This window comes from Gordionus sp. m RMFG-2023, chromosome 4 (genome assembly GCF_954871325.1).
Source record: "Gordionus sp. m RMFG-2023 chromosome 4, tfGorSpeb1-WG-v2, whole genome shotgun sequence".
Lineage (NCBI taxonomy): Eukaryota > Metazoa > Nematomorpha > Gordioida > Chordodea > Parachordodidae > Gordionus > Gordionus sp. m RMFG-2023.
Window position 1 is genome coordinate 16,195,099 of NC_088778.1, and position 123,048 is coordinate 16,318,146.

Below are 123,048 nucleotides of genomic sequence, written 5' to 3' on the forward strand. Positions count from 1 at the left end.
CGTTCCGTGCCCGGCGTTCTCAGCTTGTCCACAGCCATAACACAAGTTCAGATCTTCAGTTTTTCTCCAGCCCTATTTCGTTTGACTTCCCAGACTTCGCTTCGTTTGGCCAATGCTCTCCACTCGCTAGCTAGTGGCTCCATATCCTTGCTAATTATCGTCGTCCTCGCCAGATGCGTTCCCAAATCGACATACCTATTCATATATTCGAAATTAACTACCCTCATATCTTCCCGATTTTCTTTTTTTACAAAAATTCTTTTCGCCCTCTCGCCCCTACTCTACCTAAATACAGCTAATAATACACTTATGTCGTTACAATGGTAATAATGTACGAATTTTTCTGCAAGAATAACTGCTTCTTTATCAAAATATAAATTTCTTTCAAACGATAATGCTTTTCTACACCAATATAATTTGTTCTGCTGTTTCTCTTTTCTATTTTTAAGATTTATTAAAATTTTAATCATCTACTTCCAATATTCTCTTATGTTAAACTATCAATCTCATACTCCCTTGGAAAGACAACATTTCTCTACCCCAATCACTATTTCTCTTTGTTTTTCTCTCTTAATTTAATCCAATTTAATTCGGTTGTCACTACATTAATCATCTCGCTCCCCATCGCTTCCAATTCCTTCAAACAAATTTTTTTTTTCTTTGCTTATTCCTTTTTTTTTTATAATTATAAAATAATATCCCCTAACCTTGTTTATTCAATTTTATTTTTCTCTTTTGAACAAAATTTTTTTTTTTAAATTTCTCTACCCCATTATTGCTTCTTTTTCTTTTCTCATACTAATATAATTTCAATTAACCATGTTTATTCAATTTTATTTTCTTCTTTTGAACAAACAAAAATTTTTTCTTTTATTTATTTTACTTTTCATAACTCAATTACACTTTTAACAACATTATCAATACACAAATAACAAAACTTTCATCCTTATATTTAAAAAAAAAATATTAAAAAAATTCTCTTCTTTTTAATAAATTAAAACTTCTATCAATGCAACGATTACATGTCTCATTAACCAGATTATTCCCTTCTATAATCATAAAATCCCGACCCAGTTTTTCCTTTTCCTTTTATCCTACCATACCGACAACAGTAACCACATCCTTTATTTGTCTCCCTTTCAACCACCCACATTGTTTGATCCTCGTTATCAATATCCCTTCAACAGTTATATTATTCATCTTCATTCGATTTCGATCCTCGCCCCAAATTTTCTTCCACTACCCTTATTGTTCAATCCTCGTTATCGACATCCCGCAATTTTATACGATTCCGCCAATTCTCTATCATTAATTCCACTTGACAGCCTCTTCCTCTTCCACCACCGTATTCTTCTTCCGCCAGTATTCCTTACTTATTTAATTTTATTTTTTATTATTTTACCAACACTTTTACTTATGCTTTAGAAAAACAATGAACAATGTTACTATTACTTTTTTTTTACACGGTTCACCATACTTATGGAGTATTTTTATTATTATATATATATATATATTTAGACATTATCTATCTCTATACCCGGAAATCCGCACACAATCTCAACTTCCCATTGGCCTTCTTTACGAGTAACAAAGGCGTCGCCCATTCGCTGTACTCCACCGGACTCACAATGCCCTCCTTTAACCAACGATCCAACTCTTTCTCTACCTCCTGCCTCCATTCAAAAGGTACTCTACGCACAGCACAATATTTTAGTACACATCCCTCCTTCATTCGTATGTCCACTTCATAGTCCCTCAAACAACCCAAGTCTTCACCAAAAATTTCATCATATTCTTGGGTTAATCGCTCTACTCCTTTTTTCACAAATTCCAACTCCCCCACAGACTCCTCTGGTCTATTTACTTCTCTTCCTTGTTCTTGCAACTTCTTCCCTTGTAATTCTCCATTTTCAACACCTCGCACCTGTGGTACAACTTTTTCCTTTGTTACTGTTGAACATCCCATTTCCATATTCCTTAACATTTGACCTTCTCTCACCTCCTCTACATGATCCTCCATTGTTATCCCTTCCCTTTCTCTCCAAAATATGGATGCTCCCTCATCCACTTGTATATTGTCTCGGTCCTCCATCCATTCACCATTTCTCTTGTAAATTTCTTCATCCTCCTTGACCATCTTTATAATGTCCTCTCTGATGTCTTCTTTGACGGCCATAAATACTTTCCACTGCGCAAATACTCCCCAAATTATATTCCGGCCCAACACTCGTAATCCAGTCCCATCCCATCACTGGCTCTACTCTTCTATTAATTATCCACAAATCCAACAGTTGGCATCCGTCACTCCCTACATCGCCTATTCTCACTTTACTCATCATCTCCATGTCGGATCATCATCTCCATTTCGGATCCATAAAATTGCCTGACTTGAATCCTCTCCCTAATTATTGTACTATTCGGCCAAAGTCTTCTAAAATCTTCATATCCCATTACCGAAATAGCCGCTCCTGTATCAAACAACATAGATATCATTTTCCCATCTATATTAAACAATACTTTCGGATTCGGAAGATAAACTTGTTCCTCTTTACCCTCCTCCCGCAACATCTTCATAACCATTTCTCGCCCCTCCATTCTCTCTTCCTCGGCCTGAATTCTCTTTTCCCCACAGCCATATAGTCATCCCCTATCACAATCCCTCGCCCAATGTCCTTCTTCACGGCACTTGAAACATATAATTTTGCATCGGCCCACATTTCTCCTTTTATTGATACCTCGACCATACTTCTCACATTAATAGCATTCGAATTCTCTCCTCTCTGTGAAAATCCTCCTAAGGTTTCTACCCTTACAACTCTGCAATTACTCTCCGCATGCCCAAATCTTCCACATCCGGCGCATCGTAATCTCTCTCTTTTACCCAGACAATACGTTAAAATATGACCCTTTTCTCCACATGCAAAACATTTGACATCTCTACAATTCACCGCCATATGCCCTCTACCCCCGCATTTAAAACAAACAATATTTTTATTCCTTTATTCCGCTCTAAACATCCCTGATGATTCTCCTCGACCTCGATATATGTCTCTTCTTCTCCCTTCCCCTCTACGCTCATCTTCAAATCTTCGTTACTTGCCCATCCTTGCAACATCTCCTGCACCGGCAACCATGTTACTCTACCATACCTTACTCTTCTCCATTATGACCTTCAATTAATAGTGTCTGCCCACGTATTTTCATACTCCTGCTACAGCGCTCCTTACTTCCGAAGTATAAACTTCCTAACCAAATCAGTAACACCACCACGCCCAGTATATTATATTGTATTTCCACATATTTCGCTATTTTAAAACTTTTCATTTATAATTTTCCAAATTTTAATTAAAAAAAAAATTTTCTTTAAAAATTTTATATCCAAATTATTTAATTTACTACTAAATATATTTTAAATATTTTGTAATATATTTATAAAATGATTATAATTAACTTGACCAAGAATATTTTCACCACTTTCAACGTTAAACATTAAGAAATAATTAACAGAATCAGCACGGATGCAACAATACATAACAATATCAACAATTCTTTATTATTACGTCCCTGGTCACTTTTCTTCACTATTCCTAACCACTATTTCTCTTGACGGTCTCTTTTTCTACTACAACGAATTTTATTTTCAGAATAAGGACCGTAGGATCATTATATAAAAATTATAATACATCTATATCGACATTTTATCCAGAATAAAATTTCATTGCTATATTTAAAAACTTGTAATTTCTCTATTTTTTGTGGTATATACATTTTCTTTTTCCTCATTTATATAAGAGATACGAGATGCCCTAGCGAGAGTAAAAAACCCTATTATTTAATCTAACAGATAAATTAATCAATTGTCATGCATAAGCAATTACGAATTTAAATTATCTAATTTTCAAATTAATTTAATAACATCCAACATTTGAAGTATAGGCTGTAGTTTGTTCTTAATAATAATGTGATTGCATTCTGCTCTTAGATTTTATTTCCAAATATAGTGATCAAAGGTTAATTTATAATTTATGTACATTTTAAAAGTGTTTAGAATGCTTTTTTCATCATCTCAAACTTTATGGGGGAAATGTCAGGCTTTGTGTTTAGTTAGAAGCTACCTCAATATTCTCATGTTCATATAGTTGTTAGGCGGATGACAACTTTACCATTTTGCAAGGAGGAGCATATGGCTGAGGTTCGTTTATCTTGCTACTAAATGGCAACTCACAATCTATCCCTACTTCGTTTTATGGACTACATACATGTGACTTGGTGAAACTGCGTTATTCCCTAATACTATATGGACGAGGTATAAAAACTTGAAATAATTATATTCATTAATATTTTTCAATATTTAATTTAGGTATCATGTAGATGGACCCAGCACTAACAACTAACTCGAGGGATTCAATCATGCACTTAAATGTAAAACAAGCTGTGCACATCCTAATATATCTCTATCGAAATTCGAACGATATATAGCTCATACAAATAATATATAATCTTTATAGATACCCTGGGTGATATTTAGTAATAACGTAACTTAAACGCTGAAATTTACATCAATTATAATTAGAACGACATCATGTCTGCGCAAATAAATATATATGCAATTATAATAAATTATTCTTTATTTTTGTGATTCTGTGTTTCATAGATTTACTATATTCTACATTGTTCGCATTATCTAAACATATATGATATCTTACATATGAAATTTGGCATGAATTAAATAATAAAGCGACTGGTACAAATGTCATAAAGGCCAATGTACCCAGCTGAATTTTATATTACCGATATCAAAGAAAAATAATAAAAGATGTGTCGCTGACTAGATTTTCAAATTATGAAATTTAAATTAATTATTCACAAAATAATGGCAAAATATGTTTGTAGTTATTCTAGATTTTGTTTTAGTTTGACGCCATTTTTTATATTTAAATAATAATGTTTTTATTTTAATTTTGGCTTAATTAAAGTACTTCCACCAACGGAGGATAGATGAATGATATAAATCTTAACTAATAACTCACTTCAGTTTTATTTTTTAACTTTCCGTTTGAAGAATACGGAGAATTTAAGGCACTAAATATTAGCCTTAACTAAAAATGGTTGCTTAATTTTCAGTTTTGGCAAAGTGCTAACACTTTCATATTTTGCTAATAACTCCGAGCGGTTAATTCTGCTTATATACGGTTAAAAGATTCTTGAGGTTCAATTAAAGGGCTACACATTGGCATAGCTATTAGTAATTGCACCTCACTTTACAAAGAATCCGCTTCTCAAATAAATGGATATAACTCAGTTATGGTAGGTGATACGGATATGAGTTTTGAGAATATTAAAGCGCAAATTGAATACTACTTTATTGCCTAGTTTAGGAACAGGATCTCTTTTATTTTCGATTTTGGCACTTTCTTATTTTGTAAATAACTCACAAGCGATTAATTCTGCTAATATACGGTTAAAAGATTCTTGAGGTTCAATTAAAGGGCTATACATTGGCAAAGCTATTGGCAGGCTTGTTAATCGATCCTTTTAAAAAGATCGAATCCCGATCACGATCTTTTGAAAAAAAAGAGGATCGAAATCCAGGATAGACCTTTTTTTAAAAAAAGGATCGCGTCACGATCACGATCCTTTTATTATTTAAATTTCTGATCGATGCAAAATTATTTATTGCAATTGAATAATATAATATAAGTATGACAATTAGAATATATTTATTTATAATTAAGTTAGCCTTTAATAATAAAATTTTTTCTAAATTATCATCATTTAAACAACCACATTTTTCATTAAGTACATGTTTAGCTTTACTATAAGCGCTCCACAGGAGCGCTTGATGGTAAAGGTGTGTTATATTCAATAAATGTTTTTTTTAATTAACATAATTATTAAAAATATTCACTGAATCATCATTAGAATAAAAAAAATTATTAATGGAAAAAGCATTTTGTGACGAGTTTTTCCCGAAAACGGTATCGAATCCATGCATTCATTTGAAGGATGTGCATATGGTTGACCTTGTATATCTTCTAAATGGGTAATTAACCTTTCTTTTAGCAACAAATTTTGTGGCAGATTAATATAAGGCCAATTGAGCTTAAATTTTGGGTGTATTATTGATGCCAATATATTACTGTCATTATATAGTGAAGGAAATCTATAATTTTTATTATATGCTTATTGTTATGATCTTCAGAAATAATAAAAATTGTATTTTTAAAAGAATTAATTACTACTAAATGCCTCTTTAGGTTTAAACTGCTAATCTTTGAAGAAAATATTTTGTTTTTGCATAAAGAGCATTTTGCATAGATCATTGTATGGTTACTTCCATCTGTTTCACATAAAGTAAATTCTTATTTGGTAAAAGATTCTCATTCTCACTTATATCTGTTGTCACATCAATAGAAGTAGATGTAAAATCTTCTAAATCTATAATGGAGGACATTATTAAAACCTAGAATTTATATTATAATATAATTAATAAATAAATATAACTTGTTCTTACAAAAAATTTGGGAAATTGTTTAAAATCTGGTGGAATGGTGATTTATAAAATATGATGTAGATAGATATTTTTTTAAAAATAATATTTAAATTTAATTTTCAAAATTTTTATTTTATTTATTGCTTTTTAAGTAAAAAAATAATTTTTAAAAGGATCGGGATCGAATATTTAAAAAAATGATCTCGATCACGATCCACAATTTAAGGTCAGGATCTTAAATCCGAGAAAATTGACAAATTTAGGATCGGCGATCTTTTGATTTGACCCTTTAACAACTATGCCTATTGGTAATTGCACCTCTACAAAAATTCCGCCTACTTCACGCTTCTCAAATAAATGGATATAACTCGATTACGGTAAGTGATACGGATATGCGGTTTTTAAAGCGTAAATTGAATACTACTTTATTGCCTAGTTTCAGAACATGATCTTTCTTATTTTTGGATTTGGCCACAACACTTTCTTATTTTGTTCACAACTCACAAGCGGATCATTCTGCTGATGTCCTAATAGAGTGCTATTAAGACTCTAAATAATGGCATAACTCAACCTTGTTTTAATGCGTCATTCGTGGGTATAAGTTTATTGTGGCATATCACTGATATAGACTCTGGCTATATAAACAATTCATATTTTTTTATCCAAGCATAATTTTGTTCTTTCTTTTTTTTCCGTTCAATTGTTTATCTATTTGAGTAAATATTATATAATCATACAAAATTATAATTAATAGAAATCAATATGTTTGAAATTGGGGTTTGCCAAGCCTCACAAGAAAATTTACGCTTTTCTATCAGAATATTAAATGGTCATGATTTTTTCGCTGAAATATATTTAAAAAAAAAAATATATATCTTGATAAGTTAGAAATAAAATTTATATTGCTTGATATAATAATTTTATAATAACTTTACTAATTAATCTTAATTTTTTTTGGGTAATAATAAAATTTTCGATATTTTTGGGAACTTTCAATTAAATCAATTTATTCAAAGATTCCTTCAGGATCCTGGTTAAAGGAAATGGTTAAGAATCAACAAAATATATAAGATTATGTTTAAAGCAATTCCACCAAATATTTTATTGGTATTTGCTCGTTAGATATAAAAATAAATAATAAAATTTTCCCAATATAAAATTGCAAGATTTAAATATATATTTTTTTTTTTACAAAATACGAGATAAATAATATTACAAAAGGATATTATGTATAAATTAAATAAAAGTATCATAAAAATAAATAAATAATACAAATATGACACTAAATAATAACATTTCTTTAAAATTTGGTTAAATTTGTGTTGGAAGAGGGGGGGGGCTTATCAATTTTAGTAACATCTATTAGGTAAAAAATAGATTTAATTAGAATATTTTAAGTCGATAAGATAATATATTATGCAGATGAGTACAAATTATAATAATTCATCAAAATGAATTATAATTAACAGTAATATAATCGGAAATGATATTCTCATATGAAGATAAAATTACGATGATTTATTAAATCATTAAAAATAATATATAGATTGAGTATATTTGTGACTCGATGTGGCTAAAAGCGAATTGCTATAACCATCTGAAGGTAAATCTGGATCATTTTCTCCTTTTTCGTTATTATTAACGGAGAAACTTATAGGAGAACTAATGTTAGATTTTGATTTAAAATGGTTATTTACCAATGGTTCGTTTTTATCGTTTAAAAAAATATTAGGCTGCTTTAAAGAACTCACGCTTGCATGGAGTGCTTGCACATTATTTTGAAATAATGATGTAATTGGATGTTTAATGTATTGCTTGTTCATCAACAAGGGTTTGCTATATAATGGCGTCTCGTTATGAACTTGGATGATATCACTTGAAATGTTGGAAGACGAGTTGTCGAGGGTGCACGCTAGTTTCATAGGCAAAATTTGTGAACTATTGCTACCGCTTTTGGAAATGTTACTATTGTTAACCGGGAGTAGGTTAGACGACGACCTATGAGTAGATGAAGATATTATCTGGGTTTTGCTTTTTTGAAAAAAGGACCCTCCGGCAGTTACGTTAGATGCACCATAAATATTGTTATTCATTTTGTTACTCGCTGCAATCGCATTATGAGAAAAGGAAGCCGATATGGGAGGTATTTTGTTGTTAGAATTATTTTGAGTGAATTGGCTGAAAGGAATATTGTGGCTATTGGGAAATAAGCCAGAAGTAGAAATGGACGAGGCTTGATGCTTCTTGTCCCGGAATTTAACGCTTTGATGAGCCAGGGAAGATATAGCCAAACTCCTTGCACCACGACTTGGTTGTTTGATACTGCTTAGATTGGATAAGAAGGAGGTTGGGGGGTGAGATATAGATATGTTAGTTGCGTTGTTATTGTTATTATGATGATCTTTCCAATCCTGAAATCTTTTGAAGGAAAACGAATAAGAAGAACCTAAATGTGACGAAATTGAAGTGGAAGGACAATTCTGATAGTCTATATTTTCAAGAGAAGATGGATAATGTGGTGTGTTGAAAAAAATTTTCCTTTCGTTTGTGGCTGATATAAGATGGCTAGGAAATGGATGGCTATGAGATAATTTGTCGTCTAATATATTGATACAATTGCCATGAAGAGATGAGGGTAAATCTTTTTGAATATATATTTTTTTTAATAATTTGCCCAATCATTAATTACACTACTTTCCCCAATTATCTTAAAATGAAGTAGTTGGGTAGGGCTGGGAGTTTTTCGTTTTATTTAAAAAGTATTACTGTTATTCGTAGCTCAAATTTTTTTATGATGTACAACCACCCCCCCCCCCCCCCCCCATCACCTTTTCGATGATTAAAATATAAAATGGAAACTGAGGATATGTTAGATAAGAAAATACCGCCATGCCCCCGAAATTTTAATGAAGAAATTTTCACCTCCCTCCCGTGTTAGAGAATTAAATAGTGTTAAAACAATTATCAAATATAATCTCTTTAGAATCTTATATAACCTGCTAATTTATAGTAAGCACAATGTGAGATGATTTAATAACTGATCGAGTTTATTAAATTTTTGATGTAATCAATTCTTCTATATCAAATAATCCTCAAATTATCAAGAATGGAATTAAAGATGTCAATATAATATTAATAAAGAAAAATTAAGCATAATCGATATAATTTGCTAAGTCGCATTTCCTTTACTATAAATTCAACCTAAGATATAAAAATGTAAAAATTTGGCTCACTTCCAAAAATTAATATTTTTTGTTTCCCAGCATTATCATTGGATATTCCAATAATTCACAAAAAATATATATCAGTACACTTTAGTCTGACTAACCTATAAGATGCGGATTATCTTCGTAAGATTTGGACCTTGAATGATAATATTGTAAATTATGGGTAGTTGATAAAGATTTTAGCTTATTATGTTGTTCAACACTGCAAGGATCTGATAAAAGATTATTATTGCCGGAGCCAGACCTTCTATGGTTTACTATATCAGCCCAGTATTGGTGTATAGTCATTTTTTGAGCTTCGATTAGATCTTGATCAGCTTTTAATCGTTCCTTTAAACAACACATTATAATGATGGGCAGTTAAATATTGTATAAATGATATATTGGTAATTAGTCCTAAATTTAATATTATTATAATATATAAAAATTATACTTAATCCCTATAATTTTTATAATTTGTTAAGCATAATTAGGAGTTTACAAATGAATACCCTCATGAGTTTTAATTCTTCCATTTGGGTTGTCAAAGTTTTCCTTTCAGCAGATAGGGCCGCTCTTTCACTTTCGCTCTCTTTTTTGATATTTTCTCGTTCTTTACTCACAGATTCTTGGATATTTCTCAATTCCTCTAATGGTTGGCTGTGCCAACTGTATGATTTTCGGTCATTTTTTTCCATCTCGTACTTATTTAATTTGCACTTAAGGTCTTGGTTTTCCGTTATCAGCCTATAATATCAAAATAATTATTGCAAAGTGAATTAAAGATTTATAAATGGGCTCCTATTAAATCGCTCAAAATTAAAATCAGAAAAATATCCCTTAAATGCTAAGAATAAATACTTAACGTACAGAAAAAATATTGAATTCTCAGAATGATTTCTTAATGCTCAGATAAAAAACTTAATTGTCCAGAAAAAATACTAAATGCGAAGGTATAAAACTGAAACGCCTTAAAAAATATAAGGCTAAAAAAAATAAATATGCACAGAAAATCGCTTAGATTTTAAGAAAAATATCTGTGAAATTCAGTAAAAATATTTTAGCTTAAAGTATTTTCTAATTCTTAGCAATTAAGGAAAAAAATTCTGAGCGTATAGTTTTTATTTTGAGCGAAATAATATAATTTTTATAAAAATAACTATCATTGCTGGAACCTAAACCCTCGAAACTGGGACAAATCTAGAAACCTAAACTAGAATATTCTTTTAAAATTTCCGGGAACCGGTTCCGGAATTGATTCTAACAATAGTGTAAGTGTACAAGTAAATTGTTTAACATATTATGAGATCATTTAATTATATTTTTGATTACTTTAACAGTTTAGAACCAGAACTTTCGGAACCGTGTCAAATTTAAGAACAAAACCCACATCACTTTTTAAAATTTTAGAAACTAAAGAATCGTCATATAAATTGAAACCTTTTTTAATAACCGATATCGGAAAGAGACTTGTCATGGTTCCTAGATTTGCCAAGGTTCCAAACTCCGGGTTAGAACCTTGTAATTATGTGATGCCATATAAAAAACCCACACTTAAAAATTGTGATAATAAAATAGTAAAACAATTTCAATATTATAATAATAAAATATTTATCATAGGATATAAAATATATCAGGCGATTTACTTTGTCTGGTTGGTGATTTCGTGATTGATAGTATTCTAAAAAAACATATATTTAATATACAAAAAAGTAATTTCCATAACAATATAATATTCTAAAGACTAATTATAAGGTTGAGACAAATAAAATATAGTGACATAGATAGCTCTTTAGGCTTGCTAAAAGTCCCCTTTTATTTATTTATTTATTTCGGCTTACTAAAAGGCTTTTGCCCCTTTCCAGTTACACCACTGTGAACAATAACAATAATATATTTTCAAGTGAATAGTGTATATAGAAATAAAATGGAAAGGCTAATCAAGATTGTAATAACTATAAGTTGTGCCATAATGGTATAACATAAAACGGTGATGGTATTGTTATAAGTTAGAAATTTCTTAAGAAAATCTGATTTTTAGGGCTATTGGGTTATAATAATTAAGGCATAATGGTTATTCGATTAAGATATGGTTCTAAACATTTTGATACATGTAAATAAATAGAATTTAGGAAAAACAAACTTATGCGTCTTAATCTGTGAATGAAGGGGGGGAACACATAGTGAAATTAAAATATCTAAGAGGAGAATTACTGTTAGTGTTTAATTGGTTGGTTGTGTAAAACCCAGACCCGGGGTTTGGGTCTAAAATCGACTAAACCAGCTCTGAACACGAACCTCGATCACAGACGTGGGGTTCAGACCCGTGGTTTAGACTCGGAGTTAAGATAAATAATGTTATTCCAAATAGTTCAAATAAAAAATATTTACCAAAAATATAGAAACAGCAAAATACAATGGCGTTGACGATTAAATTAAAAATAAAACCCAAATATTTAGTTTACAAAAATAATTAAAATAACATATTTACTAAAACATGAAAGAAAATGTTGAGAAAAACATTATTTTTTTAAAAAAATTTATTTTAATTAAAACTTATAATTCTTTTTTAATTTAACAAGAATTGTAATTTTAAACTTCTTCAACCCAAATATATTTTAGGCCGGCTAAAAAATCGGCTAGATCAAGTGTTTTAACCTAAAACAATCACTCTGGATTTTCGGGGTTATTCTTAAAAAGATAGAGGCTCAAATTTGGAAGAAATTAACATAAATTAAAACGCCTCAATAACGGATTTTTTTTCGGGCAAACGCCAGAAGATTGAGCCGAGTTAGCTTGTATTTAGCCATTAGACAAACTTTATAAAAAGTCTAAACTGAAGATTTTATATATATTGACTTCAGAATAGGCAGGCAAAAAGATGCTTATTTATAACCACCCTCCCCCCTAAATAAAAACGATCCAAAAGTATTCTAAATATCTTATTCAAGCTCAATTTTGCAGCTCAATCTTGCCGAATTTAGAAACTAATGTTATCAAATGTACTTGTCTAAGATACATTTCTAAAATTAGAAAAAAAATCAATTCATGTTTAAAAAATAGCGATGAAATTAAACAAACTAAGCCAGAAAGTTACTATCTAATTCTGAACTAGGATGGTATAGCTGGAAATAATAGCTCAGCGAACCAACATAATAACTCATTTTAATCCTATTTTTTTTGGTATTTCTAAGCCCTAGGTGGTCCCGATTGAAATATTTTTAACCCTAAGTTGAGTTGCTTGAAGGGCTTTACTATTTAACCTCAGAAAATGCCAATGCATTTTGCTGTTTCTATATTTTTGGTAAATATTTTTTATTTGAACAATTTGGATATATCTGAACCCCGAGTCTAAACCACGGGTATGAACCCAGGGTTTGTGCTCAGAGCAGGCCTGAGCACAAAATTGGGTCGTAAATTTTACGACTAAACAAATTAACAACACTAACTTGAGTTAAACTTTGGAAACAGTATGGCAATAAAATAATATATATTATAATAATGGTTTCAAAAGGAACCTAGATTCAATTAATCGTACTAGAAATTATCAGGAAAAAGGGACACTGTTATTAGGCTGGATTCTCCAGAGACAGGGCATGCTAAGACTTTTGGAAGCCCGGTATAAAAATGAATCAGGTGGCCCTTTAAAAAACCCCAATATATAGGCTTTTTAAAAAAATAGAAATTAATTAACTAGGTATAAAATGGAACACGTAAGAAGCTTAAAATATGAATTAGGTAATATATATGCTATATATTATTCTAAGATAAAATAATTTTTTAAAATTTCAATTCACTTTTAAAGTCAAGATATAAAATTTGGTGGCTCCTAAAATAGTAATTTAGGCGATCTGGCGCGGTTATCCCGCCCATTCTTCCGTTTGCAAGGGTTTGGCTAGAGGTCGCATAAACCAATAAGTTAAGATAATCAAATTTATAACCATAGCAAATTAGTTATTCATATTATATCAAGATTTATTTACTGGATTAAATGCATAAATATGAGTAGTGAGTAGGAAAAATCCAGAATATTTAAAGACGAAACTTAGTAATAAATTAAAATACTAAAATACTAATCATATAGTAGTTTGTTTACAAAATACAAGGTGGGTGAAAAGACGAGGTTAAAACGGAGTAATAATAATGAGCATAAACTCAAATTGGTAAATGATATAAATCTGTGATTCAGCCCTAGGAAAGATGAGCATATCGCTGGACGATAGAGGAGAATAATCAATGAAAAGCTAATTATGAAAAAAGTAAGATATCTAAACATACGAAATAAAACATCGATTAATGAAATGGCAGAAATAAAAGAGAAGTTATAAGCTAAAGGTTAGAATGGAAACAGGATAATTAGAAATATTTTGAATGAGTGAATTAAGATTTCAAAAGATCAAACTACTAGGATACTCAGCAAAAAAATTCCTATAAAGTTTCCTGAATTTAAAGTATTCAATTTTTTTTATATTACCCATAGTATAAATCAGAGTTGTTAAAAGAGACTTTTCAAACGTATCTATAAAATTTCCCTAAGACATATTTAAGATACAATTATACATATTTTATTATAATCATGTTCCCCATCATTAACACCAATATATCATCTTATATATAAGATTATTAATACCATATCTACCATTTTTCGTCATCCATTGTGCAAAATAAAAAATTTTCTCGGGCAGAAATTTAATAAAATTGATACAAAAAAATAAGAATAATTAAAAATTTTAAATATAATAAACGTAAATTAAAGTGTATCAAAATATGTGTATAAATAGATAAAATTTTTTATCTAAAAACAGATACTTTTGTAAAAATGTAACAGATTGCATTTAGATACTTTAACAGCTCTGGTAGATGTACTATATTATTTCTATCTCACATGATAGAAATCAGAAATTTATAGTGTTATAAAAGGGGATTTCCAGAGCTTAATATCAAAATGTTTAAAGTAGCAGGAAATAGTTACAAAAGTAGGTTATACTTGTAATGTGATATTTAAAAAAAAAATGTATGAGAAAAAACCTGCATAAAAGTTAGAGTTTGAATGAGTTTTAATCTGTGAATTTCATTTTCGCAATTCATATTTCTAGCTGATAACGATGGATGAAATAATAAGATGTCCAACATATAGTTATCGGGAAACTTGTTCATTTTATTGATATTGCAGCTGGAAGAAGATGAAACCGGTGATGATATTAAAGACGTCTTGAGTAACAATAATTCAAAATTGTAAATATGATTAATTTACACATTCTAATTATATAGTTTTTAATCACTTAGTGACCTTTTTAAAAACCAATCTAGTTTATCCTTATAAAAAAAAATTGTAATATTATTTACAGTATTAAAATCTCAATTAATCTTTTAAAAATTACTTTTGAGGATGTAGCGGAATCGATGGGACTTCTTAGGGAGATAGAGGAAGACGATGAAATTGATGAGGAAATTAATGATTCCCCATTTGCCAATTTTAAGCTTTTCACCCTAGGTAACAAATTATTGCAATCAAAATCTTTGTTTTTCTTGTTATCCACGTCCGGTATAGTAATATTTGATGTTTTTAAAATGTTATTGCCACCAGAATTTAATACAATTTTGCTGTCAAACCCAGCAAAGGTTTCAGCCCTTTTGGGTTGTGTAAGAGAAGAATTATTACAAATGTTATTATTATCGATAGGGCTACTATCATCGAGATCACTTAGATTGTGATTGATGGTGTTTAGGAGATTGTGAGAATTTTCCAAACAATTGTTAATGTATTTATATGATTCAGTGAGACCTTAGAGTAAATGTTTTAGTTTTTTTATAAACATTACAATATGTTTGTTATATTTAAATTTAAATGGGGAATACTTGAAAACCCACATCTAGATGGGTGAAAGGAGTGATACATTCTAAAGGAAAAAAATAATGCTATGTTAGAAGAGGAGAGATAGTATGACAAGCAGTGGCCCTACAACGTGGGAGGAGGGTCCGAAGCAACTGCTTCTAAAAAATTTGAGTAGGAATTTTTTTTTTGTAACATCCATCCATAACCAATTGATTTCTGGTTTATGTATGTAATAAAAGAACCCCCCCCCCCCCCCAATAATTATATAATTTAATATGTGTTGACGGAAAATTTGGTCGATGTTTAGTAAATTAGGTTGTTATCCGAGATTTCTTGTCATAAATTATTTTTCAATTTAAAAATATTAACCAAAAAAAATATAAATGCTTAATTAAAAATTGCACATCGCATAATATAAGAGATGATCAATGGACAGACCACATTAGAAAAAGACATGATGGGCTTAATTTTAATGATATAAAGAATTTGAAATAATAGCTTTTAAGAATATTACTCAAAATTGGACAAATATCAAAGTAAATTTTTTATTAAATATTTAATTGTTTATACTTATCTTATAAAGGGTATTAAATGGCAATTTAATAAAAAATAAGTAAAAAGTGGGAATTCAATGCTGTTGATATAATAAATATTTTTATTAGTATAATTATTTTTTAAAAGTGTACTAATAATAACGAAAATGTGTTAGAAGAAAATATAGTATCTGACTCTGATAATGATCATGAAATTTAATCGTGATATTATTGTGCATGAATCTTCACAGGCACATATGATGGCCGATTATGGAAGGCTTTCACACAACAAAAATTCCATATTACAATTTAATACCCCAGAAAGAATGTGTGAATAATAACCGTTCTATCATAATAATAATAATATGTCTAGGTTATTTAATATCTTGTAACCAAGCCTTCTGGGGGAACAGGCAACAAGAAGACAATATGATGGACCTTATTAAACTCATTGCAGATTCTGAACCTGTACTCAAAATGTATATATACAACAAATGAAGTAGGGAGAAAAAAATAAGGGATTAAAAACAAAATTTAATTCAAATCTATTATAATATAATAACATAAATATTCTCATTGAAACCATGAAAAATATGGTAATAAAAAATTTCAAAATGAGATTGAATTTAACAAGTATTCTTCAATCATAGTTTATGGCACATATGATGTTTCAAAATCAGAAGCAATAGCTTTGATAGTAAGATATGTTGAAAATAGTGAGACGCCTAAGCCCATTGAAAGACTGATAGACATATATTGTACGGGATATACAACTGGTCTCGATATTAAAAAGAATATATCTAAACTTTCCATGTATCTACCTCTTGAATTCCTAGTTAGGCAAAGCTATGATGGCGTCTCAAACATGATTGGTAGAATCAATGTAGTGCAGGCTTTGATTAGAGCGGAGTCGCCAAAGGCAGCTTTTATTTGATGCTATTGTCATCGATTAAATTTAATCATTGTTCAATTATGTCAATCAATAAAAGAACTGCGAAATGTTTTAGGAATATTAGACAAGATTTATATATAATGGTGTAATGAGATTCTCATCAGAGTAATGCACTGTCAACATTTCTAGGCATCAAGAATATCACTCGGTTATCTTATTTGTTTAGATAGAAGCTGGCTAACGTCATATAAAGCTATTGTAATTTTTTTCTACTTTATGATGCCTTGAGGGCAGCTTTAACAAATTTAAAGGATTCTGAAGATCATGCCACTTCCACTATGGCTAGTTCATAGTCTTTAGAATAGAAAAATTTTATTTTATTTTATCACTTTGTGTTTTGGATAAAATATTATTGATAACAAGTTTGGCTTGTACAAAATTTCAAACTATTTCGAAGGATATAGGGTTTGCAATAAATCAAATTCAATTGGCAAAAGATTGCCTGATTAATTTTAGAAGTATAAATTTAAATTATTGTCTTTAATTATTTTTTTAATCCTAATAGATAATAACACTGAATTTTTGGATGTTTTTTCAAAGGTACAAGATTTTAGGAGAGAAATCTAATTTCATCAATGGAAAAATAAATATATTGATGAAATTATAACAATTAATCTAAATTATTAATTTAAAAATAATATTTTTTACATTTTATTTACAATATATATTAAAGATTGATGCAATAAAAATTATTTTTAAAATTTATGGGTGTCAAAAAATAATTAACCATTTTTTCGAGGGGGGGGGGTTACTTTTCAGAAGGTATTCTACTTCCATCCCACAGAAAGTGTAGGGTTAACTGATGACAAGAGAAACAGTCAGGGACTTCTAAATCTCCCTAAGCCAATGAAAAAACTCCCTACCCCTCCTAATAAATCAAAATTAGCTAAAATATGAAATCCAAACTAAAACTAGCTTCTAACCCTATCTAATATTTTTTTTACAAATGAACCACCTAACCCCCCTCAAATTTCAATGACAATTTTACAGCATACCCCATATCCCGAGTGGAAGTTTTGGGGAAAAATTAAGTAGATGTGGTTATTCTTTTCATTAAGATTAAACTTTAAATTTTAAAACAAATTCAATTAAAAACTAATAATCTTTAAAATATTATTATTTATATCACATTTCTAGGAATTCATATAGATTTAAAATGATATTTTTTAAAAACCGCGTAGATTTATTTATTTTATATTAACCGTAAGATGGCTTATTATGTTCCAATACATCGCTAACACTTCGGTTAAGATTGACAGAGGATGAAGGAATTAAATACGACTGATTGACGTTACATACTAAATAAATTAAATTTATATGATAATTAAGTATAAACTCAAATATTAATTCATAATAAAAACTCAAAATTGTCTAAACATTGAAATAAAATAGATGTTTTATTTTTGTAAATAAATTAAAAAAATAAAATTACTTACATTGATTTATAGAGGCCTGGACAAAGTCATGAAGTCTAACAAGTCCGCTATTTTTGATGCCATAATTAACCTCACAGTCAATATCGTCTTCTCCCGGAAGATTTCTATCGCTGATGCTAGCAGTAGTGGTGACTGTGTTAACAGTCGAAACGTTATCGTTCAAACTTACATAATTGGTCATAGATTTAAACAAGCTAACTTCGCTTTCTCTTTTAAACTTATCCAGGAAGGATCCTATCAAAGTGAAATCAGGTGGTAATGACTTTCTTTGAAATAAAGAGCTGGACGAGTTTTTGGATTCGAAGTTAGATGCGTTAGAGGAGTTATTCGGTAATCCATTATTATTAAGTTCTTGAGTAATGACATATTTTTGTAAATGATCGATTATTTTCGAAATGGCCGAATTTTTTTGAGAGACTAATACGTCGATTTCTTTGTCTTTGATCTTGGCGTCGGCTTTAAAATTTTAAAAAAAGTTTTAAATATGTGTGAAAATATTGATTCATTCTTAAGATGATTCTTCAGAAGAATATTTATCTACTAATAATCATCACTAGCTCTAATAAATGTGTAAAAACATTATTATCTTTTTTAGGGGCGTTTAAAAAAAGGTTTTGCTCTAATAGGAAATATGGCGATCTGAAAATAAAACTCTTTTTGCCCACCGAGATGTACAAGAGAATATAATTACTGAGAAGAAAAAGAAATTCGGTTAAAATGGATAAAAAATAACATTAAATACTCTAATTTAACTCATTAGTAAAGCAAATAAAAAAAAAACTATCGAATTCCAAAATAATAAAAAGAAATAAACCATTTTAAAAATTTGTTACTTTTGCAATTCACATTTTTATATGGCTTAACTCGATTTTTTTATTTTCATATATTTACATTTCTTTTTAACTTATATTTTCATGGTACTTTTCTTTACTTTTTCAAGTATTTTTCTTATTCTTATTTTTTGCGAGGCAGTTTTCTTATTTTATTTTATTTTAACTTAAATTTATATATATATATTAATTTTTCTCATAAAACAAAAAGTAAAAGTCCAACACATAATTTTTTGCGATGGTTTATAAAAAAAATAAACATATTTGTTTTTTTTTCTATACAAAAATATATCCAAGCTATAAAATACTACTTTTTTTACAACAAATAAGTGAGAAAAATAATCGTACATGAAAGAAAAAAAATAAGGGTAAAAATATATTAAAAAAATATGAAAATTAAAAATATAAATCAATTCCTGTTTTTTATCTTATGGGAAGAGTGAAGAATTCAATGGTAAATTAAATTTTTTATAGAGATGTGTAATGAATTGTATATATAGGAACAGTATAAAACTCACTTATAATTTTTTCGAGGGACCAGAAATTTAATTAGAAAAAATGGCAAATTATAAAATTTCTGGGATCCATAACGTGTTTTAATTGATAAAATTATATTTATGTTAACAAAACCATTTAACTAAATAATTTTATAGTCTGTAGAGTAAATCGCAATAAAAATAATTTAAAAAAGATAAGCAACCTAATAACGTTTGAATTTTTTCGTATTCGATTTGCATTTTTCTAAGATCTTCTTGGATTTGAGATGAGTGTCTTTTATCTTTATAATAAAATTACATTAACAGAATGATATAATAACATTTTGTTGAAATGTACAAAATATATATATATGGAAATAGATTTTTATCAGACATTTTGATATTTTAAAAACATCGGTTGATAGCCGGTATTTAAAAAAATGATATTTAAAAAATCGGTATACATCTTTAAAAATAATTTTTTTTATTTTTAAAAAAACCTTCATTTTGATTCTGAATGGTTTGAGCGATAGAGGCCTGAGCTAGCGCCTTTCTTAAATGAAACATCCATTGATTCTTGTTTTTCACATTGTCACATACGATCTCGTACATCTCTGGAGAATTCGTGTTGATAATGTAGAATACCGATGGTTCACTAGCCTTTTCCCGGAAAAGCAACTTTTTTAAGGATAGAACGGACGGCTGCATCATTTTTTGTTAATAATTATATCCTAAATTAATTCCTAAAAAAATTCAATAAAGAATGGACATAAATTTAAGTCTGAAGTCTGATTCAATTAATCTTAGTGGAATATTTTTACTTCCTCCTGGCAGAAATTGTACTAGACTGTAATGATCCTAATAATTTAGTATATCGTAGTATTTAGTAGTTTAATTTATCTTATTTTTCTTTCTTTCATTACATAAAAAAAACAATGATGATTTATTTACTATATACATACCATATTATGATTATTGTTATCCGAGGTAGCGAAAGTATATTTACCGCCATTTTCTTGCAAAAACACTAGTATGTCGTTCATAAGCATGAGATGTATTTGGCAGGATTGTTTATTACCCTTTGTTATGCCGTTCAAACCAGCATAGATTATTTCAAATGGGCCGCCTTCGTGTAAAAGTCTCCGAGAGTTGATATCCGATCTTTTCATAATGGTTGATCCACCCTGGTCATTGTTGTTTTCTCCTTTGAGAGGAGATAAATCGTGTTTCTTTATCGAAATTTTGTTTAAATGATAAAGGTTATATATTTCATAGCCGATTCGCTTAATCAGTTAATATGCATATTGAGTATATAAATTAAAAATAATTCAAAAGTGATTAAATTATCTGGAATTTATAAGGTATTCTACACATTTTTCGCAAAATCATATTAAAATATAAAAAAACGATAAAACACACGATTGAGCTATTTATATAAATTATTTAGAGCAATTTTTAAATTTTAATAATCTAATTCTCCGTGAAATATATTTCAGCATGTGTAGAATATTCATCCGAATTCCCGATAATTTTGAAAGATATTAGGGAGACTTGAGTAAGACAAGACACGTGTTAATTGATTATGTGAATTGACTTCAACATAATATAAGTTATATGAGCGAAAACTGAAATTTAAAAATTGATGATGACGAATATTAATAATAAATGGAATAATTCTTCAGATTTAATAAGGAGGCAAGTTGTTTATAAAAAACAATTCCATGCTTCATGGCGAAAAGTATAATATAAGGATTTAAAAAACAACCGTAAATTTTTGTCCCTCTAATATAGTGAATGATTTGAGGTCGAACTTAGATACGATTTCGGCCAGTCTTTGTTCCAGCTCTTTACGGGCGATCTGTTCATCTACGTGAGTAAGCACGCATCTTAACCCGTCGAGGGCTTTTATTACCTTATCATCGTCTTCTATATTACTTACAGCGTGTTGTTTTTTGCCTTTTATCATTATCGCAATATTATTTTAAAAGATGTCGAGATTTTTATATATGAGTAAAATAGAAGAGGCTAAACCAATAATACCAAGATTCATAAAATTACAATTTTATCAGATGACTCAAAACGAAAATTTAGATGTAAAATGCGCCCAGCAAATTAAGTTATGATATCACTAGATCTTATTATATTATATGAGAACACTTTTACCACACCCCCTACCCGTGACATCTATAAAATTAAGTGATATTATCAAATTGTGTAAAACGAATACCTTTGTTAGCTTTGATAATTGATTCTAAAAATATAGGATATTTGGTAATTCTTTGGGTAATAGCTAAAATACATTCAGGGACACTTTTCCTCCGGCATAAATGATGAGATAGGGCTTCCTTCATAAAATTAAAATATTTATTGGATTAAAAAAATCTATAAAAATAATATCCAAAAAAGTTTAACGAAATAATAAGTGCATTCTTTTTGATAATTACTTGCATAAAAGAAGGCATATTTTTATCAGTTTTAACGAGTTGCTTATAAGCGAATATAGCGCTTTTGTGTTCAGAACAAAATATTCCGTATTCCCGTTTCATATTGTTGGCCATTTCTCCCGAAAACTATAAATTCAAACAGAATATTTTATTTACTTTTATAAATATTTTCTTGAATTGTTAATTTGAAAAAAAAAACTATTTAATTCTGGATTAGTATCGTGACAAATTAGGGATTTGGATAATCTTTCATTTTTATTAATATTTTAATCAATGCATACTTGATCCAATAAAACATCTCCGATATTTTCAACGATAGGAGCGGTGTCTTGCCTCTTTTTGAGATGTTTATAAAAGCTTAAATGAATGTCAAAGAGATTGGAAACGTGAGGGAAAAGTGTTTTCAATGTTTCGTCATCGATTTGCAGAATATTTTTCATAGCAAAGGAATAAATCTAAACGATGAAATATTCGATTAAATAATTTATATAAGTTCCACTATTTCTTTCTTTTAAATATACTTGGCTATCTGTTAATATATTTTATCTAGTCTCACTAGGATCCTTATTAAAAAAGTAGTAAAATATTAATATTAGTTTCCTCATACTTAAACTGTTAAATTATTAGAGTAGTATTCTTCATCATAAACATGTATGATAAATTATCCGTAACTAGGCTTGTTAACTGTCTAATTAATATTTTTTTGTATTTTATAATGAGACCTATCTTTTCAGACTGTAAACTTGATTTTCTTATATTTGTAAAATGTTCAAAATTTGCTTTACCTTGTGTTAAACAAAAATTTGAAAGTATTCCTCTTTAATTTGAATAAACATATCGCATAAATAAGATGGTATAAAAATTTTACCCATAAAGCCCTATATTTATAGCTTTGGTCATAAAAAATCCAAATTTTTAAAATAAATCTGATTATACAATTTTTTTGCCTTTATAAAAATTAATGATTTGGTATGAAATAAGTTTATTATTAAATGTCGACCTTTATAATTATAGATAATGTTTGCAAATGTAATCGCTCGGTTATTATTAGTTCGTGTATAATGTCCTGTCTTTTGATATCTTTCGAATTCATGTGCTTAATCATCTATTTTTTTTTTAAAGTAATCATTTATTTTACGATGTACATAAATACTCAACGACCTGGTTCTAATTAGGACCATGGTCCTGATTTTGGTTTTCCGATAATAACATTTTTAAGAGATAACTAAAAATTAATACAAAATTTTGGTATTTTTCTATTTTATAATAAATCCTACCCTTTTGTCACCCCTAATTTTAGTCCAATTATCACTATCGTCCGAATTCAAACTATCGTAGGTCAAGAAGGGGTCATCGAATATATTAGGAAAATTTGATATGGATCTGATGTTGGTAGCGAAGTCGCCTATATCACCTACTCTATCTAGATCGGAATGATTACCGTAAACTTTATTAACTTCGAAGTTATTATTAGTTTCGCTGTTCCTGTTATTGATAAATTTAGGTTCGGGCTGGCCCGCGATGGTTTGGTTCACTGGAATTGCCGTGAAGCTATCATTGCTATCAATGTATTTATCCACTTCTGAAACAATGTCTTGGATGGTGGTCAAATGTGACTGAGAGTCATCAGGGGTGGTTTTATGTTCGGAGGAAGGAACATCATCGGGAAAAGTTTCTAGTCTATCGATCGGTAAATTCATTTCGGTATCAGTGTTTGTTTTTTTTTGCTTTATGACATTATCCACACCCAGACTGTGTTAAAAAATAAAGGATAATTTTTAAATTTGAAATGAAAATCTATTTTGGCATAGCAAAAAAAATCGAATTTATTTTTATTTTTTTCATCACACAATTAATATCTGTTCATAAAAAAGATAATAAAATAAAATCGAGTACAAAAAAAGTAGTTATTTTTAAATTATTTACTTTGAGATCATGCGAACTGGATTACCATACAGTTTTTTTTAATCAATTATTCATTTTTTTAAAATGATACAATTATCTTAAAAATCAATATTTCATAATTTATGTGAAAAATTAAAAAAGGGGAAAAGACCATCTCTCCGCTATATTTAAAAACAAGACAAAAATTTTATTTTGACAATAATATTGTATAATTTTTTTCAGATTTGATAATGAGAATTAGTTTCTTTCAAATACAAAGAAATGTATATAATAATATTATCTTGATAATTATTTGATTTTATTATGATCTCTCAATTTTCTTAAAAGTTTTAATTATATATTTGATTTTTTTTGTAATAAATACCATTTTTCATCTATTTATTTTTTATCTAAAATAATATTCAAGTTAAAGGTCTGCAACCGATATGTAAAGATGGGCTATAAAATTTAAACATTGGGCGGCAAAAAATATTTTTAAAATAATGGACAGGCAGATGAATTAGAAATAGTTTACAGACGGTAGCAGGACGGGCATATATTTATAAAAAATTAATTTTTATTTCATAAGTTTTAAATTAAAATATATTAAAATAAAATAAAGAGCCAAACAAACCAATAATTTTTAAACATTGGGGAAGCAGGTGGGTGGGTTAAACAAAAAATTTAACCAAATGAGTGGGTGGGTGATTTTCATTATGGGTGGGCGGATTCATTTTTTTACAATTGATGGTCTGGCTAAAACTTGCAAATTAAAGGCCTCTTATTCAAGTATAAAAATTATGATAAGTATTAAGGTATTAGGCCTGGGCAGTATGTAGTGATGCAAAATCGCTCCTTTTGAGCCGAAAAACAGCTAACATAATATCTTAGCCAGAAATATATTGCCTATGCCTCAAGATTCCGATGATGGATGTCCAAACCTTTGCGTCATCTCTAAGCAAAATCTTCAGGCTTGTGTAATATTTATCTGGATAAAATACTGAGTTAGCCATGTTTAAAAATAGGCTCAAAATCACTAAGTATGACAACTACTTGTATCTTAACTTTAAAAAAAGTATTCTACTATTATATTATATTGTTAGAATATTCTATAAAATATCCATTTTATCCATTACAATAATGTACACAAATATAATTTGAGTTTATGATAAAAAAATATTAAAGAACAAAATTTTCTTTTTAATATATTCAGAAACTGTTTAAAGGTCAGATATTATTACTGATATTATTATATTACATTAAATAATATAAGAGATAGATAAAAATATATGCATATTTGCTATTAATATTTCATTTCAAAACTTTACTAACCATTAAATTCCATAATAACTTGTATAAGGTTTAATAGTCTAGAAAAAAAAATTATGAGTAAGATTAATAGGTTGTAAAGTAAAATATCATAAATATTTTCTTTTTAAAACTATTTAAAGGTCAGTTAAATATGAGTCCCACATAGATCTGGACAAATTTTAAAAGTAAATTAGAGAAGGAAAGTCATGATTTTTGTTGGAGTAAATCATAATAAAGTAAAAGAAAACGATAAAAGTAAAAAAATTTCAATAGACGGTGAAGTGAGTCAAGTTGAGCGGAGTCTTCTATCTAAGTCCATGATTTAATCAAATTCATTAAAATCATTTTTGAACAAGAAATACGATAATTTTCTTTGTTTGTAATTTAAATAATTATTAATTATAAATAAAAACATTTTATTATATCATATTTTACATAAATGTTATAATTAATTATTAAATTTTATTAAAAATGATTTCATGTAACTTTGTTAATCCTGGAATAAAATTAACCATTTTAATTATGTTAATTTAAGTAAGAATCTATATTTATATTAATTTACTCTTATTTAAAAAAATACATTTATAAAGTTTATATATAAATTAAAGGTGTACCGATATCCCTTTTTGGAGGCCGATCAAATGTTATATTGAATTACCTTCCTGATATACTAATCCGATTTTGTTCGTTATACATATTTACATTTTAATCTTTCAATGTACTCTTTTATAATATACAACCATCTATGACTATACAATAATATAACCAGAAGTGATTTAAAATATACTATTACCAAATTTTAATTAATGCATCATATTAAGCGTAATTGTTCAGTTATATTTATTCAGCAAATCTAAAAATATGTTAATTTTGATAAATCATTTATTTATACTTAAAATTGTTGTATTTTTTTGCTCCTAGTCTGTTTATCATGTAGTATCCCATCTAGTCTATTCATGATCAATGTAAATTATTTATTTAGTTTTAAAAATACTAAATTATGTATTTTATTATTATTTTTTTAGCATAGTTTGAATTGATTAGTTCGTTTTTCTTTAAATTTATCACTTCAAATAATTTAAGAAGCATATTCTTAAATTGAATTTTCTTAAATATTAAATAAATTAAATATCAACGATGTAATATTTTTTAAATTAAGACGCCATTTTATAGGATCGGAAAATATAATAATATCGGCTTATAACCGATTTTTAGAAAAAGATAAATAATAAACCCTACTCAAATGCAAAAAATAATGGTATCATAATAGAAAATAAAATCCACCATGCCAAATATTATCTCCGAAATTGAGTCCTAGTGGTTCCAACTTTGATGGAATGATGTCTAAGCAGAAAATTCCAGCAATAATCGAATCTACTGACTAGTGACGTGGGTGGCGGCCTTTTAAGAAGCGGAAATGATGGCCGATGCTGTCGACAGGACACTGATAGTTTGCAAGATGAGAGAGTCATAAATATTTTCATAGATACCATTAACAACAAATGTAATGTCCTTTTAAACATAAGGCATTAGATAACGCAGAAAATCCTAGGTTTTTATAATCTCACCATTCATCTTTTTTCCAAAAATTTAACACTATGTATTATAAAAATAAAAAATATTGCATGTCTTTCGTCCTGCTCCTCTATTCCAATGTTATTAGTGTTAGAACTTTAAGTTAAAATTTCCCATGAATCAATACTCAACCTCAAATTCTCGCTATGTTCCTTGAGGAAAGCTGCTTTCCCTAGCAAATTTGGAATATAGGCTTTCGATCTCTTTGTCAATAACAAAAGTTAAACAATTATCAACACTTTTACCTACACTAAAGATCCTCTGAGGTTGACACTAGACCTGTGGAAGTCAAACGCCCCAAATGCTCTCTTGCCTTTATCCTCCAATCAACAGTAATGCTTACATCATTTCGCTGAATTTCTTTACTGGAAAGTTGTTTTGAAGGGTGTTTCCTCGATCTTTAGCCCAGATATCACCTCCAGAATAAATCAAAGTAGTGATTTTTCATCAATAATCCAATATGTAATCAATAAATAGCATGAGGCTATTCCTAGCTCCAACCGAACTTCGGATAAGAATATACCTTCGTTTAAGCCACCACCCTCTTTATTGCCGCTTCTCAAAAAGTTGCCATCCATGCCACCAAGCAGTAAATTCGATTATTGCTATAGCTCTCCGCTCAAAAAATATTTTATTAAAGTTAGAACCAGTAGGACTTAATTTCGGAGATATTAGGCCTGATAGAATGACACTCATTCCATGGAACAACGGAATTCTGCTAGCCTGGGATCACACACGCGTTGATGGTGTTGTACCATTCATTAGTTCAAATATTTGGTTAGAGTGGAAATTAGAAAAATCAATAAATATAGTAATATTCCTAATATCACTTTAATCCCCATTGTTTCCGACACGGTGCTTCCGAATTAAGAGCCCGGGATTTCTTCAAAACACTTGGCCAAAAATAAGGAGTCCCCTTGTTGTATTTCTTATCATTCTATGGTTGTTTTATGAAACTTTAAATAGGACGGTTGGCCATAGTATACAGATATGTAAGTGAAATGTTCAGGGAATGTGTCGCAGAAGGAAGGAATAATGTGGCTTCTCTTAAGAAAGTTAAATGCATTATTAGTCCAATTTAAAAAAAAGAAGTCTTATTAGATTGATGTAGATGATGGCGTGTAATGCAGCCTCATACCCTGCTGGAATAAAGCATAATTCATAGGGTAGTAAAATATTTGAGTCTTGATTTTAACCGCCAGTAATAATTTTGAATATGATTTTTTGGATATGATTTTTCGGAGATAGACCCAATATCGATAGGACGAATACCTTATCTTTTTTGGAGAGTACAATGAAGCCGGGCACCAAAATATTAAGGGTAGAAATGCACAGTGAAACAAGGTTATTAAAAATATTGGAAGCATTATTAAGGCTGATATTAGGCTGACTTAGCATGGAATGAATGGCTCTGTTAATGAGGTAAATTACTCGGAAGTATTCTAGACTATCCAATAATTTTTTTTATTATTTTGGGGTATTTTATAATTTTATACATTAATGATAATATATAACTAAAGGAATCGAAATTCAATTTTTTTGTAATCTTTAATTACAAGATAGAATAGCCAAAAATTTAATATTATTATTATCTGCAACAAAAAATAGAGTTTGAAGTTGCGGGACTTCCAGGTACAGATAAAATAGTCTGAGAGTCATTTAATGGTACCGTCGTTTGAGAGTCCTCTAACCCTTGTAATCTAGTGAGAGTCATGACTAACTAAATATTATAATAATCTTTATAACTCAAAAATTATGAAACAAAAATTTTTTATAGACTTTTATTATATGATAAATATAATTTATTTTGGGGGCAATCATAAAATAGAATCATTTTTCAAAAGTAAATTTGTGCTAGATTTATCTTATATAATTGGTGATAAAACCAACCCCCTTATACTCTCGGCATTTTTTACTCTCTAATTTAGGACGATCTCAGCTAACTATAGTTTATAATTAATGAATACCTTAGTAAAGGATCCAAAAAAAAACCCTGCGATTAGAAGAAAGGCCACATGTTTTCTTCCTAAGTATTTTAAAAACTAAACAAAAGAGGGAAGTAAAAAAAAACTAGTCATACAATAAAATATAAGAAAAATAATCCAAGGGCAAAAATAAATATAAAAACAATATTTAACAGATTTAAACATATTTAACAAGTCACATAAGCAGTTTTGTTAAACGGCTCGATTTATCAGATTTTTTAAAACGGCTAAATCCCAAAGTTTGGAAATTTTACTCATTGATGATGAATGAAAATCTGAACATCTATCTTAATGGCGAATTTTCAAGGTTTAGATAATGGTAAAAATAAATATTAAAAAAATATTTAACAGATTTAAACATATTTAAAGTCACATTTAGGCAGTTTTGTTAAACGGCTCGATTTATTAGATTTTTCAAAACGGCTAAATCATAAAGCTTGGAAATTTTACTTTAATGATGAAAGAAAATATGAAATTGGCGAATTTTCGAGGTTTAGATAATAATATTTTGGCTAAGATCATGATATATGTTTTAATAAATCCGCTAAATCGAGCCATTTAACACCACTAAATCCAGCCATAAAAATTATCCATATTTTAAAGGGAATGATTAATTTGTGGAAAAGGAAAAAACAAAATAAAATATGTTTTCTTATGACATTGTTTCAATAATAGAATGATATAAAAATTAATATAAATATCGAATCAGTGAAAAATTTGTCACTCGATACAGACCTATAAATTATATTATAAAAATTAATTTAGAAGATGAATAAATAATAGTATTTTATATATAATAAGATTAAAAGTTATAAAAAAAAAGTCTTAAGATTTTCATACGTTTCACCAATGAATGATTGAATAATTAATATATAAAAACAGATAACGTCATTTTTTTTAAATATATTTTAAATTTATTTTATTAAAAAAAGTTTCAAATATACATATTTATAATTTGAATATAATTCCGATTTAAAAACGTATACAATTTACAATAAAAGGATAAGCTATATAAAAATATAAAAATCTATATTATTTATTTTATTCATAAAAATCAGAGACCTGCATAGGTACCATTTGTACGGCCCGGCCCAGATTAAAAAATTTTCGGCCCGGCCCTGGTTTAAAAATTTTAGGGCCCGGCCCGAAATTTAAAAAAAATTTTTAAGGCCCGGCCTGGCCTGGATTTTTTTTAAATTATATTCGACCTGGTATATACAAAAAATTCATTATTTCGTATTTTATCATATTTTTCGGCGAGTATTATCATTAGCTAATGTTGTTAAACGGCTCGTTTTGAGCCGATTTTTAAAAACGGCTAACTAAATAATTTCGCCAGAAAAATATTGACTAAGCCTCGAATTTCGATACTATATGTCTAGACCTTTGCTCCTTCTATGAGCAAAATTTTCAGGCTTGCATAATATTTTTCTGGATAAAACACTGAGTTAGCCGTTTTTAAAAATCGGCTCAAAACGAGCCGTTTAACAACCACTTATATTTTATTTTTTTTATTCAAAACAGATATTTAGTATATTACAAATTGATACTATAAAAAATTTGTGTAAATAATATTTTGAGAATATACGATGAATTTATAAAAAAAATAAAAATGATATTTTAATTAATAAAAAATATAACATATATTATATAATAATATATATAATCCTTTGCGTATTTATTCCATGGCAGGAAAACTATAATTTTATTACGTAATAGATACTATGAGTGTTAGCTAGTGTTAACTTTTACCAAACATTATATTAATCATAACTATATATAATTATTATAACCATATCTAATTGACGAATATAATAATTCATGTTGTATAAATTTTTAAAAAAAATACGGCCCGGCCCGGGTATTTAAAAAAAAATTTTTAGGCCCGGCATGGGTTTTTTTAAAAAAAAAATTTTCAGACTCAGCCCGGGGGCCTGCAGGTCTCTGATAAAAATAATTTTTTATAAGAATCAATCAGAAGAGAAGAATATTAAAAATAAAGAATAATACCATTTCGAGAATATTTTAAATACAAAACCTTACGATAAAAAGAAAATTTAAAAATTAAAAAAAAAATCATAAATAAATTTAATTATTAAATAGCCATAAAAATGGATATTAAAAGATTTTAATGTTTATGAATAATTATACTCCCTATTTAAATATGTATTCTTATAATTAATATTGCTCTTTCATAGGTGATCTTTTAAAAGGTTATTTCCATTTCTAAAATAGAGATTGGTGCTAAATATCAGGGATGTGAACCTGAACCCTTGTATTTTGGCTCCCGGACCCTTTTTAAAAGTAGAGGGTCCAAGGGTTCTAGGTGTCATAAAAATTTTTAAAAATAAAATTATTTTTATAAAAAAAATATAAATTTTTTTAAATTTTATTAACCTTTTTTGTGGAATCATTTATTTTATCTTCGCGTTTTTCTTTCAATTTTCTTCCTGGGCTTCCATTTTATTTAGAGATTGATATCATTAGTGTAGGTAATAATATTTTATTATGTAAATTTTTTAATATGCTATGTTATTGAAATGTAATAATATTTTAATTTAAATGATAATGCACAACACGTTCGTCTTCAATTTGTATGATGCTAGAACGATTATTAAGTTTGAAAGATTTCTGTAATGATTTTATTATAGGAGCATGTGAAGTCATTTTGTCGGAAGATGATTGTTGTCAAATAAAGGACCTTACTAGTGTATTAGTTCCTTTAATAATAACAATATTAAGATTAAAATCAAAACAATTATGTTTATTTGATTTTTATGGTATATGGATTAGATGCCGATTAGATTTAGAAAAATAGTCCTTTTTATACGAAATAATAGAAAACATAAAAATTCGAGAGCAACAATATTTGCAAAATAGTGTTATACGCTTCTATATATTTAGACCCTCGATATCAAGGTTTATTGAGTATTGAGCAAAAACAAATGGCTAAAGACCATCTTAAGGATTTATGGCATACTCAAAACTCCATTATTTACAATATATTGGAGGCTAAGACAATACCTACTGGTAGTAGTGATAATAATAATGATAGCAACATTGATGATCTTGAAATTTTACTTTTAGAAGAGAAAAAAAAAATCAAATTATCATCAGATAGAAAGGAGGATCAAAAAATGCCGATTGCATCATTAATAGTTAAGTTCTCAGAAGTTAAGATAATAAATAAGGATATAATATTTTAAAATTCTAGGAAAAAACAATATATCCAGAATTATATATCTTATCTAGAATCTTCATGGCTGTACCGGCATCGCAAGTACAATAATTTTATAAAGATAACTATCTATTTTAGGTAAGGGTATATGTGAATTTGCATCTGTCAAATATATTATTGTCTAATTTATGTGGAAATTTCAAGGATGATATTTTAGAAGATATTATGGTGATTGAATAAAACATTTAAAATATAAATTATTTCATTTTTAAATTTTTCATTTGTAAATTATGAATATGTGAAGTATAATAATAAATGAATGAAAAAAAAATCTTATTTTGAGTCATTATTTTTATGTTCCCTGAACCAACCCGGACCCTGGTCCTTTCCTGTACCCGAACCCTTTTTTTGTCGAAGGGTTCACATCCCTGCTAAATATTTTAATGTTAATTGTTATTTATTTAAGCAAGTAATATTAATATGCAATTAAAATTATAGTAACTCTAAAATAATTTTTAATGCTATAATATAATTTATGGATACTCCTCATAGAGTTGGGTAGTACCGCGAATACTTGTATCTAAGATACAAGATCCTATAGTATCTTGTACTCAGTATCTTATTGACATTTTTAATAAGATACTAGTAAGATCCTTTATTTTGAAAAGAATCTTGTATATTTTTCATTTTCTTTAAAAAGATACAGATTCTTTTTAATATTCATGCTTAAAACATTACATATCACACAATGTAACTTTACTTTCTTCGTGAAATCTTGTATTATTTTCTTTATTTTTTCCTGCTATATTTTAAATATATTGATAGCCAAAATTAGTTGGAAATTTTACAGATCACAAAGATATATAGATTAAAAATAACAACACTAAAACTAAATAAGTAAAGGTTATATTTTATATGTAATATTTTTTAATTTATAGAATGTTTAACATTTATAGTAGTGAAGATGAAATTATGGAGATAGGTTCTCCTGAATCAAATCCGAATCTTAAAATTCTAGATGGAAAATTTTATAAAGTAATTCATGTGAAAAAGGACAAGGTACAAGCCGTGTCAAAATTTCTCAAGTAAAAAAGTTATTAAAGGTTGAAAAAACTCCTCTACAAACTTTGTTAAATATTTTAAAGTATATTATATGTTGAACATGGATTATTATTTTATTATAATGGTTATTATATAACGCAAATTTTTATGTTACATTCATTTAACACCATTTATATAAACTTAACTTAATAGTTTCATTTAACTTAACTTGATAGTTTCATTTAACTTAACTTAATAGTTTCATTAAATTATTTAATAGTTTTGCGATAAAATTATTATAGTTCTTTTTAGTCATATATTGTAGTTAAACATTTTAAAATATATTTATTAAATAAAAAATTTGTCTTATCTTCCTTACTCCCTGCCAGCCCTTTAACATGGTGGCAGCGGAATTTACAATTTTAAAATCTTTTAAATTTATTTATTTTACACAAAATAGAATTTAGATCAAATGGATAAATCAACAACGAGGACAATTGTTAAACTAGATATCAAACTAGACGAACTTATTAAAATTGGGCTATGATGACTCACAAAATATTCTAAATCCATATATAATATAATTTTAGCTACTGGTACATAATCAAATTGATAAAAAAGTTCTGATTTCATTCTAAAAAAAACATGTAAGAAATAATTAATTTGAAAAAGTAAAAAAAATTTATTAAAATTTTAATTATAAAATCTCTAAAATATTTATAAAATAAACATATTATAAAAATAATATTATGATATTATCTTTTCAGGAGTATAGCGGCAACATGCAGTCTTATATTGCTGAGACTGAGAATTTTTTTAAAGATAGTAAGCTCAAAAGTAGTTGTGAGGCTATGCTATTAACTGTTAATTTACCAGATAATATCTTTAGCTTAATTAGAGCCATGTCGACAGATGAGGAGTTTGAATCTCCAGATGCTTTGCTGAAAAGGCTCAAATGGATATATAATATTAATGACATAAATCTCATAAATAAAAATATTGATAAACATATAATTAATACTTATAAATTAAAGGAAATTTTTGTTGACATAATATCATTTGAAATAATTTTAGTATCTAAATATAAAAATGATGAAAATATAAATATACCCATAAGATCACATGGTGAAATTTTAAAAGAGTATTAAAAAATTAATAAAAATGAAATAGATGAAATTCCCATATACAAAAATTTAAAAAAATAGAATCCAAATCATTAAAGCTTGACACTTACAAATATAAAAAAATCAAGAGAATAGACAATACAAATAAACATTTACCTTATATAATTAATGATAAAGTGCACGAATTTTACAAATTTTAAATACAATAAAATATAAATTACGTGTAAGTAATAATGACTACTTTAAAACATTATTTTTATTGAAGATAAAAGAAAACAGTAATTTTGAGTTATTATTTGCTTTAAAAAATAAGGGAGTAAAATTTAAAAAATAAAAATAATTGAAATATGATATTAATAAAAAAAAAATTATTATATAAAACGCTAAAATTCAAAATATTCCATGATTCTATATCCCAAATGATGATTCTTATTCCATAAATGATTCCTATAAATTATCTTTATCACGTTATTTCTATTATTCCGAAATTATTTCATTCGAGTTAAATTAATCATGATTATAATATCAAGTGATAAATAAATACAAATGATAATAAACAACGAGATGATGGTCAAGCAAACGATTAGACAATCAGAATAACAAGCTGCATATAAGCCAAAATGATGAAGAAACTAAATAACTACTGAACCAAACAAACAACACATCACTATCGATTATTTTTTGCAACAGCACGGATACTTCATAATTTACTAATGACAATTTAAAGATAAACAAAGAATTAGAAGAAACTGACATCGAAACATATATACATAAGATTGTTATCAAAGAAAATACACACTCTGATCTAAAACGTTTGGAGGGAGCAAGACAAGATAAGATGCCAAATTTTTCAAGACAAAACTATGACAGATTTTATGATCAAAATAGATGGGAAACTCCTTGAACACAAAAGATTTACATTTAAAGAGAACCTAGGCTGGGTTCCTGTAGAGGGTGGAATGTTGAACATGGATTATTATTTTATTATAATGGTTATTATATAGCGCAAATTTTTATATGTTACATTCATTTAACACCATTTATATTAACTTAACTTAATAGTTTCATTTAGCTTAACTTGATAGTTTCATTTAACTTAACAGTTTCATTTAATTATTTAATAGTTTTGCTTATATATATAAAGGATAAAATTATTATAGTTCTTTTTAGTCATATATTGTAGTTAAACATTTTAAAATATATTTATTAAATAAAAAATTTGTCTTATCTTCCTTACTCCCTGCCAACCTTAACATTATACATTTTTATTTTATAATTATTAACATAATAATACCTATACTTAAGTCCCTCTTAGATAATTATTAAAATTTTTTATAGAAGATGGTTGATTATTAAATTAAAATCATTTCGCATATATATTTTTTAGGGGTGTATCGATACCATTTTTTAGAGGTCGATCCGATATCATATCTAATTTTGTATTCTGTAAAGATACTAATGGTTTTTATTTTTAATATACTTTTTATTAGTAAAACATATATAATTTAACTATACCATAACTTATGTCATTTAAATATATTATAATGATCAGTTATAGTTTATATTCAATTCAATTGCAATTCTAAAAGTATATAAAATATTTTTATTGTTAAATCACTTTTATATAATAAGTAATAACATTAATCTATATACATATTAAGTAATAAACAATTATATTATTAAATTTGAAATAAATATTTAAAATAATATTTAACATTAATATTGCGAAGATTTCTTTTTAGAAATACCAATATTTCCAATTTATCAGAGGTCAGCTTGCGGCGAAAGTAACTGTTAATATTACCAGCTTCACTAAAAACAGATTCTGAAGAGATTATCACACACTTTTATAAACAGAATGCGCAAAAAAATAACAATATGGTAGAATGTTTATTAATTAATTATTATTATTAAAAAAATATACATAAAAATGGATTTCGATTTTATTTATAAAAATAAATGATTTTAGATATAACTATTTTTTAAAATTTTATTTTTGTTAAAGAAGCCATTTTTATATCGGATCAAATTTTATAATATTGACCGATAATTGATATTTTAAAATGGGTGAAATATCGGCCCGATCCGATTCGATAAAAAATATCGGCACATCCCTAATATATTTTAATTTAATTATTTTAGCAAGTTCTTATTAGAGAAAATATTTAAGCTACAATTGGTATATAATATTAGATATTTAAAAGGCTCTTAATAAAATAATTATAATAAGGTATAATTTAACTTTATTAGTTACTTTTATTTATTTATGATATAAGTAAAATTACATTACAGTATATATTTACAAAATTTAATCAATTTAAAATGCATTAAAGAAAATTGTTATGTATTTAATAATTAAATAATATAATGTTGTACATTATTTTCATATTTTTTATATATAATAAATGATTTTGCAAGAAATATAATAAAAAAATTTTAAAAGAGATTTAAATTATTTATATAAATATATGGTAATACAAATCCAAGAATTAATAAGTCATATTAGAAAAAACTAATTTAAAAAATACATAAATATCACAAACAAGTAATGATAAATACTTATTAAAGATAATGAATAAAATAAAACTAGTATATTTTTTAGAGATGCCATTTAGCCATATACTCCGAATAAAAGCTATATTTAAAATAACACAGAAAATAACCTACAAATTCTAATAAATCATTTGATTTAATTTTTTTTCTTATTTGCACATTTTCAACTCCCATTAAATATACTACTTTCCCTTCCCTGTTTAAGCTATTAATGGGCAAAAATTAATATTAAAATCCCTGATTATTATAATCAATTCATCAATAAATATTTTATTAATTATTGCAAATATTCATTCTTATATATGTATGCTATGTTCTTCACAATTAAATAATAAAAATTGTATTTTATAAAATATTCTAATTTAATTGGTAATGATAATTTAAATATTGATATTTTGAAAAAGATACTAGTATTTGAAGATTCATTTTTTTATAAAGAATCTGTATCTGTATCTAGATTCTTTTTCCGGAGGACCTGCCCAACTCTGTCCTCACCCTAAGGTGTATCCAGGATTTCTCTATTTTTGCCCATAAATTTATTTGAAGATCTTTAGGTCCACTTATTGTAGGCCTTTGGCTTTATTAGATTTTCATAAAAATAATTTTGAGATTTCACTTTTATTTTTATTAAAATCCTTTTTTTAAAAAAAATTTTGAATAGTCGTTAATTTAAAAAGTGATTAACTTTTACTAATTTTTCTTTCAAATTCTTCTTTATAATGATATATTGTATACAGTTTTAGGAGAGGGGGTGTGGTGGGGGTGCAGAGGGGTAAAATTGTTATTAGCTTAAAATGATATTTACGAGAACAGGCAAATTTGCATTGGTTATGGGCCTGTCCTCACCGCCATTTTTTAAATAATGGCTACAAGGGTTGTGAAAGCTATCGAAAGTTATTTATTAACAAAATTATTACATCATATGATCCATATTTTTATTTTATAATCGGTTTCTAAATATGAATTACGGACATATTTTATAACCTGTCAAAACAATGATTATATGAAAACTACATCGGTAAATGAAATCCCAATATTTTTTCAAGCAATGAAATATGAGCTATAAGCAAAGGCTCAATGAAATTGAAAGAATTAGTGGCTAACCATGATTTATTCCAAGGATAAATATGATAATATAATTATTATATTTTAAGAGCATGCATTTAATTAAAAGTTTGATTGATACAAAAAGGTAACATTTTTAGTAGATAATCCTCATGCAATAAAAAAATTGCTTAATTTAACTCCTAAAATACGTTAATAATCTGTTATTAAAGTTTCTCGAGTTGTGAAAATTAAAAAAATTATTGTTCTGGGACCTAAATCAAATAACGCTAAAAAGGGGAATGTGATGAACAACGGAAAAAAATTATAAGCGAGAAGGTTAAAACTGTCAACTCATTACAAAATTAATAAAAATTATGATGTTAATTAAAACCTGATAAATTGTGCTGGATCAATATCATATTTATTATGGTTAGAAATATTGTTTATCTCAACGTATTTCTTAAGGGTATCATTGATATCGGTCGAAGAGCAATTTGATTGAATGATTTCGTTGCCTGAAATATTTAAATAAAGAAAATCTTTCATTCATTCTCTCCATATCTTTTATTTCTTTCTTTCAGTGTTGTTAAACGGTACGATTTGAGCCGATTTTTAAAAATTGCAACTCAATATTGTATCCAGTATGAAAGCCTGAAGATTTCCCTCATGGATGGCACAAAGGTTTATTTATTAGCGAAATCTCGAAGCTTAGCCAATATTTTTCTGGGTAAAACAGTTTTTGAAAATGGGCTCAAATCGAGCCATTTAAACACTACTTTCTTTCTTTTGTTGTATTTATTATATATGTAATAGACATATCCTACAAACTATCTTAAGATTGGCTTAGTTTAAACGGGATAGACTAATTATTTATGTATATTTATTTTATAGGGTTGACTGATAATTATACCTAGCATTTCGCGATTTAAAGACGAACTTAAATTTTCTATCGATTTTGATGTTTTCAAATTTATGTGCGTTGTTGTATTACATTCACGAGAGACCTTACTATTTTTTAGTTTAGGTGAATTTTCGTATGTGTAACTACTATCCAATGAACAAGATTGAAGAGCTAAAAAGTTATAGAAGATATTTATGAAAATTATGTATTTATTTTGTTTTATTAATTGATAAGAATATTTGTAAATAAAATTTTATAAATTAGAGCCCTGCCAATTGGCTCAAAGTCGTTTTAAAAAAAATAGTCGGGCTTCGAATAAGTTTTAAAAAAGAATTCGACATGAGTTTATCGGGGGGGGGGGGGGTTAAAAAACAAAAATGGTGATTTAGATAGGTAATTCCATGACAAATCACCCAATGATTTGGTCGACCATTTTTAAAATGAATGAAATTCGGAAGGTTAAATAGATTATATATACAAATCAAACTTTTAAATAATTCTATATCAAAATATTTTTGAGAGTTTCAAGAGGAAAAGGCTCTCATCGAACTTTAAAGGTCTATAACTCGGGATACATTTGAGCTAGAGCATTAAATTTTTGATTTATAAAAAATATATAATCTATTTAATCTTCGTGCGAAGTTTCATCTATTTTAAAAATGGTCGTCCGAAAATCACGCTTCAGTCGATTTGTTATGGATTACTTATATTAAGCTTTACAAGAATGCGTTTTATTTTTATTTTTTGGGCCGGGGTTGAGCTTAAAAAATCAATAAATTTAAAATTGAATTTAGAGCTCTACTACAAATGTAAGAAATTTTATTTATCAATAATCATAAAATAATCCTTGTTTGCTCAAATTTTCAGTCAAAAATAATTGGTAATAAATGATGACATGCCTGAAAATTGATTTGTCACAAATGTGCATATAACCCATTAAGAACGAACCCTGCATATACATTATATGCAATGCATTTTATTTTGATTATATCTCAAATAATTTATGATATTATATTTTTAAATTTGATCATAAATATTTCCTATTTAATTACAAGCCTTAATATTAATTAGTACCTGATATATAACTATTTATTTTTAAAAAAATCCTCAGATGATAATAAGTGTTATTAATTTAGGTGTAAAAAAATTTAAAATAATAATTTTCTAATCTTTACTAATATTCTCAAATTTAAAAATATGAAAGTTTATTTATTAATAAATATGATATAGGTGGATATTGACCCTAAAATAATTATAATGACGCCTGCTTATATACCTAGGGATAATTTCGCTTTATTTATTGTTACAAAATTAATATTTTATTGCAAATTTTTATTTTCACAAGTGTTGTTAAAAAGCCTGATTTGAGTCGATTTTTAAAAAATTAAGATGTTAGCCAAAATAAATATTATGTAAGCCCTTAAAATTGGCAAATTGAATTTCAAATCTTTCTGCCATATATAAGCAAAATCTCCAGGCTTGAATAATAATATTTTGGCTAAAATCTTAATCGGCCGTTTTTTAAAATAGGCCCCAAATCGGGCTCTTGAAAAATATTAATTTATATAAAATAAATTTAACAATACAAATATGTATGAATATTCTTTCATTGAAATATAAATTGGTTGTAATGAACGAGATGGTAGAGTGCTCATGACGTTGATTTCAGAAGTAAAATATTATCACTTCTTGCTCGAGAATATATCATTCTACTGCAGTTTGTATTATGAACCTTTGGTCTGCTGCTACTTGAGGAAGAAATGTGTTTTGATAAAATTTACATTCATAAATTCTAATATTTCCATTTTTCTTTTTCGTATACATGATGAGATTGTATCGTGGTATATTAATATAAAGTGTAAAAAAAATAATGCTAAAAAATAAATCCCATTTGTTTATTTAACATTTTCACCTAACTCTTACATAAATACTTTATTTTTGCACGTTCAAAAAGTAAAATTTAATTTTTTATAATAAAAAATAATAGCTAGAGTAAAATTTTCAAAATATTTTTAATTTTTAAATGATATTTAAGAAAGCCGATGTCGGTGGTGTTGTCTTTTTTTATTGTTTTTTTCAAAATATTTTTTTCTTGCGTTTAAAATTATTTTACCCCTAATATACATATATGATGAATTTCATGACAAATCAACAAAAAAAACACGATTATCAACTCGACCCCCTCAGACTTTTCTTTTAATAGAGTTTGCATATATTTTAACTAAGAAAAAGATAAAATTTTAGCCTCCAACTCCAAACAGTGGCTGAGATACGGGCCTCTAAAGGTTGAAAAAATGGGGCATTTTGTGCAAAATTATCTCCCTTTAATTTTAAATATATATGGATATAATTGAGATTAAAGCGTTATTTAAATTACTTTATATAGCATAGTGGTAGGTCTTTAAAGTTATATAATGTTAAATATTATTTAAAAAAATTTAAATGTTAAAAACTGGAAATAGAAATCCGGAAATAGTAATAAAATCAAATCGGTATATTTTTTTCTCTTAAATTTTTTTTATCAATAGCTACAGGATTAATTAATAAATAATTTCGTTTAGAAGATATGGTAAATCATTAGTGAATTGCATATTCTTAATAAATATTTGATATTAATAATAATTATAATATAAGACAAAAGCTATCAAATATTTTATGTTTAATATTTAAAAGAATAGTCATTTATGATCTGGGGAATTTTTTTGGAGGGGGGGGGGGGCTTTGGTTAATTTATTTGATGAATTGAATTCTCCTCATAAAAATAAATAAAAAATATAAATTAATTTTTGAATATAATTTATTGAAAACAAAATTTAATTTATATATTGCAAATTCAATAATTTTAACAATATGAAAATAATTTAACTTTAATTTAATTTTCCCTAAGTGGCATAAAAGCATGAAACTTTTGTATTCCGGGAATAGGTTTGACCTTTTGATTTTCATATTCATCATCTCATTCATATGCGTAATTAATTTCAGTGATATTTGTTTATAAAAATTAAATGAATCTAAATGTGTATAACATTTGATTCTCATATGAACGCTGAAGATAGCTCTTTAACCAATGTTTGCCATATTGCGAAAAATGTCACTCCGCTTTGATTCCAAATTCAAGTTCACGAGGCTTAGATTATGAATTTTATTTATTGATTAACCATCAGAAAAAAAACATTTTTGATAAATTTTTATTTTAAGAAAACTAATCATTTTAGTTTAGAAAAAAAAAGAATTGGTCTTAAATCTGCATATTTATTAAAGCTCACTTTTATAATATATGTTTCTTTAAAATTAGTATTATCTTCAATTGGTTCCCTCTTTTAACCTTTATTGATATAAAAGTGTTTTTACCAGGCATCATATGACTCTTTTAATCGGAATTATGATATTTTCGAATAATATCGTTGAAATAAAATAGTCTCGAAAAACACTTCTAGCCTTCATAATATTGGAATGGATAAAACACCCCTTTTCTTAACCAATTTCCTTGCTATCCTTGCCATGAATTCAGTCGTATAAAATTCTTCTTGTTTTTAAAGTCCATGAATTTTTATAAACCCGTCAATATCTAAAGTATTGTTTAAAATTTATTTTTCAATTGCTTAAATATTTATGTTAAATAATACAAATTTTATTTATTCTGGTTAATCATCCAAGGAAGCACATTTCTTAGGTCTTCACAAAGTATATGCTTGTGCAAGTTGTGAAAATTTTAGGAACGAAATAAATTACATAAAATAGCCCCCCCCCACTCAAGTCTTCTATAATATTTTCTTAAATCAGACACCTACAAGCTCGGCCCTGTACAGTCGTGTCGTACTTTAATTTTTTTGAATATACCCTAGGCAGGCCAATAATTCTTTTTTTTTAAAATACCAGGGTAGGGCCGAATATTTTAAATCGACATTATTATCTATAAAAATTAAAAATAAATATTATATATTTTAAAAAAATTCAGGCTGGGCTTTGCAAATGGTACCTCTGCAGGTCTCTGATAATACATAAAATATTTAAAAGATTTTATCTTATATATATCACAATTAATGATTAATCAAATATTAGGAATTTTCACAATTGACTAATGATTAAAATGCCATATCTCCTAAACCTCTGCTCGGTCTTACTTGAAATTTTGCATAATTCATAAAAAAACTGATTTTGATTTAATGACTATTTACAGTTTGGTTTTTGACATTTATAATTTTTTAATAATATTTTTCATATGATATCTTTAAAGGCCTACCATTAGGCTATATAAAAAAATTTGACGATTTTAGCTCAATTATATCCAAAGATATTTAAAATTAAAGGGAGAGAATTTTGCCCAAAATTCCCCATTTTTTCGACTTAGAGACCCGTATCTCAGTCGCTGTTTGGAGTTTGAGGCTAAAATTTTATTTTCTACTTAGTTATAATATATGCAAACTCTAGTAAAAATTTTAGAAAAATCTGAAGGGGTCGGGTTGAAACTCATGTTACGTCGTCATTAATGGGTTAAAAAATATATTAAATAGATAAAAATTTTATTTTTTAAATCAAATTTGTCTCCCAGTTTACGTCAAGCCACTAAAATATTTTTATATTAAATATTAATAATAAATAAGACACCTCCTTCTGATTTAGTTTTAGCTATATTTGTTTTCGGGGGGTTATTAAACAATATGTAATCCATATTGAACGCGTCATTTTGAGTAGCATGATTTATATTTCTTAAATTTGATCGATTCTAGAAATATTTGTAAAATTAGAAACGATAATTATTCAAAAACTAATGATAAAAATTAAAAGAATCATTGGACAAAAATATCCATTTATTGTAAAATTAGTCTGAAAATTTAAACTCCTTAAGCATTTTAAAATTTTTTGTTTGAGACATTATTGTCCGATATCAATTAATATACTATTTAAAAGAATAATTGCCCTTCCCGTTAAAAATAAATTTAAAATCTGATTTTCTTATTTGAGAAATATATAATTAATGTATAAATTAATTTCTATTAAATATATGTGTATATATATACTTTATGATGATTTTCGGTGTGTAAATTGTTGTTTTCACAATTCGATAAATTTTTGAATGACAAAGACTTCAAGTTCCAAAATTTATTATTATTAATACAATCTTGGGTGTCAAATTCGTTGTAATTAAGCGGACATTTAAACAATTGACCTTTGCAAGCAGGAATGTCGTGAATTGAACTTAAGCAATCTTATTTTTTTTAAAGATAATTATGTTAAATTTAAAATTATTTGATATATAAAAGACGTGACACTAACAGTATAATATAAAACCTAATTATCACATTTTAGATAATTATGCTAAATGATCCCGATATTGTCTCTTCCTCAAACGAAAGTTAGACTTATCCCCAAGAAGATTGACAATCCCAATACCAAAAGTGTATCGCCTAGCATCCTCTTTTGATGCTTTGACCCCATTTGGCTATAACCTTCAAACAAAACATTCTATTGCAGTTACACACATTTACTCATCCTTTGAACAACAACAAGAATTAATTTAAAATGACAGATAGACCATCTTATCTTTTCAGAAAGAATTTTCTCAGGGTGTTAAGGGAATTCCTTCTTCAGGGCATAATTACGCCTGCAACGCAACCAAACATCCTTTACATTCTCACAACCTTTTGTAATAACTTGCTTCGTGGTAGTACTCCAGATATCATGATCTCACTAAACTCAACATAGACATTCGTCTGATTGTAATGGGTGCAGTTTTTAGGAGTTAGAATTATCCTCTTCTTTACTCTACTCTATACAATTATGGTTGGGCATCAAATGTGGTCATGAGAGTGCTGTACAAACTCGCCAAATTTTATTCAAAGTCAATCCCAGATATACATATAGAATTTGCTACTGCATATACATCTTTGCATAGATCACATTTCATATAAATCTTTATTTCTGATGTCTCAGCTAATCAAAATTATTACTGGCTTGTTATCCCGAGCATTCCTTGCCCCAAACAAGGTGAGCACACCATAGAATCATCTCAGGGCATTCATAAGGGACCTTCTTGAATCAATTTTATTTTGTTCGGGAGTGCAACTGATTATCGCAAAAATTATAATTGAGTATGCCTAAGACACTCATTCTTGGTACATAGATTATAATTTCATATGTTCTTCCTTTTGAGATAAAAAAGACGTTACATATTCTACAGAGTGAAGAGACTTCGATTCGTTTTAAACTTGAAATAGGTCATTTAAGTAATTTGATTCCTTTGACATAACTCATTCGATTTCACCGACGTAGCTGTAGATGCTATAACGTATCTTAGTTCTATTGTTAAAAATGACAAAGCTATCGGTTTCTTCTTTGACGATGTTTCTAAGAGTTTGGCTAAGGCAAAAGAATTGCTTCTATTCTCCCAGCTCATAAAACTTAATCATGTTAAACAACTTATTCAAATTAGAATCACAATTATATTAGAGAAAATTTCGTTGATTACCTATGTTTGACAACCATCATGTCCTATTCATGTTTCTTAACCATGACTTTAGATGCAAATCTGTCGAAGCCATTCAAGAAACTTAGGTTACGAGCTAAACAAACAAAAATTTAGATTCGCTGTGGTCATTCGCTTCTGCTGATCTGTCTTACTTCATTATACTTGTTAATTTTTTAATTTTAATATTTTGAAAAAAAAGCTTTACTTAAAAATGTCATAAAAATTTAAACTTTGTTTACGGGTAAGCACAAGAAATCAGGAATTATATCAACCATAAGCCTTTATATTTTATTCATTCTGTTCATTTTAATTGTCATTTTTTTTCATACTTCTTCCTAACATTATTTTTTTAATCTCTTTCAAACTATTAACTTCACTTTTAAAAAAGTATTAATATAAAAGAAATAATAATTTACTCTGGCATTGGAGTGCTAATTTATTGAAAAGAGATTTGCCGCAAGTCTTGCACAAAATCAAGCGAACGCTACAACATATAGGCAAGAATGAATGAAAATTATCGGCCTCGTTTTGAATATTTTTAACATCGTCGATAATTTCTTCATCCTCCTGCTCGTGTAGAACGTTCATCTTTATCATCCAACTCTTTTTATTATTAGAGTTTGGGTGCGGATTTATGGTGTACTCAGAAGAGCGCTCGCTTTCGTTTTGGTGGTCTTGATTTAGGTGGTTAAATTTGGCGGCGGTTGATGAGGCGTCGTTTGATATATTGTTACAATTGGTGAGGGATGGTGTATGATTATGGTGGATGCTGTTATTTTGAATGTTCTATGTTTTATTTTGCAAAAGTGTATAATATAATTGGCTATTTTTATTAGTTGAGTTTTAAACACATTTTTTAAGAGACATCCTAATTTATTTTTTATAATCTAACAAAAATTAAAAATTAAAGGTTTTTTTATATTTAATAAAAATTAATTTTATACCAATTTTTTGCGATAACTGCCAACTCGGAATATTTTATTCGATGTTTTTTTGCATTTCTTCGAGGCGCCTCTAAAAAATGTGCCGTTATTATTTACACCGGTATAATTAACTTTATTATTGTATAATTTTTGATCATTCAATTCCACAATACTATTCGAAGGATTAGAGGAAAAGGTAAAGGATTTTAAAGATGGAATGATTTTGTAACGGTTTAAAAGCTTTCTAAAATTTATTAAATTATAGATAATAAGGCCTATTTAATGCTTAACAAAACAAGACCGAAAAATATTTGTTTTAAAATTATCGGATCGGTAGGCAAATCCAAGCTTTGGGTCTGCTTTCCAATTTTGTTTTGTTGATTAGACATTAAATTATAGATATAGAATATAATCATGTTACCTTTCTTTAATCCTGTCTTTATGAGCATCTGACATATAAAGGCATGGAATAATATTGGTTTGTGTAGTTATATTTGACGATGCTATAAAATATAAAGTATAATTAATATTTCGGCAACTAGCATAAGACATTACCAATGGATGTAATAGGATGATGGATTGAATCTTCATTAGATTCTGGTTTAACCGAAGGATTACAATTTTTATGATATAGTTTTAGGGATCCATTCTTCCCATTGGTGAACCGCGATTTAGTTGATAATTCCTATTTATAATTCATATATTAAAGTAAGAACCCAATTTTTTTGTAGGTTTAAAAAAAATATCTCGTGAGGCGGGTAAATATTTACTTAAACATAAATTTATCTAATTTTAAAAAAATACACAAAAAGATCTTATAAACATAACCAAAGAAATCGACGCGGGTTTCTTTTTCCTTCATAAAAATATATTAAGGACAGGGCCTGATAACTTGTATAAAATTATTTTATGAGAGGGCAGACAGAAAGACCTTTTAAATTTAATGTTATCACCGGTAACCGATATACTTAAAATAAAAATGATCTCCGAAATTTAAAAAATAAGTGCATCCATAATTTAATATATTCATGTAATGCTAGTGTGGATAATTGTCTGGATAGTCCAAGATCCCGTAAGTGAGATATATTACTGATTGTGCAAAAAAATGCAATTAGTTATGAGCAGAATCATAAATTAAAACAAATATACACTGTGTTCCAATTGAACTGATACCTTTTTTTGGTGATAAATCTGTCAATTCTAAGAATAATTCAATATAATTTTATAAATTGAGAGATGGATAAATTATTAATATTTTCTGCAAATTTTCAAATTATAGGGTCCAGGCATTCAAAGTTGAATAAACAAAATTCGAAATTTCTAACATGTAACATTCATTTTTTAAAAAATTAACTTTAAAATTCGACAAAACATAAATAATTAAAATTAATTTGAGTCAAATGTTGTACTAGCGATTGACGGTAACTTGTTTATTCTCATTGAAACTGCAACGTACACCCTATCATTTTGCAGATTTACTAGTAGAGTTATAGTAAATAGATTTTCATCTGCAAACCAAATATAATGAAATAACCTCAGAGGGTATTTCCGAAGAAGTTGTTTGGTAAGTACCAGATGGGCAATCTTATTCGTATCGTAGGTCCTGGGCTTGTTATTTTTTAAACATGTGCAGCAGCTCTTCGTGGATAATAGGATGCACTAAAGTTAACGAAATACTAGTTTCTCGGGGTACTTGACCAATTTCTTTGAATGCCAGGTCGGTCTTCTTGGTTCAAACGAGTATTTCAAAATATTTTCCATATAGTAGGAGCTGTGCGGGGTCTAACACCCCCTTATCGTTTTTCTGCTGGTAGCATCAATTTTTGCAATTAATTGATTCTAGGCTGCGATAGACCAGTGTCTGATAGGAAATTCCTTCAAACCTTTTGGCTCCTTGATGTTTTTCTTATTTTAAAATTTTTTAACCTCAAGTCATCTTTACTGAAAACCTACTTTTTATTATTATCTAAATGTAAAGTTTAATAAAAAAATTAATTTTTACATGTTCGAATTTGATTTGTCCAACTTTGAATGTGCATAACTTTGGACCTTGCTTACAGAATTGGATGAAATTTGCAAAAAATATAGATAATTTGTATCTTTATCAATCTATAAATTTTATTGAATTATATTTAAAATTGACAGATTTATTGCTAAAACCAAAAGGGATCGGTTCAATTGGAACACAGTAAATAATATCTAATAAGATTATAAATTATTATTAATTTTTTTATTTACGTCGGAATAATTAAATCCACTAGGAGGAAGAGGGGATATTAATTGCTTTACAAAATCTTGCGGCATCTCCTTGATGTTTGAAACGAATAAGCTTTCGCAAGTAGCTAAAATTTGATCAATTTTATCTCTGAGTCTGTGGTTATGATGAGATGAAGAAATTTGCTTGTTCGGAACGAAGAGACTAATAAATAAAACAAAAAATAGTGATAAAAATCTTAGTTAAATGAAAACCAAGAAATTATAATCTAATTAAATTGTAACAAATATGACACCTGAGCTTGAGTGCTGATCAGAGTGACATTTTAGAAAAAAATTTGAGAATTATGCACCGATTATATGCATTATATTACTGTTATGGATGATCAAAACCAGTTCACCTTTCTTGTCTAAGATTATAGATAATATACCAACGGTGGCAAATTTTCAATTTACTCATAAAATGAAATTTATTCTTTAAACATCATATAAAGAACGGTTTCCCGATTATTTAATTGCTTTGAAAAAAATTAACATCTAAATTAAACAAATTAACCTTCTCATTATCTCCAAGCAGGCGCGTACGCAGCGGGGGGGGAGGATATATTTTTCAAAAATATTAATGTTTATATTAATTTATATTTGTTAATATTTATTCGTATCTCATATTAAATATATATTTAATTACATTTATTATCACATTCATAAGTTATTTTATCAATTAATTTCGATTTCAAGTTTTCCGGCGTAATATTTACTTATTATTTTCAAATTTTTAGTGGGGTAATATTTATCTACCATTTTCAAATTTCTAGTCAAATAATAATTATTTCTAAAACTTTTTGTCCAACAGGGAGAAAGAAATTGCAATCCAGCGAGATAGAGTCTCTGCCATCAAGCAGTAACCGCTTTTAAGGAGTTAGAAGAGCCAATTATTTGCTATTACTGATATATCACAATAGCCTGAAAGAAATATTTACTCAGAAGCAAGAAAATTATTGGATTCAATGCTTATTCCAAATTTTATTTCTCATTATAATGTATTATTTTATAAAACTATTTTAAGCAGGGTTGGCAAGCCGGTCAATTGACCAGTCAAATTCAGTCAATTGACCGGAGGAGTATTTGACCTGTCAAATACGGTCAAATACTCTAAAAAATTTAAAGAAGAAATAAATTAAAAATATGTTTAAAAAAGGGAAAAACGATGTAAATACATGTGATCACAATGTTTGCTTATTTTTTGGGTCCACATTATCAAGAGGAGAACTCACTAGTAGTGAAATTAATGAAGTATGTGATATAATTCAAGAATTAGCTATTTTACAAGGTAGACCAAAATATTTTAAGTGATATTAATTTCAAAAGCAAAAACAGCATGTTTAATATAGCAAATTATGTGGAAAGTAGTAATTTCCAGAGACAATCAATTCCGACCTCAAGTTAATAGATTAAACTTTGTCTACCCTGTCCATTAAGAGACTAACAATTCCTAGTTCTACTTCTTCTTTAGAAAAAAATAGGTCGATTTGGGTTAATATTCTTATGAAAATAGAAATCGATTTAAGATCTAAGACATCAGGAAAATAGATTAAAAAATATTAAAGAAAATGATAATATTGAATATGAATCAGAACAAGACTCTGATACAGATAGCTACACGTTAGTTATTGAATGACAATGAATTTAAAAAATTAATATTATAGATTCATTTTACTATTATATTCAAAATAAAGTTAATATTAACTTAAAAAAAATATATTTGAATTTGACCACATTTGACCGGTACCGAAACGTAATTGACAGGTCAAATGCACAACCCTGATTTTAAGTATTACTTTTCAAAAACATGAAATTGACTTGATTAAGAAGATGAGAATAGCGGAGAGCATTTTATCAGAACTCAAGGAAATTAGGGCTAATGTTGAATAAGAATTTCATATTTTATTGTTGAGTCAAAAGCAGAGCTATACGTGTTTAATATTAGTCTCCCTCGACTTGTAGCAAGGCAAGCTCATCGTTAAAACATTAATATAGGATCAGTACAAGAGTATATCTTAGATACATTTATAACCCAATTAAATGAATTTTTAATTCATCATGCAGCACTTACTAATCTGCAAATATTACTTCCACAAAAGCCTTCCAAACCTTTTTAGATGGTGATAGAAAAAATAATATTTGTTAGATTTTTATCATAAAGATGTTAAAGTATCTTATGATGCCTTACTAGCTGAATAACTATGTTTATAAGATTAACTATAGTTGATATAGTCCCAAAAAATGCTATGGATGCTCTGCATTATTTCAAACACATTTTAGATTAAATTCCCAATGTATTAAAAGGGTTTATACACTCTTCCCATTAGTAAACTAATGAGAGAACATTCTCTTTTTAAAAAGAATAACAGAGGCCTGCAAAAGTACCATTTGCAAGGCAAGGCACGGCCCGGATTTTTTTTAGACGGCCCGGCCTGGGTTTTTTTAAAAATTTTCAGGCCCTGCTAGGCTTTTTTAAAAAATTTTTTAGGCCCGACCCGGCTTTTTTTAAAATAAAATTTTCAGACCCGGCCCGGATTTTTAAAAAATAAATTATATTTATTTTTGATTTTTATAGCTAATAATAACGATTTCAAATATAGGCTGTTTTAAAAAATACAGCCCGGCCTGGGTGTTTTTTTTAAATAATTCAGGCCCGGCCCGGGTGTTTTTTAAACAAATTTCGGGCCCGGCCCGGGTATATTTAAGAATATTAAAATACTGTCCGGCTTGGGGGCCGGTCCTGCAGGTCTCTGAAAAACATACCAAGAAGTACAACATCTGAAAGATTGAAAGGTTTGGATCTTTTGAATATTCATAGGGATTTGACGACAAGCAAGGATGAGATAATTGAAAAATAGCTCAATCCCAACGAAGATTGAATTTTACATTGTAAATATATAACATACAAAATACAATTATTTAAGAAACTTTTTGTGTAAAGGCTCAAAAAATTCAAATTTCTATTTTGGGTCATTTAAGTGATTCTTTTCATATAATTTTTTTATAATTCACATTAATTTAAAATTGTGTATTAGAAATAGTTATTAGTCCTAATAAATTTATGCTTGATATTTTTAAAAAATCAATAATATTCTTAAAAAATTTTATTAACCACCCCCCCCTACCCAGACCAAATTCCTGCGTACGCGCCTCTCTAAGGTATCAGAATTTACTCGATTCAAAAATAACAAACCCATTTTTCACCTAGTTTTAGTTATTATTTCGACTCGCAATAACATCCTAATTTCATATTTAATATCTATTTCTTTTTCATTTTTGACCTTTTATATTCATTTATCCAATTTTATTATTTATTACATTTATCTCCATAAAGCTCTATGCGTCACAATTTAGTTACCGAGAACTCGGTGTAGACAAAAAAAAAATTGCTTACCATAAGCTAATTTTATTAAATTTAATATGTAAAAATAATTTAACTTATTTATGATTAGACTCATCAACCGGTGTCTATACCATGGATGTGAACTCTTCGATAAAAAAAGGGGTCCAGGTCTGGGTACAGGAATAAAATTTGAAAGGACCCGGGTCCAGGGTTCGGGTTCAGGGAACATAAAAATAATGATTCAAAATAAGATTTTTTTTATATTCATTTATTATTATAGTTCTATACATATTCATAATTTACAAATGAAATAATTTATATTTTAAATGTTTTATTCTCGCACAATCATAATAACTTCTAAAATATAATCCTTGAGATTTCCACGTAAAGTAGACTATATATTTTAAAGATGAAAATTCACGTTCTACCCTTTATAAAATAGATAGTTATATTTATAAAATTATTGTAATCGCCGGTACAGCCATATTGCTTCTAGATAAGATATATAATTCTGGATAAATTGAAGAATTTTCTTCCCAGAATTTTAAAATATTTATATCCTTATTTATTCTCTTAACTTCTGAGAACTTTACTATTAAAGATGCAATAGGCATTTTTTGATCCTCCTTTCTATCTGATTATAATTTGATTTTTCTTCTTCTCTATCTAAAAGTTAAATTAAAGATCATCAATGTTGTTATCATTATTATTATTATCACTACAACCAATAGTATTGTCGTAGCCTTCAATATATTGTAAATAAAGGAGTTTTGCTTATGCCATAAATCCTTAAGATGGTCTTTAGCCATTCGTTTTTGCTAAATACTCAATAATACTTGATATCGAGGGTCTAAATATATAGAAGCGTATATAACACTATTTTGAAAATATTGTTGCTCTCGAATTTTCATGTTTTCTGATATTTCGTATAAAAAGGACAGTAAATTTTTCTAAATCTAATCGGCATCTAATCCATATGCCTTAAAATCAAATAAACATAATTGTTTTGATTGTAATCTTAATATTGTTATTTTTAAAAGAACTAATACTAGTAAGGTTATTTATTTGGCACCAATCATCTTCCGACAAAATGACTTCACATGCTCCTATAATAAAATCATTACAGAAATCTTTCAAACTTAATAATCTTTCTAGCATCATACAAATTGAGGACCAACGTGTTGTGCATTATCATTTAAATTAAAATATTATTACTTGTACTACAAAATAATTCACTTTCAAAATTATCAACGTATTTCTATAACATAGCATATTAATAAATTTACATAAATTATTACACTGGAAAATTATGATATCAATCTCTAAATAAAATGGAAGTCCAGGAAGAAAATTGAAAGAAAAACGCGAAGATAAAATAAATGATTCCACAAAAAAATAAAATTTATATTATATGACACCTAGAATCCTTGGACCCTCTACTTTTAAAAAGGGTCCGGGTTCGAATTCAGCCAAAATACAAGGGTCCAGGAGGGTTAAGGGTCAGGATTCGGGTTCACATCCCTGGTCTATACATAGTCCATACTGGAAATTTATTTTAGGCGATGTCGTAGGAGCAAACAAATTTTTTTTAACTTAAATAATTTATAGTGGGACTTTTTTAATTCTGAAAGGTCTGATTATAACGGAATCGTTTCCAACGTATAGAGTATACCAACCCTGTGAATCAGACAATTTTACCATTAACTTTTGAACTACCCTTAATTTATACTAATTTTTTTTATTCGATTTTTCATATAAATTATAAAATAAACAAATAATTATGACGAAAATGGAAATTAATAGGGTATTTATCTTACACATGCAAGGAATACGATTTCGATAAAATCAATCGCAATATGATGATTCAAGTTTTGAAAATTAGCCAAAACCCGGGTCTACAAAGCATAATCCTGAATTCTCTAAACTCCTAAAACATATAAGGGCGACCGAGAGTTTATTGCCTTTAAAAAAATTGAAGGGCTATAAAAAAAAATAGACAAAGCACCAAAATATTTAAAGGTAGCTTTATTCTTAAACAATTTTATAAAATCATTGAATTTTTTTTTTTGAATCATTGAAAAAAAAATACATATAAAATAGGTAGAAATTTAAATTTAAGAATTTTGAAAAACACCCGAAGTACCTTTTAGCTCTTTGGGATGCACGTTATAGCGTCTTTTGTTTTTAGATTTTATTAATTATTTTATATAAAATGTTTCCCCGGGAAGAAGCTGTTTCATTTATAATTATCATATAACTTACAAAAATCAAGCTAACCATTTTTATATTGTTATTCGTTGCTCTAAATAAACTCGGGGCTTCTCTTATAAATACAGTTGTATTAAAAATAAATGCCTGCTTAAAAATGATTAATACGAACCTCGTCAAAACCTGCCCCAGGTATACACATTTAATCAAAAGTTAATTTCAGAATATAATTAGCATAAATTAGAGTAAATATTGCCAATTATGATAGAATTGATATAATTTTATCATTATAGATACCTAGCCTGAATAACTTATATAAAACTTTAGTAAAAAGGAAAAAAAATTTAAAATTACTTTTGAGCTGGGATTCAAACCGAACCTATACCAAACCCGTATTAACAGCTATTATTTCTCGAACCTAAACGGAAAAAATTGTCACCCGAACCTAAACCGAAAAAATTGTCATCCGAACCTAAACTAAACCTCTAAAAATGCCTGTTGACAGGGTTAAACTATTTGATATTATAAATCTTTAAAGATGATTAATAATCAGTTTTGGTTAAAAGTCTCAGTAATTATCTTTGGTTCCACGTCATTACAGAGAAACCAGTATTTTACAGAGAAAACAAAAATAGAGAACGCACTTATAGAGAATGTCGTTTATAGAGAACAATTTTATAGAGAATAATTTTACAGAGAATAATTTTACAGATAATAATTTTACAGAGAATGATTTTCTAGAGAATGATTTTATAGAGAATGATCTTAAAGGGAATGATTTTACAGAGAATGTATTTTATAGAGAATTATTTTATAATGAAATTATTTATAAAGAATTTTATAAAATATGTTTATTTTATAGAAAATGTTTTATCTATATAATATATAACATCTTTGTGAAATGATTACTTAGGCTTAACATAGTCATAAAGAAAATAAATTACATTATTTGACATAATATTATATTAGAATTACCTTATATAACGAATAATTGGGTAGTTTTTGAATTTTTACAATCAATATATTTATTAAGATATATATAAATTAAGTAACTAGTTACTTTCTAAAAAATGTAGCCAGATACTCGAATTTGTAAGTGCATCTAGTTATAGATATTTTTTGAAAAAGTGTAGCTAGTTAATGGTAACTACTTAATTTTTTCCATTTATAAGCTTTTTTTTTATCTTCAGCAAAATTTATTTTAGTTCTTACATTATTTTCCTAAAAATTTCAAATTATAGATGGGACACACGGATAACCCACTCTTTAGTTAAAAGTTATTTTTCACGAAACGTTGAACCAAATTTTGACATGATTTGTAAGGAATTTTACGAAATTGATTTTTGGTAATTAAATAAAATATATGGTGTTGCTAAAAGTTACTATGTAAATATGATTAATACCATTTGTATATGAAGTTTTTATAAGATAAACATAGATAATCTACTAAATAAGAACTTAGCAATATTCATTTCGAAATATCAAATAAATTTTTATTCATAAAAAATTTAAATAAACTATAAATAATATAACAATATAAAAAATATATAATTATATGATTAAATCAGGGATCCAAACCGAAACGAATATCGGTTCGTATAAAAATAACGGTTCAAGGTTCAGGTTCGGTTCGCAAAAAATAAAAATATCGGTTCGGTTCGAACCTCTAAAAACCGGTTTGAACACTTTTGTATTCAAACCTACATTAGGATTATGTATAAGGAAAAATTTTTTTTTATTTCATAATTAAAATAAAAACCTTCATTTTTATTAATTGCACATTATAAAATAATATTTAATTTATAAATATAACAATGATTAATTTAAATATGAACAATTACTTAAATTTTTTTTATTAAGCTGCACAATTAATATTTCAAAATTCATCTCACTCAAATTACATCTATAAGGAGATAATATAAATTTAATTGTTGAAAAACATCCTTCCACACTAACTTGGGTAGCTGGCATTGCCAGTATGATATCAGATTTGATGTGTCATTTATAATACTATGTGTAAATAATTTATATATTAGATTTAATTTTTTTCTAGGCATTATAATTTATAAGCTTAAAATATTTAAAAAATATTGCAAAATGGCAATATACTAAAGTTTATAAAATCTATGACTGACGTTTATTCAAATGTGATTGATAATAATTTTTAAAACAATTTGAATATAATTAAAATTTTTGCAATATACTATAGTAATAATTTACACAATATTTTATAAGCATAAAATTATGAGACTCGAAACGGTTCAGGTTTGGCTAGAAATTTTTTAGAGGTTTCGGTTCGATAAAAAATACAGGTTTTTAGCGGTTTAACGGTTCGGTTTGGATCCCTGGATTAAATTAAACATTTAAATTGTTGGATAAAGCCCTTAAATAATCCAGCATGGTCTTGAATAAAAATCTTCAACAATTAGAAAAATCCTTTTGGCTTTCGCGATATTCTTTCTTTGATAGTAGAGCCGATAATCCTGAAGAATATTGTTCCAATTGAGGCTATCTTCGTCTTTGAGAGCTAAAAATTGAAATTTATAATATAATATAATTACTAACTCTTTATAAATTTCAAGATTGTTGGATGATGAAAACTTATATGAGACGAAAAACTTCGATGCCAGCCCTCTACTGAATTATTTGTATTCGGTTCATGATATAGTGTCGATTCATAGCAATTCCATAGAGAAATGCTAAATATTGGCAACTTCCTATCCATCTCTATCATTTTCCTAATCCACGTCTTTTCAAAGTATTCTATCAAGGGGACAGAATATCCCTATTTTCTTGATAGAATTCAGAGGCACATAATTTTATGAACCCATGAATTACATCCTCAACTGGTACATATGACAGTGACATTAATATTTTTATATACATAGCAATTTATTTGTGTTTTATATGGTAATAGGAAAAAAAACCTCCGGAAAAAATATAAAAAAAAGAAAATCGTTATTTTTAAAAAAAATTTTCTTGTCAATTTTCTTAATTTTTTTTCTCAATTTATTATTTTCTTCCAATATTTGCTTTAAGTCATTGTTAGTTAATCTTTATTTTTCAAACCTTTTCTCATTTTTTTTAGTATAACCTAACAATAATTAATTTTGATAAATAATTTTATAAGCGAATGCCATAATCATTAACAGCTATTAGACTCCAAAAAAAACAATTACGAAAAAATATTCGAAGTAATAATGTCTAAATGTCAAGATCGGGATTTATTTCCTGATCCATTATATATATACATGGATTTCGAAAAATCTGCTATGAGCGCGGTTAAAACTGTCATTGGTATGATTATTAAAATGTTAAATTATTTATATTTATTTTTTCAATTAGGAGATCACATCATAATCAGAGGATGCTTTTACCATTTGTGTCAAAGTACTCATAGAAAAATTTAAAAGCTAGTTCTGGAAAGCCAATACAGAATCGATGAAGCCCTAAGCTTCTTTTGTGGCATGATGGACAGCTTAGCATTTGTTCCTTTATGTGATATGGGCAATGCAATAACATTCCTTAGATCAGTTACTCTGAGCAATGGTAAAGATATTCTTGAATATTTCGATAAAAATTACATCAATGGAGTATCAAGGGAGGTCACAAGAAGCCATTCTCATACCAGACAGGTCGAATTGGGCCTCGATTTCCTCCAGAAACTTGAATCAGAGCACTCTATTTAACTAATAACTCATAAATAATCAATGAGAAGGTTCGAATCATCGTTTTTCTAATCTGGTTGGGAATAAACACCCATCAATCTGGGTATTGATTAAAAAAAATGAAATGCGAGGTGGCTGCCGATGAAACCAAACTTGAACGATGGCGTGTAGGTAGTTGGACACTGAAAACAAAATAGCAGTGAAACAAGAAAAAATGCTGATATTCAAATTGGTACTGGGAAAAAAAATATCCCAGTAAAATTTACTTATTTTCGTAAAAATTTTTGCTATAATAATAAATACAATATCAATCCTTAATTATATATTATGTAGACTAAATTTGCAATAAGATCTGTTTATTTTATTGATAAATCATTATTATGTATATAATTTATTATTAAATTATATTTTTATAATATTTTTTTCTAAAAATACTAATTTGTCTATACCTTATAGAATCCAAATAAAAATATACCGATATTATTAGATCTTAAGTAAATTCGAAAAAAAATTTCGAGGTTTTTTTCCGGGATTCGTTTTGTATGCATTGCAAATTGGCGGATTTTTTCCGTGCGCCATATGAAACAGAAACCCGCGCATTGCAATCAGTGGAAACGACTATTTAAAGACAGATAACGCTGCTAATTCAAAGTCGATCATGATGGATTTCGGATTTAAAAAAATTTTAATATTTTTTATTTGATTGAAAATATTAATATAATCTTGTTGGCGACGTGATGCCATTAGAACATAAATAGTGGGATAATGGTATTATATTTCATCCCATGGATGGTGTATATTTGCTAGAAGAGAGGAAGACATGTCTTAAATGTGCCATCTGCATACCATTTATCGCATGTTGATAAAAATTGTAAATTTTTGATGGTTGAAAATATGATACATCGCATATAACAAAAATTGCTCATTATTATTGGATAATTGATATTCAATTGGTATGACCAAGTCAATCAGACTCATGGAAACGGCAGGCGTTCTTCCTACTTGATGTCTCTTACTTTGAATTGTTCTTTTAATTAAGGAACAACTTGGCATTATTCCAGTGGCGGCTATGGATATATTTCTAGATATATCGGCCATTATATTATTGGGCAGAAATTGAGAACTAGATGCCTCTTGTTTAATTCTATTTTCTCTTCTTGCTTCAATATCTGCAATGTCTGGTACATGGTTATGCTTTTGATTGTGGAATATAGGCATTCCGTTCTTAGTTCTGGCACGTCCACTGCATTCATCCACATGGAATTGAATACATCTCCAATAGGTTGTTTGGTTAGATGTTTTTTCTTTTTGAAATAGGTAATAATCAAGAAGTAGTAACTGATTATTTCGAATACTTAAAATAAATTCAGCCATAATTGAATAATTACTTAAATAAAATGGTCTTTAGTGACAAACATTGAAAAACAATTATAGAGAAACTTTTATAGAGAAAACAATGATAGAGAATGTTGTTTATATAGAATAACATAGATTGTTTTCAATTGATAAACACTTTTAATGTCATAAAAATATCTTGATATACCACATTCAGGTATTATACAATTAAGGTTCATAGCTTAGTGACAAATAACTTTTAACTAAAGAATGGATTAGCCGTGTGTCCCATCTATAATTTAAAATTTTAGGAAAAATAATAATATAAGTAATAACTAAAATAAATTTTGTCGAAGATAAAAAAAGCTTATAAATGAAAATCATTACATTTGTGTTGTCAAATTAATTAGTTACATTTACAAATTCGTAACTGTAGCTGGCTACATTTTAACTAGTTACATTTACAAATTAGTAACTGTAGCTACATTTTAAAGTTACTTAATTTATATATATATCTTAATAAATATAATTAAATAATATTCATTTGTAATAATTTTTTTACATTCCATTACATTATTATGTGATTTAAATCTTAGTCAATGAATTTATATTAATATAAATATATTATAATATTTTCGATTTAAAGTAATTTAATCGATTCAGCTAGCCCTGAATCTACTATCCACTAAAAATAATTGTAACTAGTGACTAGTTATATTTAAAAAAGAAATTTAACTTGTTATATTTTCCCAAATTTAACTACTAACTTAACTAGTTGCATTACATTGCCAAAGTAACTTTTAACAACACTATTTATTTTATTTTGTATTCTTATCTTTAAAAATAAATTTCTTAAACTTCCTTACAAGTCATGTCAAAATTTTGTTCTACCATTAATTCATCTAATAATCGAAAAGCCTTCTGCAAAGATAAGCAAACATTTTTCTGTACCGATTGTAATAACTCAAAAACTACCCAATTATTCGCTTATATAAGGTAATTCTAATTAGAGATCTGCAAAAGTAGGCCCTAGCCCGGCCTAAACGGGCTTCGGGCCTAATATTTTTAAATAAAATTCGGGTCGGGCCTTGGAAATTTTTATAAATATATTTAAATTTATCAATTTTAATTAAATTTTTTATGTAAAATAAAAATTTTTGATTTTATTTATAGAACTAGACTATATATAACATATGTCCTTTTTGAGTTATTGTAAAAATTAATTTCTATATTTAAATAAGTTCGAGCGGGCCTGTAATTTTCTTTAAAAAAATTTTGGATTCGTGCCGGGCTGGCAAAACTTTTTTAAAAAAAATTCGGGTCTGGCTTGAAAAATTAGGCCGATGCAGATCACTAATTATAATATTTAATATGTCAAATACTGTAATTTTTTTCCCCTATGATTATGTAGAGCCTAATTAATAATTACATAAAAATGTTATATATTATATAGATATAACATTTTTTATAAAATAATCATTCTTTAAATAAAATTCTTTATATAATTCTCTATAAAATACATTCTTTATAAAATAATTATTTATAAAAATACATTCTCTATAAAATACATTCTTTATAAAATAATTATTTATAAAAATACATTCTCTATAAAATCATTCTCTGTAAAATCATTCTCTGTAAAATCTTTCTCTATAAAATCATTCTCTGTAAAATCATTCTCTGTAAAATCTTTCTCTATAAAATCATTATCTGTAAAATCTTTCTCTATAAAATCTTTCTCTATAAAATCATTCTCTATAAAATCATTCTTTTATAAACGACATTCTCTATAATTGTTTTCTCTATAAAAATTTTTCAGTAAAATACATTCTCTATAAAATTATTCTCTATAAAATTATTCTCTATAAAATTATTCTCTATAATCGACATTCTCTATAATTGTTTTCTCTGTAAAAGTTTATCTATAATTGTTTTCTCTGTAATGGTTTCTCTGTAATGACGACCATTTCTTTAAATAATTTTCTATATTGCTATTTAACGGTGCCAATTAACTACCAAAGTTAACATCTAGAAGTGTTCTCAGCCCTACAATTTATTCTTCCTCATTATAAATATAATTTGATAGAATAGAATCTTGAAAATATTTTAATTATATATGGCTAAATATTATTTTCTAAGAATAGTGAATAAATTAAAAATTTTTTTTTATATATTTCTAATGCGCGTACGCGAAAAAGGTCTGAACCGATTTTTAAAGACTCAGATCCAAATCGTTATTATTTTTTATGAACTGAATCTGAATCATATAAGCCATTATTTTTATACGAACCTAAACCTGATATTCGTTAGAAATTGGATCTCTGCTTTTGAGGTGTTAATTTAAATTTACGTTAAAATATTTTATGAGCATATTTTTTTCGTGAAATCAAGCATACATGTTTCTTTCAAAAAAAATTAAAAATTTGGCATTACACTTTTGGAACAAAACCCTAAGAAGAGTAGTGTTGTTAAAGGGCTAATTCCATTTTTTAACCAAATTAATATTATCTAAACCTAAAAATTTTGCTTATAGTTGGCAGAAAAATATGGACATATATTGGCAAAATCTCGAAGCTTAAGTAATATTTATTTTTTTAAATCTTGATTTAGGCGTTTGTAAAAATAGGTTAAATTTAGCTGTTTAACAAGACAAGAATTAACATCAGGCTTGACCAGTCAGATCTTGGCCAAGATATTATTTCCAGTTTACCCAATAAAAAAATCTAAGGACATGATACCCGTAAGAATTAAGAATAAAAAAGCTTACATCTTACTTTTTAATCAATCAAAAAAAAATTTGAGAAATATCGAATATCATTATTAATGCAGGAAAAAATAATCGATAATGATTAACTTTATCTTAAAACATCATCTTAGGATTATCTAGTTCTAGTATTATGATTTGTATAATTCTAAAAGGGGTGATAGGGGTGGAAGGATAACATAAATTTGTAACATACTTTTATTTTACCAAATTTTAAAATTTTTATTATAAATAAATATAAAATATAATAATATTTCTAAATTGAATATTATAAAAAAATGTAACATTTTTACAAGAGGTAAAACTGTTAAAAAATAAATAATAATTGTTATATTTTGCTAAATATTGATTTTTTACGTAGATATAAAAGAACACATGGTTTATTTCATAAGCCGAAATGCAATGCAGAACAGTTAATAGTAATTTTATTATGTATTTTTTGAAAAAACTTAAATTATTTCAAATTTTGAAAGCTTAGAAATAAAAATATGATACCACCATAAGGTAGATGACGCAACAATTAAAATATATAAAAATCAATGGGGTCACTAGTGGAGATGTGCCCAATTATTATTTTTTAAACAAAATCGAGACTAGGCTTAATCCTAAATTTTTAAATAAAATTAATTCCCGACCCCGCCATAAAATAAAATTAATTCCATTTTCCAGCCTCAAACCGACCTGAAAATCAATATTAAATAAAAACCTTAAAATTAATTTATTCAGTATGTTATTTATAAGTTTTAAAATGAACGAAATTGGCAAAATAATATATGATCGAACTATGATTTATTGATATCATTGATTAAATTTAAAATTGTAAACAAATATTTTCCAACCTATCCAATATTTTTTTATTATCCGAAACCCTTTCTTCGCACATAAACTTATTAGAATAAGTATAAAGAAGCATATTTTTTTAAATTTTATCAATAATACCCATACTTTAATCAACTAACGTTTATTTTATTATGATTGCGCATAAAAATGTACATAATTTATCAATTAAAAATAATAAATAAACACATTTATTAACTATAATATAAACAGTTATTCTAAAATGTGAACTGACCGATCAATAAGAATTGATTGATCATAATTTTTTAAACAGAACATTAAAAGGTTCAATCCTGTTGTTAATTTTTTTTAGAGGTTCGCAGGTTCGAATGACAAATTTATAGCAGTTCAGATCGCGTAAAATAATATTCATAGGTGTTTAACAGTTTTGGATCTTTGCTACTAATGATTTTTAAGTAACCTTGTAGATTTTCTGAGATCCGGGGTTGATAAGGAGAGAGAATTGGATAAGGCACCTGGAACATCTATGAAATCGAGAGTCGCTAAATTCCAGCTTTTAATCCTTGTTCCGGACGATGAAGATAAAGACATCTAAGCTGATTTAAAAAATATAAAAATAATATATACCTTACGATAAAAAATAACAAAACATTTATATAGAAGGGTGGGTACTCGCAAAATCTCATTAGCCTGAACAACCCATGCAGGAGACACTAAAACACAACCAAGTCGATTCGATTATTCAAAATAGATGGCGTATAAAAATGGACTTATCAATTTAATTTATTTCAAATAGAAAGGAATAGTATTATAAAAGATAAAATCTAAAATAAATTTTTAATCATATAATAAATAGTCGATCTCGATATTACTAAAAATGTTTGTAATTTTTTTTTTAAATAAAATTATAAAAAATTTTGTTCAAGGTTAAAAGCTCCTTTAAATAAAATAAAAATAGTTGTTTGAATGGTTTTTTTAAAGATGAAATATCTATGATAGTAATATTATAAATAAAATTAGAAATGAATTATTTCGAAATATATTAAAATTTTTAAAATTCCTTTCTCATTTACTTACTATAAATGAAACTTAAGATATAAAGTTCAGATATATTTTTATTATAGATCATTGGCAATATATTACCAGAGAACGTGATAGTTGTATATTTTAAACATAATGAGTAAATAGCAACATGCAGAAAAAAATATTTATGTTTGATTAAAATAAGACGATTCCACATTTAGGCCTGCCTATGGGTTAGCGGGGATAGTGTTAAATTTTAACAAAGGTCTGACCTTTGCTAGGGTTGCGCTCCAAATTCAAAATAATTATATAGGCTACAGAGTTTCTAAAGATACTTTTCAAATGTATAGAACAGATATATCACCTAAGAATTTAAGATAAAATTTCCATGCCGGATTCTATTGTTAAGTTCAAATTTTGAAGTGAGATATAATTTTTTTATTAAGTTGATATCTTATCTACATACAAAATAATAATTGTTCGATTTTAATAATACCTATACAAAATTTGTAATTAAATGATTATAAATAATAATTGTTAGATTTCAGTTATAGAGAATTCTTAAAATCTTTATGAATTAATATCCTCTAAGGGGTGCTGAAATCTGATATTAAATTATTTAATTTTTTTTAAGAGGTTATCTGTTTTAAAATCAATTAAAAACTTTAATAGTTCATTAACTAAAATTTAAAATTTATCATGTTGTCATTTATTGTATGAAATAAATTCTGGTTTGTTTTTGTAATGAAATAATATGTTCAGAGTAGGCTAAAGTTTATTTTGAATCTGCCAGTTATTATTATTTACTCCACGATGAAAATATTAAAAAAATTACTTTGGTTCGGGAATTTAAATATTTTTAAATTCGAAATTATGTGTATTTTAAGAATAATGTTATTATTAATATTACCTAAACCTCGACATTTCTCTGATAGATGTCCTTATTTGTAAATAATATTATTTAATAAAACTATCAATTTAATACCCTAAGTAAGATTAGATTTTTTAATGCTTTTAATATAAAAACAAAGATAAATAATTGTGCACTATTTCGGTTTGTCTGGATAAATAATTGTGCACTATTTCGGTTTGTCTGTTTTGGTTCATTAAACTCCATTTTATATTTATATGATCAATAAAAAAAATTAAACTTATCATACATTAAATAAAAATATCCTTAACCTTTTTATAAATTTCACTTAATTAATTTTAAAATTCTGCTGTTTAAAAAATATATTAAAATTATATGCACCAAATATAATCATAACCAAATTATGTTCTGCATCGATCTAGGAGCGATATAATTATTCAATGAGTTTAGGAATTTACATTAGAAATATGCAAAAACTAATTTTTGACCGAAGCTCGCCAGAAGCTCGGTGGTAACAAAATCCTATGGCCTACGTTCGGCCCGTGGCCTGACTTTATTATTGAATTTTATAAATGTATCTCATGCTCAAAATATTTATTTAATTCTTTAATCTCTCTTCTATTATAATGTTACGCATTAAATTTAAATATTCAGCAATAACTGATAATTATCTATTTTATTCTATATATTACAAAATATGATGGAATATTAAATATTTCATGATTTAATCGTGGCAATTAAGCAAAAAGGAAAGAATATAATTAATTTTTTTTTCGAGCCATGGGCCTAGCCTATATTTTGGTGACGATGGGCTCTAATTCACTTAATATATATTCATTATAAATTACAAAATCTAGAGGCTGCATTCAATTTAATTTATACTATTTTCTCTTAGAATGCAATCTTATTATCAACATGCAGGGTTTCCTACTCATAAAATAATAGCAAAGATATAAAAAAAATATATGTGATTAAAAAAGAAATAGTCAATAAAAAAAATTCCCATTCAAAAAATGAAAATCGTTATTTTTTGTATAATTATAAATTATAAATAACTAGTCAAGAATGATAGGGTTGAGGGGTAATTAGTTAGTTTGTTGGTACTAATACTTTATTAATATATTTTATAAAAATATTAAAATTTAAGAGAAAAAGAGGTAAATTTGTGAATCAGATATTCTTAATTTCTGATTCAACTATCATCGAATAAGGGAGAAAAGTATGATGACCCGTCTTTCTTAATGGGCAAAAAGAAAAATATAATAACTAAGAGTACCAGAGCTCCCGTTAGTCAGCATTGCTGAACTAGTCAAAAATGGCGGGGAATGAGAATTTTCTCCTTACTTTTATGAAGTTGTTACTTTTTTTAAAAATAATATCCTATTTTAATTCTTTATAACCTCTCCCCCCTTCAGGCCAGGTCCAATCCATTAAAACTAGGGCTGCGCCGATATTAAATATCGGTCGGATAGGCACTTATATTTAGCGTTGTCCAAAAATATTGAATAGGGCCGATACACGTAAAAAACCGATCCGATCTTTTTACTTTGCCTTTTTTTTGTCATTTTATTTTATGTTATTTTACATTATTGTAATATTTTTTTCTATCTATTATAATATTATTTTATTTTAATATATTGATTCCTTAATTACATTTGGTTCAAAGGGGGGTGGTGAAAAGTCAGTATAAATATCGGTTGGATATCGGTTTGAACCAATATCTGATCGGATAGGTGAAAAATATGTGGATCGGCACAGCCCTAATTAAAACTAAGTGTAAATTCTATTTTTTGAGTCAAAATATATTTAAAGCTTTTACTTGATACCCATATCAATATTATTTGTTAAAATATTACTGATCACCTAAGCCTATTATTAAATATTAAAAAAATTACCAAGCAAGGTCCAAGGCCAAAATAATTTTGAAAAAATTTCTCCAAGCCCAACCAAAGATCATAATAATTTTGGTAGTTGAGAACTGGAATAAAATATTTAAAAAATCATAATGAATTTGAAAATACAATCAAAATCAGATTTTCATGGGCCTTGGTTTTTTAATCAGGCCGAGCCCCCTGCAAAAAAAAATTTGTTTTAGGTCATGTCTGATCCATAGTTAAAATTCCCAAGCGTCCAAGCTGATAATAATTTTTAAAAATTTTAACCAAATCCAACCCAATATAATTTATAAAAATATTTTCTAAGCCCATCCCGACCCACAATAATTTTAAAAAATTTTTCTCAAGCCGCCAACCCTTAATTATTTTGAAATTTTTTTCCCAAACCTGTGGAGATAGGTAAATCTCTAATACCATATCTATTTTTAATTCTTTTTAATCCTGCTCAATCCTACTTCAGACCACGGCCAATCCATAAGACTAAGAATTAAAATTATTTTTTGAGTAAAAATATATTTAAATTAGCATATCTGAGACCCATATAAATGTTCTGTGTTAAATATTATGCCTAATATCTAATATTAAAAAAATTCCCAAGCCAGGTTCATGCATATAATAATTAGTGAAGGTCAACGGTCCGATCCTATCGGTCTTAGACCGGGACCAGATCGATTGTCGGACGTGGTCCGGACCGGTCTTTTTATTTTTTACTTTTATTATTATTTAAGTTTGTTTACTATTCAATTAATATAATTCTTTGTATATTTTATTTTATGATATTTTTCTATATGAGTTATTTTAGATTTTGTTAATTTTTATTTTACAATATGAAAACCATAAGTTTGTCCAAGAAACATTTTATTTATAGTCCCAATAAAAAAGATGTGTTCACTGCAGTACCAAATTTAATGTATCGTCAGCAACAAGTAACAAAATAATTGTTTATAATTTTTTAAGCAATAAATTAATCAAAATAAGCAGTATGATTATTAAAATATTTTGGTTATTATTTATATATAGTTCTATTTTTTTTTAAGAAAATGTCTGAATAATTTATTGTCAAAATAACAACCTTATTCTTATACTTCTAATGAAGAAAATAAAAATATCTCAAAAACACAATCTACTCTTAATTTTAATATGCCCTCCACAAGCACAAAATCACAATACCATTGGATAAATTTTATTGTTTATATAATACTCTTATATTTAATAAAATGATAAAACAAATTAAATTAGGTTAAAAAAATGTGTTTTTTAAACAAATAAAAAGACCGGTCCTGGTCAGGTCTTTCTATTAGGACCACGGTCTGGATTGATCTTTTTCTTAAGGACCGTGGTCCGGTCCGGTCTGAGGCTATCGGTCCAGTCCGGACCAAAGACCGGACCGTGGCCTTCACTAATAATAATGTTGGGAAAATTTTCTCAAGCCCGCCAAAGACCTTAATAATTTTAGTAGTTGAGAATTGAAATAAAATATATAAAGTCATATTTCATTTAAAAATCACCTATTTCTTCTAGCCCATATTAATTAAAAAATTTTTTAACCATCTCTATTTTAAATTTTACCCAATATGATTTCTATCATAAATTTAAATTTTATTCTAATATAATTAAATTTAAGACATTGTTATTAAATTACAATAGAAATAAATGGCAAAATTTAAAAAATATCAGCTATGCTAACGGCAATTGAGTTGTATTAATATATATAATTAATATTTTAAATGTAATTATAATTCAAGTTGGTGCAAGAGAAAAGCGTGTACTTATGAAACGGGAGGGTGGTTCGATGATAGTTGATGGCCAAAAATTAACATTACTAGTCTCCTTAAATCTTAATAACGTTAAGATGATACGAAAACGATCTTAGTTTATTATGGAGATCATATATATAGGATTGTCATTTAATCATCTTGAAATATAGTGTTTGCAGTGGTCCGGTCGGACCGACAGTCCAGTCCATTTCGGTTTCATCTGAATCTTGGGTCCGACGAGACGGTCCGATCCGACAAAACGGCTCGATGGTCCTGTCCTTTGCGACCGAAGACCGATTATAGATAAAAGTTTACAATCAATTGTTTTTTAATTAATGCACATGTACATGAATGTATAAAACATAATTATTTAATGCCTAACATTTTATAATATCTCATTCATTGTATAATTTTTGTATCTGCCGTTTCATTCAATTCATTCATCAAGTAATTTAATTTAGTAGGGTAATTTGTATGTATAATATATTAAGAATGATTTGATGATATAATTAAAATATTGGTAATTAAACATTTTTAATAATTTTAATGCAGAATAAAAAAACATTTTTTAAATGGGACCGGACCTGGCCTCACTTGGCTTAACAGTCCATCGGTCCCGTCTCATTTTAGAAAAAAGAACCGGACCGTTGCAAACACTACTGAATGATTTTTCTATAATTTTTAATTTTCTTTCTTATTCTTTTTTTAACTTTTTGTCATTACTTTTTAACATGATGTCATTTTTCTATTTTGTCATCTTTCCTCAATTCTTTATTTTTTGTCATCTTTCCTCAATTCTTTATTTTTTGTCATTTTCAACCAATTTTTTTCATTTAAAAAAAATTTGTCTTTTTAATCATTCTTTTTTTCCTGAAAATTTATATGTCTAAAATTTTCCAATTTTTTTTAGGAGTTTTGTAAATTTGGAAATCCATATCAATTTATTTTTTTTACTTCTTTAAATCAGAGTTGTTAACGCTCCTTTTTAAAGGTAGCTAGCTTCCGCTCCTACCTTCCCGCTCCCGCTACTACATTTTTAAAAGGAGCTAGCTCCCGCTCCAAGTAATGGAGTGCCACTCCATAATCGCTCCTTTGATTTTCCTTTTTTTAGAAGGTACACGAAACAAAATCATATTTTTTTTTCAAAAAGTATTATTTATATTAAATGATCTATCAAAATATTTATAATCATTTATTAGCCTTTAAAAGTAATATATTTTCTAAATTAAAATCTAACAAACATCCACGCCTCTCCCGTAAGACGTGTTTTGCAATACTAAATAAGCGCTCCACAGGAGCACTAGAGGGAAGCGGGGTATTGTATTTTATAAAGATATTTTTTAATTCAGGTATAAAAAAGGAGGTTGAACAAGTAATGAGAAAATTAAAATAAATATTAAAATATATTTAAAAAAGCATCATATTTAACAACCCAAGCTCAACTATGATGAATTGTCAAATAATTATAACAATTTATAAAAATTATTCCAAAATAAAATATATAGTTATCATTTCGTATTTAAAAGAAAGATATTTTACTTTTAGAAGCTTTTTTAGATTGGAGCTGCTCACTTTTGAAAATGAAATACTTTTACTTAAACACAAAAGGCATTTTGCCCTTAAATTTGTTTGATCATTTGGATCAACATCTTTTAGAAGTTTAAAATATTTTTTGCATGATGGAAATGGAAATTCGATTTCTTCTTCTATGATCTCTAAATCAATAATATTGAAAACTATTTTTTATTATATATCTATAAAATGATATTAATATGACTTACAAGATTTTCCAAAAAATTTTCATGAAAAAATTGATGATTAATCTGTAAAATGATTAGATGAAAAACCAATATAAAACTCGGCTCAACATTTAATAATGGATAATTTAAATAAAATTTCATTTTTATCGAATTTTAATTAACAAATATTATTAATATTTAAAAAATAATTTAATTTATATCTTAAATTTAAAGGAAGCGGTCTCCAGCCCTAAAAGGACTAGCTCCCTCTCCTCATAGGTATTTTTAAAAAAAATGTAGCCCCATTTTGATTAATATAACTGCCCATTTTTTAAAATTTGAAAAACAAATTTTCATAAAAATTTCACACGTTAAATTTTATAATTTTCTAGAATTTTAACAATTAATAAATTTTCGTAAATTCGAAAAAATGAAGACCACTATTTTATTTTTTATTAAAAATAGGTTTTTCGTTTAAATAAAATAAATTATATTTGTGTCACAGTCTTAAAAAATAACGATTTTTTTTCATTTTGAATGGGAATTTTCCTTTTAAAATCTTTTCCTTCTCTTGTCGAATTTTTTCTTTTTTATAAGGACCCTTTCATTTATTAATTGTCACCTTATCTTATTTAATTAAGATTTCCCCTAGTATATTCTCCTCCAAAAGATTAAAGCGTAATGTTAATGTTAATCAATAATGTTAAGTTGTATTTTTTTAGTAAATTTTATGAATGTTTTCAGCTTTATCATTTCGCCCTTGCTAAAAATTTAGGGGATGGAGCATCTAGAAAACCCTATCTAGACTTGTAAAGGTTGGGTATCATATTTGGCATATTGTCATAATCAATATCGAAATTATTGTTCTTCATTTATTTACTCCTTCGCTAATCAACTGATTGCAATTGTATTTCCATTCAAAGTGTAAAGATAAATAATTGGGCAAGAGTTTAATTAGGAAGCTACTTTTTAAATAAAGTAACTAGGTAGGGCTACATTTCAAAAGTTACTTTATAAATTTACATTTTTCAATGCTCTATTTAGTTACTCTAGCTAGCACTAATAATTAGCTAATTTCGATCAAAATTAATATAAAAAAACAAGATAAGATATTTAGTGGTTAAAAGTTCATAAGCGATAGATATCTATATTCAAATAATTAAAATTATTATTTTAACATTTTTAATATAATATGAAAATTCTTTTGATGATACTTGTACATTTTTTAAATCTACTACAATAGAATTCTCATCAATTACCCTTTATTTGGATGATGTATTTCACGGTAACTTATATATTGTTACATATGTCAAACATTTTAGTTTAAAAAAAATTCATAATACCGAAAATATTGTCATTATATTATTGATATAAAAAATCCCAAAGATTATGAAAATGACTCTATATCTAGTTGAGTCATTCATGCACGTATCTGTTTATATACTAAAGCTCGGACTCTGGCGAGCCGTCTTAATTTTTAAATCTTAATCAGCAGGTCAGGCCGAATTCTGACAAAATTTTATTGGACTTTGGAAATTTGTACCATATTTTTTAAAATTATTTTGTTTTCCTAAAATATTTTATTATTTAATTTTTATTAAGTAAGATTATTCTTTATTCCTCTTTTGGCGCATAATTTTTCTGTGTACCTTAGAAAATAGTACTTTTCCCTTAAATTTTTTTCCTGTATCGGGTGAAACATAATTTTAAGTAGGATCGGATCGAATTTGCATCTTTAAAAAATGGTTGGACCTGAAGAACAAATTTTTAAAAAAATTTTTGGGTCGGACCAACCTAAATTTTTTTAAAAATAAATGTAATAAAAATAATTTTGATATATATTTTTTAAATATCATAACATTTTAAATTTCCAGACAAATGATCGAACTAATTAAAAATTATTTTCCCTATAATCTCCTTTTGGGTTAACCAAGGTTATAAAAGCAATAATAAAAAATCAGCTACTTGTAAAAATAGAACATCTCAAAATTATCTGGCCAAATAAAATATAAACCCGATTAATAAAAATGTTAAAACACAATCTTCTATTATATAATAATGACATTTTTAATTATTTTCGATCAGATGGTTTAGATTGATAATATAAAAAAATGATAAATCGAAATATATATTTAAATTTCAAAATTATCATCTCAAATTTTATGATAAAATAATTCATATTTTTATAATAATCTATTTAAATTTAAAAGTAACGTAACATAAAGATACTTTTTTTTAAAATAGCATGCAATTTTACTGCCAAAGTTTTACAAATTAAATTAGTTTTTTTAATCTGGCGTCAGATTGGTTAACATATGAAATGGAACTTAAAAAACCGCAAAGTTCCTAGATTAGATAACAAAACTGCAGACATGAAAATTATTGATAACTAAATAAAAGTTCATCTAATATATAAGCGCGATCGATATTTAGGAATACATAACGTGTTTACTTTAAAATTGGCTATAAAACTAAAAGATAATATTTAAGAAATAAATATAATTAACAAGTTTCAAACGCCAGAAGTTAAAATTACCGTTTAAAAAAAAGAGCTAAATCTTGATGATTTTGACCAAAGTTACACAAAATTTTTTTTATATAATCTATTCGGCAATATATTTGTTTTAAAACTTAAATTTTAATTTAAATCATAAAAAGAATCATACAAACTAAATTTCGGATAACCACTCGAAACATAATTTATTTTATGTAATATTTCAAAGCACTTTTATAAAGTTTTATTAGAGACTAGGAACGTTCTAGAACATGAAATAAATAGTATCATATTGTAGAGAAACAAGAATCAAACAGGAACATAAAGTTATTCGAATACGTACCAGAGGTTCCAGGATTTTTCAGGTCATCAATACAAAGTATTCGCTGATGAAATGGGTGCCAGCAAGAAAATTTTAATTACAAGTCCCTGATCAGATTAATGATATTTTATGGTTCTGGTCCATTGACTATATAAAGAAAAATATGATTTACAAGCCAATTTGTTTTCACATAATTGGAGACAATGTTTTTATATTAAAATTCAAACCGTCAACCATTTTAGTTTTCTTTTTCAAATAAGAAAAAAAAAGAAATTATAAGTGCGCTTAAATGAATATTTTTAAATTTTGCTTTATGAGATTTAATGTTGTTTGAATCTGATTAATAAAAATCAAGTAGAAAGACTTGATATGAATTTAGATGTATAGCGAAATTCGACCCAGTTAGACACAGGCACAAAAAATTTAAAAATTCGAATCGGGCCTAGTTTAAATTTTTTAAATCGGGTTAGGTTGGGCTAAAGACTGAAAATATATATTCCGAGGCACTAATAGATAGATTTTGTAAATTATTCCGATGTTCGAGAATCTTGTTTTAATTATAATATTTCACTATTTATAAAGGAAAAATAGCTAGGCGAAGAAGTATGGTGCCTCAAGGGACCCGAAATTTAAAGTTACCGTAAATCAAGAAATATACTTTAAATTATATACGAATTTTGAGATGCGAAATACAAAGGCGGAAAAAAAGAATAGTTATAATTATAAACGCGTTGTACCGTTACTACCCCTAACAATTCCGACTACAAATAAGATTATTTATTTTTTCTTGTAAAAAAAACTAGATTTTACAAACACAAGAACTTGTATATTGAATATATTTAAAAAAAAACTTTTATAAACTTCTTTAATCTAAATCAATAATATTATACGCACAATTTAACTTTCATTATTATTATTTATTATAAGTGCAAATGAATGAATATTTAAACATATTATATTTGTGCTCAATTTCTAAACGTAAACCCCCACACTATATACAATAATCTTCAATCACTTAATTTGGCGAGCGCGTGCGCTATGATATTGCAAATGTATTATCATGCATATTTATTTTTTTCAAACTATAGTGTCTGTCTACTTGTTTATTCATATACAGAAGTAGATTACATCATTTAAATAAAATAAAGAGCTTTGTACTCAATATTAAATATGATACTTTTTTAAAAACATAATAATTATGTAAATTTTTTGGGAAGTCCTTTAATAGTAGAAAGAAGAAAGTTTAAATATATTTTAAAATAAGTATGTTTCGAATCATTTATTGTTAAGTATTAACCTTTCAACTTTCAAGGCAGAAAACCAAGATTAAAAAAAATACGATGGTTAAGTATAATAAATCTTCATTATTTCCAAGATCAATTGACGCAAAAAAATAACAACAAATAAATTATAATAATAAACAAGGAATTATAAAAAAATAATTCAAAAATTTAAGGTATGTGACAAATTTCTTTTTTTATAGGTTATTTTTAACGAATTAAAGAAATAATTATAATATTTATTTTTATATTTTACAATTTATTAATGTCATCTATATTAAATATAAATATTCCTTATCTAAATCCTAATTTTTGTTCCTCAGTCGTATATTATATTTTCAAATGCTTTATTATAACGTATTTCAGGAAACTATTAATAATAATAAAAGTTTACACGTAAAAAAATTTAATATTTAATTTTATTGCCATAAATTGAGAATAAAAAATGCAAATAATACTTTTGAAAGAGAGCATTTTTATCTATTAAATAGAGATCTGCAAGACGGACTTCGGACTTGTTGAATTTTTTATGTAAAATAAAAATATTTGATTTTATTTATAGAAACTAGACCCCATATAGCATATATCGATTATTTTGAGTAATTGTAAAAATTAATTTCTATATTTAAATATATTCGGGCCGGGCCGGTAAAACTTTTTAAAAAAATTTTCGGATTCGGGCAGGGCCGGGTAAAACTTTTTTGAAAAAATTTCGGGCCGGGCGAGGCTTGAAAAATTAAGCCCGTGCAGATCACTACTATAATCATTAAAATCACTATGAGGGGGGGGACAAATGGATCAGCATGTCTTATAAAATATTAACCACATAGTGAGGGCTATAGATCGGGTTGGAACGAGATAGAAATATAAATAAAAACTCCCACTATCCAGTCTAAGGTGTGAGCCTGACAATTGCCCTTCTTTACCCATTGAAGACTTTTCTATAATTTAATATATAAATAAATGATGAAATTTTTCAATGTCAAAATTAAACGAAGTGGTTCACGATCACGATATAAAAGAACGCATTTAAGAATACATATAAAAATATTGATATTTATAGTGAACCAAAAATTATTCGAAGTCGAAAATTTTAATCGAATATGAAGAAGGAAAATATATTATTCATCAAATAATATTTTATCTAATTATTCGTAATTATTTAAAATTCTAATTTTCAAAATTATTAGAAATTTTCCTAGGAGTCACTTTTTAAAGAATCTATTTTTTTATTATTTTTTTTTTAATATTTTTAAAGAATTTACTTTTTCAATCGAGTATTCGACAAGTCCGAATATAACATTTTTGTTATTCGTAGAAATACAAATAATATGTTATTTGATTGGAAAATATGAATAATGCAAATATTCAATTCAATTCGTATTTTTCTAAGTTAATTTTATAGGGAATCGGAGCGCAAATTAACTCTACGAAGGAGATAACTATTTTAAATAACAGTATTTAATTTTATTAATTATAACGCCAGAATATATGAAAGAACTGTCAATATATTATACAGTCAATTCCGATGTTTAATTAATAAGAGTTTAAAGATTAAGGAATTGTGGCCAGCTATCTTTGTATTTGAAGTTTTCATTAGTTATTCTTAATTCTTCTTAAATAAACCCGGTAATGGTTTTGAGACATCGGACTGAGCAAATTATTAGAAATTCCATATTTTGAAAGATTTGATAAGCTCACCATCATTCACTGCATTATAAATGATGTATATGACGTGCCTCAAAATCAGCCTGTATTCATTACATCCCACGATTGGACTCTGTGGCGTCGATAAAACACCTAGGGATTGATCTTCCTGAGTTGATACCTTTGCTCCAGTATAGTGTTTTACCCGAGAATTAAAAAATTATTATATCCATAGTTGTGATGGCCTTAAGATATTAGGTTGGCAATTTTTCTTCTATGAACTAAACTAAGGCATTCAATAACATTTTAGAATCGATAATCGTAACTAGAGTTATCACCTAACTTTGACAAATTCCAATATAGCTTGGTCAAGATTTTTGCCTAAATTGACTTAAACTAAGTTAAGCTTCAACTTAATGATAGACACTATTTTTTTATGATAAAAAGTTGGCTAAGCTGTTTTAGAGCTGGCCAAAGTTAATTGGTTAAACAACACTTATCCTAACAAAGGTTTCCTATTTACGACAAAGATCCGCTATATAGTAACATACTTAAGTTATATTTTATTACATCTATTTAATATATTCCGCAGATGGCTAGGGGCTTCACTTTTGGCTATTCTCTCATTTTATTTATATTTAATTTGCCATAAATGTTGATTTAATTTAAAATGTTTCTTGTCTCATTTTAATTCTTTTATCTAGAGTTTGGAACCTGGGCGAAAAGGGGTTCTGGGTTAGAATATTTTTTAAAAAGCGACTCCGACTTTTAAAATTTGATAGGTTTACGAGGTTAATTTTGGTTCAGCTTTCAAACTCTCATTAAAATAATCCAAAAAAAATTAAAATGATTTTAACAATAAACCTATAAATAATTTGCACTATTAATAGAACCTGTTTCAGGAAATTTTAAAATGGTTTTACTTCCGATTTCTTAAATTTTCAGAGTTCCAGGTTCTGGTCCGTCCCGGTTCCAATCTGCTTTTAATATTCCCAGTTATAATTTTTAAATTTCTGGCTTGCTGGGAAACGTTATAAGCAGGTCATATATTCATATATACTGTACAAAATTATGTTAAATTTCACAAAATTTAAAAAAAATTTTTGCATGAATTTTCAATCCACTAAAATATTTTTATTAAACAGCTGTAAAATAAAATGGAAATTTCAAAAAATAAAACAATAAAATCTACATTATTTTTAATTTTTATTATAATTACGAATTGATAAAAAAAAATCCCCACAAAAGATTTGTTTAAAAAATAGTTTGGAAACCGAATGTTAAAAAAAATCAGAAAAGAATTCAAATTTGTAGTTATCGAATATTTGATTCTTTTTCCTTTTCTGTCATAATATTTTATTATGATAGCTGAGTGTAATGGCTATAAATCGACGAATTTTAATCTTACAGGCGTGTGCAGGAAAAAAAATGCCAAGCACCGAGACATGAATTATTTATTTGTTTTCTATTTTAATCTATATTTTTTTTAAAAACTGAGGGTTTCGGCTAAAATCTAAGTTTTGCCATTCTTTAAAATAGAGAAGCTAAACTTTATAATGCTTTCATTTTATTTATGATCCCAGAAATCTTATACAATTTGCAGTGTTTCTTGGTAGGTGAATTTTAATTTTTACAAGTAGCCATATCTAATTTTAAAAATAATAAGGATGATAATAAATATTTCACAAGTTAAACATTTAGGATAATTGACTTATAATTTAATGACAAAATCAGATAAATTAAAGTGTGGGGGGGGGGGATTCTGGCAACAAATCTTAAAATTTATTTTATCACAGTGGTAAATTTTATACAAGCTTAAATTTTATAAATAACCCTTTTATCATTGTAAATGATAACGTTTTCCTGCTTTTCATTTAGGGTGAAATCTTGTATAATATAAACATTTTGATTTAACCTTAACTCTGTCGAACCGGAGTGCGGGAGGATTGCTAATTTTTAATGAGCTGATGGGGAGGAAATATATATTCGATTTTTGACCAATGCAGGGTCAGATCTGCAAGTGCTCTAAATCACACTGCTCTGTCATCATATTGTATATTAACTAATTTCGATAATTGATTCTTAAAATAGTAAATATAAAATATATATTTTTTATATAAAATAATTTGAGAAATTGTTAATTTCACAATTAATAATAAAAATAATATTTTTTCCATGATAGGAGTTTGTGGCTAATCATCGGGTCGTGATTCAGAAATAAATCACAGATCTGATATGGAAACCTTTTATATTTATTATTTTATTTATATAGTTAAATCGAGATTGTGGAGGAATAAGCAATTTAAAAAAATATCATACAAACTTGATAAAAATACGAAATTCATCTCTAACGAATATGAATATGAGATTTCATATGAATAACCAAAAATGCCAAAGAAATATTGGATTTCGGCTTAAATGAATAGCATGTTGAATGATTTTTTTTTGACGAATTTATATTCATTTTAAACTCTTTAATTATTTAAAAAATCAATTCTTTTCCACATTCTTTTTTAAAATTATTTTATTCGTGTTTTTTTCTTTTATTTTCAAAATGTATGTTATATTATAACTAATAATATTTAAAATAATAAAGAAATTTAAAATTAAATATTATAAATAACAAATAAATGGGGAAAAATAAATAAATATAATAAAAATCTTTAGATAATTTTGAATTACTTAAAATTCTCTACAGAGACCGAACATGGTGATATCATAAATGGCAGAATTCAAAAAACTCACCACTTTTTTGATGAGATCGAACAGAAAAACCAATAAATTATATAGTATAAACGTTCGAGATCATGGGCGTGCCATTCGAATTCAAAATTTTAAAGCGGGAGAAGGTTATAATTTATAAGAGTAGTTAAATATTTCTTGTTGATTATATAAAAAAAATTGCAGGTAAAGGTAATTGATATTTTTAATATGTTTTATAAACAAAAATTTTCAATTAAAATAAAAAAGTAAATATTGATATTATTTAATAATTTACCTGGGCAAACATGTATTAAAAAAGTCACATTTTTCGGATTCATATATTTTTATAGACAATTTTTTACAATGAAAATTTAAAAAAATAATTCTTTTTATTTTAGTGAGTAGAGAATGGCAAACATTCGTCAGCGACGGATGCGCCCCCTAAGACGTGTCTGTCAAAAATGTGAGTTCTAAGGAAGGAGATGTCTTTCAAACAAGGTTAACAAGATGGAATAAGGTTTTTTAAAAAAAATTTATATAAAATAATTTACATCTTTTGAGAAATAATTTATTCATTTTTTTTTCTCTTGTATTTTTGCGCGCTTTTTAAATGGAGGAAAGCATTTCTAAAATAATAACAAGGCATAAAAGAACAGATGATCCACGAACAAAAGACTCAACTTAAAAATTAGAGATAAAACCGCTAACATCTTTCTAGCCTGATTAACACGAGGCCGATATCAAAAAATTTTCTAAAAAGCAGAGATAAAATTCGCCAATATTATAATTATAATTTCAATTATTTATAAAAGTAAATTAAAAGTATAAGCCATTGGTATCGGTTATGTTGGTAAATCTCTGAAATTGGAGGTTAAAAAAACTAAATGATTATTTGTCTAACTATTTTAAAAGTCAAACAACTACAGTCAACGTGAAGTAATATTTCTATTTTATTAATATATTAATAAATTATATATATTTTTAAGATGCATTTTTTTTAAAAAAACTAATCCGGTGTAATAGCAAGTAAGTAAATAAAAAAGACAATTTACTAAATATCTGTTCACCCAAAAAAAACCAGATAAAATTTTGCAAAATAACTACAATCAGACATTTACATAGGCATGATTCAAATGAACAGTCTTTAAAAAAAACCATCAAAATAAAGCATGATAAATTCTTAATTAATGAGTATTTGTAATAGATGATTCATTTTTTCAAAATGCTCTGAAACTTTAAAATACTAAATTTCAAAATTTGACCGAAAATTATTTAAAGAAAAATTTTGATAAATTAAGATATAAGGAAAAATTATAAAGAATATAAATAAAGTATTGAGTTAGGATTAAAGATATGCCGATCCACCCAATGATATGCGCGTCCCGTACTAAAAATAAAAGGTCGGAGGAGGCATGAGCTTTGATCTTTTCAATCAGTAATTGTAAAAGATACTAATTAAAGTAGTTGCATAAATATTTTTCAAAACTAAATTGTTTACAGCTCTATTATTTTTCAAATAGATCATTATTTGCCTGATTATTAAAGATAAATAAATAAATTGAATTTAAAAAAAGATTCAAACTAGTATTCCTTGTGGAAAGATTTTTTAAAATTAATATAAGAAATAATTTGAACCATTCCAAAAACAATTTTAAAATTAAAGAAAGTAAATATATAGCAACAAATTTTTGTTTTTAGGTGTCGATTTTCAAAAATTAACAATAGTAATGGCCAGCTTATGTTCAAACTAGGGCTGTGCCGATATTGAATATCAGATCGGCACCGATATTAAGCGTTTTCCCAAAATAAACCGATCCGATCTTTTTACTTTTTTTGTTATTTTATTTTATGTTAACAATGCAAATGCACAACACCCCCTAAATTTTATTTATTTTTTAAAATAGATTTATAGTATTTTAAAAGTTTTTTTATAAAAATAGAAGGGAACACCCAAAGTTTTGTTTATTTTAAATCTTTTTAAATAATGAATGCCAATTTTATTATTTTATTGCCAGAAAATCTAGAGGCTCTCATATTTATTTTAAAAAATCTATTATATATTAAATATTAGAATTTTTTAATTATAAAGTGGATATATTATTAAATATTTTTTTTTATCTATTATAAAATAATTTTTTTTGATTAGTGTCTTTGTAGAAATGAAAAATTTAAATTAAATGCAATTCGATTTTTTGCATAAAAAATATTGATTTCCTAATTATATTTGGTTCAAAGGGGGTGATGAAAAATCAGTATAAATATTGGATCGGTTTCGGATCTTGAACCAACATCAGAAATTATCAGGATCAGTCAAAAATATGTGGATCGGCACAGCCTTAGTTCAAACCAATGATACAATACTTACCTAAACAGACAATTCATTCATTAAAATGCATCTTCAGGCATTGCAAACTAGTGGCATATCATTTTGGTCTCCCATCCCATATAAGAATTTTTTTAAATGAAACAATGAAACCCTACATTTTTTTGATTTAAAAATTATTTACATGGAGAACCAAAATGTGGTGTGATGAGCTTAATTGTAAGTCTAATGATATTGATTTGGCAGAATTTATTTTCTCAGGCTGTTTTTAAATTTATTAATCAAGGAAAATTTCTCATACAATGGGGAGGGGGTATTTTAAAATATAATGTTGATTCATCAATAATTATAATTATAATGATGAGTGATAATAAATTTCATAATAATAAATTAATGAAAGGAACTAAAATACACTTTGTTGGTTGTAATGTTTAAAAAAATAGTTAACAATTTTATACTAGTTTTGTTAAATTACTGCAACAAGATAAGAATTTTAAAATATCTAACGAATCATATTCAGCTAATGTTGTTAAACGGCTCGATTTTGCCAATTTTTAAAATCAAGATTTTGGCCAAAAAATTATTCAATGTTATTGATTTTGCCCACAGATAGCAGAAAGGTTTGGATTTTTATTAGCGAAATTTCGAGGCTCACAGGTAATTGTATTTTGGCGAAAATCTTGATTCAGCCCTTTTTAAAAATCGACTAAATGGAGTTTAACAACAATACATTCACCCATAAACACTGTAAATATTTTAAATAAGATTATTAACATACGATGGATAAAAAAATAAAATACACTTAATCACTCGTGAAAATTAGTTAGGTTTTTTTAAAATAGAAAATATTGATAATTTTATGAGATTGATATAAAGAAAGATGGTAAATAAAAATCACTATAAATATCGGATCAGTTTTTAGTAATATCGAATCAGTGAAAATGCGGATCGGCCCAGCCCTAATTATAAATGACCCGTTTTAAAAAATATAAGCTAATGTTATATATTATATTTTGCTTACAAAAATTGTTTTTAAAGAGATTAGGCTAAAAATAAAAAAAATATGTGAAAAGATAAAAATTTTTCTTATTTCTTTCCTTCCTTCTTTCTTTCATCACTGAAGTTTTAAAAAAACATTTTTATTTTATATAATATATATTAAAGGTTTATTCGTTACATCATTTTAAATAGTAGGATGATTTCGATTTAAACAGTTTTAATTTTATTACATTTTTTTTATAATGCATTAAAAATTTAAAACAAAAGATTGTAAGGTTAATTATTTGAGCACAACGTCGTTCGTACTATAACGTAATAAATTCCATCAGGTGTATATATATATATAATATTAAAGTGCCTTAATAAATGCTGGTGGAATTGAAAACAGGTATTATAGTTTTAATTTTTTTTATAAGTGACTATTAAAAAATCTATTATGATAAACAATGCGTGCACAGAGCTAAGAGATAGAAGAAAGTGAATATGATAAATTTATTGTTTGAAAATTAAAATTTAAAAAAAATTAACACGTCTGAGGATTAAAATTGGCATATATTTAAATGAATATTATTATTATTAATGTCAAAATTTACAAGCAAAATATAATTAAAATTTCACCAAAAATTTTAAAATTTATATGCGAAGAATAATTAAATTGCTTGCAAGTGATGGTATGTCTAAATAAAAATTTAGGAGTGTATCTAAATTGATGGTAACATTAGCTAAAATACTGCTGTTCAATGAACATTAATTAATTAAAAATTGAAGGGCAAAGGTTTAGACTAGACAAAATTTATCCTCAATTTATACATACACATGTAAAATCAAAAATAAAACTTAAAGGCTTGCTATAGAAATCCTAACCTTTTTCTTTCTTAATAACAGGGTAGGGTTGCTGTTTTGAGAGAATGCCAATGCAATGATATTTCATTTGACCAATCAGCGAATAAAATATTAACAAGAATTGTTTTAAAAAAATTAAATAGAAATTTGTAATAATCTGATGATTCTCCTTGAGTTATGGCGATTCTATATTAATGGAAGTGAGAATTCTGATCAGTTGTCCCTAATAGAAGTAATGGAAAGTCGTTCCATAGCATCTGCGTGGATGTGATAGATGCGAAAAAGGAAAAGAGGGAGAATTCTAAAAATGTTTGATCTTTGGGAGAGCATATTTAAATAACGTCTCTATTTCTAATTTTACATCCTAGGAATTTTGAGAATTTGAGATGTATCATGTTACATCTTCATATAAAGAAGACTTCCTTTTTTTTTACTAAATTACATCCAAAAAAATAGTGAAAAAATTAAAACTTCCCAGGTAAATAAAAACTGGGAAATTATTTATTAACTGACCAAAAATTTAAAATACCTGCCTAATTATTTTACAACTATTTATATATTTTAAATTCTACCCGAATCAATAAATAACTTCAAAATTAAATATTAACTGCCCAAAAATTTAATATATCTACCAAATGTTTTTTCTACTCCCAATTTCTTAATAAAAAACTACCCGAATAATTTATCGTCTAAAATATAGAGGAGTGATAAAATTAAAAACATTAAAATCATGGATTATCACTTTCAGGGTTCGAACCGAACCCGGAGTAGAAAACCTCGTTTTTGGTTTTCTGAACCTTAACCTGAATCATTTAAAAAATCTTTTAAAACCCAGACCAAACCCATAAATTTGTTTGAACCATGGATTCAGTAAATTTTATAACTATAATCATATATTAAGATATTTATATAATGTAAATTACAAATATTAATTATTCAAATGAGATTTTAAATTTTCAATTTATTTAAATATAAACAGTATAAATTCTTAATATCACGGATATTACTTTATATAATGATAATAGTTTGGACGAAGTTAAACAAGATGATTTAAAGAAATTGATACAGCTTAAAGAAAGGGAGGAGAAATTACTTAAAAAAGGGCAAACTATTGCAGAAAAAAGTATATGATGGATTTGGCGATTTTAAAAGATTGGAGATGAAAAATATTTTCATTTTTAATAATCTCCTATGCAGCACCCTGATTTATATATATTTTATCCAAAACCTTATTTGCTGTTCCTGCAACACAATCATATTTTCATATAAATATATTTAACATGAGTTAGCGTTGAAAGATCTTTTTCACATTTGAAATTCATTCTTTCATCGCCGGATGAGCGAACAACTCTTGGAAGATATTAATTTTTAAATATATTTTGCCTATAAATAAAAATTTAATTTTTCATGCCGAATGTATGTCATTTAGTTTTTAATATATAAATCATTTTTTTATTACAATTCAAATATTACTAAACTCGAGCTGAACCTGGGAATTGAACCTGGGAATTAAACCTGGGTTCAATTCACCTGAACCGAACCCGCTTATTTTTTTAATCTTGAACCGAATACGTTTACTATTTTTACCGGGTTCACAACCCTGATCTCTTCTATCATATATCAGAATTCATCAATAATTTTTTTGCCCAGCCTGACCCAAATAAAAAAATTTCAGATATAAAATAACCAGGCCTGGGCATTGCAGATCTCTAATGCACATATCATAGAATTTTTGATTGACAGCCGGATTATTATTTGACAAAATATCAAATTACCCCATAATTTATCAATATATATTTTTTCAACAATTTCTTAACCAGGTCCTTTAAGCCTTAACTTTTTACTTGCAAGGCAATATTATATTAAAGTTAAAAAAAATATGATATGTATGAAACTAAATCTGCACTTCTCTCATTGAAATATTAGTATTTCATCGCTATTTAAATTAAAAAAATTGTGATTTAAATCAAAATAAAAATTTCTTTGCTAACCCTAATCGGGATTATCAGCTATGTTATTAGGTGCATATTCTTTTTCTCCTATATATCGATAAAAAAAATATTAAGCTAATTAATATTTGTGATTTTTTTAAAAAAATTTATAGATGGCTTATGCCATTTTCATAAAAATTTTGGCTTAAATCTGAATTACCTTGGATGATGTCACATCATGGAAATTCACTAAAAACTTGTGTAAAGTAACGTAGATAAAAGACATTCGTTACTTTTTTCAGGTAACGAGTAACGTGTGTTTTTTAATTTTTTTATTTATTATAAAAAAAATATAGAAAATTTTTGTAAAATTTTTATATATTTTTTAATTTATTAATAATTTATGCCAAATTTTTAATTCAGATCAGCCACTAAAGTTATTCATTTTTATTATTAATATTTTTGTTGCTAAATTTTATACAGTTAAGATTGTTAATCTAATTAATATTGAATCCATCAAGGTATGTTAATTAATATTCTTTAATATTATAAATGTCTATAGTACTTATTTCTTCAGATGAAGATTATTTAAATTAACCCTTACACTTTATAAGTATAGATTATGTAATTATATTTGAACCTCGATGTATGGCAGCTCAACTTTAAAAAAACATATGAAAGTAAAAATATGAATTCAAATTAAATTCTCGAATGATGAGGATCTGAATGAAGATTTTTGTGAAGATGATCTAATAAAAAATTTTGAAAATAAAGAACATTCTTTAAATATTTTTGAAAAATTCTCTATATCAAATTTTTTTTTATTAAATATAATACAACCCTCCCATCCTCTGCGCCAGTTGAACGTGTGTTTAGCCGAGGGAAAAATGTGTTGAACACTAAGTGCTCGTTTATATTAGGGCTGTGCCGAACCAAATATTTTTCAGCGATCCGATCCGATATTGTTTTAAAACCGATCCGATATTTATACTGATTTTTCACCAACCCTCACAAACCAAATGTAATATAAATCAATATATTTTATGGAAAAATCGAATTATGTATTTATTTAATTTTTTTATTTCTACAATTAACTCTAATTAAAAAAATATATATTTAATAAATTCATTTTATGTTGGTATGAATTATAAGATGATAATATTTATATAAAATTATAATATATTAGATTTTTTAAAATAAATATGAGAGCCTCTAGATTTTCTGGCAATAAGGTTATATGATATGGACTATCTATATCCCCTGCCATACTGAAAGCAGACTCAGATGATTCCGCAGATAACGCATTTTGCAAAATTATCTTTGTCTTTTATAAAATATTTCCATAATTCAGATGGGCTTGAAAAATTAGGCCCGAAGCAGATCACTAGTATCGATATCACTTTTTGGAGACCGATCCAATCATATATTACATTGATATCGGCATATCGGGGTAACCGATACCACTTTTTAGAGGCCGGTAGATAGGATATTACTGATATTAAATTGATATCGGGCGATTAATGATCCGATACCATATCTAATTTTGTATATGTAAACATACTAATCGTTTTAATTTTTAATGCATACATCTAGTGATGTAAATTCGTCCTATTTGAGTCGGTTTTTAAAAACAGCTAACTTAATACTTTATCAATAAAAATGTTATGCAAGCTTCAAGATTATGATTATAGATGAAAGGTTTGGACACCAATTAAATATTATTTTGGTTAAAATATTGAGTTAGCCATTTTTAAAAATCGGCTCAAATGAAGCGATGTTGTATCACTTAACTACATACTTCTACTCATCTTAAATACTTTTTAATATAACATATATTATTTAACTATACTATAACATAAGTCATTTCAGAGTTGTTAACGCTCCTTTTTAAAAGTAGCTAGCTGCCGCTCCCGCTACTAAATTTTTAAAAGGAGCTAGCTCTCTCTCCAAGTAATGGAGTGCCACTCCAAGCCGCTCTTTTGATTTTCATTTTTTAAACTACACGAAACAAAATCATATTTTTTTATTAAAAGTTTTATTTATATTAAATGATGTATCAAAATATTTCTAATCTTTTATTAACTTTTAAAAGTAATAAATTTTCAAAATATGAATCTAACAAACATCCACGCTTCTCCCCTAAAACCCAAGAGCACTAAAGGGAAGCGGGGTATTGTATTTTATAAAAATATTTTTTAATTTAGTAAATTTTTCAAAAATAGTAATTTTGGATATTATTTAAAAATATTTGTCCAATTATCTTCCTGGTGATCAATTTCATGGAATCCAATATTAAAAACTATTTTTTATCATATACCTATAGAATGAATATTATGACTTATAAGATTTACAAAGAAATTTTAAATATAAAAAGAAATAAAAACTTGATGTTTAATATTTTAACTGATTAGATGAAAAACCAATTTAAAACTCGGCTCAACATATAACATTGCATAAATTTTAATAAAATAATATTTCATTTTTATTGAATTTTAATTAATAAATAAATAGCTTATTAATATTTAAAAAATAATTGAATTTATATGGGTAATTCCATACCAAATTGATAACTATTCGGCCCGACCTTTTTAATTTCGATAAAATTTTGCATACTGAAAGAATATCATTAGTAAACATCGCATCCAAAATTTTAGCCTCCTAGTACTCATGGTTCCTGAGATACCAATGATCAAATAGCCAAAAATGACCTTTTTCGAAAAATATGATTTTTTAAAATTGAGATAGTTAAAAAATATAAGTTATAGTCATTTTGTAACTCTTTTAAAGGCCTTTTATTAAATATTAAGGGTTTTTTTTATAATATTGTTGCGTTTTTTATTTACGTTATGAATTTGAAACATGCAAACTCGAGGTATTTCGCTTTCCAAATTTTTTGAATTTAATATTTTCTTATTCTCTAACCTTATATTATATCTATTCATAAAAAAATTTAAACTTGGGACAGCCACGGATTTTTTAGTTATTGCGATTTAAAAAATCAAAAAATAAATATCGTTCCTTTATAAAATGATAAGTTTTGCTAAGATTATTATTTTTTAAACTTTTTTCCATTTTTAAACATAAATAATAAGATTTTCCAGCATTAATATCATAAAAAATATTTTATAGATAGTTTGACAGGCTTACTTATTATTGTTACTATATTGATAACTTGTAGAAATTAGTTGTTTTTATAATAAATGATTAAATTTCCTAAAAAGATAGTTAAGATTCCGATATCTCCTACAAAATATAATTATTAATTGTTGAAAGATAAAAGCAAGTTTTCATGCACCTGCCCTAATATTAATTAATTTTTATTTTACAAATGATATTATTTTTTTTTCTTAAAATTATTTATAATGTATAAATTAAATGCGCAAATCCTTTTAAAGAATCTAAACACTTTAATTATGAAAAGAACCTGCGTAAAGTCATGATGTGGATGACATAATTTCCAAACATTGAGGCGGAACACTAAATTTGCGATAAATGTCGTAAACGATTGTCACAAAAAAATATTGAAATTATAAATTCTTATAGCGAATATGTAAATAATATCACCATAGCATCCACATCAATAGATACAATCAATATAACTTTAAACGAAATTGGAATATCTCCTATTAAGAAAAAAAAGTAACCGAACCAAAAAAAGTAGCGAAAATATCAAAAGTATAATAATTAAAAATCCAGAATCGGGTACAAAAGACAATAATGATATACTCAATAATATGAAATTAAAATATCCTAATTTATCTAAAAATAAAAAATATCAATTGCTGACCATTCTGCCTCCTAATTGGAGCACAAATAAAATAAAAACGACATTCAACGCTACATATCATATGGCATATAATTCCATAATCATTTTAGAAGAAAAGGGGATTCTTTCAACTCTAAATCGAAAGCCTGCAAAATATCTCAATCAAAAAACAATTGATATTGTTAAAAAAAATTTTGCAGTGATGAAGTTAGTAGGGTATTACCACCAGGAAAAAAAGATTGCATATCTATCATTGAAAAGGGTGAACAGTGAACGCTCAAAAAAGGTTAGTTCTTAATAATTTAAAAGAATTATATAATCATTTTAAGGAGAGTAATTCAAACATAACAATTGGATTTTCGAAATTTGCTAGCTTAAGACCAAAAAATTGAATATTCGCAGGGGCTAGCGGAACACATAGTGTATGCGTTTGTAGCATACACCAGAATATTAAACTTTATGATTTTAGGCTGTGAATTAGCAACATTGACTAAAAATGGTGAGGATATATTAACAACTTATAGAGATGTTATAGGCAGAATAATTTGCAATACCCCGTTACCCACTTGTTATTTTGGTGACTGCAGTGTCCTGACTCGTCACTCTTAAAAGAACGCATCGAAAAATTATTTATAAAAAATAATCGATATATCTCTTCGTTTAAACAGTGGGTTTCGTTAGATAGAACAACTCTGGAAACTATTTCTCAATCTTCAGACAAATTTATTAATTATTTTTTTGATAAAATGAATATCATAACAAACAAAGTTCATTTCACAATAACCTTAATAACAGTTTAAAAAATAATCACTGATCTAATTATTTGTGACTTTTCAGAAATTATTCGTTTATTTTCCAAGACGAAGTTCAGGGTTATCATTTCGCAAGTTACGTTGCATCCATTCTCAATTTATTATAAAATAGGAGATCAAATAAACAACCTAAGTTTTGTGGTAATATCGGAATCCTTAATTCATACTACTGTTTCATTCCATTTAGTCCAATCGCATTTGATTCATTTTTTTAAATTAAATTCGACATTTCACCAGAAAAAATTCACTACTTTTCTGATGGTTCAGCAGCGCAATATAAAAATAGGAAAAACTTCATGACTGTTTGTTATCAGGAAATCGATTTTGGTTCAAGCAGAATGGCTATTTTTTCTTAAGGCACATGGTAAAAGTGCCTGCGACGGCATAACAGTAAAAAGGTTAGTTGCCAAGGCAAACAAGGACCTTATATTGATCAAATAATTACACCTTTACAATTTTATAAATATGCGGAAGAGCATATAAAAGGTATAAATTTTTTTTATGCCACCATACCAGAATATGAGGAAGAAGAGATAAGGCTAAGTGTGAGATTTAGTATATCTATCTAAATATCTGGTACACAAAAAATTCACGCAGTGTTTCCGATTGGTTTAACTAAACTCAACTAAACCATATTTTAATTCGCAGACATTTATTGTGGAGAATATAGTATATCCACGTGAGGATCTGTTAAGTGATGAGATTAGAGGATATGTAACCTGTGTGTATGAAAACGATTGGTGGTTAAGATTTGTAAAAGAAGTGAATGTAATTATAGATTAAATAAAAATTAATTTTCTTCACCCAAGGACCAGTAATTTTTTTGTTTATCCAGCGGCACAAAATCTCCTTTTCATACCAAGAAATAATATTTTAATAATAGTTAGCCCATCAACGACTACTGGACGTACATATAATTTATCGCAAAATGAATTATTATGGCGTCAAAAAAACAAAATTTAATGAAAAACCGAAAATAGGTAATAAATATCTTTCATGAATTTTAATTTATCTATTATATTTACAAAATTAATAATTTTACGAAAATTAAAATTTTTTACAAGAAAAAAATTATTATAACTGCAGCTATAACCCTAACCCAAAACAATTAATTTAAAGAGTTGCGACGCTCTTCAAGATTATAAAGATGGCTAGGGAACTTAAAATTCGCAAATATGGGTAACACTTATAAAAATATTTATATCTTCTGCCCATCCTATAAAATTTGAATTTCATCGTAATTTTTTTACATCAATAATTTTAACTAGTTCATTTCATACATAAATATCTTTGCCCGTTTTTATGGTGAAGTAAATGTGATTTGAGGTTTATCTTTGATTGTCCGAAATGGATTTATATTTTGTTTCAAATTCTATAAAATTATGTATATTAAATTTTAAAGAAAATTCGATTACATTATTAATGAATTTTGAATAAAAAAAACAATTGATCACATTATTAAATTTTAAATAAAAACAATTGATTATGATATATTATTAAATTAGACAGCGTTTGTATTAATTTTGCTTCAAATTTTTTTTACTATTCATGGTTTCGACTAGTGAACTGGATGGGGCCTAATTTTTTAAGCCCGGTCTGAAATTTTTTTAAAAAACTTTGCCAGACTCGATCCCAAACGAATTTTTGTTTGTCCCAAAAAACCCGAATTAGTAAAAATTATCTGTCAGCCTGTCCTGACTCGAATTTATTTAAATATCCCTTTCGCATCCGGAATATTTCCCATGAACAAAAAATATTTGTACTTTGATAATAAAATAATGATTTTGACATTTTGATATAAAATAATAATTTTGACAGGTTAATGATAAAATACGAAATAATAACTATTTTATAAATTAATATCTCTAAGTACCAACCATTAGTTTCTTTAAATATAAAAATTAATTGATTAAAAATTTTGATGACAAATGATCTCGCTGGGCGCGAAAGGGATAGATATTAGCGCCTTGTTTCTTGCAAGAATTTTAAAATATATCAGTCTATTTGACAAAATGTAATGATAACATTTTTAAAAATTTAAGCCCGACCCGGCGGCCTTGATTAGCAAATATTTAGTTTCGTCCACAATTTAATTAATTTTGTCTCAGTAATAATTAACTTTGACAAACTTTAAATTTCACCTACTAGAATTATGTGAAAATATATTTATAATATAAAAGACATGAAATAAATGTCATAATTACCATAATTACGAATATAACAATGAATTCATTCATTTAAAATTTATTATAACTATTCCATTTTTTAAAATAAAATATCTATTACCAATATAAATAAAAAATTACTTATATTACAACGATAGCTTCTTTATACATAAAGTGTTCTTAACATAATAAGATAAATTATTTTTATTTACATATAGATGGCCCAAATTTCCAATATTATATTATTTTAAAATAAAATAAAAGGAGGGATCATTATAAATTATTCAATATTGAAATATACAATTCAAGTCTTTCTTTTAATTTTGATATTTTTTTAAATATTCTGGCCTTTATTAGTAGTGATTTTACATCATTCATATTGTTAGCGTTTATATTTAAAAATTTTAAATGCCTATATTTATTTAGTAACTCTTTAAAGTTATAGCAAAAATTTATTAGAATTTATAAAATTCTGATAGGGCTAGACTTAAGAATAAAAAAATTTTTTTTAATGACAATTAAATTTTTGGGGAGGAAAATGATTTATATTTTATTACTGTTATAAAAATGGGTTAAAATGATAAATTTCAATTAAAAAATTCGATCAGAGCTTGCAAATTTTTTATTTTATTTCTCTGTATTTTTTAGTGTATATATAACTAATATAATGTATTAAAAGGAAAAGCATGTAACGATATTTTCTAAGACAAAATTAATAAAGTATTTAAAAATCTAAAATTATTTTACAGGTTTTATATTTATAAATTTTTTGAGGTTTGAGTTATCTCATACCTAAATGAATTATTGAATAAACTTTAGACTATAAAAATTGAAGTGGATTTTTATTCTATTTTGTTTTGTTTACTTGTTAAAAATTAAGCGTAATTATTGTCATTGATATTAATATTTGGCTAGAAGTTTTTCATAATTAACTTTAAAAAACTCAACTAATTAATAGGATTAAATCATCAAAAAATAAAATGAATGATAAAAGTGTCATAAAAATTGCATAATTAATGATTAAGATTAACACCTGAAATTAATTAATATAAATAAAATAATTTTTTTAGTTGCTTGGTATTTATAAGGGTTAATAAACTTAGAGATTAAAAAATATTAATAAAAATAATAATATATAGTAAATTATGATATAATCAATTATTTGAGTGTGCTATTTCTAAAAAAAATTGAATGAAAATATTAAAGTGTGATATTAGCTAGGACTTACACCAAAAATAAATTCAGAAACATGAAAACAAAAAGGAAATATAACATACAAAAGCTAATAGAATTTTCAAAAAATATATTTGCTTTTGAATTGAAATTTTTTTCATATATTTTTGAGATAATATTATGAATTTAAAAATAAATATCTTTTAACAAATAAAAATTATTTATGTTTTATTGATTGTTATTAGAGCCCTGTACAGACTGATCTCACAAAACTTAGGTTGTATTGGTCAAACTTGAATTATCTGAGACTCAGCTGGATTCAAAGCTTGATTTTAAAAACAAGACCTTGGCAAAATTTAAATTATAATGCTTTCTAAATATTTTTATGAATATTAAAACAACAAATTGTTTTATTTATACATTGCTTAGAGTTTTTTTACATTTTGGTTGTAATATCATACTTCTTTAACAGTCAAAAAAAAACTGGATAGGATTAAGACTATTTCAAAAAATTTTTGATCAGATTTGGGAAGAAAAAAAATACACAAATTGGATCAGACAGACAAAATTTAAATTTATTCTCAGACTGGGTTGGATCTTGTAAAATAAGGCCCAATGCTGGTCTCTAATTACTACCAAGTATTCAAAATCTTTTTAGTCCTAACTTTAATATTAGACCTGTAAAAAACTATATAAATTATTTATTATCTAGACTCTATAGTATAAGCTATTGTAATTACAGAAAGGCATGTTCAAATATTTTTTCAGCTATAGTCCCACGAAGATAGAATTTCAGTACTCAGCAAGGCAATAAGCATCCATTTTATAATAAATTTTTATATTTTAGTCAAAATGACAAAAAGGGTAAGGGTGGGGGGGGGGGGGGGAAGTCATGAACCGGGATTACCAAATATAGTAATCAAAGCACTTTATAAGAACATAAATTTAAGAATAGTATTTATTTTCAAAACAAATAATCTACAATTCCTTTCCATCAAATTATATTGGTTATTATTTTCAATTTTTTCTTACACTCTCTTACAATCACATTTTTTATTCCTTAATATATGTATTTTATATTATTAAATCACATAGCTTATTATAATATTATTAATAATAAATCATTATTTTTAATGAATTGTTAATTTAACTTTTGTATTTATATTATAACATCAGCTGTATAAATATAGGGGCATAACTAAGGGGAAGGGGCAATATATATGTATACAATTAAGTAAAAATTTAATTAAAAATGAGCCTGTTACTTAGTCATTTATAACAATCTATTTATCTAAATTTACTATCATATATATATTAATTCATATTTTAAACATATTGGAAGAGTTTATTTAGAAGTTATTTTATGATAATTGTAATATGCACTAAATATCTAAATCACAATAAAAAATGCCCAACCCTCCTAGTTTCTCCCTAAGAGAAAATTCCTTGAATTTTAATTATATAATTACATATTTACTATTATATTGTCATAAAATTAATAAAAAATACCTGGTATCAAAAAGAAAAGAATTCCGTACAATAAAAAAAATTCAAAACGCTAGCAAAAAAACACTAGCAAAGGTAGCGTGACAGGTAAAAATTATGATATCTTAACTTTTGCTAAGCTAACGCGATTGACATTCCGATGTAAATATGACATTGACATGTGATATTTTAGTTATAATATGTTTTTATTTTATATATAAATATAATTTTAAAGGTTAAAGATTATATTCTGTAGGTATAAAAACAAGCCTGTACAAAAGCCGCCACATTTTTCTATATATTTAAAAGCGAATTGGAAAAAAAGTATAAATATTCCATCAAATATGATAATTAATATATAAATCCATCATTTATTATAAATTATCTATTTTTCGCTATAATAAATTGCGTAAATAATATTTAATTTATATTCTAAGCTGGTAATCACGAATTCCTCTAATTGAACTTATTTTTATTATTTTGTGATCTTTACAATTAAAGATCCCCTTTCCAATTTTGTTTTATCCATGGAAAATATATATTTGGAAAATTAGATATTGATTGTATTCTAAATAAACACGTCTGTATTATCTTACCATTATTTATCTAAATTATCAGAATTTAATTATTTATCTAAAAATATGATTTAATTTTTTTTTCTTAGCTAATTTCACAGCCATATTATTTCCAATATTTATTTCTAAAATATTTTATACCATAGTAACAATATTTAAACATTGGTAAATTATTAGATATAATATAATCTAATAAATAAAATATTAAAATTGTTTTACTCATCTACTTAGATGAACCCTAGTATAAATCAGGCCTAAGCTCTAGTAACTAAAGAAGAGGGGAGAGACGTAAAATATGCTATGCCACTTAAAGTGGTCCAAAAATTTTTTAACATCTAGAGGGCAGGGCATTCTCTGTGTAAAAAAATATAATATATGACCACATTACATATTTATAATAATTAATATTCTGAAATAAAAATTAAATATTAAATTTATGAAATAGATAAAAAAATACAAAGAAATGTCAGGTTTTTAGGGTTTTGACCTCTGTGTAAATAAAACCGTGACGGTTTGATTCTTAAAATTGGTTTAGTAGTTCGGTCAAGTTTATGCAATTCGTTTTTAGGCGGCTTAGACCCATAGAATAATTATTTCTTATTATTTAATAATTATCAAATAAATATAAACAGTATCACAAAGTTTCTAAATATATTTATATTTTATTCATACACAAAATTAGTTCCTACGTATTTATAGATATGCAATATTATGTACTAATATTTTAAAGTCATACTTATCAGTTATATTAAATAAAATTAATATTATGACTTATGAATATACTATATATGTTTTACGAAAACAGGCAAATTTCTTATTTCCCATCTCCCTTCGGCTACGGTCTCTACTAAATATATATTATGTCTTTTAAATAAAATATGAGGTTCTTTTTATATCTAATGTTCGTTTTTCGATGTTATTCTTCAGGCCAAAAAACAGGAGAGATATCAATAGTGTCTTGCTGAATACCTTTTGTAATTCAATTATATTATCATCAAGGCATAGCTAGAAAGGTTGTTGATAGCATGTACTTAGGGTAGTTAGGGAATTTTGAAATTAATTCGCTAACGAAATATTATCTCTGTATGGTGTGGTATTTTAGTCTTGGGATTGTTTTAACAGTGTTCATTTTATTAAAATGTTTCTTTAGGTAGTTTTTATTGTCGTTTATCGCTTGTAATATGTTTGTTTTATTATTTACTATGTTAGTAATTATATCGTGATAGTAGATTAAATAAGTCGTAGATTATTATTAAATAAATATATATTTTTTTAATTTGTAATTTTTAAAAAATAGCTTTATATTTATTTTCGATTAATATTTTTTAGTGAACGAGAAAAGTAAAAAATTCCTTACTTTTATTTTTTTGTATTTGATCGATAATTTTATTAGAAAAAATAGAATTTTAATTAAGAGTTGTGAATCTGCCAAACACAAATAAAAGAGAAATAAAATTACAAAGGATTAAACCTAACAAAAAATCAGACACACAAAGAGAACAAAGGTAAAAAGCGATATATAAATATATTTTATTTTTCTCGTAAAACAAACTACGGGAAAAACATAAATAGAATATTTTAAAAAAATAACGTCCGAATTTAAATAGTGGTGGCCAAGACAGCTACGATTTTTTTTTCACAGAGGATTTATATCTAAGACAAAGGTGATTTATATTAAGACCGAGAGGTTAATTCATATTAAGACCAAAAGGCGAATTTATATTGTGGCCAAAAGGCGAATTCATATTAAGGAAAAATGCGGATATATTAAGTGCAAAAGGCAGATTCATATTAATTATTAAGGTCAAAAGGCGGATTTAAATTAAGGCCGGAAGGCGGATTAGTAATTAAAAATTTTGAGGCCGAAAGGCGGATTAGTAATAAAATATTTTTGAGGCCGAAAGGTGAATTAGTTATAAAAAAAATTTTGAGGCCGAAAGGCGGATTTGTATTAAAATATTATTTAGGCCGAAGGGCGTATATTTATTAAGATATTGTTTAGGCCGTAGGGCGGATTTGTATTAAAATAGTATTAAGACAGAGAACCACTAGAAAGCAATAAAGTGATATTTATTTTTAGAATAATTAAGCGTTGTATTTTTAGTAAGTAAGGAAAATAAAGGAACTGTTTCGTGCCAGACTAAATTTAATAAATACCACGAAGAAAGGATGTATATTTGTATTGTGGAATTCTTTACTAAATTGATAATAACATATTTTTTAAACTTACAGATAGTTAAGATTTTCATTTTAAGTGTTTTACTTTATAAATAAAAATGAAGACATTAATTGTTAAATACCGAGAAATACAGTATAATATTATTAATATAGATATGTAGTTTAATTTGGAACAGGAGAATAAGGAGGAGTCGCAGCATAAAAATAAAGGGGCAGACTTTAACCATTGAGGAACATAATGGGGAGGAAGATGTGATGGCTAAGGTATTAATACCTAAAGATGGATTTTTATATCTATTTTAGGGGATATTTATAAAGATGTAGCTTTGATTTTGTTTACATGACAGAAGGACAATTACATGTGTTGAAATTGCATTTCACACATAGACCATGTGTTCACATTACATTATTATATGTAAAATCATTATTTCTTAATTACCATAAATCATACCCAAATAATGTATATTATAGTTCATATTTCCCAAATGTCTTAAAATGAATGAATTATTATGTTTTGCTGATATTACATTGTCCATATTAAGGTTCCATAGATTATAATGGCAGATACCCCAATGTGCATGTCATTATTGATAATATGTGTTTTCGCGCTTATATATTGAAATGTATCGGCGATATTATATTATAAATCATTATAAGGGAAGTCGATTCGATAAATTCCCTGAACGTCTTCAGGGCGATTCGATATAATTCAAAGTCAATACCATTCAAAGTCGATAAAATTCAAAGGGGCGATTCGATACAATTCAAAGGGTCGATTTGATACAACACCACCACAGAGAGAGGGACGCTAGGCTTGTGAAGGGTGGGAGTGTTGTAGCTTTGAAAAAAAGAAGAAATAAATTTAATTTAATACATCAAATGTCAGTTATTTTCTGACAGGGGAATTAAGTTTTCCTAGTGGATAGGGGGAAAACGTGATCATCACATGTTTGGTTTTTAAGAATTCCTTTGTTAGCTATTTTGGAGTGAAGATATTGGATTAATTGGAGAAGATGTCAGCTGGGAGGAACAAAGAATGGACCTGTGGGAATGAAGAACATGTGAAGCGGGATAATTATGATTTATAATATTTATATTTTTCTTAATGTATAGATAAATATAATTATGAATAAATGTGTTATGAATAAATAGGGATTGTTGTATTACCCCATGTTGGAGATATTGGATTTATGGTAGAAGATGTCAGCTGTGGACCTTTGGGAGATGAAGAATTGGATAATTATGATTTATTATATTATATTTTTCTGATATTAGATTGTTGTTTTATTTAACGAATAAATTTGGATCGTCTTATTATGAAATGTGGTTTGTGTTAAAAACTACACCATACCATCCGAAAAGTAACGGATTAGTTGAAAGATGCATACAAACTATAAAGATCGGTATTTTGCTAATAGAGAACAAACAAATGATGGGGAAGAATGCCTTAATGAAGTATTATTTACATATAGAAATTCCGAACATTCCTCAATGGGCCGAATACCTGCCAAACTATTTATGGGGAGAAGACTAAATACATTAGACTGGGTGAAACCATCAATTACTGAAAAATTAGAAACCTCTGTAGTAAAACACGACCAGTTAAACAAATGCATACATGAGATTTTGGAGAAAACGAATTAGTTTGGATAAAAAATCCACTTGAAAAATAGGCATGAAGGAAAAATAATAAATCAACAAGCAAAATTCTCGTATAACGTAGAAGAAAAAGGTAAAATAGTACGAAAACACGCAGATCAACTACGAATAAGGGAAGAACCAGACGAAACCAAATCAATAATACCAATTGAACAAAGCAAAAAGGAAGGCAACCGCATTATCCAACAAGGGAACGAAAGCCAACAAAAAGATTAATAGATGAACTTGAACTTGGTAATAAAAAGATTGGTAGATGATCTTAACTTGGTGGGAAAGAAGATATGTTATATTTGAATGTTTATATATATTTTAAAAGGTTACGCTTATATTTTTATAACTTTCTTACATTTAATATTATCTTATGGAGGTCAATGTAATTGCATATTAGTAGTAGTTAAATCACATAATTATAAAAGACTATATATAGGAAACAATTTTATAATAAAGAATCTATTGTTTTGACTATAAAAATTTCTACTCCACAAGAAACTAAATTATAATTTTTTTTAAAAATTTTGTCTTAAACTTAGTTTAAAATATATGATACTAAAAAAAATGTTCGAAAACTTTTGGGTTTATTAATAAATTAGCACTGTTATTATATTTTAGTCCACGAGGAAAAAAAATTAAAATATATTGAAAATTTGTTTTAAGTTTTTAATTAAAAGTTTTTGATACTAGAAAGAGGTTATAAAACTTTTGGATCTAGTAATAAATTGGCAATTATTTTACCTCACGAGAAACTAAATTATCACGAGAAAAAATAAATTATTTAATTTTTTTTTAAATTTATTTTAAGCCTAGTTAAATGTTTTTGTTACTATAAAGATGTTCTAAAACATTTGAGTTCACAAAAGAAATTTCTAGTGCTAATGTTTTTTAACCCCCGCGTAAAATGTAAAAACAAAATTATATATTTATGTTTTGAGCAAGGTTCATATAGTATTAAATCCACACTGCTATTTAGGCCGAAAATTTGTAACGAACGATGATTATAATTAATATATTTTTTTAACCTTGTTTAACCTTCGTTTTTAAGTAAGTATTGTTAAATAACTGAGCCAAGCCAACTTAGCCCTAAACTGAGTCAGTTTTTGAGTCGAAAAATTGACTCAGGCTCAAGCCGACTCTTGAGCAGAAATTTATTTATTTGTGATTAAGACATTTTAATATTAAAATTATGTAGAAATAGTGTGCCATCTCTATTTTGAGGGAAAAAATTTAAGCTAGCTCGATGAGCAACATGAGTGAGCTAGCTAAATTTGTTCCATAACTTTTAGATGGCACTATACCCCTGGCCAGAACCTTATTTTTTTTAATTAATTTCGGTTAGGGCCTAATATTTTTTTTTCGAACAGGGTCGGGCTTAAATTTTGCGATATCATTACATTTTGTCAAATAAATTGATATATTTAATTCTTGTAAGAAGGCGCTAATATTCTTTATAGAATATATTTTTTATTTTAAATATTTACATATAACAAAATTTTAGAGAGTATTTCATTATAGATTTTTATCATTTAAAATAAATTTCAAAATGTAGATATTTATACAGATTATAATATTAAAAATTTTACTGTATAAAAACTCTAAAAAAATGTAATTTAACAATTACATAAAATATAAGTGATTCTTATGCAAATAATGGTAAAAATATGACGATATTATCAAATATAAATAATACACAGTACTTTGTATTTGACCGGTAAAATACGTTTCGGTAAGGTAAAATTCAAATAAATGTTTTTTAAGTCAATATTAACTTTATTTTGAATATAATAGTAGAATGAATCGATATTATCAATTTTTTAAATTCATTATAATTCAATAACTAACGTTTAGCTCTCAGTAGAAGAAATTTGTTATGATTCATATTCAATATTCATTTTCTTTAATTTTTTAAATCAATTTTCCTGATGTCAAGATCTTCAATCGATTTCTGTTTTTGTAAGAATATCCCAAATCAACCTATTTCTTTCTAAAGAAAAAGTGAAACTAGGAATTGTTAGTCTCTTAATGGGCATGGCTGGCAAAGTATTCCACTAACCTTAGGTCGGAATTGATTATTTCTTACGGAAATTACTGATTACCATATAACTATTAAACATGTCGTTTATACTTCTGAAATTAATTATATCACTTAAAATATTTTGGTCACCACCACCTTGTAAAATGGCTATTTCTTCACTGCCAGTGATGCTCCTCTTGATATCGGGGACTCAAAAAATAATCAGCATTATGATCACATGTATTTATATCATTTTTCTAATTTTTAAACATATTTTTTATATTTTTTTTCTTCAGATTTTTTTTATAATTTGATCAAGTCAATTGACTGAATTTGACCTGTCAATTGACTGACTTGCCAACCCTGATTAATTGCATCCATTTTAAGAGTTAATACAAAAATTATAAATGTTATAACTAAGACATTTTACGAAAAAATTTGATTATGAGGATACTTTTCTCTGAGATTTGGCTAATTCATCTAGAATCAAATTTTTATCTAGAATAATCTCCTTATAAATATTTAATAGGGCTACATTTAAATGTTTTTCACCGGTGGTATCTTGGAGTTAATATAAATATTTATTTAACATTTAAAAAAATAGAGACCTAAGAATTTATGAAATTAATAAAACATATCGTTGCAAAATAGTCATTTTTAAAATAGGTTTGTTACAAGGTTTTACAATGGATTCGACGATATAATAATTAGTTAACTTAAATATTTTATATTAAGGAATGCGTACATTATACCAAATCTAGCTACAGAAGAAATCGAAGAATACCTAGCAGATCCGGTAGCTCACACGCCCGGTGATATAGTGGATTGGTGGTCTAGAAACTCGAAACGTTTTCCAAAGCTCTCGACAATGGCCAAAGATTACTTTTCCCAACAATCTACGTCCGTAGCCAGCGAACGTATTTTTTCTAGTGTCTGCGCCAATATTACTAAGAAAAGGAATCGAATGTCAGCGACAACTTTGAAACAATGTCTATGTGTGAATTCGAGGGATGTTAACATTTTAAATTTGCGTGAAGAATATTTTATGTAATTTGTTATTTTTTCATTATTTGTTAGTCAATTTATGAATATAAATTTTTATTTTTTATTTATGAAAATAATAAAGATATTGATAATGTGGCGTATTATATATTTTGTATTTGCAAATTTTTTATTTATAAAATGTAAAAGAGCCTATTTACGATAAATAAATAATTCTAAAGATATCTTATAAATTAAAAATTGTTATTATAATTTCCAAAAAGAAAGGGAGAGGGTTTCATAAATAAAAATAATTTAGTTCTTAATTAGTAGCATCTCTTAAAATCTAAATGTTTCAAAATTTTGTCTATGATAATATTTTTAAGCACGAATATTATGCTTTTGGATAAGTCATCCACACAATTACCAAAGAAAAAAAAATCAATTTAAAATTATAATTTATAATGATGCATTAGTGGTAGATAGTATTTATGGGGTAAGGCCTGTAGTAATAGGAATTTATTATGATTTATGATTACACATTATAGATATTAATGATATGTTTTATATTGATTATATATATAGATATTTTATGAATATAATAATTTGTAAGGTTCAGTACCTAACAGATATAAGGGGAACTTTTTTATTTTATGGTGTAACTTCATATGAATGAATAATGGACGTCCGAGAATTACATGTATGGAATTTAAAATTTATTTTTTGAACCGATAGCGTAAAAAATTTTTGTTAAAATTATTTCCAAGATCTTAAATCAAATAATTATAATATTGTGTTTCTAATTTTCCAAATTAGATGTAAAATATGTATAGTAATTATATAATACAAAATATTTTTAGCATATTTTAAAATTAGGGAAAATTCATTTATCCGAATGCCATAAATTTAAAAAAAATAGTTACAAATGGTATACTACTCATATCTTATACCAAAAATTTTAAACTCAAACCAAGTTAAAAATAAAGAATAAAATAACAGCAGTATCAAAATTTTACGAGACCCTAAGGTTTAGAATATTTTTCTAATATCAAAAACTTTTTGCCGGGCTCAAAACAAATATATAATATTTTATTTCTTAGATTTTTACGCGTGAAGTTAAAACGTAATGAAATTAGAAATTACTTAATGAACCCAAAAGTTTTAAAACATCTTTCCAATATCAAAATTATTTAAATAAACTTAAAACAAAGATCTAAAATAAAATATTTCCTCGTGGAATAAAGTATAATGCCAGTGACACCATATTGATGCTCCAAAGGTTTAAGAAAATCTTTATAATATCAGAAACTTTTTATTGGGTTCTAAACATAAAGAAATAATTTTTTTTATCATTTTACATTTCATACATAGAGTTTAGAAAAATGGGACTATAAATTTATTTATAAACATAAAAGTTTTGAACATCTTTCCAATATTAAAAACTATTAACTAGGATAAAAACAAAGTTTTATAAAATTTTCATAATTTTTTCCTCATGGACTAAATTATAATAATAGTGCTAATTTCTTACTAAACCCAATAGTTTTAGAACATTTTTTAGTATCAAAATTTTAACTAGTCTTAAGACAAAGTTTTTAAAATTTTTTTATAATTTTGTTCCTCGTGGTAAAATATAGTGGAAGTGCCAATTTATTACTTATACTCAAAAGTTTTAGAACATCTCTCTAGTATAAAGAACTTTAAACTACGCTTAAAATAAATTTTTAAAAAATTTTAACATTTATTTTTTCCTCGTGGAGTAAAATATAATGGCAGTGCCAATTTATTACTAGACTCAGAGGTATTAGAACATCTTTTTAGTATCACAAACGCTTAACTTAAAACATGGTTTTAAAAATTTTCCTTCTTTCCTCGAGGAATACAATAAAATGGCAGTGCCAATTTATTATTAGACATAGATATTTTAGAACACGTTTTTACTATAAAAATAAAAAAACTTTTAACAAGTAAAACAACATTTAAAAAAAATCTTATATTTTTTTCCACGTGGATTAAAATAAAATGATAGTGCCAATATATTACTAGACCCAAAAGTTTTAGGACATCTTTCCAGTATCAAAAACTTTTAACTAAGCTTAAACAAAATTTAAAAAAAAATTTTCATAATTATTTTTCCTCGTAGGGTAAAATATAATGGCCATACCAATTTATTACTAACCCAAAAGTTTTAGGACATCTTTCTAATATCAAAAACCTTAAACTAGGCTTAAAAATTTTTTTTTAATTTTCACATTTATTGTTTCCTCGTGGAGTATAATATAATGGTAGTGCCCATTTATTACTAGTCTCAAAGGTTTTAGAACATCATTCTAGTATCATAAAACTTTATAACTAGGTTTAAGACAAAGCTTTAAAACATTTTACATTTTTCCTAGTGGAATACAATATAAGGGCAGTGCCAATTTATTACTATAACCAAAGATTTTAGAACATCTTTTTAATATCAAAAACTTTAAATTTGGATTAAAACAAACTAGTTTAATTTTCTACATCAAGCTAATCCAGCAAGTTAACCCAATAAGCCAATCCAGCAGGCCGACTCAGCAAACCAACCCAGCAGGCCGACCCAGCAAGCCAACTCAGTAGGCTGGCCCAGCAAGCGAGCGAACTCAGCAGGCCGACCCTACAAGCCAATCAGCAGGCCGACCCAGCAAGCCAACCCAGCAGACCCCAGGCCGACCCGATGGGCTCGTGAGACCCATTGGGTCGGGTAGGATCTGATCTATGGCCCAATCGGTTGGCTCGGGTTTAGGGTCGTTTTTTTCGGCTCAAACCTTGCTGGGTTTTGGCCAAGCCTACCCGACCCGGCAAATTAACAACACTTCGTACCTGGATAAATACGGTTATTTTATTTTAAAAAAAAGATATTTTTGAATTCATTCAGTGATAAGTTCACATCGTAGAAGAAAATAAATCAGAAGAGAATCAAATTCTAGGGCAGAGTTCCTAATAGATTAATCTCATTAAGATATGCAGGTAAAACAAATTTTTTATTTACATTTTGAATATTTGATTTTAATATACACACAACATAAATTGTACCAATATTATAAATAACTTTAAAAGGTTTTTGGGAATAATTAATTTTTTTTTAAATTTTGTAAGATTTTTGGGGATATTTAAAATTGTTACATATAATAAAAATTTTCTTGCAAGTAAATAAATAAAAATATGATTTATTCTTTCATTAGTTCTCATAGGAGGCCTACTTTTATGTCAATTTTTAATAATAATGTTTATAAATTTTTAATACGAAATTTAATGAATTAGATGTGACCAACAGTGTGATTACGTCTCTATTCTTTTTCATATTTAATGTATCATTAATTGTTGTTCAACAATAATTAATAAAATTAAGAAGAAGTCTCTTATAAGTAAGGTGAGTAAGTTAAATAAACCAAATATTGTGGATGTAATTTCTGTGGCATTTGCCAAATCTTCAGAATTTTCTGAAGATATTATAAATAGTTAGAACGTAATTATAATTGAGCTCAAAAATTGTGAACCCAGTGGTAAAAAAATAGATAATTCCGGTTGGAATAACGTAATTAAAGTATTAGATAAGGGTGTTATATCTGATATTTCAGAAAGTGCATGTATATCGAAAGATATAAATTATAAAATTTGAATTCACTTTTGAGTGAAATTAGAAATCAAATATCTGAGGTTGTAATTGATAAACATGTGAAGGTTATAAAAACCAGTGACCCCTACAACGGGGGGGGGGGGGGGGTCCGAAGCAACTGCTTCTATAAATTTCTATGGGGGTACTTTTTTTTTTTTAAATTTTTTTATTTATTTTTTTAAAAATTTTTATGGTCGATGTTTAGCAAATTAGTTTGTTATCCGATATTTCTTATCATAAAATTATTTTTCCACTTTCAAGATTTGGCGCAAAATTAAAATTTTATCAAAGGGAATAGTAAAAATTTAAATATTTAATCTTATATATAATCATTTATAATTTCTAGATCATTGTCAAAATATGCCCAAAAATATTAACCAAAAAAAATATAAATGCTTGATTAAAAATTAAGATGGCAATATGATGAGCCTTATTAAACTTATTGCAGATTCTAGCCTGTTCTTAAAATGTATATACAAGATAATGAAGAAAGAAGAAGTGAGAAAAAAAAGAAAAATTAAGGGATAAATTATATTCAAATCTGTTATCATATAATAACATAAATATTCATATTGAAACCATGAAAAATATGGTTATAAAAAAAATTCAAAAGGAGATTGAATTCAACAGGTGCTATTCAATTATAGATGATGGCACATATGATGTATCGAAATCAGAAGCAATAGCTTTGATAGTGAGATATGTTGAAAATAGCGAGACACCTAAGCCCGTTGAAAGGCTGATTAGACATTTATTGTACGGGAAATACAACGGGCCTCGATATTAAAAAGAATATAATATCCAAGCTTGGCTCCATGAATCTACCCCTCGAATTCCTAGTGGGGCAAAGCTATGATGGCACCTCAAACATGAGTGGAAGAATTAATGGAGTGCAGGCTTTGATTAGAGCGGAGGCGCCAAAGGCAGCTTTTATTTGGTGCTATATCGATTAAATTTAATAGTTGTTCAATTATGCCAATCAGTAAAAGAGCTGCGAAATGTCTTGGGAATATTAGACGAAATTTAGAATTTACGTATATTTTAATGGTGTTAAAAGATATGAAGTGCTCAAAACATGTCAGAGTGATTTACTGACAAAATCACATAGATTTTTACGCATCAAGAATACCACTCGGTAATATTATCTTAATTGTTTGGATATATAATGTTTATTTTATATTTATAGAAGCTGGCTAACATCATATAAGGCCATTGTAAATTTTTTCCTACTTTATGATGCTTTGAGGGCAGCTTTGGCAAATTTAAAGGATTCTGAAGATCCTGCCACTTCCACTATGGCTAGTGCTCTAGTCTATAGAATAGAAAAATTTGATTTTATTTTATCACTATGTGTTTTGGATAAAATTTTGTTGATAACAAGCTTGGCTTGTACAAAATTGCAAACCATTTCTAAGGATATAGGGTTTGCAATAAATCAAATTCAATTGGCAAAAGATTGCCTGATTAATATGAGAAGTATAATTTAAATTATTATCTTTTATTATTTTATAATCCTAAAATTGATAATAACACTGAATTTGAATTTTTGGATGTCTTTTCAAAGGCCCAAGATTTTATGAAGAAGAGAAATTTACCTTTTGATTTTGAAAGTTCAAGACTTCAAACATTACAATCCAAAAAGGAGAGGTGTATATATACTTTCATCATTATATAATATTTTATTTTAGCTTTAAAATCAGTGTGTTTTATGCTGCACTTGATTTAATTATTATGCAGTTTAGTGAAAGATTTAACGATGAATCGATAAAATTTTTGAGTCAAACATCATTTTTTACTCCAGAGGGAATGGCGGAAAAGGCAATTGTTAAAGATGATATCAAGGATATCTGTGAATTTTATCAATTAAATACAAGTCAAGTTTTTGAGGAAATGTTGATGTTTAGAAATATTTATAAAATGGCTAAAACGGGGGACGTAATTATTACTCGAGACCTAGAGATTAAAGAAGATTTGTCAGATTCTGAGAATTGTAAATTTATTTAATTAAAATATTTTTACTAATACATTATTTAGCTTCTTCTGATGATGATAATGATAATAATTCTGAGATGAATGATTCAGACTGGAGAAACTATTCATTTATTTTACCTTATCGTCTGCATATAAATTTTTCTGCTTTCCCAAATTTAACAATTTTATATAAATATTTATTAACTATTCCTACTACATCATGTACTGCCGAAAGGGTCATGAGTAAAATTAAAACAAGACTTCGTAGTGTCATGAAAGATCCATTTCTTAATTGATTTAACCATTTTATCAATGGAAAATAATTTATTTAAACAATTAAATATTGATGAAATTATAAATTCTTTTGCTTTCTCTTCCCATTTATCTAAATTATTAATTTAAAAATAATATTTTTAAAGCATATATTTTTTACATTATATTTATATTATAATAAATATTGATGCAATAAAAATTATTTTTGAAATTTATTGGTGTCAAAAAATAATTTACAATGGGGGGGGGTACTTTAGGGGGGTATTCTGCTTCTATCCCTCAAAAAGTGTAGGGGTCACTGATAAAAACTAATAGTGCTAATATAATAATGTTGAACAAAGTGAAAGTGTATATTTGATTCTAAGTGAAATCAAGGAAATTAAAGAAACAAAAAGAACCTTTCTAGAGACATATATGTACTTAAAAATAAAAATAATAATTTTTGTGAAAATTGTAATATTTGTGGCCGAAAAGGTCATAGTGAGAAAAATTGTTTATCGTGTGATCGAAGAATTGTTAATGCAAAAATAAATGTTAAAAATGATACGGTTTGTCATCTATGCAGCTTCTTAGGTCATATAAAAAGAAATTACTTTATGAAAGAAGTAAATTTTAAAAATGGTTTTCCGCAGAGGCACCAATATTGATAAACCCGGTAGTTCGTAACATAAAAAACCCCATTATTTTAAATGTAAGTGAGATATGTATAATATAGATAGTGCCCGAATGTGCTTCAGATGTGAAGAAATGGGTCATATTGCTACGAATTGTGTTCAATCCATGAATGGATTGCAGTGACTATAGGATTTGCAAGAAAATCATATAAACATCGAGACGAGAAACCATATATTTATAATATTAAAATTTTTAATATATATAGTGTTGTAAAAAATTATTTAGTTATATTTAATAAAAAAATTGAATTTTAACTCGAATAGAAAGAGTTGCAGTGTTGGGAATTTTTATTGTCATTTTGATGCAATAAAAAATTTTAAATTGACTAATAATCTGAATAAAAAGGATTATTGTAATAAAAAAGGTGGGAAATATCTATGTGAGATTAATAGAGAAAATTAATGATATTCAGAGGCATTAAATTTAGAGATGAATTTGGTCATGAATATTAATTATATTGAAAGTGAAAATTCAAATATAATAAATATAATTCAGCTGATTAGAATGCATAAAATTCTAATGACTGGAAGAGAGGGTGGACAGTGTTCATGCCCTAGTGTTAATGTGAAATTTATAGAAAAAATATTGAAATGTTATTTGATTCCGGTCGGTGCAAGCATTTTAAAAATGTCCAGGGTATTCTAAATTTTGGCCTGAAGGCGCACTCGAAAAGAAAAAGAATCTACGTGTGTCAGACAATTTGATGGGTCTGAAATCACGATTTTGGGTAAAACAAAATTGGGAATTGTTATAGAACATTTATTCTTGATTTTATGGATGGTAGAAAAAAATGTTGAAACTATTATGGGGTGGGATTGGATTGCCAAACTTGGTCCTCCTAATAAATTGTGATATTTTTATAATAAATAGTGATTTGACAGTAAATCATACTGAACGAAATATAATTGCGAATAGCATTCGAAATAATTTTCGTGAAATATAATGGCAGATTTAGTAAAGTAAGCGAATCCTCTCATTAATTCTGATATTTGTGAAATTTCTGATGAATTAATTGTTGAGTCGGTTAGCTTTAACATTGAAATTAATGAATTAAATAAAGTTGGTGAAGATATATCCATTTTAATGGTAAAATACGGTATAATTTTTGAAGACACTTTGGGATGTCTCAATGATTATCAAGTGGATGTGAAATTGAAAGAGGGATTTCAGCATGTCGATGAGTTGAGTTCCTTATGAGTGGGAAAAGGAAATCGAAGAAGAGTTAGACCGTTGAGTCAAAGATGGCATTATTATTCCGGTGGAAGACATGAATGTGCCACAGCATTAGTTCCTGTTAAAAAAATCAAATTGAAAATTAAGGCTATGTGCCGATTTCCATGTAACATTAAACCCGTGGGTTGTTAAAGTTAAATATCCATTACCTAGAATTGAGAAAATATTTGCCAATTTAAAAGGGGGAAAATATTTTTCCAGAGTGGATTTTTTATCAGTTTATTTGCAATTACCTATGAAAGAGGAAATTCACAAGTTATTAACAATTACTACCTCGAAAGTTTATTTTCTTTTTTGTATATTACCTTTTGGGCTAAATGTGTCAGCACCTGTTTTTCAACGTAACATGGCATCTGATTTCCAGGGATTGGAAGTGTATTTTATTATATGGATGTTGATAACTGGGGTGACACAAGAACAGTACAATCATCATCTTGAGGAAGTTCTCAAGAGAATTCGAGAGAGATAAAGGCTTGAGAGCCAGCAAAGAAGAAAAATATTCTTGGTGTAACCGAAATTGTATATTTGGGTCATCAAATTAATGGGGTAAAGTGAAACCTATTGATAAAAATTTAAAAAATATATTAAATATGAATCGAGAAAAGTAAGGCTGATGTGCAGTCTTTTTTGGCATGGTAAATTATTATCATCGTTTTGTGGAAAATTTTGCAAAAATGGCATCTCCAATATATGATTTATTAAAGAAAGGTGTTCATTTTGAGTGGAAAATTGAACAACAAAGCTTTAGAAATATTAAAGAAAAAATTGGTGAAGAACCGATTTTAGTGTGTTTTAATAAGGGATTCGAACCGAACCCGAACCCGGAGAAGTGAACCCGGGTTTTTAGAAAAAAACTCTGAACCCGAACCGAACCTGAACCCCATTTATAAAATTTTCAAAACCCCGAACCGAACCCAAGAATTTTATTTGAACCCGGGTTCAGTGTATTATTTAAAATCATATATTAATATATGTATATGTAAATACAAATATTATATTTTCAAATTTCCAATTAAATGAAGTGTTAATAAATTTTAAACAACTTAATTCATTTATGCCATTTTTAAATTTATTATCGATTCCTATTGGAGTGTTAAAAAATTTTAAACAATTGAATTAATTTACGCCATTTATTTTTAAATTTTTATCTTATTATTCTTAAAGATTATTAATTAGAAGAAAATGGTTAACAAATCAAAGTAAAAATTATTATATTGTTAATTTAAAAAATTCTAAACATCTAACTTAAAAATTGTTAAATGTAGAGCAGTTTTTGTGAACTTATTAAAATGATTTTAAAATTTATATATGCTAATCATTTATTTTTGGTTCAGATTAATTTTTACAAGATATTAATGAAGTGCATATTATAAATGAAATTAAATTTATAAATATCTCTTTTTTAATTCTGAAATCATTGCTATTTAAAAAAATTGTTCTCTTTTTATAGATTTAAGATTAAAGATAAAGTCATATTTGATAAGCATTTTACCCTTAATACAATAGAAAAAAAATCAATATGTTCATATTGCAAAGTAAAAATGTCTGGTAATCACTTGTCAAATTTAAAAAGACACCTGGAAAGAAATCATAACAATGAATATTTAAATTATTTAAATGAAAAAACCAAATATCAGGAATTGTTATTGGCAAAAAAACCTAAAATTAATATAGAAACCTTTTTTCCAAAAAAGCATATAAGTATAAATATATCATCTAATGATTTGATGAGTTCTATACTAGAACTTGTTACTGTAAATGGCCGGCCTTTATCAATTATTGAAGATTCGGGATTTCAAAGAATTATAAATCCACTCCTATCTGGGCTCAATTTAGTTATATATAAACAAAGAAAATTTATCCAGAACTATTAATAAAACCGCCCAATCAATTAGAGACAAAATATCGAGAGAGGTAGAAGGAAAATTAATAAGTTTAAAAGTTGATGCAGTTCAACGACTAGATAGGTCAATTCTTGGTGTAAATATTCAATTTATATCAAAGTCCATTATAAATTTGAGGACTCTTGGAATTGTAGAGCTGAAAGAGAGATGTACAGGAGAATATATAAAAGAGAATATATTAAAAACTTTACTAAAATTTAAAATTAATATTGAACAAATATACACAATTACTTCTGATAATGGTTGTAATTTTTTAAGAGCTATAAAGCTCCTGCAACCTGAAACTGATTATGATATAAGGAGTGAATCAGCAGATGAGGAAAATATGGATGTAAATGTATATAAAATACAAAATACTTTTTTATCAACTATTATATCCTATCCGATTTATAGTGTACGGTGTGCAGCTCACACACTTCAGCTGGCACTTCAAGATGTTATAAAATTATCACCTATTGTGGAAACCATTGCAAAAGCTAGGAGACTAAATTTAAAATTAAGACATCCCACTTACCAAAAGTTATTAAAAAATATGAAACTCCCTATGCCTGTGTTAGATTGCCACAGATGACATTCAACCCATGATATGTTAGAAAGGCTGATTTTACTAAAACCCAATATCGAAGATTTTTTTCAGAGCAATCTGATTATTTATTGACTGAAGATTGGAAAGAGATAATAACGATTGTTGAAATTTTAAAACCGCTAAAAATCGCAACCAAACAATTCCAATCTGAACAGTTAACACTGACAGATTTTTATGCAGCATGGTTAAGATGCTGCATCGAACTGGAAAAAAATCCAAACCATTTTGCTCAATTACTATATTCTTGTCTTAAGAACAGAGAAGAAAGGTTTATAAAGAACGAAATTCTCTTGGCTGCCATATACCTGGACCCAAGATACAAGGTTAATTAAAAGCTTAGTAAATTAATTATTTTAGATTTATATTAAAATTGTTATTTTATGGAATATTTAAATATAAACAATATAAATCCTTAAATATTACAGGTATTACTTAGTGATGATGATAAGATTTGTGCGAAAAGGCTTCTTGTCAATTTATGGAGACGAATTAAAAGCTTAACAACGCCGATTTTATCTGATGATATTAGTTCCGATGAAGTTATTGAACAAGAAGATGATTTAGAGAAATTGATACAACTTAAAGAAAGGCAGGAGAAAATACTTAAAAGAGGGCCAACGATTGCTGAGAAATGTATTGGAACAATAATTACTGGATTTAGCGATTATAAAAGATTAGATAAGAAGGAAAATATTTTGCATTTTTGGGAGTCTGCTAAGCTGGAACACCCTGAATTATATATTTTATCTAAAATCTTATTTGCTGTTCCTGCAACCCAAGTTAATTTATCATATTTTCACATATAAATACATTTAACATAGGTTAGCGTTGAATGATCTTTTTCACATTTGAAATTCATTCTTTCACCACATAGATCGAGGATGAGTGAACAACTCTTGGAAGATATTATGCTAATACGTCTAAATAAAATTTTTAAAATTGATACATGACTTTTTTGTATTTTTAACTATATTTGCCTATAAATAAAATAAAAAATTTATTTTTTATATCAAATTTATGTCTAGTTTTTTATTATGATTTAAATATAGAATTTTTTTTATCAACTCAAAAATTCTTGAACCCGAACCGAACCCGAACCAAACCCGGGTTCAAAAATATTTTCCTGAACAGAACCCGAACCGAACCCACCTTTTTTTTATACCCCGAACCGAACCCGGGCAAAAATTTTTTCGGGTTCGCATCCCTGGTTTTAATAATGATTTAGAAATAATCTTGGCCGTAAAGGCATCTAATAAAGGTGTTGGAGGCGCATTATTACATTTAATTGATAATTTAGAGGACCAATTATTTTTTTTAAAGAATTTTTTATGAAGTTGAAACTCAGTATTCTGTTATTGAACAGGAGGCCCTAGCGGTTATTTCTGGATTAACTAAGTGTCGTGAATATTTAATTGGTAAAAAATTCACGATTTATACTGATCATAAACCATTGATTCATTTGTTTATAATAGATAACAAAGAGTTAATGATGTTCCCGATATTACAACGTTAATTGTTACTCGTGGGAAGTTTTAATGTGGAAATTAAATATCGGTGCAAGAAAAAGAATCATTTGCCATATATTTTGTCCAGATTAGAATCGGGCTGTGCAAATCCTGAAGTAATCGACAATATAATTATAGATAGAGAAGATGCGTTAATTCGTACTCTATATATATGTTAAAGGGAGGTCTACCACTTGGGAAGATCATAAATTAAATATCTTGAAAGAGAAGGATTTGTCAGTTAAAATTTTGTTTACGGGCTGTGCAAATCCTGAAGTAATCGACAATATAATTATAGATAGAGAAGATGCGTTAATTCGTACTCTATATATATGTTAAAGGGAGGTCTACCACTTGGGAAGATCATAAATTAAATATCTTGAAAGAGAAGGATTTGTCAGTTAAAATTTTGTTTAACGGGTGAAAAAAAATGGAAAAGCAGATACGATTCATATAAAAAAATACAAAAAGAATTGTTAACTGTGGACCACGATTGTATAATAGAAGTCTGCATTGGGCGTGTTTTTGGACCATAAGCCCGCCCACCCAATTTTTTAAAAAATTTTAACCCTCCCGCCCAGCCAGCCCATAGTTTTCAAAAAAAATACACCCGCCCTTGGTCTAAAATTCCTTACCCGCCCGCCCATCAGATCATCTAATAAAAAAAAGCATTAAACCTCTACAAAGGTGTTTTTAGGACAGTGGCGTAGATACGGGGGTGGTTTTCGGGTTTGGAACCCTCCCAGAGCAAAAATTTATTTTTAGATTATACGTTCAAAAGACTTATAAGTGGTGACTTTATATCAAATAAATACCAATAACATTTATATTTTTCTGGTTTAGATGTTTGTGGAAGGATATTATATTACTATTGAAATTATTCTGGATAGTATTATTATAAAGTCATTGAGAATAATCTACTAAATTATAAAACAAATTATTGATGCATTTAAAAAATATATTTATTATATATTATCGAATATATGGTTATGATTTGTAAGATAAACCCGGCCGAAGGCCGGGCAAAAGGGCCGAAGGCCCGTTAAATGGGGTCTGGGGGGGGGGGGGGGAAGTCCCCCAGGCTTTTATATGTATGGGCCCCCTCTAAGGAAAACTTCTAGCTACGCCACTGTTTTAGGATATTAAGCATAAAAAAATATTCAATTTAAATTATGGATAATTTATTTGATCAAATAAAATATGATAATAATATAAATATAAAATTGATATTATATGTAATTAAAATGCAAAAATAAAAATAAATCGACATTTTCTGGATTCAAACACGTTCTTCTTTGTTCTAAAAACCTTCCAGTAATGCTAAATCCTCTTCAGAAGAAGCACTAGTTGCAGGAATTACCAATATTTTTTTTGCTAATCTTGATATCTTTGGCAAATCTCTTTCTTGTCGTTTCCACCAAAGTAGTTTTATATACATAAAAAAGTTTATTTATTTTAAGAAAAAGTTTTTATGATACCAAAAAAGGATTTTAATTTTTAATACCAAAAAAGTTCATAAGAACAATTTTTTATTAATATTTACTTAAATGATTTTAAATTTTTTAACCCACCCACCCACTGTTTAAATTTCTAAACCCATCCACCCACCCGCTTATAGTTTAAAATTTTTTATTCCGCCCGCTTGTCAATTCTTTAAAATATTTTGCCCTTCCACCCGCACGCCCACTTAATGGGCAGGAGGGCCGAAACCCCGCCCAATGCAGACCTCTATTGTATAATGCGAAATCGTGCTGTAATACCATGAAAATTGCGCGATTTTTATGTTTATTACATGCCGATCATCAAGGCAGAGATAAATATGTTTGGTGGCCTGGTATATGGAAATTGAAAAAATTACAAATAAATGTGTTCCATGTAATACCTGTGTTTTCATGCCTCATAAAAAGGGGGGCAGTGTGTGGCCAAGGTCAAGTCAACTGTGGGAACATGTCCACATTTTTTCTTTATTTGGATAAAAAAAATTGATTGTAGATTCATATTCTAAGTTGAATGAATGTGAAGAAGATCATGGGTTAGATTGTCATCAAAATATTAAAAAAATTGTGGGCCAAATTTGGATTCCAAAAACTATTGTGTTCGATAGAGGTCCAGCTTTTATAAGTAAAAACTTTAAATATTTTTGTGCTTCATTACAAATAATACATGTGCTGGCTCCGCCATATTATCCTAGCTCTAATAAACAGGTTTAAAGGATGGTATGGTCATAATAAAAAATTGGATTAAAAAGGCCAAACAAGAAAAAATTGATGTTTGAATTTGAATGGTCAATTTATATTATAATAATTCAAGGACCCGTGAAGATTTAACGCCGACTGAATTAATTTTGGGTCGAAAGACCAAGGTACCTTGGAGTTTTTGAAACCAAAAGGCAGTGCTATTATATCACCTAGTGAAAAAATAAACGTGAAATTTCCAGTGGGTCAAATTATATGGGCTTTATGCCACAATATGAATAAAAAATGGGAAAAAAATAATATAATAGAAAATGTGGATGCGAAATTGATTCGCATAGAGTTTAAAGACGGAACCACTGGGATCCTCCACAATGACCACATTAAAAGAAGGGAATAATAATAAATGTGAATTATTATTCGATAAATATATAAAAAATCGCGTTGTAAAATATTTTTTAATTCAAATGATCATTGAGGAACATTGATGATAATGAATGTGAAATTATTATTGGAACGTAAATGATCGCTGGGAATCTTATTTAATTAACTTAAATGATCGCTGTGAAGCATTTCTTAATTCCTAAATGATCAATGAGGAACACTGAAAGATGAATGTTAAATTATTATTGGATAAAAAAAAATTGTTGTATGAATTAACTTATATGATAGTGAAGAAACTTTCTTAAAGTTCATAACTGTTAATAAAGTGAATGAAACTGTTGAATATGTTGATCGATGTTATTTTATTATATATTTTGGCAATTGATTTATTTTTTTATATATCAATTTGTACTTAAATTTAATCGGTGAAAATTTTATATTAACATTTTTTTATACATCAATTTGTATTAGTTATTTTTTTATTGCTTAAAAAAAATATATATAAGGAGATGAAAAAAATGTAATTGATCTTAAAAAAATAAAAATGTAATTTATCATATAATAAAATTTAAATTATGATTAATAATAAAATGATAACCAATAAAAAATGTGAAATAATTATCTATGATAAAACGTGTAATTAATACAATCCAACATGGAGGCCAATCTACGACCGAACTTTGCGTAAGTACTATCTCAAAATTTGATCTTGATTTTACAATGTACATTTATTCTATTTCACGCCTTTATCGATCATAATTCTCTTACGATGGATGCTTTGAACAATTCCACATATATGACTGAATTTGTCAAGCTGGATTTCCCCAAATTTAGTAGCGATGCAGCGCCTACATAGGGAAATTGCAGAATTTCTTCAACACCAGCAAGATCTCCAACGGAGAAAGGCCGCTTTATTTCTCCGAAGTCTTCCTGATAACGAATTCAATAATATTGGGGCAATTTGCATTGAGGCAGACTTCCAGGACCCAATCGCCCTGCTTGGCAAATTCAAGTTACAACATCCATCGAAGACCGAGAACGCTAAACTATCATTATTTTATGCTGCAACTCAAGGCAAGGATGAGACATTCTTGGCTTGGGTCACGCGCGTAGCAACTCAATAAAGAATGTAATTTCAATGGCATTCAGAGAATTAGTGAGAGTATCTTCGTATTCCAAAGATGTCAGGAAAGCGGTCAAGAGCTCAATGACCATAGAAGACATTTACAATCTAGGTCTAGAGGAAGACACCGCGGCCCCAAATGGCAACAAGGGCGAGATGAAATTGTTACATTTGAATGAATCACCTGGTGTACAAGAGGTTAATCACATGGGCAGAGCCAAAAATAGTTACGTAACAACAATACCCATTCAGGACTCTCACGCACATGGTAAATGTCTTATCAAGCAACCCCAGTTCATCAATGACAATCGCCCTGCACAGCATTTCGATGAACGTTACGCTTTACGCTGCGGCTATTGCCGTGACAAACGATTTGATGAACGTTACGATATACGCTACGACAACGACTGCAAACGATTCAACGGACGATACGACAACGACCGCGACAAACAATTCAACGGACGGCACAGCAACTTCCACGACAATCGTTTTGATCAAAGCTACGATAATTGTCACTAAAACCGCAACCGTTTCGATAATCGCAACGATAACTACTACGACGATCGAAACAACAATAGCGGGACTATCCCCGTCATGGTCAGCACAGACACAACCCTCAAAATATTAATGGTTTTCCGAAATATTCGTCGAGGCCCAACCAGTACAAAAATGACAATAATACTACAATAGATCTACTGATTACAAATATAGTGATTGTCAATTGAATACGAACCATGCTATGAACATCGAAGTAATTGATGATGACGACGACTGAAACACAGACCTTAAAGAATATAATCTGCAGAATATGGAAATGTACAATATGGGGGTCAAGGATACCACATATGAAGCGTACAACGTGACAGTGAGCATCAACAACATACCCACGTTGATGCACACCGATACCAGGTACAGTCTACTTCCGAAGCTGACAGCTAAGACTGTAGGCATAACCGCGATACGTAAGACGGATATTTAACTCACTTGTTATGACGGCAGCGCTCAAAGATATTAGGTCTTGCCAATGTGAACGTTAAGTATGAAGGAAACTCACATACACTGGAGGCCATTGTAGTGGATTGTGATAAGATCCCCCTGATAGGACGTATGTGGCTCCACACCTTCAACAACATTTTAAAAACGTTCTTAGTGGGTAATGTAGAGAAGGATCTCGAGAAGATAATCTCGACAACAAAAAAGACCTCGAATCAACTTACTCCTACAAACCCAAAATGGTCAGACAAGAGAAAATTCACTTGAAGCCCGATGCTGTGCCTAAGATCATACCTTCAAGGAGAATTCCGTGCGCCAAGATTGATGCAACGACTCAGAAATTGGATTGCTGGCTGAAGCACGACAAAATAAACCTTGCTCGAAAGAATCTAGATGTCCGATGACATGCACAAGCGATCCGGTTTGGAAATTAGCTAGGGGATGTCTTTACTTTACCAAGCCATCGTTCGGTTTGAAAAGAAGACTGCACCATGAACATGGGTGGCGTATTGCGTGGTGATCATGAATGTTAATGACGTTACCACTCAACTTATCCAAGGAAATCATAAGCCGAATTTCTTTGGAGGGTGGAATGTTGAATATGTTGATCGATGTTATTTTATTATTTATTTTGGCAATTGATTTATTTTTTTATATATCAATTTGTACTTAAATGTAATCGGTGAAAATTTTATATTAACATTTTTTTATACATCAATTTGTATTAGTTATTTTTTTTATTGTTTAAAAAAAAGATATATAAGGAGATAAAAAAAATGTAATTGATATTAAAAAAATAAAAATGTAATTTATCATATAATAAAATTTAAATTATGATTAATAATAAAATGATAATCAATAAAAAATGTGAAATAATTATCTATGATAAAACAAGGAATTAATACAATTCCAACAGAAACAAATGTGATGTGGTAAACTTTTATAGTAAAATTTATTTTATTTTCTCAGTGAGAGAACTTAAAAGTGTAATGTGATTTTATATATTTCTTAATTAGCATAATTGTCAGGGTTGTGCATTTGACCGGTCAAATACGATTCGATCAATTGACAGTTATTTGACAGGTCAAATATGGTCAAATTCAAATAAATGTTTTACGCCATTATTAACTTTATTTTGTATCTATAGTCACACTGTGTCGGTCACATTTTCACAATTTATAATATATATTATATTTAAAAAATCGATAATTTTGAAAAGTGTCTGTGGCCCAATCGGTAAGAGCGTCATTTACAAATCTAAAGGAGTTAGGTTCGAATCCCAGCAAAAAAAAATTTTCTTTATCTGGCAAAATATTTTTTTTTCTTAATCTGGCAAAATTAATCAGATACGATTCAAAGTTTGTAGCTACTTTAAAATTCAAACTATTAAATAGGTATTCTTATATTCTTATATTTTAAAATTTTTAATATTCTTTTAAAAAATATTCGTCCAATAAAAATCACCATTTCATTCATCTTCCATTACCATCTTATACTTCATCACATATATACTAGAATTTACTGAAATATCTATAATATATATTATAAATTGTGACAATGATATTTTTTAATGCAATGATTTTTTTCTGAAAAACCATTTCATGGGCCTGAAGTTTGAAAAGTATATACTAGGACTAACTGATATATCTATAATATATATAAAAGCCGTCACACTCTTAGTGTCAGAGTCACATCACAAAAATCGTGAATTTTGAAAAGTGTCTATGGCCTAATCGGTAATAGCGTCGATTACAAATCTGATAGACTTAGGTTCGAATCTCAGCAATGATTATTTTTTTTCTTAATCCAACTTGGTGGTTCCATCCTTTGGGATGTTAACTAAATTACCATTGGACCTGAAAATGTTGTCATTTGCAGACATCTGGTGGTAAATGCATGGGAAATCATATCATTTATAAATGGATTCTTTGGCAGAGGTAAAATCCATTATGATCTGCTGTTTCTGATATCATCCTGATTAGAGGTCTGCAATGGGCATTTTGGTACACTTGTGTGCTCATTTATTTAAACATTTTGTTTAACTTGCCTGTCATTATATTGGTTGATTTGGCTCTTTATGTATTATTTTAATGTTTTTTACTTAAACTTATAAATTATATAATAAAAAAAATAACATCTAATAATATCTATCTATAATCTATAATCTATAATAATAATCTATCTATCTATAATCTATATATATTAATCACCGTAATCAAGAAATGAACGTTTTCATATAATTTTAATGTTAATTTTTATTTTTCCTATCACTTTCCTATCATCTTTATGTTAAATAAATCGATGAAGACTCTAAATCTCTAATGTTATATTTTAAGAAATTATTTTTGTACATCACGGGATTCGAACCTATGACTTAACGTTTTAAAGGCAAACGTTTTTCCACTCAACCACCTTCTATATTAAATTTTGTAATATAATCTTTCTTATATATGTTATTATTTTGCTATTAACATATTTTTCAATTAATTTATATAATTTAGATCTTATTGTGCTATATTAAAGAGAATACTTAACTCACTTTCAGCTGTTAACGCACTTAAAAATAAGCAATTAAGCCCAAATTATATTTCACTCAATTAAAAAACTTTTAAAAACTCATTTGATACATCTGATTAATTAATAAACATTCAAATATTCAATATCTGAGTACAAAATAATTAACCAAAATTCAAAAACTCTGAAATGACTCAAAGTACCAATTTAGATTTATAAACCAGAACATGTCAATAATAAGACTCTCAAAGAAAGAAATATTGCTTAAAAATATAATATTATTTTTAGTTATAATGTAAGCAATATATTAACTGAATACTTCACCTGATAGAAATCTTATCTCATGATATGCTTAATACAATCACACTATATATTTAACAACACAAGAAGGAGTTATAAAATTATGACTTTAAAGAGAAGGCCACATATTTAAAGGTAAAATTCTGTTGCAACCAGTTTAACTATACAAACCTGAAGATGAGATGCAATAAAAATCTCATTATTATATATTTAGTATACACACTCTAATTCCACTCACCATCAGCATTTCTCCTTCTTCATCATAATTCCCACAATACAATAATATCACTAATGATATAGATCAATTACCCCTTTATGAAACCTTTTTTTTTTGCAATCAAAGCTTTTATATCATGATCACATATAATAAACTGATTTGAAGATAGAAAATAAAAATTATAGAAATATTCCAGATAGAAAAATTTAAATTTATCAGTAAATGTATTATATAATTAATGGCATTTGTCAGCAAAAATTTCATCATATCCTACTTTTATGAATTTTGAACTTTAATTTACAGAACTATATATAAATTTTGCCATAAACATATTCGTGAATTTTAACCTTAAAGGTTTTCCCTCCTTGAAGCATATTATACCACTCTATTGCATCTTAGTGTTCAAGTATACACACTCTGGTTCCACTCACCATTAGTATTTCTCCCTCTTCATCTCAATTCCCCAACACAATAATGCCATTACTAATGATATAGATAAATTACCCCATTGTAAAACCATCTTTACAATCAACACTTACATATCATGATCACATATAGTAAACTGATTTAAAGATGAACAATGAAAATTATAAAATCATTCCAGAAAGCAAATTTTAAATTTATTAAACAATACATAGATTTATCCATAAACACATCTGTGATTTTTAACAATGATATTCACCTTCACCTTAAATATGAAAAAAATTCCTAATCCATGAGTCTACCAGACCTCAGCACAGCACCTACCAAATGCAACTGCCCATTATGCAATAAACTTATTAAGGTAACCAAATTGGGGCTATTGCCATCTCATAGTAACCATAAAATAAAGTGTCCTCAATCTGGGCTACCCATCTTATCACCAGCAATTCCTAGAACCCTTAATGCCTTCTCTGCCCTTGCTCTCACAACTAAACAACCCTTAGTCACCATTCCCACATCATTGACTGATGTACTCACTTACCCAATAATCCCTACCTTCACTATCACAAATTCTTCGACGTTGGACACAGCCGACTCAAATGTAGAAATATTTCTAACGACACCAAAACCATTTGTAATTTCACGAATACCTAAAGGAGCAAGGCTTCAAGTTGCGAGACACCTGTCAAAAAACTTGACTTCCTTGTTATTCTTCTGTAAGACACTGGCTAGACACCCTGTCATTTGCCTTTACTACCTTACAAGTTCCTGATCCTACCAGCTAAAAATCCCTGACCCAACAAATTAAGGATGCTACTATCTACCCCTTACCCATCAATCACATTACCACATCTTTTACTAGTGACGACACAGATAAAAATAGAAATCACAAAAATGACCTGCTCACCAAGACCAGGGTAATATCTAAAAAATTGGATAACCTAAATGTTAAATCCGCCATACGTCTGGCAACCTCCGACAATAAACTGGCCTATGACTTAGTAACTTATCAGGCCCTTCTCCTAAAACACCAATCACACAATTTTAAAAACGAAATACCGACTTACCCTGAAACTCCTCTAATTGCGGCCACTTATACCGCAAGCGACGTTAGAAAGGCTATTCTCGCCTTCAAACGCGATTCCTCACCTGGGTTCGATGGGTTTCGCTCAATATTCTTACAAGACCTAACCGCACCTTACATAACACAACAATGTGACGTTCTAGAAAAAATTACCCAATTAGTCAACCGTATGCTTACTGGAGGCATACCACCGGCCATTATTCCACTGCTAGATGGAGCTAAACTCATCGCTCTCCATAAACCCAATAAAGATTCGCCCAATCGCTATTGGAACCATTTGGCGCCGATTAACTGCCAAACTTGTAATTAGCAGATTATTGTTCACAATATCCAATCACCTTTGCCCGAATCAATTAGGAGTCAACGTAAAAGGTGGATGTGAGGTATCCCTTCACATGACCCGGATGTACCTACAAACGGATCCCACCAACGATATCCTAGTCAAAATAGACTTCTCGAACGTCTTTAACTCTCTAAGGTGTGGAGCTTTTCTAAATCCTATTCTCACCCTCTACCCAGAATACTCACAATTTATCTTCGATTGTTATGCTAATCCCTCACATCTTCAATTCGGAGATAGATTGATTCCTTCTAACGAAGGTATACAACAAAGTGACCCTCTAGGTTCCTTTTTGTTCTGTCTGGGCATTAATAATCTAATACGAGAAATTAATGACCAATGCAACCTAAATCTCCATAACTGGTATATCGACGATGGCATACTAGGCGGCCCATCGACTGAAGTCACGAAGGCAATCCAAATAATAAAATCCAGCGAGAAAAGTTTGGGACTTCGAGTTAATCAAGACAAAAGCGAATATTGTCCT

The 123,048-nt window shown here is 27.3% G+C and overlaps 1 protein-coding gene across 7 annotated transcripts; it reads right to left on the minus strand.

Moving 5' to 3' along the window:
- Window positions 1-7,654: 7,654 nt before the first annotated feature.
- LOC135929066 (protein PF3D7_1417600-like) lies at window positions 7,655-93,943 on the minus strand. 7 transcript variants are annotated; one of them, XM_065465556.1, is made up of 29 exons: window positions 93,822-93,915; window positions 77,513-77,678; window positions 63,030-63,165; window positions 48,436-48,616; window positions 46,753-46,882; window positions 46,619-46,700; window positions 46,219-46,288; window positions 45,691-46,060; window positions 43,827-44,014; window positions 43,414-43,531; window positions 38,815-38,976; window positions 38,296-38,419; window positions 23,484-23,958; window positions 23,207-23,311; window positions 22,488-22,661; window positions 22,207-22,332; window positions 21,990-22,107; window positions 21,528-21,718; window positions 20,725-20,991; window positions 20,263-20,464; window positions 19,987-20,064; window positions 18,457-18,912; window positions 18,223-18,318; window positions 15,081-15,484; window positions 14,728-14,910; window positions 11,346-11,380; window positions 10,212-10,446; window positions 9,822-10,050; window positions 7,655-9,134 (listed from the first exon to the last, which is right to left on the minus strand). In XM_065465556.1, the coding sequence occupies exons 3-29, from the start codon at window positions 63,158-63,160 to the stop codon at window positions 8,023-8,025; spliced, it is 6,042 nt and encodes a 2,013-aa protein (XP_065321628.1). In that variant the 5' UTR covers window positions 63,161-63,165; window positions 77,513-77,678; window positions 93,822-93,915; the 3' UTR covers window positions 7,655-8,022. The 7 variants fall into 7 exon arrangements, 6 of the variants coding, with proteins under 6 accessions (XP_065321628.1, XP_065321627.1, XP_065321626.1 ...); XM_065465555.1 differs by lacking the exon at window positions 93,822-93,915 and adding an exon at window positions 77,921-78,055; XM_065465554.1 differs by lacking the exon at window positions 77,513-77,678 and having other exon boundaries at window positions 93,822-93,943.
- Between the last annotated feature and the right edge of the window lie 29,105 nt (window positions 93,944-123,048).

Excerpts from the sequence above, each read along its gene's own strand:
- LOC135929066 (XM_065465554.1), bottom strand. The coding sequence starts at position 63,160 with ATGTCTTTATCTTCATCGTCCGGAACAAGGATTAAAAGCTGGAATTTA. Across the intron at positions 43,532-43,826 it reads ACACCGAAAATCATCATAAA|AATCGATCAAATTTAAGAAA; the intron begins GTATATATATAC and ends AAATATTTCTAG. Across the intron at positions 22,108-22,206 it reads ATATGCCTTCTTTTATGCAA|GAAGCCCTATCTCATCATTT; the intron begins GTAATTATCAAA and ends AATTTTATGAAG.